This window comes from Miniopterus natalensis, chromosome X (assembly GCF_054644295.1).
Source record: "Miniopterus natalensis isolate mMinNat1 chromosome X, mMinNat1.hap1, whole genome shotgun sequence".
Taxonomy (NCBI): domain Eukaryota; kingdom Metazoa; phylum Chordata; class Mammalia; order Chiroptera; family Miniopteridae; genus Miniopterus; species Miniopterus natalensis.
Window position 1 is genome coordinate 19,431,359 of NC_142103.1, and position 135,704 is coordinate 19,567,062.

General features: G+C 36.0%; 1 protein-coding gene, 1 non-coding gene and 2 pseudogenes across 3 annotated transcripts; 3 read left to right on the top strand and 1 right to left on the bottom strand.

Moving 5' to 3' along the window:
- Positions 1 to 14,942: 14,942 nt before the first annotated feature.
- LRCH2 (leucine rich repeats and calponin homology domain containing 2) lies at positions 14,943 to 102,871 on the top strand. 2 transcript variants are annotated; one of them, XM_016213557.2, is made up of 21 exons: positions 14,943 to 15,292; positions 40,123 to 40,267; positions 43,808 to 43,934; positions 51,883 to 51,988; positions 52,072 to 52,208; positions 57,982 to 58,115; positions 62,790 to 62,877; positions 63,181 to 63,292; positions 63,484 to 63,581; positions 63,678 to 63,736; positions 65,543 to 65,644; positions 73,556 to 73,621; positions 80,368 to 80,416; positions 80,492 to 80,608; positions 88,211 to 88,255; positions 90,305 to 90,355; positions 92,868 to 92,925; positions 93,682 to 93,794; positions 93,987 to 94,124; positions 94,259 to 94,336; positions 100,225 to 102,871. In XM_016213557.2, exons 1-21 carry the CDS (start codon positions 14,947 to 14,949, stop codon positions 100,342 to 100,344), a joined length of 2,289 nt encoding a protein of 762 aa, XP_016069043.2. In that variant the 5' UTR covers positions 14,943 to 14,946; the 3' UTR covers positions 100,345 to 102,871. The 2 variants fall into 2 exon arrangements, with proteins under 2 accessions (XP_016069043.2, XP_087685575.1); XM_087829449.1 differs by lacking the exon at positions 73,556 to 73,621.
- Positions 36,781 to 36,933, top strand: LOC148090428 (U1 spliceosomal RNA; annotated as a pseudogene).
- On the bottom strand, positions 86,572 to 86,827 carry LOC148090429 (ATP synthase F(0) complex subunit f, mitochondrial pseudogene; annotated as a pseudogene).
- On the top strand, positions 90,687 to 90,815 carry LOC148090430 (small nucleolar RNA SNORA35). The gene has a single exon (XR_015713782.1). It is a non-coding gene; the product is annotated as a small nucleolar RNA SNORA35 (small nucleolar RNA).
- Positions 102,872 to 135,704: the final 32,833 nt, after the last annotated feature.

Here is a 135,704-nt window from a genome sequence, read left to right on the forward strand (position 1 = left end):
AAGATTATTCTTTGTCTTACCATATCAATTACCTTTATTTAGACTACTAGCTAAGAATTTCACCTATATTGGCAAGACTCTTGTTTGTTTTCATCTCTATAGCAAATGCCCAACAGATGCATTAGGAAAATAGGCAGACAGCTGGTAAACAGACTCATTCCCTGCCTCAGGGCTGAAAAAGCAGTCCAGCAAGTCCATCTTTCCCTAGATCTTTTCACATCACCACTACTTCCAAATCTTCTTCTTTTGCCCTCTAAGGATTTGAGCACATCTAATATATAAAAGAAGCTGAAACCAAAGTTGTACTTTATCAGTTTTTATATTAATTGAATGGGTGGGTTTTCTTTTACTGAATTATGTAGCATGCTTCCTTGTTTTTTATTGGTTCATCTTCCTTTTATTTTTAATTATAACAGACAACTCTAATTTCAAAGACTATTGTTATGAAGGTTGTAAAAAATGCATTTCTCTTTAAAAACATTTTTTTAATTCTCACCAGAGGACAGGCTTAGAAAGAGGAAGGGAGAGAGAGAGAGAGAGAGAGAGAGAGAGAGATGTGAGACAGAAACATCGATCGGTTGCCTTCCGTATGTGACCCAGACTGGGGATTGAACCCACAACCCAGGTATGTGCCCTGACCAGGAATTGAACCAGCAATCTTTTGGTGCACAGGACAATGTTCAACCAACTGAGCAACTCTGGCTGGGCTGTAACCAATATATTTCCTAAACATAGATACATATTCAGCATTAACTTCAATACAATATTAGACTTTTAAATAACATTTTTATTAATCTTTTTGGTTTGGATGAAATCAGAATCACAGTTAGAGAAACACAAAGAATATTGAAATCATTACCATGTGTTGAGGCAATTGGCAATCTCATGGAAAGGAGAAAAGCCAGGGTCAGTGGTGTCCAGCCACAAGTGTAAATTATGTTAGAGTAGGAAGATAAAGTGATGCTCCAGAGCCAAGAGCAACAAGGCATCACGATAATAATGATAGACACTATTTGTGGACACTCACTATGTTCCAGGCATTATATTTATTATATATGTATACCTTTTAATATTAACAGTGGGGTAGGTATATGCCAGAGTCCCCATTTTATGGATTCAGTATTCAGTCAACACATATTAACTGAGTAATAATGATGTGCCAGGCTCTAGGAATATCACAGTAAATAGGATCCTTGTCCTCATGGAGGTTCTGATCTAGTGGTGATGAGCCACTTACTGAGTCTTAGAAAGGTTGTATAAGTAGCTCAAGATCAGTCTGCATGGCTCCACATCCACATATTTACCTTCTACTTTATATTACAGGTGGCTGTGAGGTAGTAATCAGAAAGCAGGTGGTAGTCCTAGGAAACTTTGAGCCAGAGGTCAAAGCCAGTTGGATACTAGATAAGCAAGTAGGGTTCCGGAACATTGCTGCTGAAAGCCAGAGCAAGAGACTGTTTTGTTTACTAAGGAAATTATTAGAAAACCAAGTAATCAAATAGGGTGAGTGCATTTTAATGTATGCCATATCATTATTAGAGTTCAGTGGCTCACAAAAAGAGATATAAAACAATACAAACAAATGAATAAAAAATCTGTACATTCTTAGTGTTCTTTGCAGGCCCTTCTTTCTCCTCTGGTAGCTTAATTGTTACTTTTCATAAGGATTTGTCCTAGATTCTCTTCTCACTTAATATATAGCTGGCCCTCTGTATTCGTGGGTTTCACATCCATGTATTCAACCAACTGTGGATCAAAAATATTTGGGGGAAAAATCTCAGAAAGTTCCAAAAAGCAAAACTTGAATTTGCCACCTGCTGAGCACTACACTGAATCCATGCAAATGAAGTGATGTGTAGGCATACTTTGCTGTAGCTTATATACAAATACAGGTTATATGCAAATATTGTGCTATTTCATATAAGGGACTTAGGCATCCATGGGGGCCCTGGAATCAATCTCCCACAGATACTGAGGGACCACTGTACTCTCCTTGGGTGATTTTATCAACTCATGTAGTTTCAAAAGCTGATGACTCAAATTTATCTCTCTGGCTCAGATACCTCTCCTGCTTCCCATAGCCAGCTGCTTATTGCCTATCTCCATCTGGATGCCTTGTAGGCTGCTCAAATTCTCCATGTTGAAAATCAAACTCATCATGTCCTTCTTCTCTGCATAAAGCCTACTGCCCCTGTTTGCCTCTCTCACTGAGTGGTGCTACCACCTATTCAGCTGCTCAAGCTATAAATCTGAGAGTCAACCTTAACTCCTGCCTCTCCTTAACACTTACACCCAATCTATTACCAAGTAGTATCAATGTTATCTTGTAATTATCTCTCAAATAACTTACTTCTCTTCATCTCCAATACCCTCTCACTAGTCTAAGCAATATTGTCTTTCTTCTGGGCTATTAATAAAAGCCTTTCGTAACTGGTCTCTGGGCCTCTAGTCTTGCCTCTTCTCCAATACTTTCTCTGCACTGAAGAATAGTTTTTGTATACTGAAAATTTGATCATGTTTTTTTTCTTAAAACCCTTCAATGGTTCCACATTGCCTTTGGGATAAAATCCAAACTCTTTATTATAATCTATGTGGCAGAGAGAGATTTGGACCCTGTATATCATCTCAGTCTCATTTTTTGTCTCCTGGCACTTCCGCTCTAACCATTCTGAACTACCCTCATTTCCTTGAATGAGAATGCTATCTTTTACATCCTACCCTTTGCACAAGCTCTTCCCCCTTTTTGCCTTGCTAACTCCTGCTGATCATTGAGCTCTCAGTATATATATTATCTCCTCCAGAAAGCTTTCCCTGACTCCCCAGTCCTGTTCCTCTATAATTGCACTTTTACCCTTCTCCCTCACAACACTATAAGTTCCAGGAAGGCAAGAACATTGCTGCCTGTTGACCACTGCATCTCTACAGCCTAACGGTGTCCAGCACATAGTAACTTACAGACAAATGCTTAAAAAAAGGGAGAGATTAACAAGATCATGATTATCAACTTTGGAGGACTTGGCATCATCTTAATGGTTTGAAGCTGATTGTAATTTATCAAATGTACTAGCTAGAAGAGACTCAAGAAATCACTTTGTTCAATTTCCCACTCAATGTAAGAATCCCCACTATATTATCCTTTAAAGAGAGCCCTCTATTCTCTCTAGGGGTGGAGAATTCACTATTTTATAAGATAGCTACTCCTGTTGATGGCTATCTTATTGTTTTACAAAAATCTTCCTCATATCTCATGTTTGAATGCTCTCTTGCTATAGCTTTCATCCATAGATCAAGTTCCTTCTCAAGCAACTCAAAATTAATCTTTTCCTTTTTTCATTTAAGAACCGTTTCAAATAGTTTAAGGCTATTACTATGTACTTTCTAAGTCATAAGTTCTCAAGCTTTAATTGTAATAGAATTGTCTAGGGAGCATGTTAAAAATGTAGATCTCCTGGTCCCATACCCTAAGACTCTGATTCAGTACATCAGGAATGGTACTCAGGAATCTGAAATTTTAACAAGCAACCCAGATAATTCTGATGCGGATAGCCCATGAATTACATGTCAAGAAACAATGCTCAGGGGGAAAAAATTTTTAATTTTCCCAATAAATGGTGTTCAAAAGAATTGATCTTCAAAGTCATTGGATATTTGTGTTTATTTTCTTCAAGGGTAGCCCCTGTGCTGGATCCAAATAGCCAGATGTGTTTGGACTAATAAAAAATTAGAGTGAAGATATTATCTTCTTTAACATGATTTAGGTACGTCTATTGAAATTGTACATAGTTGTGATACCAAATTTTAGTAGATGTGTCACATTATTGAGTGTGATTTTTGTTGTTAACTAAAACCTGTTATGGAAGGAATGAATTACAGGGAATGGGTGAGCCAAAGGTCACAGATAAGAAAGAAAGAGGGAATGGGATGAGATGACCCCAGATGATGGCATATCCTGAAGAGGGGTAACAGTATATAATATTCCTACCAAAGGTGGTGCACAGACTTTTCAATAATTTCAGTTCCCCTCTTCCACAGCCCATGAGATTTCCCACTGCTAGCCATTTGCAAGAGCTGCCGCTCACTGTTACCTACTGATCATCTCTCTGAAGTCAGCAGATTAACAATCTGTTTTGTCCCTTATTAGAAAGCTGGTAGATCTGCTGTCCATCTTCTTAATCCACAATAAGAATCAGCATTCTGTAATCAGCCCTGCCACATTAGAAGGAGTTGGAACCTTGGCCCACTTCTTTGGAAACATTTTTGATGTCTAACAGACTACTGAGGGTACCTTGGCGTATTTGTGTAAGATGTTCTAAAACTCTAAAAATAGCTATGAGCACAATTCCCCCACATGCATATAATTTGAATAGGTTTGGCAAGATGCTTTTAAGCTATCAAAGTGTCATAGAATGTTATGAATTGGCTTTACATGCTTCAATGTACCCGGTGTACAGATTAGCACTTTCTGTTATGACACCCAGGCTCTGTACCCTCTACTCTAAACAGCAGGAAAACTTTATGAGACAGAAAATCTTTCTTGGATTTGGCCTTAGGGCGGTAAGCAGTGAAATTTAGTTGCTTACAAGGCTGGAGTCTGTGGCTCCCAGAAATCAGGTGAGTGGGAGTGGGTAGTCATATTGAATGAAATTAGTTGTTAGTGTCTTCAGATGGAACTGTAAGTCTGAGAAAGGATCCAGGGTTGCAAATAACAAAAGTTTGGAACATGGCAACTTTGTACTGAATGCAAGGATGGGAAAACAATCCCAACTATGATGTGCAGAGAATTGAGTTTAGAATGTGATTCTGAAAAGAAAGAAAAAAAAGGATCTTTATATTGAGATGTTAGGATTAAATGATTTTAATTCTCACACACATGTATGTGTGCCTCAAAGGGGTTGGGACCAGACTCTAAGTGGGACTCAGGAGCCAAATATAAGGTGGTGATTCTGAGGCTTTATATGGTATTCACCTTTGCATTCCTTTATTCATGGAACAAAATATTTTTTCAAGGAATTACGCAGCTACTTTTAATACTGTGGGGTGAGCCACACAGGAAGAAAAAAACACTGGGAAAGGGTAACCCCTGCACCCCAAAGAGTGGCCCGGGGGGAGAGAGGCTCCCTGAGGGGAAAGAAGCACAAAAGGGGCCTGCCACAGACTCAGGACAAAGGTAGTACTCTCAGTGCTGGGACCTTTAAGCACTACAGGAGGAAACTCGAGTATGGTGGGACTGGCTCCAGGCATACAGGCGAAAGGCAAGAGGGTTGGACATGAAGCCACAAAGCTACTTGGGTTCTTCCTTCTTCTCCTTTGCCTTTTTCTGCTTCTGCTGCAGGACCTCCAAGTCCCTCTGCTTGCAGGTAGCAGCAGAAAGCTTGACACCCCAACGCTTTCCTTAACCAAGTTGCTCTGCTTTTTCATATTCTTCTGCTGGGTGACCTTGTGCCGGTTATTGAGGTAATGGCTACAGCAGTGGCTCAGAATCACAATATTTTTTAGTATCTACTGTGTACCAGAGCACTGATATCAATTTGACACAGTCCCTGCCTTTTAGAAGTTCATATCTTAGTGAGAGGAAACAAGACAAAAAGGTGATAATATATTGTACTAACTAATATAGTAGTGATGAGCACAGAGGGTTTTGAGAAGACAGTGAACTGGAGGGAAGCCAACTGAACATAAGTTAAAGGAAGGCATTTTGAAAAAGTGTGCCTAGCCCAGCCGGTGTGACTCAACAGTTGAACATCGACCTATGATCCAGGAGATCGAGGCTCAATTCCTGGTCAGGGCACATGCCCGGGTTGTGGGCTTGATCCCCAGCTGGGGGCATGCAGGAAGCAGCCGATCAACGACTCTCTCATCATTGATGTTTCTATCTCTCCCTCTCACTCTCCCTTCCTCTCTCTGAAATCAATAAAGATATATATATTTAAAAAAACAAAAGAAAAAGTGATGCTTAAACTGAATCCTGAAGGATGAAGAGAAGTTACCCAGAAGACACTGTTTGAGGAGGTCAGTTCTGTCAAAAGGAACAGCATGGTATATTGCAGGAAATGTAAATAATTCAGTATGGCTAGACAAGAGCATGAAGTACAAAGCAAGTGAGTGGTGACACATGAGACTGGAGAAATAGGCAGGAGCCAAATCATGAAAAGAGGTGTATGCCATGCTAAGGCAGCTGAACTTTCTTCTGTATGCAATAGGGAAGTTGGTAAGTGATCATTTTTGATGTCACTCTGGCAGCAGCATAGAGAATAGAAAGTACCAGATGCAAGACCAGAAGCACAAAGACTAGTCAGGAGGCTGTAACAGTCCCAAGAAAGAGATGGGGTCTGCGCAAAGGGGATACATTGGAGATGGCAGGAAGGGGATGAGTTTGAGTTTGTGATGGTTGAAGAAGAGTTTCCTTGTTGTTCTTGTTTTGATCCAAAACTGACTTTGACCTTGAGGTCAAAGGGGTTGGCAGTAGAAAGAGGGTAATGGGATGGTGTGATGAAGCATCATAAAGCTGGTTTCAGATAAGACATTTGTTGAAAACGATCTTTTCAAAGACTACTCTTTTCCCCTCAGCTTGCAGAAGTAACCATTTGCTGGAGATTGGTTGCTTAGCTTGTTAAGAGTTAATAACCCATGTGGTTTAGCCTGCTGTAGGCAATTGTGCAGTGGGAATAAAGTAAGTTAGGGTCAGAGTGAGGGAGAAAGGCTCTGCTAGCTGTTTCCTTTTCCTCTCTCCAAAAACACAAATACCCTCTAAGCAATCCCACCAAAAAAGAAGCTTTTTGTGCCAAAAATCTGTTTATTTTGCAAAGGAAGAGTCCAGAAGACCATATGAAATGTAATTAATGATAATATTTAGTTCAGTATGTACAAGAACAGTAAAAAGAAATATCTAGAATAAATGTTAAATTATTAGGGCCTAATACAGAGAATTAAGAAAGTTTTTAAAATTACAGATTGATCCATTTAAAAATGAATCTTGTGTAAAAAGAAAATCAGAATAAATGGTATATCAGATTATGAAATAAGGTTATGATAGAACACAATTATACAAAGCACATTAATGAAACTGAACTCAGAATTCTTATTACTGAATAAATTAATCAGGAAGAAGTAGATGATATATTATGCTTGAATAAGAATAGAGAAGAGATCCCAGGCTCAGATTACATAAATGTAACTATGTAATTATTCTTAAATATGGATGTGAAAGGAGACTTAAATGCTAAACTAGCACTAGATGTCAATCAAATGTCAAGGAAACAAGGAATCAAGGAATAAAACTAGCAATGTGAGGAAAATAAATGTCTAAATCCTGTTGAGTCCTCCTATAAAATCTTTCTTAAATTTGCCCGGCCGGCGTGGCTCAGTGGTTAAGCATAGACCTATACACCAGGAAGTCACAGTTCGATTCCCGGTTGGAGCACATACCTGGTTGGAGCACATGTCCAGGTTCCGGGCTCAATCCCCGCCCGGTGGGGGGCGTGCAGGAGGCAGCCAATCAATGACTCTCTCTCTCTCATTATTGATGTTTCTATCTCTGTCTCCTTCTCTCTTCCTCTTTCTGAAATCAATAAAAACATATATATATACATATATATAATCTTTCTTAAATTTGTCTCTTAAACATTTCTAATACCACCATTTTAGTCTACCTTAGAATTATCTACTCCATTATTTAATGACTATCTTTAGTTATTTTAATAATGAGACTTTTAAAACTACAAAAGAGTGGGAAAGTATGTGAGTTTCTTACATTAACTACATCTGTTAGAGCCTGGAAGCGTGAAATATGAGGTCATCACAACCAGATATTTTCTCCTGCTTTGTGGAATCATACCAGAGTTGTATGAAAAATCTTAAGCAAAAATAATAAATATCTTGTTTTTTTAAAAATATATATGTTTTTATTGATCCTAGAAAGAGAGGAAGGGAGAGGGTTAGAGAGAAATATTGATGAGAGAGAAACACTGATCAGCTGCCTCCTACATGCCCCCCCCCCCATTGGGGATCCAGCCCGAAACCTAGGCATGTGCCCTGGAAGAAAATCAAACCAGCAACCTCTCTGAATGGGATGACGCTCAACCAACTGAGCCACATGGGCCAGGGCAATAAACATTTTGAGGGTTAGCATGGCCAACCTAAACCTATAATGTAAGTGAAAGTTGAAATTTCTGACTATCTCACCAAAACAAAACACATATAAAATAGCCTGCAATATTTGACCACACACTCACTTGTTTAGGGAATAGAACTCTGACCCTTCCTTTTGACAACTTACAAATAGGCTAACTGGGGAGATGATCGTGACTATGGTCAAGAAGAAACAGTCTTGCTGCCACGCAGGGAGAAAAAATGGATTTTAGGGTCATGTGTGACCCAGTTATCACTTTAGAGTTTTAGGTTTAAAGAGTCAGCCTTTAAAAGAAATTTCATCATCCAATGGCGGGGAGAGGGACTGGGGAGAGGGATGGGACGGGGTGGAATGGGTCACTGGGGAGAAAAAAGGACATCTGTAATATTTTAAACAAAAATAAAATTTAAAAAAAAGAAGAAGAAAAAAAGAAATTTCATCATCAACCAGCCCTCCTCAACGTTGTAATTTGGGTACACTGCCACCAGGTCCACAGAATTACTTTAGTCACAGTCCCTCAGAGATTTATGTAGTAGTATGTTTATTTGATTGAGAGAGAGAAACCAAAAAACATAAACCTGTAAATCAGCCACACTTTACATGAAATAAATGATATAAAATATGAAGATTTGAGGCAAAATTTAAGGTAAATAAATACAATTGGACTTTGGTAGCTGTCCAAGTTGGTTCTTTATCATTTCATTCCAACCTTCATTTTATATACAGATTTTGGTCCAAATGTTTTTTTGTCTCATTCTGTTTAAGGAAATACAGAATCAAAACCCTTTTGGGACTTCAATTTTCTCCTGGAGTTTTAATCAACCTTAATTGTCATAATTCCTTTAATATGCTTTACTGAAATGCTGTTAAAGAATGTTTTCCTTTCTCATAGGTATAGTCTGCTTAAGGTAGCATGATAGTGGCCTAGGTTTTCCTTTTAGAAATTTGGATTTTGCTTGAAAAGGCCCTAATTTATCATTCTCTCTCACATACTGCAAGAAGAGGAAGATAATTATATAAGACAATCTTGCCCAAAAGGCATATGGCATGTTTCCATGTTTATATATAAATAGGAGACTTTCCTAAAGAAGACTAAAAAATGTTCAATTTTATGTTTTCTAGTTGGACATAACAGGTTTAATAATTTTATGTGATGTTTTATTTACCTTTTTTTGGCCAAGCTAAACTAGCAAAATTCAGCAATCTATATCTTTTATGTGCTATGTCCTCCAATAAGAAAGCTCTTCAGGATTTTTAACAGACCTGTGCCACTTACACAAAGCAAAACATTTAAGGTATATATATATTTAATCTTCACCAGAGGATATTTTTTCCATTGATTTTTAGAGAGAGTGGAAGGAAGGGAGGGAGGGGGAAGAGAGAGAGAAATATCGATGTGAGAGAGACACATCGAATGGTTGCTTCCAGCATGCACCTCGACCAGGGCCAGGGGGTGAACTGGAAATCCTCTCTAGGCATGGGGAATGTTGGGCCCTTGGGCCAGATATGGCCCTGGAAATCATTTGGCTTGGCCCAGCAAAGCCTCACCAAAGAGAAGCAGTTCCAGCCATCACATTAGGGATGAGTTAATTAAATGTTTAACCAAATATAGCAGGCTAATTGTTAAGTAGATAATTATGTATGTCCCTCAGATGATGTTATAAATAGCCAAAAGGCCCTTGGCAGAAAAAAGGTTCCCCACCCTGAGCAACACTGGCCAGGGAAAGATATATTTTTAAGGAGGATTTGGAACAGATATTTAAATGGTTTCATGGTATCAGGTAAACATACTAGAAACAAAGTCTAGGATGGCATTAGAGGCAGTAAGCAGGAAATGGAATCAGGTCACTAGATCATAGTAGAAACACAAAAGTTAGGAGAGGCAGAAACTTAGAGTGAGTAAATAAGGATGTAACTTCAACAACAGCAGCACAGAGGAAAACGTCTGTTAGCACTGGTAGCACAATAGTGCAGAGGAATTTCAGAATCCTCATGCTGAAAATTCATGGTCCACTCAGCACAGTGTTCTGTTGGCAAAGTGAACTTAGAAAAAAGATAATAATAACCATTATAATATGGTAAGTGTTCTACATAGTTATCTCATGTAATCCTCACTACATTAGCTATGATATAGCTAATAATGTTATGATCTCAGTTTTATAAATGAGAAACCTGAGACATTTAGAAGTTCAATGACTTGTCCATTTTATATCTTGTAAGTGTCATAGCAGGGACTATAACCAAGATAGAACTTAATAGTGCTTGTTGACATCAACATTGAAGATTAGGTATGTAACAGCTTTTTTAAGTAATAGCAATCATTCATACATTTGTCCATTTGCCCTTTTGCGTTAATAAATATTAACTTTGGGATTAGTGAGCTTGTTAGTATTAGTCAAAGCAGCGCATAGGGTTATCTACAAAGGTAGAACCAAGGACAAACAAGGAGGATCAGGGATGTCGCATACAGCCTGCTATAAATTATGCTAAAATAACTTAATATACAGTCCTCTGAAGGTCCCATGCCAGAACATGGGTTTTGGAAGGGACTGAAGATCAAGTTACTGGAGAGATGAAGACCAAGTCAGTTTCCCCTTTTTACATTTCTCTAATCATTTCAGTTGAACTTCTCAGGGCTTTGTCTAATTAAGAACTTGTGCTGAGATTGAGTAAATAGAACTGTAGATTTCATTCCAGTGGCAGCTGTGGAATAGTTCAGTATGGTGTAAATTAATATTTTTTAGGGTTTCTGATATATGTCTTGATGATGCCCAACAGTTCATTGCCCTCCCCCCACACCCCTGAATTTAGAATTTAATTGAGCTGATGCTTTCAGGGAACAAAATGCAGAGACTCTCATGGCTCTTTCTTGAATCCTGATCAGGATTTAAAAAAAAAATTCATTATTAGTTTGATCTATTTAATCCTCAAGGTCATCACCGTGTTCTAGAACTTGAGATATTTTGTAGCTCACTTTTGATCTATTTACAGACTGGTAAGAACATCCAGTAGTCTGTCCCAATAGGCTTGATCTCTAATAGAAGAACTTGGAACTCTGAACTGTGCCCTTCCTCCTCTATATTACTTACAAATATTGGGTAACTACCAAATGGATTGGAATCATGGTGACTATAAACTGGCTCGGAATTTCAGAAGTCCCCTCTAGAGTTCTTTGCAATACAAATTACATTTGTAGCCTGCCAGTGCTTTATTTAATAGAGGCTGCATGTTTTGTTTAAAACCCCTTATTTTCCTTCTATAATCTTTAATATACATCATCTAGTCCTGGTGATTTACCAGCATTCATTTTGTAAGCTTGGCTTGTAATTCTGAGTATTGACTATAATTTAACCAATTACCAGCATGTCCATATCAGGAATAACGTTGAAGTGGTAATCATTGTAAAATATCCTCTAGTATAGACTGAAACAAAAAATCAGGCAATATGTGAGATATCTCTTTGCCTACAATTATCAAGGAATTAGCCAATTTCTCCCTTGGCTTCTTCCATTTTGTATATTTTTTATTATTTTCTTTTCTTTTTGGAAGGGGGGCAGGGGTGTAGTAAAGGGATTAACATTTGTTGAGCTCTTAATGCTATACTATTACTTGCACAGAGAATAGTCCCTGGCACAGAATAATCACACAATAAATATTTATTAAATGAATGAATGTCAGGTGTTGTGGTGTCACTTGAGATTTGTGATCTTATTTATTCTTATAACAATCCTATGTGAGGTATATACTACTTTTCCTCATCCATAAAATGGAAGAATAATAGTACTTATTTTACAGGATTTTTGTGAGGATTGAATAACTTAATATACAGGGGTAGGCAAAAGTAGGTAAGAACTCTGTGCCAAACTGTGCTTGAATATAGAAAGTAGACTACAAAAATGTGTAAATAATGAAGGCTGACAATTTGAGCACTTCTAAGATTGTACCTAAGTGCACTGTGCCACTGTGCCATTTTTTTTTTTTTAAGATGACCCATCACTCATTGCTTTGAGGTAGTTTCTAATTTATTCCTCATTAAAAAAAAAATGATTTTAGAGAGAGAGAGGAAGGAAGAAAGAGAGAAAGAAAGAGAAAGAGAGAAAGAGAGAGAGATTTGTTGTTCTACTTATGCATTCATTGGTTGATTCTTGTATGTGCCCTGACCAAGGATCAAACCTGCAACCTTGCCCGGCCGAGCGTGGCTCAGTGGTTAAGTGTCCACCTAGGATCCAGGCAATCAGGGTTCGATTCCCGGTCAGGGCACATGCCCAGGTTGCGGGCTGCAGCCGATCAATGACTCTCTCATCATTGATGTTTCTATCTCTCTCTTCCTCTCTTCTCCTCTCTCTGAAATCAATAAAGATACATTTAAAAAAACAAAACAAAACAAAACAGAACAAAAAAAACCCTGCAACCTTGACATATCAGGACCATGTTCTAACCCACTGAGCTACCAAGCAAAGGCCACTATGGCATTCTTTTGAGTTAAAGCTATTATAATAATCATAACCTGCATGTATTTTCCCATATGAACAACTGTAAACCTACTTTTGCCACCCTGTATGCAAAGCAATTACAACAGTTCCTGGTAAGTAGTGAGCACTATTTACATATTATTATTATTATTGTTATTGTTATCCAGTGTTACCTATGAAGAAACTGAGAATTAAAGTCACTTTTCCAAGTATTACAAAGGCAATTAAGGGGTTGGTACAAATTTCTAAATTTCATGCTCTTTCAAGCCTTTTTACCTCCTGTCAAATTGATTAAACAAGGAGACCATTAGACTGAGGTGGCTCTAATGCCATGATGGCCTACATATGCAAACCAAAATCCAAGTCCATAGTAAATGCCTCAAGGTTATGAAATCAAAATACTAAAGTCAACCAATCATAAACAGCCAACTAGGCTTTAAGCTATACCCAATCAACTAATTTCCTTTCTTTGCTTCCTAACTTTCTCTACGTGTCTTTCCCCTTGTTCCTGGTTGCTGTCGGCAGAGTGCTCATAATCACTTCTGGTTTAGCACTGCCCAATTCCAATAGATAAATGCTCAAATAAACTCCTAAAAAAGTTTTAATATGCTTCAGGTTATCTTTTAACACTCCTTATGGCCTTGGTGTTCTTGTCAAATGTGTTATTGTGCCTGATTTTCATGTATACCTCGTTTATTTTGTAGGTTTCTTGTTTTTTCTTACTTAGATTATCTTTTAATTATTTGAAAGTTCACTTTACTTCTTAGATTTGGCTGTACATGACCTTTTTCACTTCATATGCACCCTGATTCTGAGCGCATATATTTTCCCTGGAATCTAATACATTGTTTTAAGTGATTGCAAAAAATTCTTATAGGCTAATTATTAAAATAGTTCCTTTCCTAATATTTTCTCTAATGAATTTAGTTTCCCTTCTAACCCCTCTTGATTCCGGAAGTTCTCAATTAATACTTGATTTGATTTTTGATATAAGAAAGATATAAGGTACAACATTCCTTTCTCACACCAGTGGGTTTAAATAATTTGATTTTACTTGCTAATTCATTGAAGAGTCTTGATTCTCAGTTTTGTTCCTTCTGTGGGTCATGCACATGGCAAATGTAATTTCTTGTAACATAATCATTTCAATTAACCTGTATGGCCACGAAACAATTTAACAAGTTGTAATTGTTTCCTATATATTCCCCCCCCCCCCCCCCGAAGTAGAGTTTATGGTAGATAAACTTTTGTGGAGATTTCGCTAAGAGAATTAGATTGTTGACAGATTGTTCGAATTGAAGTGAATGTAAAACAGATGCATAGGATATTCAAATTAGTGATAGCTGAATATGTTCAAGCATTTTTATAGTTTTACTGAGTAATTTTACTGACGATTAGTGAAAAGATTTCAATAACTCTGATGGGGGGGTGGTGCGGTGGCAGTGGCTTCAATAGTTGGCTTCAGGTTCTGAGAATGAAATCCTAAAATCCAAGATTGATTAGCTTCACATGCCCAGTGTTAAACCTTCAAAATTCCACCTAAAACCAAAACCTGCATTTCAAAAATAAACTTTAAGGTTGTTTCATGATCAAAGAGTTTTCCATCGGCCATACTGACACGATGAGAAGAAACTCAAGATATTTTGGGGATCTTGGCACAACTTCAAAGAATGATAGAACAGAATGCAGAGAACTTTTCCAAGTTTTGGAAGGCAGCAGGTTGGCTGAGACTCACACACACTGAAACGAGAGGCTTCCTTGAAAACATATGAAAAGCCTTTTCTTATTTTGGAATTCTAACTTATGGAAAATTCATATGTGCTTAAAACTCGATGCACTTCTTTTGCACCAATATTCCTCCCCAAATGGTCCCCAACGTTTTTCTCCGTATTAACACTGATACGGATTTCAATAAGGTGACTGACTGATGGTCCTACGTGCTGTTTCAATATACTCTAAAACGAGTCCCTTTCATCCCATCTAATATATTTGCCTTTGTTTCGCAGAACGAAAAAGGTGAAGCAACTTAGAGATTTGGAGACATATCTCCAAATGACCTATTGTTACGCTGGCGTCGCTTCCCAAGATTTTGGTACCCAAAGCAACGGAACCGGGATTTAGCATCCTTCTCCCGGATCACACATTTCTTAAAGCAGGCGTTCTTTCTGCACGTTTCGACGTCGTCAGTTCTCTACCCAACACCTCCTCCGAGCCCGCCCCCCGGTTCCTTCCCACTCTACCTCGCCCCCCCACCCCGCCCCCAGCATGCGCATGCGTTCTAAGAACCCCCTACACTCACGGCAGAAGCTGAGAGTATTGTCGGGGGCTATTCTCTCTCCCAGGAACATGGCGGCGAGTCAGGGAGGTGGTGGTAACAGTGGGGGCGGCGGTTGTGGTGGAGGTGGAAGTAGCGGTGGCGGTGGCGCGGCCGGAGGAGGTGGTGGTGCTGGAGCGGGAGGCGGCGGCGGCGGCGGGACCCTGGTGCTGCCCATCTCGGTACCGACTCTTTTCGGTCAGCCTTTCCCCAACGGGCCGCAGTGGAACCCGGGGAGCTTGCAGCCTCAGCACACCGCGAGGAGCCTGGACCGGGCCCTGGAGGAGGCGGGCAACTCCGGCATCCTGAGCCTCAGTGGTAGGAAACTCCGAGACTTCCCGGGCTGCGGCTACGACCTGACCGACACCACCCAAGCAGGTGACAGGACGGGGCTGTGGGGTGGTGAGAGAAAGCTGGGTGAAGAACGGGGAGGTGGGGAGAGTGGGTGGCTGCGTGGCTGCGTTGTTGGACTCTGCTGGTCTGGGCGGGTGCACCCGGCGGCGATACTGACAAAGTCGGAGCAGCTTGTGAATGTGGGGGGCAGAGAACGGGCTAGGGGAGGGGGGGGGAAGAATGCTGATTAAAGGGTGTATGAAAACCGGGTGGGATGTGAGGGATGAAAGAGCATTATTGTTAAAGCGAGTTTCCCCAGTAAGGGGTGGGGAGGGAGGTATTGACACCTTCCTTAATGCACTTCTTCCAACTCTCCTGGATGTTCCCCTCTTCCTCGGAGGCGGGGGGGGGGGGGGGGGGGAGAGACAATACATAAAATGATAATCTATACATATTCCTTAAAGGCATACGTGCCTGCAAGAATGGTATATCCCATTTCATAGTACAGCAGCAGTATTGCCACGGTTTTTGTGTTCTTATTTTGTGTGTTTTAATCGTCTTACAATATTCTTGCCTTCTTGTCACGTATGTCTTAAAGACCGAGATTTTTCATTTTCCTGGTGTTGGGAAGGTAGTGGTGCTTAAATTTGTATTTGCTGCAAATTAAATCATCAATCACACGTCTGGTTACCAGGGGCAAGAATCCTTGTTTCATGTTAGTCTTAATTTTTATAGCAGAAATAGCCCAAAATTTTAAGGGCATTTTTTTGAAACATAATTAACTCTATTCTTTATGGAGTTGTGGGTTAATGGTTTATCATTTTGGATGAGAAATTGGCTATTGTAATGTTCTTAATATACTTACTCTCTGGTACTCTTTGTTGTGGATGGCATTTTTTGTTATGAACGCACTCTCTTTCCCCTGTGCCTTATAAACCAATGCTGACTATTTTAGGTGTCTTTCGGTGTAATGAAATGGCTTTTTTGCTTTTTGTAATCATTAAATTTGTTATTTATATGTATTTTTTCATCCACTTTGCTGAAAGAAATCATGGCAAAATTACTTTAATAGATGTAGTAATTTTGAAACAATGTAATAAGTAAATTCACTCATGAGAGGTAATAAATGGCTTCTTATTTTCATAATAACACAATTTCAGTGTATTCAGTTTCTAGCTGTTAAATCAAGGTATGTGTTTGGAGAAGGGTGGGGAGAGGAGGACAACCTAAAACTGAAGCCTTACATCCTAAAATAATTCTTTTAGGAATTATCCTAAGAACTATAAATGTTTATTGATCGCTTATTTTGTATTTTGGAAAGCACATTTGAGTACTTCCTCCTTCACTCTGAACAGATTTCCTAAACAGTATGTTCACATATTCATGAATATATTGGCAAGATATTATACTACTTGGTAGGTTCTTCAAAGGCTTCAAGATAAATGGTTTCAGACTGTGTCATTATTGGTATATATTGTTTTGCTTATTGTTCTTTATAACCTATGAAGGATCTCTCTATCTGTAGGACAAAGTTTAAGCATCTTAGCTTGGCGTTCAGTGCTTTCACTGTCTGGCTCCAATTTACTGTTGCAACTTTACCTCCCCCAAAGCTCCTACATAGAACCCTCTGTTCCAACTAGGTTAACTCCCTGTCCCTCAAATATATTTCATGAATTTCTGCCTCATCTTTGTACAAGGTCATCCACATGCTTGGGATTTACTTCCTTTCTCCACCTATTTAATTTTGTTCAAGGCCCAGCTTTTCCAAGAAACTGTCTCCAACTCCCTTAGTACATAGCAGTCTCCTGTTTCTTTGAGTTCCCATGGTATTTATTGTCTTTACCATTTGCGTGCTAGAGCTGGCTTTATTTTCTTTTTATGTTTGTGTCTTACTGTCCCAGAGGAGATGGAGAGCTCCTTAAAGGCAGGGAATAAGTCATACACTGTCTTCTCATTATATATTGCTTATGTTGTACTTGATAACATTTTTCATAAATACGAATATCATGTGGTTATAATTGTTTGCTTTTAAGCCTTCAGTTGGTTTTCTGAGGCAGGCATTAACAGAAACCAGAACCATGTTTGTTCTTGGTAAAGCGTTCATTTGTCATGAACTTTATCAGGGTCTAGAGTAACACAGCACTTTCTGAGATAATTCTACTTCATTTCACTTTTTTCCCCCACTTGAATGTATATTCCTTGTGGGAACTGTTCAGAAGTTAGATGAGAAATCTGTAAGTGGCTCATTTGCCATTTTTTTGACAAAATTCAGACATGAACTATTTAGGGGCAGTATTTTAGTGTGTAAGGATATTAGTATTTGTTATGTATAAATGAAAGTAGGTACACTGGAACTGAAGAAAAATAGAGCATGTTTGACATTTTACATACATACATACACATATACACACATACATATACATATATGCATTGTGTATCCTTTGTTTGATGAGCTCAGTTGTTTCTTGTAATTGCTATACTTAAAATGACTCTCAGTGGGATAATGGTTTAGAACAAAACTGATTAGATTACCTTATAATGGTTTATTGGATTGAGAAGAGACTGGAAAAAGGAAAAATAGATAGGAAGCTATTCTGTTAATCTAGGTGTGAGGTGGTAAGAATCTAGGTTAAAACAAAATTGGATAAGAAGGGGAAATTGATAAATTTCAAAGGAAGCGGGGAGGGCTTTTTGCATTATTTTGCTGTTCCTTACATATACAAAAGATGAAATAGGCCGGTGGTTCTCCACCTTGGCTGCACATTAAAATCACAAGGGAGTGTTTTTCTTAAACAAAACAAAGTAAAACTATCCCTGGGCCCCACCCCAGACCAATTAAATTGGAATCTCAGGGGCCAAGAGACTTTTTTTTAAAAGTCTTCCCAGGTGCTTCTAATGTGCAGTCAGGTTTGCGAAACTCTAAACAGCTAATTTTTTTTAAGGCACTCAAGAAATATTTATTGTTTGAGTGACTGAGAACTGATAAAAGTTTACTGACAAACCTAAAGCCACTTGTTAAGAGGGTCAAAACCCAAACTAGGAACTAAGTGTTTAAGTTCTAGTTGAATATTCTTTTTAGTAGACTTGTGTGATCCAGAGACCCTTTTTTTTTTTTCATCATATGATGTCTACAGACTTTCCAGGAAGCTATAGTTTCTTTAGTTCCTAGGTATTACTGTGGGTTACATTTAATACTGTTCGATAAATCTGCATTAAGAAAATAGTGCTCCCAAAATGTGTAGCAGTAAACTCTTTTTTTCTTTATTAATAGTCTTGCTATGAGGGAAAATGGATAGTAGGTAGCAGTTGGCAAAGTTTATCTTCAGTGTCTTTTTACCTCTCTGCATTTCTGGTGCTTGTTTTCCTTCACCTGCCCTCTCCCTCCTGCTGCCTTTCTTGTTTCTTTTTCCCTCTTCAGCCTCACTCCCCCTGAGTGCAAAGCTAACTAATTATGGCAGCCTTTCCAGGAGATTAACCTTTAATAAGAGAGTTTGGTAATTTACTTGAGTCTCCCAATTGATGGTTTGTGCTTGTGACCCTTTTGAATAGATCTGCCTGCCAGATATTTTTTGATTACAATCATCACTCACATAAAGAAATAAAAACAAGGATCAGTAAGTTGATAACCCATTTTAGGAAAGTAGCTGACTCTTGTAATGTCCCGTCTTTGATGATCTATAGGTAGGCTTGGCAAGGCAAAGGGAAATTGTCTAGAACGTTTTAGTCTATCTGGATACTGTGATAATGTGTTGACCTTAAGAGGGCTTCAAAATGATTTTAATGGCTACCCTAACAAATTCTGAAACTTTTCATATTTGGCTTTGTCACCAGTGCTACAAATCAGTGTGAGCCTACTTGCAGCTGCTCCCTCTGCTTTTTTATACCTCTTTATATCCATAAACAATAGGTCTGTGAAACAGATTTATGAATTCTTACATACATCTGATTGTGCTGTGTCCTGATTAATCACATGTTTTCCTGTAAACCAAGAGTCAACTCTAGTATTTCCTACATGTGCTGGTTCACCTCTTCAACTGTGGGGCATGGTTCATTGTATCAGGTTGTAAAATGGAGCCAGATAAACTTTGCAGCATCTGATTTTTTAAAAAATTGACTTACTTTTTTAAAGAGAAATTTTAGGTTCACAGCAAGATTGAGCAGCAAGTACAGTGAGTTTCTACACATGTATAGCCTTCCCCATTATCAACATCCCTCACCACAGTGACACATTTGTTACAATTTATGAACCTCCGTTGACATATCATTATCACCCAAAGTCCCTGGTTTACATTAGGGCTGATTCTTGGTGTTGTACATTTTGTGGGTTTGAAAAAATAGATAATAACATGTATTAACCATTAAATGTTGTATGGAAGAGTTTTACTGCCCCCAGAATCCTCTGTGCTTCTCGTATTCATCCCTTCTCCACCCCCACCCCCACCCCCACCCCCTGGCAACCACTCATCTTTTTATTGTTGCAACATCTGATTTTGTTACATAGGTGAAGGCCCTCTCAGTGTATTCAGTGGAATGAGGTTGTAATTGTGATTTTGTGGCCTGATTCAAATGTCTGCCTTGTTTTCTGTAATAAATATCTTCTTGAAAAATTGAATGTGAAGCACATTTTGACAGTTGACTTACATTTTAATTGCTCTAGATTGAATTTGAATTGCCGGACCTTGTAGTGATTTATTTTATTCAGTGATGACTTCTATAGCATAAATAGTTGCCTTTTTATTTCTTTTTTTTGCAAGTTAACATTTTAAAATAAAATGTTATCTTAAATTGGAGGGTACGTCTTTCATTAAAATAATACCAGTTATATGGCTCTTTATAAATTTTGAAGCACTTTCATATATATTATCCGATTGCAGTCTAATAATAACCCTGTGAGCTTGGCAGAGTACATAGTAATTACTCCTTCTTGTTGAGAGAGGTTAAGTGATTTGCCCAAACTTAAATGGCTAGTGTATGACAGAGTGTGGGTCAGAGGCCAGGTTTTCCAACTCTAGCTAGCACTCACTATTCAAGGTGTTATTTCCATTGTAACACATTCTCTCCTTAAAACAAAACTATTATTAAAATAAACACTATGCTCATAAATAGGTTATTTATTCTGAAAAAATAAATGCTTGTGTAACTTGATAGGTTATATAGTTTTGTTTGTGTGCAGTATGTTTTGTTTTGTGTGTGGTATTTGCATAACTTGTCTTCATGTCTCTTTCTGATGATTTTAAAATAGATTCATTAAGCAAGCATTTATTGAACTCCAACTTTGGAAACATGATTATGGCCAATAGAAAAGAAAGACATGTTTTTTGTCCTTGGGTTTATAAAATAGTTGAATGTGTTAAGTTATATGTGTAACAATTAGCAAAGAATTATATAACAGTATTTAAGATTGTACACTTCTATAAAATATACAGTAAGTAACATGGAACTCTGGCATAAAGCTTAATTTTATTGGGGGTTAAATTAGTTTGAGAAAGCTTCCTGTAAAGTTAGGTATTTCCTGACTCTTGAGTAAACAATCATTATGGGATCAAGTTTTGATTAGGCAGAAGGGACAGTTGCAGAATTTCAGGAGAGAAGTCGCATGGATACAGAGTTGAGAATGACCTTGTGTGTTGCGGGAAGATGTTAACTAAGGCTTGCTCTGTGTTTTTTCAAACACACTTAGAGGCTCAGAGGTGGGAACTGGTGGGGAGTTCAGTGTTAGAATGCAAGAGGAGGAGGGAGGACCTTCATTTGAAGACAGGGGAAGCAAGGACAGGATGGGGAACTGTTAGCCATGGAAGAGAGGAGTAACCTGACTTTTGCTAACTTGAAGGTGAAGGGAAATGTCTGGGGATACTAATGCCTTAAGTTTTAATCTTAAAGAAGTGAGGCAATGTCACCAGGGAAAACAAGCTTGATGAGCATAAGAAAGGTCCGCAGTAAAGCAAAATGCTTTAAGGAATCCGTTTGGAGAACAAGTCACAATTTAGAATTAGGACTGTGTGGTAAGCAGCTAAATTAGTTGCTTTGGGAATATATGAGCTTATCATGTTTTCTGAAAAAAAATTATATTTACTGTATTATAGGCAAAAGAACCTAAGTGGTTGGTTGGGATACTTCAGAACTGGGATTATAGGGACACTTTTCTTAAAGTTTAAAATTTAAAATTTTGATTTGGATTATTTGTAATATGAACAAGTATTTGCATATTTGTTATCAGAAGCATAAAGGTGGGCAAAATCCAGAACCTTATTGGCAATGTAAGAGATGATGCTGGGGACACTTTTCACAAATACAAGTAATTGTGAACTTACAAGCATACTGCATTTCTGGAAGGTAGTATTTGTTTAAGTTTCAAGACACAGTGAAATTTTGCCAAAAGGCATAGCATTCTCCAAGCCCATCCCAGTAGCCCACTGTTAGGGATGCTTAAACTGTGTGATGCCCACGCTCATTCTACTGAAGCCGTTTATCATCATGACCTAGAAAGGGAAATCTTTTAGTTTTCTCTACACTTTGGGTATATTTGGATACTTCTTGAAGCATTGTGATAATCTTAATCAGTTCTTGAAAAGTTTCAGAAAGTTTTGTCTGCTTCCCTTTTATAGATAAAAATACCTTACACTCCAGGAAACTATTTAATATAATTAAAGGAAACTGTACAAGTCAGTTTTATAACAATAATTTAAGTTGTGTTTAGTCTTACCTTAAACTAGTGTACTCAGTCTGCTAAAGGTTTAACTTTTAATCTTTATATTTCCCTGTTTAAAATAAAATGTAAATTGATAGCATTCCACCTAGAGAATACCAGTCAATGGACTATAATGGATAACTTAAAAATGGATATTTTCTAATGTATTTTTAAAAGAAAAGTTGTTTTTTCTAAATAGGGAAGTAAGTCCTTTCCTGTTTGCGGAAATTGTTGATTCTGTGTGCTCCTATAATCTGTGACAGAGATTGTTGTCACTTTATCTTTAAATAAATTACTTCAGTCTCTTTCAGTAGAATTTTATGTATAATATTTGGGATTCAAGGTGACAAGAGACAGAAATAAAGTAACTGTGGCATAAACTTTTATTTGAACTCTGTGGAGATCAACCAATTCTGGAACAGTTGTGAATTTGGATTTCACTTAAAAAATGGCTTCATTAAATGATTATGCCCCTAAGAGATTCTAAAATGTGCAGCGTAGAATTTTTCCCCTCTTAAAAAAGTAATTACAGTGTGTAAATCTTTAATACTTTGAGCTAATTGGCTGGGGATGTCTGGGTCAATGGGAAATCAATTACTTTTAAAGATATTTATAAACTAAAAATGGTAAATTGAACATAGATAATTGTCTCCTTAAACTACTTTAATGAGTTTGTAAGAATGGGTTTATCATATCTTTTATATATATGGACAAGGTTGTAAAGTTGCTGCCTTTAAGGAACTTATGATTTCATAGTGGTATAAAATAAGTACTCACATATCTATTATATAGGCTAAATTGATGGTTCATGACCAGGGGAAGACTTGCCTCCAGGGGATGATATTTGGTAAAATCTGGAGACACTTTTGATTGTCACAACTTGAGGTTGCTACTGACATCTAGTGGGTAGAGGCCAGGAATGCTGCTAAGCCTCCTATAGTGAACAGGATTGCCCCGTACCACAAAGACTTATCTTGTCCAAAATATCAATAATACCAAGATTGAGAAACGCAGTGCCAGAGTAAGATAAGTGTCATAAGCGAAAACAAAGTGCCGTGCAAGTTCAAAGAGGGAGAGATGACATCTTATTGTATTGGTAGAACATCAGAGAGGGATTTGTAAAGGAGACCGAGGATGGGCCTTGGAGGATCAGATTTTATAGTTATTTATAAAGGGAGCAAACTAAATGATAATTGACATCCCAGAGTGTCTTCAAACTCAAAATATCAATAAAACAAAACAACTCTTGTTATTGAGCCCAGACCCCCTGGTCATCCAAACCAGAAACTTGGGAATGATTCTGAACCCTTCCCCTCTCTTAGTCTCTATATCTAGTTAGGAACTAAGGCCTGTTGGTCATAGCTCTTTGAATAGCTTTCAGATCTGTTTCCTTCCTGACTGTTCTCACTGCCATTGTTGTTCAGGTCTTTCTTTCCTCACCTTTAACTGGACTCATCAACAGTTATCCTGCATAATCTCTCTGTATCATTTATGCTTCAAATCCAGTTGTCCTTCACATTGTGGCCACAGTACTCTTTCTAATGTGCAAATCTGGAGTCAGTAAGCCAGCTCCTTAACAATATGTTGCTTATTCCTTGTTTTGAACATTTAAAAATGTGAAAACAGCCCTGCCAGGCATGGCTCAGTGGTTGAGCATTGACCTATGATCCAGGAGATCACGGTTCGATTCCTGGTCAAGGCAGATGCCCAGGTTTTGCGGGCTTGATCCCTAGTAGAGGACGTGTAGGAGGCAGCCGATCAGTGACTCTCCCATCATTGATGTTTCTATCTCTCTCTCCCTCTTCCTCCCTCTCTCTGAAATCAATACAGATATATTTTAATTAAAAATGTAAAAACAAGCTAATACATACACTATGCTTTATATAACGTAATTTTTATTTTATTTTCCAATTACAGTTTACATTCAATATTATTTTGTATTAGTTTCAGGTGAACTGCATAGTGGTTAAACAATCATACGCTTTACAAAATGGTCCCCCCATTATTTCCAGTACCCACTCAACAACATACATATTTATTACAATATTACTGACTATATCCCCTATGCTGTATTTTATGTCTCCATGACCATTTTGTAACTACCAATTTGTACTTTTTAATTTCTTCACCTTTTTTACCCAGTCCCCCAACCACCTCCCATCTGGCAACCATCAATCTGTTTCAGTTTTGTTTGTTTGTTTGTTTTGTTCTTTAGATTCCACATATCAATGAAATCATATGTTCTTTGTCTTTATCTGACTGACTTATTTCACTTAGCATAATACCCTCTAGGTCCATCCATGCTGTCACAAATGGTAAGATTGTATTTAGCCTTTCATCACTAAATATGATGTTAACTTTGGTTTTTTCATAGATGCCTTTTATCAAGTTGAAGAAGTTCCCTTTTATTCCTCATTTTTTGTAATGTTTTTTATTTTTATTTTTTTTTATCAAAAAGGGTATTGGATTTTCTCAATGCTTTTCCTGTGTCTATTGAGATAACATATGGATTTTGTCCTTTATTTCATTAATATGGTATAATTACATCAGTTGGTTTTTAGATATTATAACCATCTTGCATTCCTGGCCTACTTGTTCTTCAGTTTAGTTGCATACTGCCCCAAACTCTACATTCCAGCCTACTAAACTACATGGTGTTCCTTGAAAGTACCCTTGCTATTCCATGTCTCCATTCTACCCCCCATCCTCGCTCCATTGTTAATGTCCTTCTCTCTGTTTTCTACCTTGTGAACGCCTATTAATCTTTTATATCCCACATCAGTCTTTTCTTTATTTTCCCCCTTTCCTCTCATCTTCCACATATAGTGATTACTCTATACCTCTATTATAGCAGCTGTGATCCTTTGCTGCAATGAATGTATTTCCTCTGTTATAGCATTCATCATCAATTTAGTAACTTTTCTGGAAGAAAATAAGCACTACCCCACAATAAGCACATACATGGATTTCAGAAATGTTAACAGAAGAAAATGTGCATTGTAAAATCAAAGAAATGTGACATTTATTTACATTTCTTATTTATTTTGAAGTTCTTTGAATGTAGTTACTTTGTTGTCACTCCAGCACACTTAGTATAGTGTATGGTGCATAGTAGGTGTTGAACGGATTTGTTCAGTTAAGCCTGGGTGCCTTTTCAGGTCTGTCCGCAATTTGTCTCTTTCCTTTTCCTCTGTGTTTTCCACTACTTCTTATATATGTACCCTCTTCTCCAGTCAAATTGGACTCTTCATTGTCTCCCTGACTTTTGTTTTTACTGCTTTGTTATATTATCTTAAAAATGGGAAAACTATTAGAAACAAAAAGAAAAAAATAACAGCTTATTATTGTTTCATAAGGAGAGATGATTATTAAACTAACTGTTGCAAATTAGCTATGTTTTTTATTGTCATATTACATTCTTGGATATGTTTTTATTTTAGAATAGTTGGTTGCTTTTAAATATTTAGGGTAATAAAATTGATTTTAAGAAATGTTTATGACATTAAATAACATGTTTGGTTTTGAAAATACAAAATTATAAATGCTTTGAGGATTAATATGTTGTTTTAAATAAATTCTATCTTTAAAAATCATATTTGTAGATGAAGTTTAGGAAAAAATGGGAGATAAATGCACATTTTGTTCTTAGGTTTAGCAGTTTTCCTAGTAATATAGCTGTAAATTGTTTAAAATTGTGTTTTCGCATGTCTTGGTCTAGTTTTATCTTCCATTTGCCCTCTGCAAAGCTAAGGTCATGAATCTGCTGCCTTCAAGTTGCAGTTTATCATCTTCAGTAGGATCAGAGCTTAAAGGCCCTCATAAACAACTGTTCTATATGTTCACCGCTTCTTGTTTTGTAAAAAGCTTCATCCCCCCATGACTGAATTTTCTCAACATTTATCTATGGAATGTTGTTGCCTTAAAAGTCTTTCCATTGCCTTGCCAGGCCAGGCTCGGCGGTTGAGCATCAACCTAGGATCCAGGCGATCGGGGTTCAATTCCCGATCAGGGCACATGCCTGGGTTGTGGGCTCGATCCCCAGTAGGGAGCGTGCAAGAAGCAGCTGATCAATGACAAATCTCTCATCATTGATGTTTCTCTCTCTCTCTCCCTCTCCCTTCCTCTCTCTGAGATCAATAAAGATATATTTTTTAAAAAAAGGTCTTTCCATTATAGTCTATTATATATTCTCTTTCCAAGTTGTTCTTTCAGCATTTTCCTTATGCTACTGTTCCACTTAAGAAAAATATTTTATATAATGATTTTTTGAGACTGCCTAATAGTCGGTTGTATGGATGTGCCGTATTTAATTTAACCATTCTTCTATTGTTAGATGTTCAAGTTACTATTTAATATGAGCATACAGCCAGGTGCAGTTGCAATGAATGTATTTCCTCTATTCTAGCATTCACCATCAATTTAATAACTTTTCTGGAGAAAAATAAACACTAAAAAAGCTTATATTCCTTTCCCGAAGAGTAATTTAAACTTGAGAGTAGATAATGCATTCTATAGCAAAGTTCCCTGTAGTGTTTGGTTCAATGCTGTGCCTCTCTGCAACAGTTGATAGTAAGTGCTTGTCAAATTTCTAAACTTAAAATTATGGGAAAGAGCATGACAATTTTATATACTGACTTCTTGTTTTATGTGTGTAACATAAACTAGTGGAATAGCTCTGCCATGGTACCTTGGTGATATTGCACATCTCCACGAAGTCCACATCGGCAGGGCTCAGCCACAGCCTGACTCAAATCTTGGGGGAAGAGTCTGTGATACTCTGTGGTACATGGCAAGATAAATAGATGACATAAGGCCATTTCTTAATCACTCTCCTATCTGTGGGAGGCTGCCCCAAGGTAATTTATTTGTCTCCTTCCCTCATTCTGGCAAGGGATGGGACATTCTCTGTTCCAGCTGTAAGTATAAAATTGCAAAGTTGCAATCTAGAGTTGACTCCTCAGTAACAGAGCAGCCCACTGTGCGTGTTGTCTGTCACTTGGTCCCTCTCTCCAGCTTTGTTTTGTGGGACTGGGGACATAGGGGACTGACACCATACTGATCATGCTTTCTCTGTTTGTGTTAGTAATAAACTAAACCCATTTGGTCTTACTAATAGCTGCCAGTGTGCTGCTGTTTAGGGGCCCCTTGATCACTTAACATAAACTAATGGGTTTTTCTTTGGCATGGTTGGTGGAATTTGTCATTACTTTGTAATTAGTTTACTTTGACTTGCTTTTAATTTCGGCATCCAGTATTTGTGCTTTGCTGTTGAATAGCTCAAGTAAGGATGATCCATGCTCTCTAAAGACAGTATTTTTCTTAAGGAGCACCGTGTAGTAGATTGGCTGTAAAATCTGTCTTAATCTGGACACATCAAAAATGAAGCATTGAGTTTTATTTAGCATTGGTAGTTTGCACTTGTTTTTTTGTTTTGTTTTGTTTTGTGTGGGGTTTTTTACTCTTTCAAGGACTACAGTACTTTTGTTTTGGAATCCAAAGTCTTCTAGAGTTATCCTGGGGAGTCAGTTTGATGCATAGTGCTCTCATATTATATTAGACTTCCCTTTCTCATGTAGTAGAAAAGTACTTAGGTGTCTTGATTAAGGCAATAAAAAGTATACTGTATAAACAGACCCATTTGATTTTCAGTGACTAGTTGACCTTGACCTAGGCAGAAAGAACATTAATGTCAGCTTAATGTCATGTGTCAATTGAGATGTGTTGGAGATAGTCAAGATGACATGTCTAGCCATTGCTTACTTCATTAATCAGATTAATTGTAACAATACAGCTTTTATAGTTTTTGGGTTTTTGATTTAAAAAATAATTTACATTAAAGCATGATTTTGACATTATAGATTGCGTATTTTCATAGTAATGTCCATTCTAAAAATTATGACATAGTAGTATGGCAGCATAACATGACTCAACATAGTGATAGAAGTTTGGTAGCAGAACAAGTTGTGCGCCATAATGATTATATATAATACCAACTTATTATTAGCTTGTAATTGTATAACATTAATTGTGTTTTTCTTATAACAGAAACAATGCCTGCTTATTGTAGAAAATTTGGAGAATAAAAGCATAGAAAAGAAAGCACAAATCACTTGTCATTCCACCAACCTTGAATAAATATTAACACTTTGGTATATTTTCTTCATACCCCCACACTCATCACCTTGTACATACCTGTAGGTCTTTATATGTATACGTAGGAGTGTATAAAATGTACGTTTTTAAAGGAAACAGTTGATTCATACTATTTATATAGTTTTATGTTTTATTTTGTTGAATTTATTGAGGTGACATTGGTCAATGAAACCATGCAGGTTTCAAGTGTATCATTTTATATTTTAAATGTTCCAGTTATTACCCTGTGAGTATTCTTATATACATATTAAGGAATTAAGTCTATAATATCATTTTTAAAGGCTGCAAGATATTCAATTTTAAGGATATACCATACATTATTTAGCCTTTACCTATTGTTGGACATTTAAGTTGTTTCTAATTTTCTATTATTTTAAATAATCCTAAAATGTACATAATTTTTATGCACAGTTATTTGGTTTAAAACTGCTAGCGACTTAATTCTTGGATCAGTGGGTATGAACATTTTTTTTAAAGGATCTTGATTCATACTGCCAAAATTGCTTTTAAGACAGGTTACCTTGTTTTGAATCCCCACCAGTGATGTATGGAAGTATTCAGTTCAAAGGAGCGTTGCCAACACAGAGTAATATTGTTAAAAACCTTTAAAGCTGTTGGGTGAATTATGGTACCTTATTCATTATGTTTCTTTTGCTTAGCAGTGAGATTGAACATTTTCATGTGTCTTTGATAATTTTCACTTTTAATCTGTTTATGTCCTTGGCTCAGGTTTTATCTATGAGTTGTTGATAACATTTTGCTTTTGATAGACTGAAGTTTTCCTTTCTTTTTAATGGAGCTAAATCTAGAAATCTTTTCATTTGTGAATTATTCCTTTATTTGATGCTTGGAAAGTCTTTCCCTATTATAATAATAAATGACTATTCACTAAAATATTTTTCTAGTTTTTTTATGGTTCATTTTCAAGTTTATCTTTTCCTCCCATCTGGAATTATTTTAGTAAAAGTTATGTGATGAGGTTATACATTTGTCTTTTGAAAATAAGTTTTTCAAGAACCATTTAATAAATAATACTGCATTGATTCGAAATGCCAAATTGACAGTATAATAATAAATTTTATAAGCATTAAGCATCACTTTGATGTTTGAATGTCATTACCCTGTTCATTAGTCAATGTTTCTTGGTGAAACTGAAACACATTGTAGAATTTCCTACAGATAACTGTGTGTAGAGCTGCCCTCTTCCTTTTATTCAAATAAAGTCTTGTCCTTCCACGTGGCTTAATAGTTGTATGACTCACAGTCCTTTTCTCACTGAGCATGCAAGTAATCTGCCCTCTGGTTAGCAGCTGTGGTTTCTCTTTGCAGCATCTGTTTTTGTTTGCACCCTGGCTTCTCAAAGTGCCTGTGCTCAAGCGAAGCCTTCTATGATTGGTTGCTGCAGGTCAATGAGGTCTGCTTATTATTGTTTCTCATAATTGTTTGCTTTAGACCTTTTTTCTTCATTTTTCTAATGTCTACACTTTTTTTTCCTCTCCACTGTACTTATGGTTAATATTTTAAGCTCATTATGGGGTAGCTTAGAAATTCTGTGACCTGTACGTCTTACTCATTCAGCAAGGCGTCAGTGTTATAGATCGACTTTTCATTATCTTGTCCTGAATGACAGGACAACACCCTTGTCGGGAATACTGTATCAAGAAATCACCTGTTTTTGCAGGGAGCATCTGTTGAAAGCACATGCCAGAGCCATGGGGTTGTCATTTCCCATCAGGCTCCAACATCAGAGTCTCCAATACTTCAAAGACACTCTCCATTCTTGCATGACAGACAGCTGCGGTGCCTCCTGTTTCGTTGTTGCTTTTGTTTCTAGTCCTGACATTTCTTTTGATGAAAAAACAGATAAGGAAGCATTAATATTTAAGACCATATTAATCAGACTTTAGCTCACATTTGAGTAATATCAGTTACTGAAGAGCACAGAAAAAATTTTTTTATCTTCATGTTAGGAAATAACTTAGTTGGTTGATTTTATACACTTTCCTAAAGACATATAATTCTGGTATATATTTTCCATGTCATGGGAACTGAATATAATAGTTTTCATCACTTTGTTTTGTATCTTTATGAACATTATATATCATTATTTACAAATTGATATTTTCCCTCTCATTTCTGTTGCTTCCTCTAGGGATTTTAGATTGTTACAGAATATTTACTGATTTTCAATAGTTCTGAGATAGTGAGGAATAGTAATGAAGTGATTTTGACAGTGTTTTATAGGTAATAGTAGAATCTGAATACAGCTCAGATCCAATTTAGTGCTAATCTGCTAAGTAACAGTTACCTATTCTTTTTCAGTCCGTAAGTTATGTAAACACTGAGATATACCCCAAAATGATGCAGTACTGGTCCCACCACAACAGCTTTGTAATAAGTACAATTTCAGTAGAACTAAGTGGGGGTGATTCCTTTTGCATAATTCCTTTCACTGATGTGATATTACCTAAACAGTTTTTGGTGTTAGAATGGAACTGTGATTGGGACTGCTTAGGGTTGGTGTCTGGGCTTTTTGCCTGTCTTAACACCTAGTACCTAATTCATAGGGCTTAATGGAATTTTGTTTGAATGAATTACATAGAGTATGAGTCAAGCCAGGATGCTGCATGGGAAATAAGGGTGATAAGGCTTGGAAGGTGAGGATCGGGATTTGCCTTCCTCTATCTCAGACTCTTAAGTGTAGGACCACAGAGAATTTGATACTTAAGATATTTAATTACTTTACCTTGTATATTCTCTGAGGCTGCAACTTCTAATCTCTGCTCAATAAGGAATGGTATTATTGGGAAATAATTTTTCATGGTTCTTATGTTTCTGCATATCTTGTGAGTGAGTTACTAACTAACCTTTGTTCAGGACTGTCTTTTGGAAGAATGAGATAGTTTCTCTCTCCAGAGCAAAGGAAAATCATGCTTACTGTCCAATAAAATAAAGATAATGCCTCCCTTCCAACAAAGTGCAGGAATGCTTACTGCCTATTATAAAATATTTGGGTTCCCTCAGCTCAGAGTTCCTGTCCTATAATTTGATGTGCTGCATGTGTAGGTATCCTTGGTACTAATCTGTGTTGCCCCTGTGAGAATTGGGGGGCAAGGGGAACTGATACAAACAATGTTGCTCATGCCACTTGCTGTGCTGCAATAAGGTCCTTTGGAGTCTCATGCCATCTGCCAGCATCTATACAACTGTGTTAGACTAACTTGTTGGCATGCAAATAGGGTAAAGTCTTAGATCCTTCAGAGTTCCTTTTTTTTTTTTTTTTAAATGAAATTTATTGGCGTAGCATTGGTTCACAAAACCATACGGGTTTTAAGTGTACAATTCAATAAAACATCATCTGCATACTGCATTGTGCACTTATCGTCCCAAGCAAAGTCTCTTTCTGTCCCACTTTTCCCCCTCCTTTGCCCACCTCCACCTACACTACCACCACCCTTTTCCTCTGGCTGGCACCACCCTGTTGTCTGTGTCTTTGTGTTTTATATATGTGCATAATCTCTTCACCTTCTTTCATCTGGCACTCCCAATCCCTTCCCCTCTGACAGCTGTCAGTCTGTTCCATGTATCCATGCCTCTGTTTTTATTTTGTTCATCAGTTTATTTTGTTCATTAGATTCCACATATAAGTAAGATCATATGGTATTTGTCTTTCTCTGACTGGCTTATTTCACTTAGCATAATAATCTCCAGGTCCATCCATGTTGTCACAAAAGGAAAGATTTCTTTTTTTCTTTTATGGCCAAGTAGTAGTCCACTGTGTAAATGTACCACAGCCCTTTTTTTTTTTTTTTTTTTTTAATCCACTTATCTACTGATGGGCACATCAGAACTTGGCTATTGTAAATAATGCTGTGATGAACAAAGGAGTGCATATATTCTTTTGAATTAGTGTTTTGGGTTTCTTAGGATATATTCCAGAAGTGGAATCACTGAGTGAAAAATAAGTTCCATTTTTAATTTTTTGAGGAAACTCCATATTGTTTTCTACAGTGGCTGTACTAGTCTGCATTCCCACCAACAGTGCATGAGGGTTCCCTTTTCTCTGCATCCTTGCCAGCACTTGCCATTTGTTGATTTATTGATGACGGCCATTCTGACAGGTGTGAGGTGGTATCTCATTGTGGTTTTAATTTGCATCTCTCTAATGATAGTCATGTTGAGCAGTTTTTGATATGTCCCTTGGCCACCTGTATGTCCTCTTTGGAGAAGTGTCTATTCAGGTCTTTTGCCTATTTTTAAATTGGGTTGTCTTCTTGGTGTTGAGTTGTGTAAGTTCTTTCTATATTTTGAAAATTAACCCTTTATCAGATGTATCATTGGTGAATATGTTCTCCTATTCAATTTGTTGCCTTTATATTTTGTTGATGTTTTCTATTGCTGTGCAAGAGATTTTTAGCTTGATGTAGTCCCATTTGCTTATTCTTTTCTTTGATTCCCTTGCCTGAAGTGATATATCGGCCAAAATATTGCTACAAGAGATGTCTGTGACTTCACTGCCTATATTTTCTTCTGTGGTTTTTATGGTTTTGTGACTTACATTCAAGTCTTTTATCCATTCTGAGTTTATTCTTGTGTATGGTGTAAGTTGGAAGTCTAGTTTCATTTTTTGCATGTACCTGTCCAATTTTTCCAACACCATTTATTCAAGAGACTGTCTTTACTCCATTGTATGCTCATGCTTGCTTTGTCAAATATTAATTGACCATAAAGGCATGGGTTTATTTCTGGGCTCTCTGATCTGTTCCATTGATCTATATGCCTATTCTTATGCCATTACCGGGCTGTTTTAATTACAATGGCCTTTAGTATAGTTTGATACCAGGTATTGTGATCCCTCCAACTTCTTCTTTCTCAAGATTGCTGAGGCTATTTGGGCTTTTTTTGGGTTCCATATGAATCTTTGGAATATCTATTCTAGATCTGTGAAATATGCCATTGGTATTTTAATAGGAATTGCATTGAATATAGATTGCTTTGGGTAGTATAGACATTTTAATGATGTTAATTCTTCCAATACATGAACACAGTATATGCTTCCACTTATTTGTATCTTCCTCAATTTCTTTTTCCAGTGTCCTGTACTTTTCCAAGTACAGGTCTTTTTCCTTGGTTAAATTTATTCCAAGGTACCTTTTTTTGGTTGTTGCAATAGTTAATGGGATTGTTTTCTTAATATCTCTTTCTGAGAGTTCATTATTCATGTATAAAAATGCCACCAATTTCTTAATATTAATTTTGTATCCTGCTACTTTGCTGAATTTGTTAATTAGATCTGGTAGATTTTTGGTGGAGTTTTTAGGGTTTTCTATGTACAATATCATGTTATCTGTGAATGATGACAGTTTTACTTCTTCCTTTCCCATTTGGATGCCTTTTATTTCTTCTTTGTGTCTGATTGCTTTGGCTAAGACTTTCAGTACCATGTTGAAAAAGAATGGTGACAGTGGACATTCCTGTCTTATTCCTGATCTTAAGGGTAACTCTTTTAGTTTTTGTCCATTGAGTATGATGTTTGCTGTGGGTTTGTCATATATGGCCTTTATTATGTTGAGATATGTTCCCTTTATTCCCACTTTGCTTAGAGTTTTTATCATAAATGGGTGCTGGATTTTATCAAATGCTTTCTCTCCATCTATGAAATCATGTGATTTTTATCCTTCATTTTATCTGATGTATCATGTTTATTGATTTGCAAATATTGTACCAACCTTGCATCTGTGGAATAAATCCCACTTGATCATGGTGTATGATCTTTTTAATGTATTGCTGGTTCCAGTTTGCTAATATTTTGTTGAGGATTTTGTCATAGGTTCATCAGGGATATTAGCCTATAACTTTCATTCTTTGTAGTGTCTTTGTCTGGTTTTGGAATTATGATAATGCTGGCATTATAAAGAGAACTTGGAAGTCTTACCTCCTCTTGAATATTTGAAATAGTTTGAGAAAGATAAGTGTTCATTCCTCTTTGCCTTCAAAATTTTTTTACAGGTACTGTGCACAATGGTTTTGCCTATAGGATGTTACTACTCTTTTAAAGAAGCTGTTTAATGAATTTTCTTTAATCTTTGTGTACTGAATTGGTTGAAAATACTGAAAAATTAATAATAAGGGTCCACTTCAGGGAGCCAAGAAAGCTGTGTTGGCTCAGATTAATCAGTTCTGAATTGGTAAATTAAGAACAGCTGAGAGCTTTGTAATAGTGTTCATTATTTTTGTAACTAAAAATTGGAACTTGAAGTAAGATTTATGTTCTGTTTCCTATTGCAAGAAGCAACCTAGGATATGAATGTGGTTAGGAGATTTACAATTTCTCTGACTCTGCTTTGTGGTTCCAGTTGAACAGGATATTTTTAGTCTGGGACAGGAAGTCACAATCATGTGTTGAAGAAGTGGAAAAGTGCACATAGAATATGGGTTTTGAAGTCATATCTGAGTTTGAATTGCTAATGCTGTCAGTTATTACTAGTTTTTTTAGATTGGTCATACCATATAATTTGTCTTTGCTTCATACACATAATGAGGAATATTAGCTACCTCACAAGATTTTTATGAGGATTAGAAATAATTGTGCAAAGCCTATAGCATTTTGATCTAGTATACATGGGATGTGTGAGTGTATGTGTGTGATAATTGTGCCAGTTCCACGTAGGTTATTGTTGATGTGAATTTAGAGTTCTGATTTCAAATTATTTCTCCACTTAATACTCATGCTTTTTTAAGCAGAAAATTCTATGATGATATCTTTGTTAATGACGAGGATGTGTGCTAACAACACACTTCATTAGGAGTTATTCCAGAGGTAAAAAGTGTCAGATTTTCAAACGTTATCCACGCTTTTTTTTAAAAAAGAAAAATAAGAGAGACTATAGCAATCTATATTATTAAATACCCCCTGAAGAAGATTCATGCATCTTAGTTTAAGTTTTAACAATTTGTGACCAAAAACTACACCCTTTTGTACACTGATTAAGATAAAACTATAATCAGTATAAGTAGTATAGTAAAATACAGTGATTTTCAAACAGTGTGCCTCAAGAATTTTTAAAACATGCAATACCTTTCTTTTTATTTAGTCAAGGGCACTGACCTCTTTTCTCTTAGATTGTCAAATAAAAAGTTGACAACAGCCAACATAACACACAACAATAATTGTTCAGTGTGAGTGAATCAGAATTATAGCTTTTTTTTTTTTTTTTTTTTGGAAGATTGACAAAAAATTCATTTTTGGTGTGCTGCAGAATTTCAGTTACTCGTTTATGTGTGCCATGGGATGAAAACGGTTGAAAATCGCTGGGATAATAGTATAATTTCTGAAAGTCACTTTTTATGCCTTGGCAGAAATGCTAGCCAGTGGGCTAGGAATTGCACTGCAATGCAGGTGGACCCATTTGTGGCTCCTGTGGCTGCAACTTGGGAGGCAGCAAACAGATTTCAATTCCATCTGACTCCTTTCCTCCCTTCCCAAGCTTCCCTGACCTCTGAAGCTCAAGAGTGTTATAGAACATAATTTAGATCAGATTATTTAAAATGATCTATTAATTTCTCTAACAGGCTCCCAGCAATTCTACAAGGAGCCTTTTGAAGAGAGGCAGGAAACAGTAGTCTGTCTACTGTTGAGTTACTGCCAATACTGTTTGATATGATTTATGATTAAAACCAAGAGAAAAGAAAAATAGGTCAGTGTTTATAAAGGTGCTTATTCCCAAGGATACTAATGAACTGAGATACTCCCATAATGCTTAAGAAAAATACACAGCTATTTAATTTTAAAGAATTTTTGCAGACATTCTCTCATTAATTCTGATAAACAATTTTTGAGAAGTGTATTAGTTTCCTGTGGCTGCTGGTACAAATTCTCACAAACTTGGTGGTTTAAAACAGTAGAAATTTATTTTCTTATAGTTCTGGGGACCGGAAGTTTGAAATGAGCCTTATGGGGCTAAAATCAAGATTTCAACAAGGGCGTATGCCCTCCATTCCCTGCCTTGTCCAGCTTCTGATGACTACTGGCATTCCTTAGCTGCATCGTTCTGATATCTGCCTTCATCTGCACATGGCCTTTTCCTCAATGTGCCTGTCTAATCTCTCTCTGCCTTCCTCTTATAAGGGTACATGTAATGGTTTTCAGGGCCCATCTGGATGATCCATGATAATCTCATTGTAAGATTCTTAATTACATCTGCAATAATTTTACCTAACAAACCAACATTCACAGGTTTCAAGAATTAGGACCTGATATCTTTAGGGGCCGCCATTCAGCTCACTATAGGAGGATAAGGAACAGATTTTCATTTCCTTTTTTTTGGTGGAAAAGGTGAAACATCTTTATAATGGTCATTCTCCAAGTTCTACTTGTCCCCTTAGAAGGCAGTCTTTAAAGTTGTGAAATGAATCTCCCCATAAGGAATAAATTAACAGTTTGTCTTCCCATCTTTAGATGGAACCATATTAAATAAAATACCAATTTTGCATATATTTCTTGAGCATAGTATGTTCATTATTAGTCAAATTATTCTAGTTGCTTTAGTGTACATGTTAATTAAATGTTTTTTAATGTTATAAAAACTCGCTTAATTGTACTCACAAGATAAAACCATTAAATCAGTTTAAATTTTATCCATTATATCTATATGTAAATGTTAATTTTCATTTTTTAAAGGAAAATATGATGATACCTGTAAGTAACATGATCATGAAGGTGGTTTTCCCAGGGAGAGGCTTACCCATTAAACTCTGGATGTGCTGGCCCCTGCAACTTCCCCAAATGTGGGAAACTCAACTGCATAATTTGTGGTAGTGGGTGCCTGTGTTCGAGCTTTACCCTATTAAAAAAAATAAAGGAAAATATGAGATGCTGTTAGTGTGAGATAATTGAAGAAATTAAGATACAAAGTGTTTTGTATAATTTCCCATCTTTCCTTCCATGGTTGTATTTTCCTTTTGGCACTGTTATTCTCTTTACCCAATTCTTAGGATGTTTTTACAGATTCAAAATCTGAAAAGCCCTAGAACAAAATTTCCTTAATTAGAGGTTTTATAATAGCTTGAGTTTTAATTTTGACTTTATTATGCTTTATTTATTTGACTCAATTAAGTTAGAATAATAATTGTAATTTTAAGTGATATTTACTAAATAAGTATGTTAGCCACTCTAGAAAATAGCTTATGAGTGTAAGTTTAATTAAATTTCCTAAGGGAATTCATAATATGTTTTTGGTAATTTAATCTTTTTTTTGGAGGGGAAATAACATAAAGCATCACACAATAATATGTAAATTATTAAAATAATACCTTGATATTTAAATGATTTTATTTTTTTAAAAGATTTTTTATTGATTTTTAGAGAGAGGGAAAGGGGGAGGGAGAGAGAAATATCAATCAGCTGCCTCCTGCACACCCCTTACTGGGGATTGAGCCCACAACCTGAGCATCTGCCCTGACTGAAAATCCAACTGGCAACCTTTCTGTGCACTGGGTGATGCCCAACCAACTGAGCCACACTGGCTAGGGCTATTTAAATTATTTTATTAAAATCACTCATTATTAATACTGATATTTGGGCTTTTTTCCCTATTACTTCTTTGAATACTTTTGTGTTTTCTCTTGACCATTATTTTCAGTCTTTTCTGCTTGCTGTTTTTTTCTCTATCCAGCTTATAAATGTTGCCCTTCCTAATGGTGCATTCTTGAACTCTTTTTCTAACTCAGTTACTCTGAGGTTAGGTGATGGCTTCCGTTTCTGAGATTTTATAGTACCATCCGTATTCCCACAACTCTCAATTTTGTATATCAATCCTAGACCTCACTTCTGATATCCAGAATCATCTGACTAACCGACCATTTCACAGCTCCCCATTGGATCTCTTTCAGATGTCTTAGTTTATACAAATAGAAAACGGAACCCTTGATTCTAACCTCTGCTTCAAAAAATAAACAAAACCCCCAACAGCAATGACAGCAACAAAAATCTTGTTCCACCTCCTACTCTTCTATCAAATAATTTCAGTGCCTAAGCCAAAATCCTGGGTGCCATCCTGGATTCTTAACTCTTGTTTATCCCATATAGACAATCACTTGCTCAATTCCTGTAAGTACCGATATCAAAATATAATCAAATTCTGTCTACTTTTCTTATCCCAAATCTTGCTATCTTAATTCAAGCTACCATCATGCATCTCTAGGACCCCTGTGTTATTTATGGATACTTAATACTAGGTATTATACAGAATAGTAAACTGGGCATAATTTTGTTTTAGAATTTCAGATTAATTGTAAGCAGTAATTTTTAAGGATTTTGAAGTTATAAGAATAAGAGGCACAACCCTAAATGTGAAAGAAACATTATAAAATTAAAAAAAACTATGACTTAATTTTTCTTCCTTAATAAAACTGCATGATGCTTGGGTGTCTAGAGGAGGTAAGCTAAGATATTGAGAAACTTCTATTTCAAGTTCAGATTTTGGTTTCACATACTTCTGACTATCCTTTTATATAATTATTCAGAATCATATGGTGGAAGGAAGAAGAATCCAAATTAATTTTCATATTATATAATCATAACTAATGTTTCCTTTTGCCAAGGATAAAATTTTGCATTAAGTGAGTATGTGTGTCTGTGTATAATATATATAAAATTTATTAATATATGTATATTAATCTTCTGAGTAGAGAATTTACTATATTGCTAAGTAAATAGGACTACATCCCTCAGAGAGAGAAAGTTGAGCATTGGTATGAGGTTGTTCTTATGAGGGCAGACCCGAAACTAAATGAGGTACAGTGGGCTAAGCTACAGTGTGGATGTTCTTTCTGACAGAGGTAAATAATAACGTTATGTTTTTAACCAAATAAGTATAATAAACTAGTGTAAGCAAAGTATATACTATGATAAGGTAGCTAGCTAGTTTGGTAATTGTTTAGGCAGTGGTTTTCAACAGGGGTAGGGGAGTTTTCACCCCAGGGGATATTTTTTGACTGCCAAGATTAAAAGGTATTACTGGCGTCTTGTAGGTAGATGCCAGGGATGCTGCTAAATATCCTTCAATGCACAGGATAGCCCCCCAGCACAAATAGTGTTGCAGCTCAAAAGGTCAACAGTGCTTTGGCTGAAAAACTCCTTTAGGGCATTTTTTTTACCTGCCACATGATAGCCTAAATATTTTTCAAAATTTCATTTAACAAATAAACCTTTAATAGAGGTGTAATGGTTATAATAATTTCATGATTTTATTTTTGTGAAAACTTCAGTGAATGGAAATACATTTGTGTGGACTGGGGATAATTTATGAGAGAAAAGAATCAAGGATGAGTGCCATGTTTCTGGCATGAGCAACTCACCAGGAGGATGTTGGTGACATCATTTGAAATAAGAGAAACAGATGTGTGGAATAAAATCTTCAGGTTTTACACTTGTAGAATTCAAAGTACCTGAAAGAGATCAAGAGGAAGTCCTAAAGATCAGAACTTAGGTGTTCAGACATATCTTTAAATTGAAATTTGTCAGTATATGCATATAAGTTAGCCTTGAGGTTGAATGAAATCACCCACCAGAGTGTATATCTTAAGAAGGAAAGAGTACCTTATAGCATGGCCCTTAGGAACAACAACATTCACAATATGGGTAGGAGAATCTAGCAAGAGACTAAGAAGTAGCCAGAGATAGAATAGGAAGTGATCCAGAAGTGTTACTTTCCAAGCCAAGGGAAGGGAAATGTTTTCAGGTGGATGAGTGGTTATTGATACGGAGGCTGTCACTGACTTTGGTCATACCCATGAGAGTGACGAAAAACGAAATTACAGTGAGTTGAGAAGTCCATGGTAAGTAAGAAATTTAGTGTTGTAGGTTTATGTAAATTTGGCTGTGAATGCCTTCAAGGTCATGGTGAATAATGTTTTATAATACATTAAATAGTTTCTTGGATTCTAAGTGATTCAGCAGGTATGAAAATAGTTCTGTTTATCACCACAGATAAAGATGTATGTTTGACACTAAAACATTACTTTTGTTTTTCAGATCTTTCAAGAAATCGTTTTGCAGAAATCCCTTCTGATGTTTGGTTATTTGCACCTCTTGAAACATTAAATTTATATCATAATTGCATTAAAACCATTCCTGAAGCCATTAAAAACCTGCAGATGTTAACATATCTTAACATTAGGTAAGGAAGAAATTTTGGGGGTAAATTTTGTTTTTTATTATAGTTCTAATCCTTTTTACTAGCAAAGGAATGTGTTTGGTTTGGCTGTGTAGCCTATGCTTATCTCAGTAGTATCTTATTTGTATTTTTTATATGTCCACACTACTGTATAGGCCTTTCATCTTATTCTTGAGAGCAGTGCTTCTCAAACTACTGTGTACAGGAATCAGCTGGGGATTAAAATGGGATTCTGATTTTATAGGTCTCCAGTGGGGCCTGCATTTCTAACAAGTCCCTTGGTAATACCCATGCCTGCTGGTCCTTAAATCACTTTGAATAGCAGGGCCTTACATCAGAAATATTTTACTAAAATCATAATACCACAATGCCGATTTATTTATATGCATCCTCAGTTGAAGGGAAACATTATAAAGAAACAGTTCTTGTGATATTTTTCACACTCTTGTGACTTTCTGTTGCTACTTCAAGGATGGATAGATTGGGATGGGAATGTTGGAACAGTAGGAGGTGGATGACAGCTGATGTTAATACCGACTAAGTGCTTACTATTTGCCAGGCGTATTGCAAATACTTCACACATATTACCTCATTTTCACAGCAGCATTCTGAGATATGTACTTCTATTATCCCTGCATTACAGATGAGGAAACTGAAGCACAGAGAAGTTAACTATTTGCCCAAAGTTTTATATATATATGTGGTAGAGCCAAGATTATAATCAGAGTAGTACGGCTGTAGAAATCTCATTCTTAAGCTATTACCCTGTACTTAGAACAGAGTGAACATTTAATAAGAATAAGAAAAAAATTGTCCTGTCAAATGAGTGACATTGAATGGAAACTGGTATATCGTGACAATTTTAGAATCATTTTCTTATTTTTCTTTTTTCTTTTATTGGGTTGTAAGGGATAATTTCTTTCCCTTCCTTAATGAAGTCAATTGTTTACATTCCCATATAGGGAAGTAGTAAATATAATTAATATACATGAATAATAATGCTTCCTTCTTGCTGTGATATATTCATTATTATGTATGTCTCCCCCAGTGATGTCACATACTATTTTAACTGAAACCACTTTACATCTTAAAATGTGTGAGAGGAATTTCCTTCCATAGATGTCGATCATTTGGGTTGCTCCTTTCTTTAATTGGAGAGGTTTGAGGAAAGTGAGGTATTTTTAAGTTTGTCTTTGTTTCATTTTGTTCTTTTATGGGAAAAAGTGATTTGTCCAAAATTGAATTCCATTTCTATATTAACACATATGGTGTATCTTAGAATACAGACATACCTCAGAGATATTGTGGGTTTGGTTTCAGACCACCATAATAAAGTAGCTATTGCAGTAAATTGAGCCGTAATCTTTTTGCTGGTGGAGAGTCTTGCCTTCGTTTGTAGAAAACACAACACCTGTGAAGTACAGTAAAGCGAAGCACAACCAAGCGAGGTATGCCTGTAGTTTTATTAAAACTTTCTCTGATTCTTTCTTGTTTTGATCTCGAAAAGTTAACTTCTGATTTTTGTTTACAGTCACAAAAATTTTGAACAAATTCAATTGAAATAACATTTGTTCTAGTGATTGACTTTTAAATTTATTTTATTTTTTGTTTTGGTGAAGATATCATGAGAAACTTACAAGATGCTTTTTTAGCTCTTTTTCCCTTCCTGTATACTACCCCACTTTTAAATAGAATCATATGGAAAGATCCGTAAGTGCTTCATCCTGCTTGATCCTAAGTGTCAAGAGTTGTGACAGGCCCCTAGCATATTTGACATTCCAACAGCCTGGCCAGGATTCCTGTTCCAGTGACATTGTCTTTGTGTGTGTTTTTTTGTGTTGGTTTTTTTTTTAAGTCTATGCCAGGTCTAAAGCCAGTCTAGTGTTCCTGGATGTCCTCTGCAGGCAAAAAATGGAGTGAAAGGTTTTGAAATCCTCTCTTGAGGTAACATGGGGCTTTTGTTATGCACGATACACAGAATTGTAGGCACATGCAGGTCTATAAATGTCACTTTGAAAAACAGGAAAAATAATAACTCATTGCTTATGAATGCTTGGTATAGTATGTAAGTATAATGGTATACTTTGTATAGTTTGGCAATAGGATCGTCTTAGTCCATTTGGGCTGCTATAACAGGATACCATACACTGGGCGGTTTATAAAACAACAGACATTTTTCACAGTTCTGGAGGCTGAGAAGTCCAAGATCAAGGCACTGGCAAATTTAGTGTCTGGTGAGGGCTATATTCTGGTTCATAGATGGCTGTCTTCTAGCTGTGTCCTCACATAGTAGAAGGGGCAAGGGAGCTGTCTGGAGCCTCTTTTATAAGGGCACTAAAATCATTCATGAGGGCTCTGCCCTCATGACCTGATCACCTCCCAAAGACCCCACTAATATCATCACCTTGGGGATTAGGTTTCAACACTGTCACTGGGGGGGCACAAACATTCAGTCTGCATTGGTGTATAAATTTGACTACAGTAGCTTCAGGGTAAGGAACCAAGAGCGAGATTGCCTAGATTTGAATGCTGGTTCTTCCACTTACCAGCTTTGTGACTTTGAGGAGTTTATTTAATCTCTTTTTCACCCTTTCTTCATCTGTAAAATGGGCATCATAATAGTATCTATCTTCCTAAAGTAGGCTGTTGTGAGAGTTAGTCGAGTTAATTCATGTGAGATGTTCTGAACATGGCCTGGCACATAGTAAACACTCAATAAATGTTAGTTGTTATATTTAAATGTATCTGCAGCAATAAGGATGTTGTGTCAACTTTGAGCTGAGATAAGGTGCTAGTAGGCTGTTCTACCATAAACTTGTAACAAAAAGAAATGGGTTAGGGTAATTGTATAATCCTGTTCTTTTCATAAATTTAAAAATAGTGCATGTAAATTCATCCTTGGAGCCTTCCCCTAGTTAAAGGCATAGAGCTATTGAATATAGTGAAATTATAGTAGAGAGCCAGGTTCTGACATTCTCTGGCTCAGAAGAATGATTCTGGGTTTTGAACACTGGTGATGTGTAGGACAGTATCATAGGTAACTGCACAGGCTTTGCAGTCTGCTGTGCCTGGGCAAATCACTTAACCAGTTTTTACCTTTGTTATTATTTAAAGTATGTTTCTATTGATTTTAGAGAGAGAGAAAGGGAGAGGGGGAGAGAGATAGAAACATTGATCAGCTGCCTCCTGCATACCCCCTGCTGGGGTTTGAGCCCACAACCCAGGCATGTGCCCTGACCGAGAATCGCCATGGGAGGATGCTCAACCAGCTGAGCCACGCTGGCAGGGCACCCATTTTTACCCTTGTTTCCTTATTTGTATAATGGAACTAATAATACTATCTACCTTTTGGGGTTAATGTGAGGATTAAATGAGATAGTGCATATAAAGATTTTAGCCTGCTACCAAATAAGCATTCATTAAATGATAGTTATTATTTAGTCGAAGCTTCTTATTTACTTTTGAAGTGATTTGTTCTTTTTCAGCATAACATTTCAGGTTTCAGACATATTTCTCCTAATGAGACTTTCTTATTCTTTTCAGTCGAAATCTTTTATCAGCATTGCCAAAATACTTATTTGATCTTCCTCTTAAAGTTTTGGTCATCAGTAATAATAAATTGGTATCCATTCCAGAAGAAATTGGGAAGTTAAAAGATTTAATGGAATTGGTGAGTAAAACAATTATATTGATTATAAATAATATGCATAATACATACCTTTATATTTTGGAATATTACTTATTCCTTTATGTAATTTCACTGTAATTTTTAGTAAAGAATAACTTAGTATATGCCTAAGTTCACTTGAGGAAAATTTTGAGATACCATTGCTTGTCTGATTTTAGCTTACAGCCAATAAAAGCCTGGTTGTTCCTCAGCCCTAGTCAGTGGCTTGTTTATAAGTCTTAAGAAATGCTTTACAAACAAATAAGCATTTGTCCATCTATTTTGTGGAAAGTAAAGGTCTTACCAGTAAAAAATACATGTGTTCTTTTACAGAGCTGCTATGAGAACATCAGAGAAAGGGGACAAACAGTAGAATGAACAATACTCATGTGATTTTATAACATTTTGGGGACCAAGATAAATGGAAAGAGTCCATTATATACAATTGATTGTAGAAATATAAGAATGATTTAAAGTAATTACTTTGAACGTAACATTTCACATATTAAAGGACATTGAACTCTGAGAGAAACAATCAGATCTTCATGGCATTGAGCTATTTTCATATGTTGCTGTTACTCCCCCTTACACAGTATACCATGCTGTTTATTTTGTTTCATCTGAGTAATGCTTTCCTAATACATAGATATTTTAAAAATATTCTTAAGTACAACTTTATTATATGTGGAGAGCCAAAAGTTTTCTTGAGGAACTTATTTACAATTTTATAATAGGAAATTGATATGCTAATATAATGTAATGAACAGAAATTTCAGGAATGTCTTTTTTCATTAAGGAATACGTACATGTGCAATAATTGCACAAGGAAACTTCCTTGAACTTAGTCTTATTATGTTTTAGAACCATAGAATTTTAAGGTTGTAAGAGATCTTGTAAGTGATCGGATATAAGTACTTCCTAACACAGAAATCCCTGACACTCCAGATAGATACTTTCAATGGTGGATAAATGTGTGTGTGTGTTTGAGTGTGTGTCTGAGGCAATTTTAATTCTTTTCTGCAAAACTATTTGTTATCCTTTTTATTTTGAACTAAAATCATGCTTCTATCACATTTATCTACTGGCCCTGGGACTACCATGTGAAGAAATATAAATAATGACAACTTCCCTACAGATGTTTGTAATCTATCGTGTGTCTACTCTACATCTTTCCAAACTTTATGTTGTCTGTAGCTTAAACATCTTTATTACTTTTATTCCGTTCTATATTTCTACTCTGTATTACTTTTTATTTTTAACTATTTCTGTCTCAAAAATGTTCTCTTCTGTTAAGGCCTCTTTTAATGTTACACTCACCAGTGAACAGAAGATTTCAGATGTTGATCTAACAAATTTATAATAAAAGAGAACCATTACTTTCTTCAGCCTGGACACTTAATATTTTTAAAGATTTCATACATGTTATACTTTTAGATTATATGGCTCTGTAATTTCTTTTTCTTTTTTTCATTCAGTTTTTGGACCGATGTTGATGTTCTAAATTATATTACATGAGATAGCTTTTGGATAAGTGAAGTTTCAAAAATATTTGGGATTTTTAGATTTATTCTAGTGTTTTTATTAAAATAGGATATTTGTTACCAGAACCCCAATGTTTTTTGAGTCCGCTTTCCTGTGGGCAATGGCTCAAAGAAATACACAAACAGGAGTTTGCAGTATAGAAAGAGAAAATAGTTTAATATTGAATTAGCCAATACAGAGACAGAGAGCTTTAGTTCTAAATAAAACAACTCCCCGATGGCACATATATTACAGATTATATAGGGCAGAATCACAAGACACTGTAGGTTAAGGGTTTGGGGTCATGCTAGGAGCTAGTTGGTCAGAGGTGAGGTAAGGGTAATCATTTCTTTAAGCCTTAAAGACAGCTCTGAGGTCTTTTTGGGCATTCCTCTGTCTAGCCTCATGGAAAAGTAGCCAGGGGGCCATTCTGCCTTAGGGCTCAGGAACTGAAACATAGCTTAGGTCAAGATGTTATCTTTAGCCTGCCAAAGGTCCAGACCTTGTGACCGTTAGTCAGGCCCAGACTGCTGTCTTCTTCAGCTTCAGAGGTTGAATATTATCTGGGGGAAAGGCTCGGTTTCTGGTGGGGTATATATAGAGAGGTATATGATTTCTAGGGCTAGGATTTAAAACTAAATTTAATCAAAGTCATAAGGACCCTTAGTTTCATATTTTAAAATACTAAATATTATTTTACTAAGCACTATAAAATTACTGTGCTTTAAATTCTTGAAATCAGTAACAGTGGACATATAGGGTTAGGATGGCTAATTGACAATTGAAAATCACATAGTGAATCTGTGGGTATTACCTGTCATTGGAATATTTTCCTGTGACACTATTCCACAAGAATTTGGTAGCCCACTACAGTGAAATTCTGTCATTAGAAGCCCAAGAAATACTCTCAGACCACCAGTCCCCAGCAGAGTATTTTGCAGAGTGTCCAGTGGTTGAGAGGGTCAGTTTCCTGTGCCTGGGTTTATTTGTTCTGGGAAATGGTAGCTATCTATCAAATTGTTCTAGGTTTTCTATAAGGAAATCTTTAGTATTAGACACCTTTGGGAGGAAGCAATAGTATTTACTTTAAACGACATTTTCCCAAACTTTTATTATTTGTCACTTGGATAATAGCCTATTCTCAACACAGCCACTAAGTTGATCCTGTCAAAGTATAAGTCAGATCAAGTTATACCTCTGTTTTAAAGCTTCTGAAGCCAAAGTTTTGCCCCTTCCCCCATCCCAGACTTTCCCTTGTGCACTTCCTTCTAGTTACACTGGATTCCTTGCTGTTCTTATTACATGTCAGGCATACTTTGCCTAAGAGCCTTTCCATTTATTGTTCCTTCTGTCTGGAATATTTTTTCCTTTTAATTTTATTTTGTATTGGTTTCAGGTGTACAGTTTGGTGGTTAGACTATATTTTCAGTACCCCAACTGTCACCATACATAGTTTTCACAAAACGTATTATTGACTAGAAATAGTATTTTCTTATATATTTGCATGGATCACACTCTTAACTCTGATAACTCTGCTCAAATAACAGCTTCTCCCAGAGATGATCTAAATTGCTAATACCCGTCCTTATTACCACTAGCACTGCCATTTGCTTTTACCCTGCTGTGTGTTTTTTTTTAATAGCACTTAACATCTTCTAGAATATTGTATAATCTACCCCTTGCTAGAATGTAAGCTCTATAAAAAGCTGCGAGGGCAACAATTTTTGTTTGTTTTATTCCTTGATGTATCCTATGGGGTAGGAAGAAACTTTCCTCTACCCACAAGGTTCTTTTGGCTGGTCTAATAATCAAATAGACATGAGAAGATTACCAGGAGAAAACAATCAAATTTAATACACACAAATATATTGGAACCCTATATACATGAGAGAGTCAGAGACCCATATGCAGGAGAGGTTCAGAAACAGAAAAGGAACATGGATATATATGACATTCTGAGCTAAGGATGAGGTGATGCACCTTAGGGCTTCAGAAAGTCACTGCAGGGAGAGTACATGCTCAGTAATTAGTAGTTTGCCTTGCCATATAGATTGGTAAAAAGATTTCTTTTTAAAAAAATATATCTTTATTGATTTCAGAGAGAGGACAGAAGGGAGAGGGAGAGAGAGAGTTGAAACATCAATGATGAGAGAGTCGTCATTGATTAGCTGTGAGCCCGCAACTCAGGCATGTGCCCTGACCGGGAATCAAACTGTGGTCTCCTGGATCCTAGGTTGATGCTCAACGGCTGAGCCATGCCTGGCTGGGCAAAAAGACATTTCTGATGATAACTCTTACTGTGGGCCAGGCTTCTAATTTAAATTCTTCTAGATATTTAAAGAGGAGGAGAGGGGGCAGAAGATTCTCTTTAGCCATCAGGGTCTCAGTTGCCTTTAGCTCAAAATAATCCACATACCACTGAGACACATCTTGGGGTGGCTCCTTCTGAATCCCCACACTCCCTAGCAACTAGAACGGTGCCTAGCAAATAATTGGTATTTGATAAATATTTTTGTCTTATCGAGATGCCTTAGATATAGTTTGAAAGAAGTATGTAGGATACATAGATGATTAGATATTCTTTAATATTCTTTTGAATTTGCCTTCCTGCCCTTTTTACTTTTGATAAGACTGAGTATATGTGCCACTCCTCTCCCTCCAAGCTAATATAATTTCCAGCAAAAGTTAGAAATTGGGGCCAGTTGTGGTGGAATATGAATTTCATTTGCAGTGTGTCTCAGAGAGTGCTGAGATCTTGTTGCAGATGTTTTTTCCCTTTTTGTTGATGTGGTAATAAGAAAAAGGAGGGAGAGGAGAGCATAATTAACTTAAGCTGTTATTTATCCTCTTTTTATGGAAATGTGGTATTGTTTATCTTTAAATCAGGGTTTGCATTTTAATTTAACCCTGAGACATTTCTTATTCAGATTTCCTAGCTTGTCTTTGGGTTGTGAGCTACAAAACTTGTGTTTGTAATCCCTCATATTTTTCATCCTTTTGAGAAAGAAGCTTAGTTAAATCAATCCTGGCCATAGTCTTTAGTTCTTCAGCTCACATGTGTAAATCCTTGAGTTTCTCAGCTTCTGCCCAACCAAGCATCTCAAAACAGCTATAACTGACAGATTATCATAATGATTGATAGTTGTCTTTTATTTACCTCTGAATAAAGAGCACTTGGATCACCCTTACTTCTGGTTTTGGTTGATTAGAGTGGTCTTTAGTTGAGATTTTCAAATGGCAGACTTACGTAGTATTAAATTATAACCATAAATTTTTGCACAAAAATATTTGTGTTAACTGTACTAGGTTGACTTCATGATATAATATAAATAGAAATCTGCCAGACAATCTATCTTTAGAAAAACAACAAAGGTAACTTTTGCAAAAGTAGAGTAGAGGATGCAGAGGTTCAAATGAGCTGTTTGGAAGATAAGGAATCAGAAAACACCGAATCAGAACAGCAAAAAGAAAAAAAAATCCAAGGAAATGAAGATAGTGTAAGGAACATCTGGGAAAACTTCAAGCATACCAACATTCACATCATGGCCATGCTGGAAGGAGAAGAGAGAGAACAAGGAACTGAAAGCCTATTTGAAAAAATAATAATGCAAAACTTTTCTAGTCTGGAAAGGAAGTAGACAGATAAGTCCAGGAAGTGCAGAGAGTACCAAACAAGATGAACCTGTTCTCAGTGGAAGTGGGGCTCTTGGGATACCACTGGAATAAGCATTTCTGGACGCCCCCACAAGAGGATGAGATACAGTAAAAAGCTTTATTTCTGTGGAATTACATCCCTTCAGTAAAGCTAAAATCAGAGCAGTGGTCAAAGTTTCCTTTCCATGTTGCAGCTGGGTCCAGTACAGCATCAGGCTAGTTGCAATCCATTAGTAGATTGTGTGTGGGGCCCACATGGCCGTGGGCAAGTGCAGGAGAGCCCCACAAGCAGCAGGAGTCCAGGAGTCCTAATGGTCCCGAAAATACAGGAGCACAGAGCACAAGAGAGCAAATTCCTTTGTTCAGGGGATTAAATATCACACTCTTGCTGTGGCCACACCCATTCATGCCAATGACCTTTGTTCTCAGGTGTGACTGACAGCAAGCACTTTCACTAGTCCCCCCCAACTTTACTGGTCATGCATCTGTCTTCCTTTTATTGGACCCTTGGGAAGTGTAAAGTTGTAGCTTCCTGGTAAAGCTGCCTAAATGACGTGTCTAAAATATTTGGTCATCCCTTTGCTCCTTTCCTATTATTAATAACTAGGTTAATTACAATGTTACCAAACCCAAAGAAGCCCACTGCAAGACACATTATAATTAAAATGCTAAAGGTTAAAGACGAAGAGAGAATCTTAAAAGAAGCAAGAGAAAAGCAGGTAGTTATTTCCAAGGGAGCACCCATAAGAATGTCAGCTGATTTTTCAACAGAAACTTTGCAGGTCAGAAGGGATTGGCAATAAATATTCAAAGTGATGAAAAGCAAGGACCTACGACCTAGATAACTCTACCCAGCAAAGCTATCATTTAAAATTGAAGGACAAAATGACATGTGCTGGTGAGGGTGTGGAGAAAGGGGAACCCTAGTACACTGCTGGTGGGAATGCAGACTGGTGCAACCACTATGGAAAACAGTATGTAGGGTACTCAAAAAATTAAAAATCTGCCTTTTGACCCAGTGATCCAACTCTGAGGAATGTATCCTAAGAATCCTGAAACATTAATCAGAAAGAATATATGAACCCCAATGTTCATAGCAGCACAGTTTACAATAGCCAAGATCTGGAAACAGCCCAAGTGTCCATCAGTAGATGAGTGGATTAAAAAGCTGTGGGACATTTACACCATGGAATACTATGCAGCTGTAAAGAAGAAGGATCTCGCACCCTTTGGGACAGTATGGATGGACCTGGAGAATATTATGCTAAGTGAAATAAGCCAGGCAGAGAAAGACAAATATCACATGATCTCGCTTATACGTGGAATCTAAAGAACTTAATAAACTGATGAACAGAATAGATTCAATGACATGGAAGCATAGATGAGACTGATGAATGTCAGAGGGATGGAGGAGGGTGGGTGGGTGGAGAGCGAGAGAGTAACCAAAGAATCTGTGTGCATATATACACAACCCAAGGACATGGACATGGTGGGGAGAGGGACTAGGGAGGGGGAAGGGACGGGGTGGAACGGGTCATTGGGGAGAAAAAGGGACAATTTGTAATATTTTAAACAAAAATTAAAATTAAAAAAAGATAAAAATAAATAAATAAAATAAAATTGAAGGACAGATAAAGAGCTTCCGAGATAAGCAAAAGCTAAAGGAGTTCATCACCACCAAACCAGTATTACAAGGTTCTTCTTTAAGAAGATGAGAAAAAGATAAAAAATATGAATAAAATGGCAATAAATACATATCTATCAACAATTGCTTTAAATGCAAATGCATTAAATGTTCTAATCAAAAGACATGGTGGCTGAATGGGTAATAAAACAAGACGCTTATATATGGTGTCTACAAGAGACTCACTTCAGATCAAGGGCACAGACAGACTGAAAATAAAGGGATGGAAAAAAATATTTCATGAAAATGGAAACAACAAAAAATGCTGGGGTAGCAATACTTATACCAGACAAAATAAACTTTAAAACAAAGGCTATAATAAGAGACAAAGAAGGACCCAGCAATTCCACTCTGGGTATTTATCCAAAGAAACCCAAAACACTAATTCAAAAGACATATATATCCATATGTTTATTGCAGCATTATTTAAAATAGCCAAAATATGGAAGCAACCTAAGTGTCCATCAATAGATGAATGAATAAAGAAGTGGTTCATATATACAATGGAATATGATTTAGCCATAAAAAAGAATGAAATCTTGCCATTTGCAACAACATAGGTGGACCTAGAGGGTACTGTGCTGAGTGGAATAAGTCAGACAGAGAAAGATAAATGCAAGATGATTTCACTTATATGTGGAATCTAAAAAACAAAATAAATGAACAAGCAGAACCAAAATAGACTCATAGATACAGAGAACATTTTGACAGTTGCCAGATGAGAGGGGGTTTCGGGGGATGGGTGAAAAGGGTGAAGGGATTTAGAAGTACAAATTGGTAGTTACAGAATTGTCATGGGGATGTAAAGTACAGCATAGGGAATATAGTCAGTAATATTATAATGACTGTATATGGTGTTAAATGGGTACTAGATTTATCGGGGTGATCACTTCACAAGTTACATAAATATCTAATCACGGGGTTGTACACCTGAAACTAATTTAATATTGTATGTCAAGTGTAATTTAAAATAAAAAATATTTTAAAGGATAACTTTTGCTAGCTTTTAGTCTTCCACTTTAATTTAAAAATTGAAATATATCTGTATTTCTCAGTTAGTTTGTTATAATTTTATTTTCTTGTTTTCCTTAGGATATTAGCTGCAATGAGATTCAGGTTCTTCCCCAACAAATGGGAAAATTACATTCACTTAGAGAGCTCAATATCAGAAGAAATAATCTTCATGCATTGCCAGATGGTAAGATGCTCACTGTTTTTACTGACGTTAATAAAAGAGTAAGTATGTAAAATCTAATTTAATTATTTTTCATTTCTGAACAGAATTAGGAGATCTTCCCTTAGTCAAGCTGGATTTCTCTTGTAATAAAGTGACCGAAATTCCAGTCTGTTACAGGAAGCTGCATCATTTACAAGTAATGATTCTGGATAACAACCCATTGCAAGTACCACCAGCGCAGGTTTGTAATAAAAATATGTTACTTCTTTCTTCTCTTTTTATTCAGAATTATATCTGTTACTGGTAAATCAAAAAAGCATCAGAAGTAGAAATTAGTTTGTTGTTGAGGTATTATTATCTAAAGGAGTTTTTCTGAGAAGTGGCCCTTTTACTTTGATAGGAGTTTTATCTTAGCTTCTGGAGAATAGGATTTAGAAAACCCAGCTATAAACATTTTGCTTGTGAACTGATAATTCTGGTTGTCAGTGTTATTTTAAAAGGATAGAGTATACAGTCCTACTTCTGTCCCGTGGGTATATGTCTACTTGAGACTTGTGTGAGTGATTGAAGTACTTTCTTAACACTGATAGATGGAATCATAAGAGAAAGAACAATATACAAGTGTAAAAGTATTAATAATTTGGACTTTTAGTTTGAAGGTTAAATCCATGTGTAATCCACTAAAATTGTGGTAAAAGAATACACCAAGATATAAACCTACAAGGACAAAGAATGAAAGAGAGAGGACAGCATGGGAGAGATGGCAACAGAATTTTGGAAAATGGAAAATATATGGAATAGTAGTGACTAAGGTTTCTACTTATACTGCACAAGAGTATCTGGCTGAGGAGGCACATGACAGTGAAATTTCAGCCTGCCCCTCTATTTCTAAGCTATGTGCCCTGGCACAGGGTTTGCACACATCCAGAAGAAGGGTTGCCTTTTTCCTCCTACAAAGGTACATTCCACTCATTCCAAAGGAGGTACCTTTTCTAATTAAGATAAAGTCTGGCAGGAGTCCTGGTAGTAGTTGCCTTAGCACAATGAGGAAAGCAGAAACCTTGTGTCTGCTGTGGGAGAAGGCAACAAGAAACAAATTGATTTACTGTGTTAAACCTGGGAGTGACTAGGTTATTTTGTTGTTGTTGTTGATTATTGGAGGAAACATGTGGCTCTGAATGTAAGTATGAAATACTAAAAGCATAAAGGTCTGTAGAATGTCTAAGGCACTGCTCTTCAGCTGAAGTTTCTGAATGATGGTGTGGAGGAGGAAAAATGATTTTCCTTCTACCCTTCTAATTTCTTCTGTCTGGTCTAATAAGCAAATCGATATGAGACAGGAGAAAATAGCCAAATTTATTATACGTGTACTTATGTGGGTAAGAATATGAGATCCCAGGACAGATCATACAGTTGAGGTTTATATGTCCTCTTAGGGAGAAAGGGGGGTAGTAGTTTGGACTTCAAAGGAAAAGTAGGCAATTCACAGGTAGATAAGAAGGAGCAAAGATTTGGTGAGCAAATTCTCGCCAGGCTACCCAGACACAGACGGGGTGTCTAACAAACAGATGTTGCAGGTTTCTGTCTGCCACATTCAGTTCATACTGTGCTAAGGTGATCTTCCTTCCTGGAGCGGGTTTTTCTATCTGAATGATTTTAGACAGGTAATGAGGAGGTAAAAGGCCCTCTTTGAGTCTTTTGTTTCTTAAAAATACTAGCCTAAAATAATCAATATCCCCAAAAGGCATATTTTGGGGCAGCAAACTCTGCTCCCCCTCAGTAGGAATGTTTTATAAACTGTGCTGTCCAATACCATAGTCACTGTCCACCTATGGCTACTGAGTACTTGAAATATGTACTTGACTAAGGAACCAAATTTCTAATTGAATTTTATTTTTATTTTTTAAAAACTAATTCAAAATGAATCATGAACTTTGTTTTATATTTATTTATTTATTTATTTATTTATTTATTTATTTATTTATTTATCTATCCTCACCCGAGGATATTTTTTCCATTTATTTTTAGAGAGAGTGGAAGGGAAGGAGGGAAGGGGAGAGAGAGAGAGAAAGGGAAGGAGGGAAACATCGATGTAAGAGAGACACATCCTGCATGCGCCCCGTCTGGGCCGAACCTGCAACCCAGGTACGTGCCCTTGACCACAAATCGAACCCAAGCAATTGAATTTTATTTTGATTAATTGAACTTTAAATAGTTTCATGTGATTAGTGGCTACCATTGGACACTACAGGTCTAAGATTTACACCCTCAGATTCTTGCCCCTAGCTGCACAGCCATATGGTAGTCTCTTATTTGCATTAGCAGAAGCCTGGAGTTTACTCTGAGGAGTAGATAGATTCTCTCAGACTACCCCCCTCAGCTCAGCAGCCAAATTACTATTGCTTCTTGCCTCAGCATAAGCCTGGAACTTACTCTTTAGAGCAGTACTGTCCATTAGAACTTTTTGTGGTGACGGAAATGTTCTATGTCTGCACTGTCCGATGTAGTAGCCACAGGTGACTGCTGAACACTTGTAAGTATATAATGTGACTGAAGATCTGAACTTTTAGTTTTAGTTAGATGTAATTAATTCAAATAGCCACATGTGTCTAGTGGCTACCATATTGGACGGCACTGATGTAGAGAAACTGAAAACCAGAGTCGGCTCCAAGTACAGCAGTGGGCAGAAGTGAGACGCCATACTGAAAACAGTGAATGCTTACATAGTGAGTGTTAGGACTCTCCAGTAAACTTGTGTTACTTGGCTCTCAGAATGCTTTTAGCCTGTCTTGTTTACCTCAGGCAGGATTGGTAGAGTTCTCCCTTGGGAGATTGATTGAACTAGGACAATATACTGATCTTTGGGAGGTCTCCTGATGAAATGGCCAGTCCCTGCCTGAGCACTAGACAGTGAGGGTCACCATTGGTAAACTTCCCCCTCATACACAGAGATTCCAGTTGGCTTCTTAATGGCTTCACTCTTGAAAATAAACAGACAGCCACAGATCACTAGACATTTGCAGGAATAATCTCTAACATGAAAGACAGAGACCAAAGCCCTGAAAGGCTTCCATTGAAACAAAATGGGTCACATTCATAGGAATGACAATCAGAATGACTTCCCAGCACCACACAGGAAGCTAGAAGATGTTAGAAGCACACCTTCTAACTACTAAGGGAATATTTACCTTTCTGTGCTCAAATTATCAGTGAAGTATGAGGTAGAAAAAATTTCAAACATGCATGGTCTCAGAAATTTTAACTCATGTAGCCTTTATTAGAAAGCTAGCAGTTTGTGCTATATCAAAATGTGGGAGCAAATTAAGAAAGAGAAATTCCTCATGTCCAAGATTTACAGATATACAATAGGCCTAGAGAGCAACCAGTCAGTTTGGAGTAGGGCGGTTGTCTCCAAAAATAAAAAGAAGTAAATTGATAAGTGACTTGGTGTGTTTGTCAGTATGGTGAGAGTTTTACAGTTTTGTTACAGAGTCAGGGATTAATTAGTAACTGGCATACAAAAAATTATGCAAAGGAAAAAATGAGGTAATCAGTCATGTTAGAAAAAACAAAAACTTATAAGAGAAAGGAAATGTAATCTAACTAACTTATGTGGTTCATCTGTGAATATTTTCTTAGTCATAATAGTGTAAATATTGGATTTTGACTTAATGGAAAAATTGTGACAGTGTTATAATAATAGAAAAGATTTATATAGCACTTACTGTGCTCCAGGCACTGTTGAAAATGCTTTATAGCCTCGCCAGCATGGCTCAGTGGTTGAGTATCAACCTAGGATCCAGGAGATCCCGGTTCAATTTCTGGTCAGGGTATGTGCCAGGGTTGCGGGCTCCTTCCCCAGCAGGGGGAGTGCAGGAGGCAGCCGATCAATGACTCTCATCGTTGATGTTTCTATCTCTCTCCCCCTCTCCCTTCCTCTCTCTGAAATCAATAAAGATATATTTTTTTAAAAAAGGAAAATGCTTTATATGCATTAACTCATTTTTTATAGCAGCTCTATAAAACAGGCACTGTCATTATATCTCATTTTGTATATGAGGAAACAGGGGCATAGAAGTTAAGTGACTTACCTAAGGTTACATGGCTAGCAGGTGGTAAAGCCCAGTTTCAAACCAAGGCTGTCTGACTCTAAAGTTTATGCTCTAACCACTATGTATGCTTCTGAAGAGGGAGGAAGTATGTTTATGTGCGTTCTGGTTATTGGAGATGGGAAGATGGTAGTGGTAGCATTGATGATATGTGAAAGTGGTGGTAGTCATAAAATAAGAAATCTAAATCCTCTTTTTCCTTAGTAAGACTTTAACAAAGTCTATACTTGAAAAATTAAAAAAGCAACAAAACCCTGAAGATTAATAGCAGAAAACCAACTAAAGGAGTTCAGCGAGAGGGCCTGGACCTTGGAGATTGGAAGGGATAGAATGGAGAATTAATTTTTAAAAATATGTTTTTATGTATTTTAGAGAGAAAAGAAGAAGGGAAGAAAGAGAGAGAAACATTGATTGGTTGCCTCCCGTACACACCCTGACTGGGGATGAAACCTGCAACCTGGGCATGTGCCCTGACTGGGAATCAAACTGGTGACCTTTTAGTATATAAGATAACACTCAAACAATTGAGTCACCCCAGCCAGGGCTAGAATTCATTTTTTATTCTCATTTTTCTAATTCTCTGTGACTTTTAAAACTATGTACATGAATTACTATGATAACAATTGAATTTACAAAAGAAAATAATTCATCATTTAATTTGGTAATAAAATAATTTTTTTTTAGTTTGGACAGATAATAGGATACATCTTAATTAGTAATGTATTTATATTCCAATAGTTCAAATGCTTTAATTTTTCTTTCCAATGAAATTTTTCGGTGGTCAAGCCAGATTTTGTAACTATTAGATTTATCTAAGAAATGTTCCTCCTTTATAACTGGAATGATAATTACTTTTTTTAATATACCTTTATTGATTTCAGAGAGAGGAAGAGAGAGGGAGAGAGAGATAGAAACATCAGTGATGAGTTGTCATTGATCGGCTGCCCCCTGCACCCCCCCAACTGGGGATCGAGCCTGCATCCCAGGCATGTGCCCAGACCAGGAATCAAACTGTAATCTCCCAGGTCCTAGGTCCATGCTCAACCGCTGAGCCACAACCGGCCAGGTGATAATTACTTCTTAATGTACTTTTCTTACTATTTTCTTTGTTGATTATTTTTGCATGTGTTGGTAGGTTATGTGAACTCATAAAATAAAATATTTTTATTATAATTTTTGAGAGATACTTATTTGATATAACTCATGGTGACTGCAGTAAACCTTTGTAAATCTGATTTACTACTTCCTTACCACTCATCTATCTTTTTTATATAGCATACTTTCTTCCACATAGTATTTCACCCCTTATTATTCTCTCCCTCTCTATCAGCGATGAAAATAACTTTTCAGGATATTCTCTTAGTTGAATTGACTATTTTAAAAAATTATTTTATTCTAATTGGCCTACCATCATCATACCTTTCAACAAATTAATTTTTCCTATATTTAAATTCTTATTAGCTTTCCTCCAGTGTTTAGACCAACTAACTTAGTGGTTCTGATGAGATTACTTTAAAGAATTACACGGATTATGTTTTTTCTTTTCTCACCACTACAATGAATATATTTCCTTTTGCTTTTTTTCTAATAAAGACAATTTTCATGAATTATAAATTTTATATTGTTTAGTGGTTTGTACATTGTATTGTTAACAAGAAAACTTTAGTGAAATACAGGAAAATTAACTTAGTTTTTCTAATAAGAACAGAGACAGCAATAGAGTTTTAGTTAGATTTTTTTTTCTCCCTAGTGTCAGAAGTACAAACTAATGAAATATGCAAAGTGTCTATCATGCTCATGATGTCTCAGCATAATTTGAGGTTATTGAAATGTATAAATAAATTGGTAGATGGCATTTATATTTGGACCTGTATAATTAAGCCTTTCTCCATTGTTTATTGACAGATATGTTTAAAGGGTAAAGTACACATTTTTAAGTACTTAAGTATCCAAGCATGTTGCAGAATGGATAAGAAACCAGATTCTCTGGATCTTCCATCATTGAGTAAAAGAATGCCCTCGCAGCCTCTCACAGACAGGTAATGTAATATTTTTACAGTCTCGTTTCATCATTAGCATCTTCTCTGTACACAAAAGATATTTATTAATCTTGAGTGTAGTGAATATGTTTAGGCTGATTGGCTCAGTGTTAAATTCAATAATTGAAGTGAAATATTACCATCATAGAATGAACTTCTGGGATACTAGAATCAATTTGGAATTTTCTCAAAAAATTAATTATTATTAAAGCTTTAGTAGTAAAATGTAAACATTCAACATCATAGTGCAAAAATACTAATTTCTCAGCACTTGGCAACTATTACTCCTATAATCACTCTATTGTACATTTTTTGTGTGTTTTAAAAAATTTATTGTTGAAAGTGTTACAGATGTCCCTTTTTCCCCACCCGTTGACCCTTTCTACCCCACCCCAGGCCTTCACCACCCTATTTATTGTCTGTGTCCATGGGCTATGCATATGTGCATATACGTTCTTTGGTTAATCTCTTCCTACCCACCCACCCCTGCCTTCTCTTGGATATTCATCAGTCTGTTGCATACTTCTATGTCTCTGGATCTACTTTGTTCATCAGTTCTACTGTACATTTGTAATAACAAGTGGAATTTGACTTTGACCTGAATTTTGTGGAAGAGCAAGGCATTTTGGAGTACTTTCTTCATATTCTTTATATTTTTTATATCTAGATCAAAGACGATTTATCATTGATGTCATGTATATTGATGTTTTTATCATCATGAGATTTTGAAATGGTAGATTTGATGTTCTGTTTTTAAATCATCTTTTCAAGACATAGATTGGTCTGATTTTATGAAAACATAATTCCATCCAGTAGTGTGGAAAATAATTGGGATGGGGTGAGGGTGAGACTACAGAAAGGGAGATATGACCCTGCCTAAAATATTTAAAGGTTTGAAATTGTATTTATGACAAAGTTTATACTACTTGGAATCGCAGTATAGTAAGCACTGTTGTTAACAGTGCAAGTTCTGGAATTCCCAAATAGGACTTTTTCTTGAATTTTTCTGCTGCCTAAATAGAATGGCAATATAGTAAGTACTGCTGTTAACAGTACAAGTTCTGGAATTCCCAAATAGGACTTTTTCTTGTGGTAATCTTTAGTTCCTAAAGATTCTTTTGTTTAATATTATGAATGATAGTAAACCAAATGATTCTATAAAAATTGGACTTAATTCATATTCTAATCTCTATTAGTCTGTTTTATATTTATTTCAAAATGAATTTACTTTAGTAATGGCATTTATTATATCAGTCATTTATTTATTTTACAAATATCAGTAGCATGCCTACTGGTATATTCAGGGTATGTTTTGTTGAATGACATACACATTGGTGTCAGCCTTCATGTAGCTCACAGTCTAATGGAGGAGTCAGTTAATAAAGCACAATACACATAATTTCAAATTTCCTTGCTATAAAAGAAAGGAACATGTTTCAGGAGTAAAGATAGGAAATGTCTCCTTGGTAAGGTGAGGTTTTAAGTCAAGACCTGAAAAGAAGAAAACGTAGCTGTGTAAAGAGCGAGGGGAAGAGCATTTCAGGCAGAAGTAATGACATGTGCAAAGGCCTTGTTAGGAAGAGACTTGGTATGTTAAAATAACTGAATGGAGGCCAGCATGGTTGAAGCAGCATGGCTAAAGGGTAGAATGGTATGAGTTGTTTTTGGTTAGTCAGAACTCAGGTCATGTGGGGGCTTTGGAGGCTGTGGTAAGGAGTTTGAATTGTATTTGAAGTACAGTGGGAACTCATTGGACAGCAGGGGAATAACATGATCTGATTTATGTCAAAAAAACAACAAACATCTTAGCTATTACAGGGAGAATAGAATGGAAGTAAACAAAAATAGAAGCAGAGTGACTTGTTAGGTTGGTGCAGTACTACCAAAAGACACTGCATGCAAAGTGTCTATCAAGGGGTCTTCAATAGCATGATTATAGTAGAAATGAAAAGGAGTGGACAGATTGAGATATATTTTGGAAATGGTCTCTAGCAGTGTCACCCAATAAAAACATAATGTGAGTCACATATGGAATTTTAAATTTTCTTGTAACCTATTTTAAGAAAAGTAAAAAAGAAACAGGTGAAATTAATTTTAGCAATTCACATTAACTCAGTAAATCCAAAATATTCCAACATCTAATTTAAATACAAATAATTAGTGAGTTATGTCACATTCTTATTTTTCCTATTAAATCTTTGAAACCTGATGAGTATTTTATTTACATTTACAGCATGCCTCAATTTGGACTAGCTACATTTAAAGTGCACAATAGCCATATACTTCAGTGGCTGCTGTATTGGACAATGCGGATCAAGAGTTTACTTATGAGTTGGCTCTTGGGTGTGCTAGTCTCCCATTCACAGCCTGTATTGAAGTACCTAGAAAATTCTTGTATGCACATTTCACTTTCGCACTCACACCCTTGCCTATATTGTTCTTACTACTTGTAATACCCTTCCATGCCTTGACTAGTTTTTAAACTCTTCATTCTACAAAGATAGGCATTATAGTAGTTAAGTATATCAGCATTTGGAGTCAGACGTAAAGTGCCTCTGAAACCCTGTTCTGACTCTTAAAAACTATGTTCTTATGTCATAATGTCTCTGGTCCTCCGCTTTCTTTTTCTTTTTCTGCTCCTCAGTTTTCTTATATGTAAACACAAAAATAATCATATGGATGATGTCAGGATTAAGTGAAATAATGTATGTACAGTACTTAACACAATGCCTTACCCATAATAATCCTTCAACGAGTAGCTTATTATTATCATTGTCATCTTTTAGAAATTCACAGATATATTTTAGTATAGTACATAGTATTATTGTGCGCTGGAGTCAGATGGATTTCAGCTCTAATCACAGTTTAACCTCTTAATTCCTCTGTGGACTGTGTAAGTTGTTTAATCTCTCTGAGCTTGTTTCTTTTTTTAATATGTTAACAATACCCACTTCATAAACTTGTGAGAATTAAATGTGTGCTTGGCAATTGGTAGTTACAAAATAGTCACGGAGATGTAAAGTACAGCATCGGGAATATAGTCAATAGTATTGTAATAACTATGTATGGTGCCAGGTGGGTACTGGAAGTATTGGAGAGACCACATTGTAAAGTATATGATAGTCTAACCACTATGCTGTATACCTGAAACTAATACAAAACAATATTAAATGTAAATTGTAATTGAAAAATAAAATTTAAATATAAAAAAGAATGAAAATAATAGATTTTTAAAAATAATTTTGAAGCCCATACTTGAAAGTACAATGTAGGGCTCCATTCTATGTAAATCTGAAGTATTTAATAATAATAAAAATAACAATGCTAATAGTAATACAAAAAAATAAATGTTTGCTTGTCAACTAGTTCAGTAAATGATATTCAGTAAATGTTGTAATTTTTCCCCTTGGAAAGTTAACTTTTATAAGCTTTATTATCTTCATTTGTAAAAAGATATAGTGCATAAATTACAGAATGTAAGGATTATAAGTAAAATATGAAGTACCTAGCACAATGTAGATGCTCAACAAATATTAACAATTACTGAGTCTTTTTATCCTTCAAGACTAAGCTCAAATGCCATTTTCTTGGGTAAGGCCTTTCCTAAACTTACCAAGGAGAATAGTTAATCTCCTTTCTCACAGCACTTTATATTTACCTTTGTCACAGTCTTCAAAACATATAAACATACATACTTTTTCCTCTCTGGTCTGCTAGCCCTTTGAGGTCAACCATTTTTTAATTCACCTCATCTCAGGTATTCAGCATAGTGCCTCACAGTTGGTAATTGCTTCCCTAAGTTTATTAATAAACTCCAGAAAAGTATAAAAATCAGTATTTGGGGAGGAAATATAGCATAGTGATTAAGATCAGCGACATTAGTATTAGATAATCTTGGGATCAAATTTAGACTGCCATTTCCTAGTTGCATGTCATTGAGTAAATTGTTCAACCTCTCCTGGTCTCAGTTTCCTCATCTGTAAAATGAGAAAACACCAACAACCTGCTAGAGTTTTTATAAGGAATATATGAGGTATTGTCTTTAAAGTACTTAGCCCAGTTCCTGATAAGTGGTCAATGTAGAATGTTTGGTGAATTTACAGATTAAAGTGAAAAATACTTTGCTACCTGGGTGGCATACTGTGTATTCAGAAATTTGCAAAGACAGCTCTGACCTCACACCAAAACAATTGTTTATTCAATACTTTTCAAACTTTGTTTTGTATTTTATCTTTTCTCAATTAGTAAATGGACATTATTTATACAGATAAAGCATATTTTTTAGAGCTAATGAAGAAGAAACTATGAATTAAAGTTTAAAAATATTTCATCCTTCTATGGTGAAATTTGTCAAAACTGACAAGAACAGAATGGTCTTTTATCAAGATGATTTTGTAGCAGGGCTATCTGATTTTCTGAATCTCTCAGGAGAAATAATAGGCCATTACTAACAATTGACACTTTATAACAGAGCATATGAAGGAAAAATATTTCATGAGGGACACGAATAAAGTGTTTTGTAGGAAGATTTCTGACATTCCCCCCCTCATGTCCTTATGGATTTTAGGCATCAAAAGTGTATATTCTGTGTTATATAGGAAAATTTTAGGCAAAGTCTGTATTATCTATTTAAGAAGAAAACCCTAACTGTTCTTACAATTTCTATTTCCATAGTATGGAAGATTTTTATCCAAATAAAAATCCTGGCCCTGACTCTGGAATTGGAAGTGATAATGGAGAGAAACGATTATCTGCAACAGAAGTGAGTATTTTTTATTGCTGATCTATTTTGTTTTAAAATTTTATTAGAGGTTTGAAATAGACACTTGCATATACTTGATTTATTTTGCTTAAAAGTATAATCATCATTACATTTGATGACTTCAAATGAAAATAGACATGCACATTTTTAAAAGCACAACAGTAAACCTTAACATACTGATTTTTGATTTGGAAACTGGAGATGTAAAGTAGATATTCTACACTTCATATGTGAAATTAAAGTAACTTAATTCTTAATCATATTTTAAAATTCCTCATTGGTACTTGGGCTTATTTCTTTCAGCCATCAGATGATGACACAATCAGCCTTCACTCTCAAGTCTCAGAATCAAATAGAGACCAGACATCAAAAAATGACAGTCATTCAATTGGAAGTAAACCTGATTCTCAGAAAGGTAATCCATATGGTGTTTGCTACATTTATTTTATGTACATAGCCCTCATTAAGAATGGATCTTCTATTAAAAATAGGCTTTGAAAACTGTTATCTTTGGCCAACTCTTTCATTGAGAAAATACACTTTTATTCTAAGCACTTCAGTATCAGAGCACATATTCATATATTCTAATAAATATTCTATACTTAGACCAGGAGGTGTATGATTTTCTTGACTCCAACACAGAAGATGCAGGAGTTCCTGAACAAGGAGATGCACATATTGGATCCTTTGTCTCTTTCCTTAAGGTAAAGAAAACTTTGAACAAATATTAATAACATATTCTCCTTGATCTCACAAAAAAATGGGACCATACAATTTAAAATAACTTTCTTTTCTATAAGGGAAAAGAAAAAGGTCCTGAAAAATCTGAGAAAAATGAAGAATTAGAAGATGAAAAAAGGTAAGCACCACAAATTCTCAAATTGAAATGTTACTTATAAATGAAATATTTTTAGATATTCCTCCTTAAAGAATACAATTTTTTTTGTTGATTTACCCATTATATTTAGATAATTTGTAAATATTTTATCTGCTTGCATTATTCAGTTAAATTGAAAATTATAGTAAGCATTTGAGTGTCGTATGTACATTGTCCCTCCCTCCTAGAAGTGTACCATTAATGTCTCCCATGATTATTATTAAGGAGGACGGTACCTTCACATTGCCTCATGTGAGCTATTTAACAAGTCCTTAAAGTAGATGGTATTGGCATCATTTGAGGAATAAGGAAGCTGAGACCCAGCATTTCCAGTGTGTGCAACTTAGGTGTTCTGACTCTTAGTCTAACTCTTTCATTTAGAAAATATACTTTTCATCAGACTGGTTATAGTAATTTTAAGGGTATTTTCATATTTTATTAAAATAATTGTGCTTTGGACCTTTTCTGTATCATTTATCTTATGAAATGATGGAATATGACCTATCACATTTCCCCCTTTAAGTTCTTTCACAGCTGCAGGAAGGAAGGGAGGAGCAGTTTTTGAATACCTACCACACCTACCAGGATCTGTGCTATGTACTTTCCCATGTTTCTTATATAATCTTCCCTAAATCCTGCAGGGTAGATATTGTCCCCATTTCTACAGATGAGGAAGGGGAAGCTTGGAGACTGAAGTTTCTTGCCTGATATTGCTTAGCTAGTGTCCAGTAGAACCTAGGGGGTATACTGAGCCCCCTCTGATCCCTAAGCTCTTCTCTTTTCATTGTGCTTCCTCTCACTGACCTCATTGGTAACTTTTTAAATGTCCTTAATTAATCATCTCTGGTAACATCATAAGGAGATACATAGCTTTGTCTTATACTCTTTATATTTAATTATTTTACTTTCTCACTTGATCTCATGAGGACAGTTGCCTAAACTTGACAGTCACCAGTGGCATGCAAGTTACGGTAAAGATATAAAGTCTTAGGATTTTATACTGTGTGTGTTTTTTTAATTAAATACCTCTGGGATAAAATTAGTATAGTTTGGAGACAATTTATTTGAAAATTTCTTTGTTCTCTTTGAATGATAAAAATTACATATTTTAATTAATATTTTTTGGCAAATTTGCCAATCTGATTCAAACCTATTTTGCTTTTCCTCTACTTAAACATTTTGCAGAGATTTTCAAGATCAATATAAATAAACTGATATAAACAAGGTGGTTTAATAGAATGAAATTTTCATAACATTTTATATTTATTTATAAAGACTGGCCATATAGAACTCTGCAGTTCTTATTACACTCACGACTGGGGAGTATGCATTATTAAATTACTATGACCATTACACATTTTGGAAATTACAAAAAAGTAATACTACAGTTCACTTTGTTAGTTATTAATTATATTAATATAACCAGTATGCCACATTTTCTGTTTAGTAGAGAAGATAGGTATGTTTTTATGTTTTTAAAATATTCCTTATTTCTTATTTTAATGTTTTAAATACAAAGACATTAAGATTTTAGCTTTCACATGGTATTAAAAACAAAATGGCTTCTAATTCTGGAAGCAGGCATAAAATAAAGAGAGACTTGACTTGGGGTGGTGAACACACAATACAGCATACAGTTGATGTAGTATAGAATTGTACACCTGAAAACTATGTAATTTTATTAACCATTGTCACCCCAATAAATTCAATAAATAAAAACAAAAATAAAATAAATGAAAAAATCTTCTGTCTTACTTTTTGGATAACTACGTTTGTGTCACCTTTCAGACTTGGGAAAGAACTTGCAGAGGAAGAGGATGACGATTTGAAGGAAGTAACTGATTTGAAGAAAGTAGCCGCTCAGTTATTGCACCAAGAGCAAAAGAACAGGTATTTTTTAGTAATGATATTTAAATAGGCAAATTTTATAATCATTAAATCTGATTATTTAAAGATTATCAAAGTATATGAAGTTTTCAGTAAACAAAAGGGCCATTTTAAGCATTATTTGAAGGGAGTAACTGCTAAAAGACAATAGGTAATACTTAGGAGAGAAATGTAAAGTTACATATACAATTAAGAGAATATACTTACATTGTCACTATATGTAATTATTGCTTAGGTACCTCTTTTTTATTCCTGTGTGCTAAATAATAATTGATTTCTTTGTTGATAGTCATTTTAGCTTACAGTAACATTAAATATGTTGTAAACATTTTTTCCATGATGTGTCATAAGCATATAGTGTGCTTTTTATCAGACTCCAAGTTACTTGGGATATGTGTAAACTCCTTAGAAATAAATTTAATTATATAATTAAACGATGATGTGAGGAACAGGTTCACGTTGATCTGATTCTTAGTCAGTGAGCATTTCTCTCTCTGGTAGGCTGTCTCCAAATGCTTGTCTTTGGCAGTGAGAAAGACATCATGTGAATGAGTATAAAATCAGTGGAAGCCCTTTTATATTTTTCAATTACAAATTACATTTAATATTATTTATAGTTTCAGGTGTACAGGATAGATACATAATGTTATACAAAGTGTTCCCACCACCCCTAATATTGTCAGTTCCCATCTGGCACCATACATAGTTTTACAATATTATTGACTATATTTCCTATGCTGTACTTTAAATTCCCATGACTGTTTTGTAACTACCAATATGTACTTCTCAGTCCCCCAGACCCCCTACCATCAGTCTGTTCTCTGTATCTGAGTCTGTTTTTGTTTTGTTTGTTCTTTTATGTTGTATAGATTCCACATATAAATGAAATCATATGGTCTTTACCTTTCTATGACTGACTTAACGTCACTTAGCATAAATACTCTAGGTCCATCCATGCTGTCACAAATACTATGATTTCAATATTTTTTATGGCTGAGTAATATTCCATTGTGTATATGTGCCACTTTTTCTTAATCTACTCATCTGTTGATGGACAGTGGGGTTGCTTCTATATCTTAACTGTTGTAAATAACGCTTCAGTGAACATAGGGGTGCATTTATCCTTTTGAATTAGTGTTTCAGGTTTCATTAGATATATATCCATAAGTGGAATCGCTGGGTCATAAGGCAGTTCCATTTTTAATTTTTTTAGAAACCTCCATACTGTTTTCCATAGTGGTTGCACTAACCTGCATTTCCACCAGAAGTGCATGAGGGTTCCTTTTTGTCCGCATCCTTGCCAACAATTGTTTGTGGATTTAATAATGATAGCCATTCTGACAGATGTGAGTTGATATGTCTCATTGTGGTTTTAATTTGCATTTCTCTGAAGATTGGTGACATCAAACATCTTTCCTATGTCTATTGGCCATCTGTATGTCCTCTTTGGAGAGGTGTCTGTTCAGGTCTTCTATCCATTTTTTAATTGGAATGTTTGTTCTTTTGGTGTTGACTTGTCTGAGTTCATTATAAATTCTGGATATTAACCCCTTATCAGATATATCATTAGTAAATATGTTCTCCCATTCAGTGGGTTGTCTTTTCATTTTGTTGATGCTTTCCTTTGTTGTGCAAAAACTTTTTATTTTGATGTAGTCCCATCTGTTCATTTTCTCTTTTGTTTCCCTTCCTGAGGAGGTATATCAGAAAAAGATATTGCTAAAAGAAATGTCCTAGAGTTTACTGCCTATATTTTCTCCTAGGAATTTTATGATTTTGAGTTTTACATTTAACTCTTTAATCCATTTTGAGTTTATTCTTCTGTATAGTATAAGAAGGTGGTCTAATTTCATTTTTTTGCATGTATCTGTCCAGTTTTCCCAACACCATTTATTGAATTGACTCTCTCTACCCCATTGTATCTTCTTGCTTCATTTCTCAAGTATTAATTGACCATATTGGCATGGTTTTAATTCTGCGCTCTCTGTTCTGTTCTATGGATCTGTGTCTCTGTTTTTATCCCAGTACCATGGTGTTTTGATTAGTATAGCCTTGTAGTATACTTTGATAATAAGGTTGTGTGATACCTCCAATTTTGTTTTTTTGTCACAATAGCTGTGGCTGTTCAGTGTCTTTTGCAATTCCATATAAATTTTTGGGTTATTTGTTCTAGTTCTGTGAAATACGCCATTGGGATTTTGATGAGAATTGTGTTGAATATTGTTTTGAGTAATGTGGACATTTTAACAATGTTAATTCTTGCTGTCTATGAGGATGGTATATGCTTCCATTTATTTGTATCTTCAGTTTTTTTCTTCATTGTCATATAATTTTTCAAGTATAGGTCTTTAGCTCCTTGTTTGAATTTATTCCTAAGTATTTTATTTTTCTGAGACAATTGTAAATGGGACTTTCTTATTTCCCCTTTCCGATAGTTTATTATTGGTGTATAAAAATGCAACTCACTTCTGATTATTGATGTTGTATCCCACTACTTTACTGAATTTACCTATCAGTTCTAGTAGGTCTTTGTGTGGACTCTTTAGGTTTCTCTATATTCACTATCATGTCATCTGATAATGACAAATAATGACAGTTTTACTTCTTCCTTTCCAACTTGGGTACCTTTAATTTCTTCTTCTTGTCTGATTGCTGTGGCTGGTACTTCCATTACTATGTTGATTAAGGGTGGTGAAAGTGGACATTTCTATCTTTTTCCTGATCTTAAGGGACACACTTTTTAGCTTTTCCCCATTGAGTATGATGTTAGCTGTGGGTTTACCATATATGGCCTTTATTATGTTGGGATATGTTCCTTCTATTCCCACTTTGCTAAGAGGTGTTTTTTTTTTATTCCTCACCTGAGGATATATTTTTTATTGATTTTTAGAGGGAGGGGGGGGGAAGAGAGAGAGAGAGAGACATTGATTGGTTGCCACCCATATGTGCCCTGATCAGGGATTGAACCCTCAACCTAGGTATATGCCCTGACTTGGAATTGAACCCATAAACTTTTGGTGTACAGGACAAGGCTCCAACCAACTGAGCCACACAGCAAGGTTAACATTCAAAATTGAAAGTGAAATAAATAGCTTCCCAGACAAGAAAAAAGCATAAAAAGTTCATTACCACCAAACCAGAATTACAAGAAATATTAAGGGGTCTTTAAAAAGAGATAGAAAAAAAACCATAGTTATAATGAATAAAATGTCCATTGCCGGTGTGGCTTAGTTGGTTGAGTATTGTCCCATGCACCATCATTGGTTCAATTCCTGGTAAGGGCAAATGCCCAGGTTGCAGTCTCGATTCCTTGTGGGGGGCATGCAGGAGGCAGCTGATCGATGTTTCTCTGTCTCATCAGTGTCTCTCTCCTTCTCCCTCTCTCTGAAATCAATAAAAACATTTTTAAATGAATAAAATGGCAATAAATACATACCTATCAATAATCACCTTAAATGTTAACAGAGTAAATGCTCCAATCAAAAGACATAGGGTACCTAAATGGATAAGAAAACAAGACATATATATGTTGTCTACAAGAGACTCACCTCAGAATGAAAGATACACACAGACTGAAAGAAAAGGGATAAAAAAAGATATATCATGCAAATGCAAATGCAAATGCAAATGAAAAAAGGCTATGGTAGCATTACTCATGCCAGACAAAATAGACTTTAAAACAAAGGCTATAATATAAGACAAAGAAGGACACTACATAATGATGAAAGGATCCATTGAACAAGAGGATATAACCGTTGTAAACATTTATGGACCCAATATAGGAGCACCTCAATATATAAAACAAATCTGGATGGGCGTAAAGGGAGAGATTGACAATAAAACAGTAATAGTAGGGGATTTTAAAACCCCATTGATATCAGTGGATAGATCTTCCAAACAGAAAATAAAAAAGGAAACAGCAGTGTTAAAAACACACTAGATCAGCCCTGGCTGGTGTGGCTCAGTTGGCTGGGCATTGTCCCATGCACCAAAAGGTTGCCAGTTCGATTCCCAGTCATGGCACATGCATGAGGATGGGTGGGGGGCATGAATGAGGTGGCTGATCGATGTTTTGATCTCACATCAGTGTTTTTCTCTTCCTCTCCCTACCTATCTCTCTCTCTTTAAAAATATCAATAAGAAAATCTTTAAAAAAACAACACTAGACCAGACATATTTAATTTATATCTTCAGAGCATTTTACCCTAAAACAGCAGAATATACATTCTTTCCAAGTGCACAGGGAACATTTTCTAGGATAGACCACATGTTAAAACACAAAACAAGTCTCAGTAAATTTAAGAAGACTGAAATCATAGCAAGCATTTTTTCTAACCACAATGATATGAAACTAGAAATCAGTTATACAAAAAAAGTGAAAAACACACAAACACATGGTGACTAAATAACATGTTACTAAACAACGAATGAGTTAACAATGAGATCAAAAAGGAAATCAAAAGTTATCTTGAGACAAATGAAAATGAACACACAACAACCCAAAACCTATAGTATACAGTGAAAGCAGTCCTAGGAGGAAATTTCATAGCATTACAGGCCTACCGCAAGAAGTGAGAAAAATATCAAACAATCTGACTACACATTAAGGAACTAGAAAGAGAACAATAAACAAAAAACAAACTGAGTAGACAGAAGGAAATAAAAAGATTAGAGTGAAAATAAATGACATAGAGACTAAATAAAAATATCAACACAAAAGATCAATAAAGCCAGGAGCTGGTTCTTTGAGAAGATAAACAAGATTGACAGATTGACAAACTTTTACCCAGTCATAAAGAAAAAATGAAAGAGACCCAAATAAATAAAATCAGAAATGAAAGAGAAGTGACAACTGACACCACAGAAATATAAAAGATTGTAAGAAAATAGTACAAACAACTATATGCCAACAAATTGAACAACCTGGAAAAAAATGGATAAATTCCTAGAAACATACAATCTTTCAAAACTGAATCAAGAAGAACAGAAAATCTGAACAGACAGATTATAGCAAATGAAATCAAAGCAATAATGAAAAACCTCCCAGCAAGCAGATGTCCTGCACTGTAAGTCTTCAAAGGCAAATTTTGCCAAACATTCAAAGAACTAATACCTATCTTTCTCAAACTATTCCAAAAAGTTAAGAGAAGGGAAGACTCTGAAGTTTATTTTATGAAGCCAGCATTATCTTAGTTCCAAAACCAGATAAAGACACTACAAAGAAAGAAAGTTATAGGCCAGTATCCCTGATGAACATAAATGTAAAAATCCTCAACAAAATATTAGCAAACCAGATCCAGCAATACATTAAAAAGATTATACACTGTGATCAAGGTGGATTTATTCCGAGGATGCAAGGGTGGTTACAAGATCAGCAAATCAGTTAACGTGGTACATCACATAAATAAAATAAAGGATAGCAATCATATAATAATATTAATAGATGCAGCACCCATTTATGATTAAAAAACTCTCAGGCTCTGGCTCCCTGGGCTTTTGCAATGAATGGCTTGAGTTGACTGGTTCCCATTGCATGTTCATTCCTGCTAACTTATTCTGTTCTGTAGTAGTTTCTATTATGTCTTTCCTTTTAATAATTATTTTATTTCCTTTTAGGTGTATCCTGAGAATTTTTACTTATTGTGGAAAGATGTGCTTCTGAGTATTATGTAATGTGGATAAATAAAAAAGTAATTATGAAAAGTTATATTGAAGTATAATTAACAATTATGGAAAGCAAAATGAGATTTTGAGTTTATTATTTTGGTTTAGAATTACAGAAATCATGTACATTACCTGTTTCATGTGAATTTTTTTCTGATTATATGAACATTCCAGTTTGAGAAGCATCATGTTAACCTCTAAGACATTATAACTAATTAGGTAGTCCTCTCAACCCTTGAAATCTGTCCATTCTTTCTTTCTGCTTGCTTTACTAATGACTTCCCTGTCCTCTCCCAAAACATCTTTCTTCTCCCATCTTTTGGTTTGGTTGATGTACGTGAAATGTGAATACAGACGGAGGCCTTTATGTTATAGAGCATCATTCAGTGAAAGACTCTTCCAGAGGGCCAGAACAGCAGGACGTGCATCAAGGTATCTAGAGTTTGTGGAAGCCTTAAGTATTAAAGGGCGAGGTTGATGCAACTGAATTGTATAATCTTTTACTTAAAGTACAGTATCAGTAACTGGATTAGGGAAATGTGTTAATCTAGAATAAGTAAAACAGATGTTTATTTTTACTTTGAGTATCACAGAATAAAAGATTAAATATCAATGTACACAGCAAAATTTTACATAGGAGAATTCTCAGGTGCGTAAAATATGTTTTGTAGGTAAGTGGATTTCAACTTTTTTCCCCTTTCTGCTCCAATATAACTCATACACATCAATAATCACAATACTAGTGAGTGTGATGTGGGAGAGAATTCAGAATTTACTGTTGTGAAGGGCGCTGTAGTTTGAACCACCCCCTGGAATATTTCTGACATTCCCACCCCTCATAGTACATACAAACTGCTACATCTTTTTTATTTTTTTTTATTTTTAAATTTTATTTTATTTTTTAAAATATATCTTTATTGATTTCAGAGAGAGGAAAGGAGAGGGAGAGAGAGAGATAGAAACATCAATGATGAGAGAGTCATTGATCAGCTGTCTAGCCCACAACCCGGGCATGTGCCCTGACCGGGAATCGGACCCCAGTCAGCTGGATCCTAGGTCGATGCTCAACCGCTGAGCCACACCCAGCCGGGCTACATCTCTTTTTTAAAAGTCACTCTTTAAAGATGTATTTTTTCCTAATGTTTTCCTAGATATTTTATTACCTCAATTCTTCTGCATTTTGGGATTCAGCATAATTTTAGTGTATGTCCATACAAAGAAGAATAAATGTATATCATTAAACCTCGAAATTGTTTGGTGCAAAGCTACACTGCTTTGCTTATGATGCATGTCCTTTGTGCCTCACTGTGACTCTTCCTAGTGAGGCTCTACTAGATCCAAGCTAGTGAGGAAACTGGGGTAATGGAAATTGGTTTCTTTATGTGAACCATCTTTCGGTAACTACCTATTTATATTTATTTCAGTATGCATTTTAGTAGTCAATATGTAACTTTAATTTGAAGTTCTTTTATCATCTATAATACTTTTACAGTTGAAATATGAAGATTTTACTTTGAATAAAAGGCAGATTTTACTCCTTATAAAACTAAACTTTAAGTTAAGTTACATTTATATCTATTATAAATAAATACTAAGAACTCTTAAATACGTTTATGTTAAAGAAAGATAATAATTCATTACTTTTGACTTTGAAATTAATACTTAGAATTATATAAAATTATGAACATAGTTTCCTGCAATGGTTTTATCATTCTTTATTTTTCTTCTTTTTTGGTTTTCTTTGAATACTGTTTCGTTTGATTATTAAAAATTTGATAAACTTGTGGGTTTTTTTTCTCCAAAGAGTTGAACTTTATTACTGGCTTTGCATTTAGAATTAAGGTTTTTTGGGTTTGGCAAAATGATTATGTATTACATCAACATAACCCTATCATTTGTTGTGCTGGGAAAACTAGATCAGTCATAATGATACCTAAACAATCTGCATCTCTTTATCATCTGTCCTAGCCAAAAGTTAGATATGCACAGGGCACTAGTAGAATGACTGGAAGATATCCAAGCATTGAAAATGGGTTTGTAAAAGAAGATGCATGGAAGAGTTGGTGAGCTTCATTCCTTCATAAAAGCCAGTGCGCATATGGACACCTGATCGAAATAATATTTAAATATTGTTTTCTAGCAAAAATTTTCATGGACCATATACAGTTTATTATGGAGATCTTTTAGATCATGTGTATACACTATTCTCTTTAATACGTTTTGGAATTAATGTGTTAATTTTACTTTTAGGATTCTTAATCATTCAACTTCTGTTATAAGAAACAAGCCAAAAGAAAATGTGGAATGCGAAAAGAGGTATAAAATTATTTTAGTCCTCATATTTAATATTTTATATTGAGACTTGATCCTCTGACAGTGATGTTCCCATGTGTGGGTTTTAATTGAATAAATGATATTGATTTAATATAACTAGATAATTTAAAGAGGAAATGAAATGTGTTACAGCATGAGTTAAATTTACTTTTGATACAAATTGTAAAATGCTGATTTGATCTCTCTTTGCGCTCATACAAGCATTTTGTTTTAATGATAGCATCATTTATTCATTTATTAATTCAGCAAACATTTACTGTATGACTGTTACTGCCAGGAAGAATGTGTTTCTTTGTTATTGATTGTGTTTACTCTCAGTGTTATTGTTTACTTTTTTATTTCGATTGGGTTTTACTAAGTTCTTCTATATGAATGTATGTTCCAAGTCCACACATATTACTTCCAGAGCACGACACACCTTCAAAGTTTCTATTTATTCTTTTCTTTTTTCTTTCTTTCTGTGGTTTGAAAATTTGTGTTAGACTCAACTCCTGAGTCATTCCTATGGGACTGTAAAGGTCGGAGGCTAGGGGGGTGTGGGGGGAAGTTATAGATGTACACACTGAAAAAATTAACATTTGTTGAATGCTTGTTATATGCGTAACTCTTTCGAGTGCTTTAAATGTATCATTTCATTTAATCCTCATAATAACTCTATGACATTGTTATTATTGTCCTCCCCCATTTTATAAGACTGAGACTCAGAAATTATCATAATTTGTTCAAGGTCACACAGCTAGTAAATGATACAGTGAGGTTTCAAACCCAGTTTTCTGGCTCCAGAATCCCAAGTATGGTTTTAACCATACTCTTGTTAACATGGTAGTAAGAACACTTTGCTTCCTCCAGATCTACTCATCTCACTGATGTCTTTTCCTAGGTACCTCGCAGTCCAAATTTAATTTATTTTCCCCAAACTTATTTTTTCTCCCATATATTGTGCCTGAATGAATATGCCACTATAGTCACCCAAGTCAGCAACTTCGGAATCATCACATACTGCTCTCATGTTGCACCGTTCCTTGTCTAATCAGTCACAAAAAATTATAGCTTCTTAATAGTACTTGCCTCTATTACAACCTCTCCATTCCTATTGCAACTGTGTTGGGTCAGGCCCTACCTTTTCCCACCCAGATTACTGCAACAGTCCCCAACATACCTCCTTTCTTCAGTTTTGCCTACCTTTAAATCTATATTCTGCACTGATGTAAGAGTGATGGTTCTAAGACACAAATCTGACTCTGCGACTCCCATTTATTATTTTCTAATGGTTCTTTCTAGCTTTTAGGATAAAGCTAAAATGTTTGACTTAACCCGTAAGCTTGAAGTGAGTTTCTTCTTACCTTCAGAGATTCATCTCATGAACTCTTCCACTGGCACCTTTTGCAGTTAGGAACAATATTCTTTTCTTTATTTAAGCACGCTTTCACATCTCTGTTTTGTATCCTGGTCTCTCTGCTAGGATTGCCCTTCCCTTTTTCACTTAGGCTTTCAGAATTCAGTTCAAAAGTAAGATGACTTTTCATACCCAAGTCTAGAAACATTCATCTATCTCAACTTTCATTTAAGTGGATTTAACCCACTCTCCCTTTTTGAATACTAATTCTGTTATCTTACTTATTTGTTCTCCTTAAAGTTTCTGTTACTACCTTTCCTCTCAGTTCCTTTCATTCCCATTTTAAGCTTCCTTCCCAGGTTCCTAACATTATCTTGAGAAATCCCCAACTGCTTCAACCTCAAAACTGTAATATCCAATCCTAGCCTTTTCTTTACAGGATTATTACTTCTACTCATTTTCAAAACATTCACCCAATTCCTTATTTAAAAACAAAACAAAAAATTCTTTAATTTTTCCTGATTGTAAGAGTAATGTAGCTTTATTATTGAGAAATTGGAAAATTTAACAAAGAAAAAATAAACACCACCCATTATCCTCTCCCCAGAAATGACAATTCATAGTATTTTGGTATTTTTCTTCTTAGACCTTTAATCTATATGTGTCCATGAATATTTGCATGTGTAATGTGTGTATGTTTGTGTGTATATGTGTATATAGTACAGAGCTATATTACCTGTTGCTTACTCAACACCTCCGCTTGGATATACAGTAGCCCCACCCCATTTGTGGTTTTGCTTTCAGTTGTTCGCAGTTACCAACAGTCTTCAGAAACAAATGATTTAAAAATTTTAAATTGTGTACTGTTCCTAGTAGCGAGATGAAATATTTTTTATTTTATTTTTCAATTACAGTTTATATTCAATATTATTTTGTATTAGTTTTAGGTGTACAGCATAGCGGCCAGACAATCATAAACTTTAAAAAGTGATACCCCCTATATTTCAGGCATCTACCTGGCACCATACATAGTTATTATAATATTATTGACTGTATTCCCTATGCTGTACTTTACATCCCATTTTGTAACTACTATCTTGTAACAACTATTTTGTAACTACCAATCTGTACTTCTTAATCCCTTCACCTCTTTCTCCCAGTCCTCCAACCCTGTCCCCTCTGGCAACTATCAGTCTGTTCTCTGTGTCTATGAATCTGTTTGGTTTGTTTGTTCTTTTATCATGTTCTTTAGATTCCTCATAGAAGTGAAATCATGTGGTATTTGTCTTTCTCTGACTGACTTATATCACTGAGTATAATACCCTCTAGGTTGTGTTGTTTCCCATGAGAACTCTGTTGTCAATACTTGTTTCATTGAACCTAATGTGTCTTTTTTCTCTGGCTGCTTTTTACATTTTCTCCATCATTTGTTTTTAAGTAATTTGATTATTATGTATCTGGGTGTAGTTCTCTTCATGTTTCTTTTGTTTGGAGTTCATTGAGCCTTTCTAATTTGTGGGTTTATTGTTTCCATGAAATTTGAAAATTTAGGGCCCTTATTTATTCAAGTATCTTTTCTGTCACCTGACCTATTCTTCTGGAACCCTAACTACATCTGTATTGGGCCACTTGAAGTTTGTGTTTGATTTTTGCTAGTTCTTTTGTAATGTCATATTCACTAATCATTTCTTATGAAATGCCTAATCTGCATTTAATCCCATCCAGTTTATTTTTAATTTCAGATGTACTTTTTTACCTCTTAAACTTTGATTCGTATCTGTTTTATATCTATCATGCCTGTACTTAGCATGTTCAGTGTTTTCCTCTAGCTTCCTGAACATTGCCTGGTTGAATTTTTGATTGAATATCAGACATTGTGAACTTTACCTACTTGGGTGCTGGATATTGTAGTATTGCTATAAATAATTCTTTTACTTTGTTCTGGGATGTTGTTAAATTATTGGACAACAATTTGATATTTTGGGGACTTGGTTTTATGACTTGTTATGTATGTGATTACAATGAGGCATTTTGTCTAGGACCAAATTTGCTGCATTAATGAGGTAAAACCTTGCATAGTACTCTACCTGATAGCCTATGAACTATAAGGTTTGCCAGTCTGGCTGGTGGAAACTGGTACTATTTCTAGTCCTCTGTGAGTCCAAGAATTACTCTCTTTAATGTTTTTGGTGATTCTTTTGCCTAGGGTAGTTTCCTCACATATATGATCAGTGATCAGTCAGTACTCAGCTGAAAATTTGAAGGATGCCTCTAGAGAGCTCTTAAATTCTTTTTCTGTGCATTTTCTTTGTTACTTTGTCCTGTTAATTCTATCCAGCTTTTTCTCCCTGGCTCCCAGCTTTGTTTCCTTAATTCAGGGAGCCCCATGGGCCCCACCTTGGTTCCCCCTCTCTGGCTTGTGACCTGGGAATTCTCTTCCTGCAGCAATCTGACTTAATTGTGGGGCTTGCCTTGTTTGTTACCCATGTCTCACTCTCAGGGATAGATGTCTGGGTTTGTTTGTTTTTTGCCTAATATTTAATGACTTGGAAAGTATAATTTTATATATTTTGTCTGTTCTTTCGTTGTTTTCAGTCAGGGTATAAATCTGGTCACTGTTAATTCTATCTTGGCCAGATGCAAAATCTAATTTTTACATTTTATGTAATTTGTCAGTATTTAGTTTTGATGGTTTTTCCCTTACACCCTCTCCACCCCAACATTCAAAAAATTACTGCAGTATTTTTCAGATATTTATGTGATTTTGTCCTTATTTATATTTAAATCTTTCTGTCCATTAATTTTGGTATTTGATCTGTTGTAAGAAATCTAGTTTTTTTTTCCCCTTTCTCACTCCCTTCCTCTCTCCTTTTTCTCACTTCCTCTCCTTCTTTCCCTTTTTCTTTTTTCTTTCTATATTTTACAGTTGGTTAACCAGTGGTTTCAACACTATTTGTTACATAATCTATCATTTCCACAATATTTTTAAATTTCATTTTTGTCATAAGTTTTTCTAGTTGTGGTCCTTTATGCCTGTTCCACTGAAAAATCTAAAAATTCTGGAGCTAGTACTAATTGACTTATTTAATTTAATAAAATATATGTAATTTCCTACTAATTAAGTCCCATTTATTATATAACTTTTCTCTTCTTGGTCATCCATTCTTCCAAATTAACTTTGTAATTTTTTTATCAAATTTCCAAAACAAGCCCCCCAAATACTTTTTTTAATATATTTTTTCATTGATTTCAGACAGAGGAAGGGAGAGGGAGAGAGAGAGAAATATCAATGATGAGGGAGTAATTGATCAGCTGCCTCCTGCACGCCCCCTACCTGGGGTCAAGCCTGAAACCCAGGCATGTGCCCTGACCAGGAATCGAACTGTGACCTCCTGGTTCGTGGGTCAACGCTCAGCCACTGAGCCATGCCGGCTGACCTTCTTTGTTTAAAAAAAATTACTGTTATAGTTCATTTCAGCTATTAGTTTGAAGGAGAAGTTATATCTGTAATATTTAGTCTTTCTGTCTAAGAACTTTGCAGTGATTCAAGTCCCTTACTAGACAGTTGTAACTTTTTCATGTGGGTCTTGTTCATGTCTAGTTAATTTTTTCCCCCTAGGTATCTTTCCCTTTTCCTTCTTTTATAAATAAGATTTTTTTTCTAATACATTTTATAACTGATTGTAATTGATATATAGGAAAGCTATTAACTTTTATATATTTTTCTTTAACTACTAACCATACTTCTCTTAATAATAGACTTTTTGTGTGTGTTTTTCCCTTGGGCAATTATGTTTTCTGTAAATTTTGGAAATTTGTTTCTAATTTTTAAATCTTTTTTTCTTGTTTTAAAATTTATCTTTATTGTTGAAAGTATTACAGGTGTCCCATTTCCCCCCCCCCCCAATTGACCGACTCTACTTTGCTTCCACCCCCTCCCCAGGGCTTCACCCCATTATTGACTGGGCTCAGAGGGAGCGCGTCCTAGTGAGTCCGTGCTGGGCCCTTTAAGAGGAGCTGCTGGGAGTCCCGCAGCCTCCGCAACCCTCAGAGACAGTCCCCGCTGGTTTTACAGCCCCAAGTTGTGGGGACATCTCTTCCCAGCCCTGGAGCCCTGGGCTGGGGGCCTGCTACCCCTCACTCCTCTGGAAAACCCCCACCGCCGAGATTCCCTTCCGGGTTTAAACCTCGGCACCGGGTGTGGATCCGCATTGAGTCTCCGATTCAGCCCCTATCCGCCCACGTCTCCACCCCTCCTCCCGGTCTCGGTGCTTCTCCAGCTCCCTGGTTGTGGGGCTTCTGTGCAGCCAGATTTTAGGAGGCTCTGAGTGCTGGTGGTTCTGTATTTTAGTTGTACTTTTGATGTGGTTGTGGGAGGCGGTGGGTGCAGCTGTTACCTACACGGCCATCTTGTTTCCCTAAATGTTTTTTTCTTACTGTACTTTACAGAAGTTTCGTAATAATGTTTAATAATACCATTTCTAGTGCTCATTTTGTTTGTATATTTTTTGTAAAGGAGCTACTTGTTCAAGTCTGCTGCCTAACAATTGCATGCAGTTTATCTAGCTCCACAAAAAATCTAGATAAAAAGAATTTCGGTCCTGGCCGGTGTGACTCAGCGATTATAGCGTTGGCCCTTGTACCGAAGCGTCCCGGGTTCTATTCTGGGTCAAGGGCATAAACCTGGGTTGCAGGTTCAGTCCCCAGCTGGGTTGGGGCAAGTGTGGGAGGCAACCAATGTGTCTCTCTCACATAGATGTCTCTATCTCTCTCCCTCTCTCCTTCTCCCTCTCCCTCCCTGTCACTTCCCCCTCCTTCCATCCCCCGCTTCCACTCTCTCTAAAAATAATGGAAAAAATATCCTTGGGTTAGGATTAACCAAAAAAAAAAAAAGAATCTCTACCATAGCCCCTATGTGTCAGAACGAAATATTACAGGCTCATAATCAGTAATTCAATAAACAAAAAATAATGACTTCGGTATTTTTGGTTTGTTTGTTTAGTTTTGGGTAATGATTTTAATGTAATAAATATTATCTGTTCTTTTTATGTGTCTAGATATTATATTTCTTTTGGCCTCTAAAAAGTCCTTAGAGTAGTACTATGCATAGGGTGATATTAAATAGGCCCGTTTTGATGTTTTTTTGAAGGATTATAATTAATTGGGGACTTAAATATTTTTTTGTCAACTTTAAGTTTTATGTTATTAGTTCAAAGTATAGACATGAGTAAATTCTTCAGGTTTCTGGTAAAAAAAAAACGAGAGACAATTTTATAATTTGTTCGTTCCTTCTCGGCTTTTTGGCTAAGATCATGTGTATAATATGTTCATAATGTATACATAAGGATAATTCTAAATATTTTTACATATTAAGGCATCTTTAATTTTTTAGTGTCTCAGCAGATGAAGTTAATTCACCATTGTCACCACTCACATGGCAGGTAAGAGGAAATTAAATTATTATACCTAATATCTTGTTCTCATTTATTTAGTTAAAAGAAATTTTCTCATTATAGCCCTTAGAAAATCAGAAGGATCAAACAGATGAACAACCATGGCCAGAATCTCAGCCTATAATCTGGCAGAGTGAAGAAAGGAGGCGAAGCAAACAGATTAGGAAAGAATATTTCAAGGTACTTTATTAAAATTGTGAAATTTACATTGTAATTAGTTTCGACTTTATTAGTTTTGTTTTATGTTACTAAGGTATACTATAACTCTAGTTACATATAGTAAATGCGTTATTTTATCTTAATTTCCTGCATGTACATGGTACAGGTAACGATCCAGTTAAATCCATACTATTTCAGTAATTCAGAATAATTAAGAGTGAGTAGATCAGTCTGAACTGTGGTTTACCAAATTCTTTACAAGAAAGATGTAATGTTTGTTATACTGCTGGTTGTAGCAATATGTAGTAATGTTTCAAAAAAATTGCCTCACCTGGCCGGGTGTGGCTTACACTTAAGCATCCATCTAGGATCCAGGAGATCGAGGTTCGATTCCAGGTCAGGGCACATGCCTGGGTTGTGGGCTTGATCCCCAGTTGAGGGCATGCAGGAGGCAGCCGATCAATGACTCTCTCATCATTGGTGCTTCTATCTCTCCTTCCCTCTCCTTTCCTCTCTCTGGAATCAATAAAGATATATTAAAAAAAAAAAAAAAGAATTGCTTCAAGAAGATCTTCATTGGATTTGTTTCAATAAATAGTTGACATGTATTTACAATTAGCATTTAATTGTTTCTATGTAAGTAAATGCTATTTATGTGGTTCTAAAAATGATTAAAAGTGCTTTCCCTGCCATTTTCTTTTCTTATTGCATTAGTAGATTTCTTTTTTTAATTAAATTTTTAAAATATATTTTTATTGATTTTTTAAAAGAAAGGGAGAGGGAGAGAGAGAAAGAGAAACATCGATGTGAGAGTGAAACATCGATTGGCTGTCTTGATGCCTCCTACATTCCCCCTACCTTGGATGGAGCCCCCAATCTGGGCATGTGTCCTGACCAGGAATTGAACCGGCAGCCTTTCAGTGCACGGGATGATGCCCAACCAACTGACCCACACTGGCCAGGGAATTAAAATGATCTTTTAACTAAATTAAAAGCTCAGAACATCTGAATTATCCCAGATTTCTAGTTAGCATAGTTTAATGAAATTTCACTGTGTAGACCTTGTAAATATTATAATATCTATTTGTGTTTTAGATCTGCTAGTTTGCAGATGCCAGTCATTAGAATTGGAATAATCTTTAGTACGAGCCAGAATCCCTTATTGGAATTTCTGACTCGTGTGAACAGTACAAACAACTTCCTCACCAATGAATACCAAATTCTGTTGTCTTTGTGCACCTTTTGTTTCCCAAATCCTAATTTTTATTTAATAATAATAATTTTATCAGAATACATAGTTCTAAGCTAAATTATAGGTAATTTGAAGTTTATATCATTAATAAATAGGAATATATTTCATGTTTTCTCTGTTTGCTAGCAGTGGGTCTTTATACACGTTGATCTGTTTCTTTATAAGGGATTATAACTTATGTTTGGGAGTAGTATCATATGACCAAAATGAAAATGTTATATGTCTTAGGAAGCCTGTGATAAGTTTCATCCTTCAACGAATAACTACTAAATCTTTTTAATGAGCTTTATGTTACCTGGTCAATATGAGAGATAATGAAGAAGTAATATACATAGGGAAAAGGGAAAGACGTTCTAAGCAAAATCCTGGTCAGTAACGGTGAAAGTCTATTTATTTCAACATTTTAGAGAACAGTAATTATATTTACATATTGACATTTATTTTAAAGTGCCCTCTTTTAGTTTATGGGGCTTTTAAACAGAGGCACTCAATAAAATTTGTTAATAGGTAAAACTTAATGACTGACTGATGATGTAGGGGAAATTTTAGTATTGCTAACTAATAAATGAGATTTTAATATTTATTTAATCTACCGGCATAATAAAAACTTACAAAGTCTATTTATCAAAACACTTGCATAGCACCTACTAAGTGCCAGGCACTATGTACTTTAAAAATATCAACTCAGGTAATCTTTGTAACAACTGTACTAAATAAGTACAATTATTATCAATTTTATTTTACAGAAGGAGAAATTAAGGTACAGAGAGGCGAAGTAATATGCTTCAGGTCACTTAGCTAATAAGCATCTGAGTCATGATGTGAACCCAGAGTGTATGCTTTGCAGCCTGTTTACTTAATGTAGATCACCTAATAGCAAATGAACAAACACCTTCAAATCAATGCAATTGTATTGTTTTTAAAATATTTTACAGTAATGCAGGCGAACTTCTCAATAAAGTCTTAATAGAGACCTCTGTGACCCTTTAGAAAATAGTTTAATCCCACCATTTGTTGATAAGTATTTTATTTTTTATGGGCTAAACATAACTTCCTATAATATTGCTATTTCATAAATTGCTAAGAGATCAGATGCAGTAATCTTTGAAGTGTCCATTACATAATCATTATTCAACAACTGTTAATTTCTTCCATACTTAATAAATAGGTATGTAGATAAGCTTCAGTCACTGGGAAATGTTTTAAGGAGATATGTAGTTCTCCTCAGTAGTCAGAAGATGTCAGTGTTAGGATACTTGAAAAAAATTGAATGCCAACAATTTTTTCCTAAAATGAAAAAATAAAATTATAAAGTTGAGATACTACTGTCTGAGTTAAGTACAAACCATTACTCAGAATTTCCAGTATTTTCATGATTAAAATATCATAGATTTCTATGAAGTGTCTTTCAAAGAGAAAATTTCTCTTACCTATCTTTTGACAATCCAAAGGGTTATTCATAAGATAAATTACTGAAATTAAGCTGGATTTATAGTTCATTAAATATTAAAATATACTACTCTAGAGACTTATATCAAATTATCACTGAGTTCGCTCAGGGATAGCTTCTTGTGTTTTGCTGTGTTATGAAACACACAGAGCTTTTGTGCAACTTTATCCTAATGCATATAGATAACTGAGCCGTGGGGTTTCGTTGTATTACATGATTAATTTTGGTGCTCTTATTCGTTATACTTATTGAAAGTGTGTGTGTGTGTGTGTGTGTGTGTGTGTGTGTGTGTGTCGCTCTATTATCACTTCTTAGTTGCCAAGATTAATTTTGGGTAGTATGTTTTTCAGGGAAGTCCTTGAAACTAAGTGAAAAATGTTTCAACATATTGGTCAGATTATGTGAGCAAGAAATTAAATTGGGTCAGATTATATGAGTAAGTAAATCACTATAGGAGAGTTATATTAACTCTTTCAGACTCCCTGGCCACTGTCATGTACTATTCTAGTAAATAGAATTTAATGTCCTTGTTACCAAGATAAAATCACTGCATTTCTCAAAGTAAAGTTATTCTAAGAAATACATTATTTAAAATCTTTTACAGAAATGTATTAATATTATATTAATAAGAGACACAATAAAATATGAAAATCTACCCGTCCAGCATGGCTCAGCGGTTGAGCATCGACCTAGAATCCAAGAGATCACAGTTCAATTCCTAGTCAGGGCTCATGCCCGGGTTTCGGGCTCCATCCCCAGCAGGGGGCGTGCAGGAGGCAGCTGATCAATGACTCTCATCATTGATGTTTTTATCTCTCCCTCTCCCTCTCCCTCCCTCTCTCTGAAATCAGTAAAGACATACTTGAAAATAAATAAAATAAAACTCTAACCTTTCATTGATAAATTATTTTTAATGTAAATTAGTAGCTTTAATTTCTTGTAAGAATAATAATACATGAATTTTAAATGCATTTGATGATTGAATTCTAAACCAAAAAATGTTAAAGAATGTTAGAATAACTACCAAGTTACTTTTAAGGATTATTTGATTTATTGAAATGCTATATATATTTGCCCTCAAATGTATCTCATTACTGTTGTGATAAAACATTATAACGACTCATAAAATACATGTCTAATTTCATAAATATAGTATAATATTTTAATTTAAATGCTAACCACCAAGATAAATATTTATTTATATATATTTTTAATGATCATAGTTAATTATATACTGGAATAAGGAAGCCAGCTGGGCTTGTGAAATAACCTGATTTGTTCTGAATCAGAGTTTGTGCACAGTTACTGTGTTTCCTGTGAAATTAATGTAAGCTTCAGAGATGAACTGACCTGTTTCTTAACAGGCCTTTCTTGTGGTATTTAAATTTAGATATAATAAAACTTCAGTTATTCAGACTAATATTAACTAAGGAGTGCTGAGTTGAATTAATAAAAAGTTGGACTTACAGAATATTTTCAAATCTACCTATATATTAGGTTTTGGGTTTTAGGACCTTTAAATATATACAGTGCAAACTAAGTATCTCTCTCAGTTTTCATGTATAATGGATAGTTTTAATTAGAATAGTAGTTGAGTAACAATAATACAAGTCTCATTTTTTAAGTTCTTGACTGCATTACCCTCTGTTTCTTTCCTTTATCAGTTATCCGCTCACTCTTGTATGTCCTTTTAATCTCTTTACCTTCCATCTTATAAGTAAGCTCAGATCTGTATCATTATTCCTGATTCCCCATTCAGCTGTTGCTGTATCTTTGTTTTCTTTTAGGGCCTAACTTGCCATTTCTAGGTCTCTACTTTCTCAGCATTTCTAACCCACTGCAGTCTGGCTTTCACCTCCTCCTCCCCATTGAAACAGCCCCCCACTGGAGCTGCACCGAAACTTACTGACGGCAAAGCCCAGTGTAGCATTCGGCAGTGGCGGCCACATCTTTCTTCCTGAAATTCCTTTCTTGATTTATACCTCCCATTTTTCTTCCCTCAAATGTCTCTTACATTTCTGATATTCTTGTCTAACTTTTCTCCTGACTTTTCTTCTGCTTGCTCTTTAGGGTCTCATCCTCTTTTTATTGTTCCAAAAAGTCTCTCTGAAGCTTTTATGACTCCAGGTGTCTCTTATATTCACTTGGGTCTGAATTTACATCCCATGAACCTTTTCTATATTCTACAGACCTATGTTTCTAATTGTCTGGATGCCCTACATATATTTCACATTCAACATGTCTCACTTTCCTGGCCCTTCACCCTGGAACATGCTCCTCCTTTCTATTTTTTATTTTTGTTAATGGTAGATGGTGTCTGCACTATTATCTAAGCTTTATGTCTCAGTCCCTTTCATCTTTCCCTCTCTGGTTCCCCTCACCTGCTTGGTCAGTGGGATTTTAATTAAACATCCTTTTTCCAATTCTTCACCTCTTCTCCATCTCAGCTACCCTGGCTTTTGTTGAAATCCTCATTTTTCTTGTCTGGGCAATTGCAATAACTTCTTTTTTTAAAAAAAATTAAAGTATCATTGGCTATAATAACTTCTTAATGGTCCCCTTTTCTCTTGTTTCACAACTTTTGAGAGACCCCTGACTTAAATTTCTTTATTGGCTCCCCATGATTAATAATGTAGAGTTTGGGCAGCTTAAAAACTTCACGGGCCATACTTACCTACTTCTTTAAGTTTTATTTCCTGTCACAATTCACTCCCCTCACTAGCCCCATTACTCTTTTCTGCAGAGGCAGAGCCTTTTCTATTCCTTTGTGCCTTTTTTTTTTCTTTCTGGGAGTCCCATTAGCCCTTTCCTTTCTGGCAAATTCCTACTAGTTATTTAGGATTTAGAGATGGGAGTATAGCATAATGGTTGAGAACCTGAGCTTCTAGACTCAAACCAGTTGAGTTCCAATCCTTACTTGGGATATCTACTAACTGTGTGACTTTGGTGAATTACCTAACCTTGCTGAGCTCATTTTTTTTTTTTTAAATCAGTAAATGACTCTAATAGTATCTTTTTTTACAGGATTGTTATTACTATTGAATGATTTAATCTAAAGTGCTTAGAATAGCACTTGCCACAGAGTATGCACTTAAGAAATATTAGCTTATCATTCACTTAAATGTAATTTTGTTTTGTTTGGGGGTTTTTTTGGTACCAATCATCTATTATTGGGTGTTAATTCTCAATTAGAATATGAAAGCATTTAGCAAAGATCAGGGGTGCCTGGCAAAGAAGGTCATGGTCATGACCGCAGACTGTGCCCTCAACACTGGGCTCTCTTCAGTGATACTTGAGTAGATGCTCACTGTTGAGTTCTTTGTAAGAAAGGCAGTAGTGGAAAAGTGCCTAAGCTGCCAGCATGATAGAAACTCCATGATGCTCCCTTTCTTCATACTGACATACTTCTTGTAAATATCAATAGGTAGTAATCTCTTAGAAATACTCCAACAGTGCCTGTAGGGGCAAAATCCCGAGTCAGCTCCCTTATTTTGACATCCATGAGTTTCTTCTTCTTTGTTGGTATGACTGATGCCATCTTGGAATACTGTGGTCTGCTGTTCAAATGTCACTCTTTTGTTAAGTAGAATAAAACCAAGAATAAGTGCCATAAGCAGGGATCATGCCTAGTGATAGCAAATAGTTTTATTCACACATGCAAACTCCATTCATTGGCAGTCCGGAACATTGGATTGAAAGCATATTGAAACCGTGTCTGGGATCAGCTGGAAAGAGCAAGCACCCTGATAGATTAGTGATACTTCTCTTAAATCACAGGAGAGACAGTGGAGGAACTTAAGTTTTGGATTTGTAACCCCTAATATTGCTCAGCCCCCAGTTTGTGGTTGAGCTACCAGGTAGGTTATGTGTTTTTCAAAGAATTATGGAAGATGAAGCTACATAAGTAAACAAGGCCACTAAATACAACCTTGAATGCCAGGCAAAGTAATTTGGACATAATCCAAAAGTTAAAGAAGTTAGTAGGTTTTTCACCAGGAGAGCCATGAGTTGCAGGTAGAGTTTGGAGGTTAATCTACCACTGATCTGCAAGATTATTTGTAGTGAGGAGGAATCAGAAGTAAGAACACTAATGGTGTATATCCTTGAGTCTGAGGAGCACTTTTTCACAAACTAGCATTTTTTGATATTGAGCATATTACCTCTGTGCCTAAGTATAAAATGGAGATAATAGTATTTACCTTAGAGTTGTTACGAAAATTAAATGGGTTAATAAATGTAACACACATCAATCAGTGCCTGACATGTAAGACATTTCAGTCAGTGCCTGGTGTGTGTGTGTATGTATATATATATATATATATATATATACACATACACACTATATATATATATATATATATATATAGTAAGTGCTAACATAGAGTTAGCTATTTTCACTATTACTATTATTGTATAGTCAATATATACATTTAATATAGTGGGTTGTTTATTTTACCTGAAATCAGTAGGTTCTTAATAGATGACATTTTTGATTGGTGAGATTACAGACTAAGTATGAGATAATGGGGCCCTAGATAGGGTGATAGTTGTGAGAATTCAGAGGTAAGTCTGGGGTAACAAAAACAAGTGACTTGATGACATTGGATAGAGCAGAATAAGAAAAAGGAAGACTTAAGACAACCCTCAGATTGCAAAACTGAATGAATGGAAAATGGGTTGGTTTAGGGAAGAATCGTTACTTGATATATGTAAAGTACTTAAAACAGTGCCTTGCGCATAGAAAGTACTGTATGTGTTAGCTATTGGTAAATAATAGGACTATTTAAACTGGTTATGTAATTAAACTTAGTATCGGATACTTTAATAAAACAGCAAAATATGGACAAACCTCACGTAATTTACTAGTAGAGAACTTCTGTGTTCAAGGAAAAATAAAGTACATGTTTTAACTCTTTTTCAGTATAAAGCGTCAAGGAAGAGTTCCAGCGGCAACGAAAATGATGAGGTGAGAAAAGAGGGTAATATTATCAATTACTTAAAATATTCCCTTTTCCTATGTAATTGGCTCAATCAGAGTAAAATGCAACCCATCTTTCAGTGTCTTCATTATTGATTTAATGCCTAGGTTTTCTCCAATAATAAAAACTGAGCATCATCATATAATTATTAATTTCATCATGTAATTTCTGTATGCTTTTATTGGTAACAGAATTTCCAATAGTTCAAATTTTAGAGTTTTAACATTCTTCTTGAATCTGTAATTCACGAATTTAAAATTTTTACACTTTCACATCTTTCCTCTTCCTAAAACAGCCTGGTAGTCAATTGAGATTTGTTTGGAATTTATTAATCTCTTTCCACAAATTCTGTGTACTATTTTACATTTAAAATTAGATTTCTACAGTTGGTGCATTACTGTAAATTTTTTACATCACCATTTTAAGCTATGCAGCAGCCTAGAATTTTTCAAATGATCATCTCATCACCATAAATACTTAAGCTTTGTGTATTTTGTTTGGAGGTATTGGTAGTTAATTTGATGTTGGTTCTTGGCAGGGCTTCTGAAACCTCCTTTAATTTTATGAAATGGAATCACACAGAAAACATTTGCTGAACCCTGAGTTGTAGTTCAGCTTGGCTTTTCTCCTTGTCCCTTTATATTTTATATCCACTTTGGTCCTGCCTGCCTCAATATCTAATCAGTTACCAAGACCTACTTTTTTTTTTTGATACTGAAATATTTTGAATACATCCCCACCTGCATATATATGCTCTTCTTGTCCTGGCACAGGCCCTCATTGTTTCTTGCCTGTACTCCTGCAGTAGCATCCTTGCTCATCCCTCCCTTATTCCAATCCATTCTTCCTGCAGCCACAATGATTGTTTCAAAGAACATAAATATGATCAGGCCATTCCCTTGCTTAGAAAGCTTCAATGTCTCCCCATCACTTAGAGGGTAAATTCTAAGTCCTTAATCAAACCCCTGCTTACCTTATTAGCCTCAAATCCCGATTTGCCCTCCTTTCACCTTCCTCTCCAGCAATAGGGAACTGCTCAAAAGTTTTCTGCACTCTTCATTCATTGCTTCTGTGCCTTTGTTTTGTCCTCTTATCTTGGAATGCTGTTCCTTTCTTTTTCTGGTAAACACTTCAGTTTTTTTTAGTTTCTCAGGAAATTTGCTTTTCTCAACCATTTCTCCAAGTGCCTTATCTGTGCCTCATAATATGCCATTTAAAGCCCTATCATTTTTCTGAGAAGGTTGTATTGCCTGTATAAATGAATCTCTTTCCCCTCTAGACCGAGAGATCCTTGAGTGGAAGATATTTTACTAAATTTTAGTATTTCTAATGTATAGCACAGTATCTGACACATAGTAGGTAGTCAGTAATCATTTGTTGAATGGTGAATAAATGTCCTGTGTGGTATGCACATTCAAGATTAAATGGTAAGATTTTTGTATTTGGTTGATAGTAGTCGATTAAAAAACATGGACTACTTGATATTATTTTATGCAATTAAATTATTTGTAATTATTTCTAAGCCTATATTAGCTGCACATGTTTTCCAGGTAAATGTTTTTATTTGAGGTGATGGAATTTTTGCATGCCTCCAGGTACCTGCCTTAGATTGTAACATATTATTGCAGTTTCCCATCAGAAATTAATATTAACATGGATCTTTTCTAAGAAATATGAAAAGGTTTTTCTTTTGTGATATTTAAAGGAAATAAATTTATAGGAAAATATTTGATGTGAGTAGATAGTACTTCTAAAGCTTTTAAGTGCTTATGAGTCACCTGGAGATCTTATTGAAATACAGATTCTAATTAAGTAGGTCTAGGGGAGGCCTGAGATTCTGCCTTTCTCACAAGTTCTCAGAGGATGCTGATGCTGCTGGTTCACAGACCACACTTTGAGTAGGAGGTGGTAGATGGTATTTTCCAGATTCTTTCCTTAGCAGTTGATCAAAACAATTTTCAGTTTTCTTTTTATATGTCTGAATCATCATTCATGTTTTAATTTCATTTTCATCTTTTTATTTTTATATATTTTAGCAAGACAGTGATAATGCTAATATGTCACCACAATCTCCAGTATCATCTGAGGTACAAGTTCTGTTTTTATATGTTTACATAAGTTTCTTTCTTTCTCTTCTCTCTAACCTCATCTTTTTTTTACAAATGTAATTTATTCATCCATATTTAGAAAGCCACATAGGTTGATTTGTACAAACTTAGCCTATAAAGAATTCTAAGAACACCACCATATTTTTGTACAAATGTTCATAATAAATATAACAAATTACCCATTGGGAAATGCCTATGGATCACAGAAAAGCATTCAGTTTATATAATTTTTATGTTGTATAATTAATCCATATTTTAAAATAAATAATAGAAACAGATTTAAAATTTTAAATTTGCAAACAGAGTACTTCAGCATTGTACAGTGACCTTTGGTTTTTCTCATAACCAATTGGGTCTGAAAGCAATGCAAGAGAAACTTCCTTTTTCCACGAGAAACATCCCTGCAGTGGGTTGTTCCTATCGACAGGAGGATACACATTTCCTAGCATCTTAAACTGGAGAGGAGGGTACTGGGGAGAAGGGGTAGCTGAGAGTTTGTGAGATCTCAATGAAATAATCTGGTGGTTTGAATGATTGGTTTTTCTAATTTAGTTAAGCCTATTGCTTTACAAGAGATAAGTTTCAAAAATTCCAAACAGTATCTCTTGTACTTCAGATTACCTTATTTAGTATTCTCAAAGTGTATTGGCATTAGTAAGTAAGTGATTATGCATTCATTTGGTGAATTCAAGACTTTGTCTAAATATTTGGATGATCCAAATTCACCATATAACTTTGGTTAATTAGATAGTATTTCATTTTATATAGTTAGTGTTAAATATTTTTAAAAGCTAGGGTTGTTTGTTTTAGATGAGTTGCTGCATTGTAGAACTTTTAAATAGAGTTGGACATTAGTCTTACATTAGTCTTATGAACATGTTTCTAAATGATATGGCAAGAAAAATGATTTACACTCTTTTGGAAAATAATTTAAATTAGGATATCCAAATTAGTCTTTGTCATATGCTTTTGTAAGTCCTTTACTTTCAGTTATAACAAATGTAAGCATATTAAGTGACTATTTGCCTAATTGCTTTGTGATTTTATGATCAGTGCTCACAGGGAGAGTATTAGTGCCAGTTTTCTCAAGTAAATTACGTTATTTATATAATACATTTTGCTTGCTTTTGGATAAGTAAAATTTTTGTCTGGGAATTCATAACATTTTACCAAAAGAATGAAGACAAACTGAGGCTTGTGGATGCATAGGTTGGTGAGCATGTGGCGTTTTTTTTGTTTTTGTTTTTTAAATATATCTTTACTGATTTCAGAGAGAGGGGGGAGGGAGGGAGAAATAGAAACATCGGTGATGAGAGAGTCATTGATCGGCTGCCTCCTGTAAGCCCCTGACTGGGGATCGAGCCCACAACCCGGGCATGTGCCCTGACTGGGAATCGAACCTCCATCTCCTGGATCCTAGGTCGATGCTCAATGGCTTGAGCCACGCCCGGCCTGGCGGTGAGCATGTGTTTTGGTAGTTCAACTGACGTTCAGCTTGAACTCTATATCACATGTTAATCAGCAGAAAATTCAGAGAATCAACAGAACTCTGATTGCTTCAGTTTCATCTGTGAGAGGAAAATGATTTAAAAAATTGGTATAGTACTTTACTCCTAGCAAAGACTTGCCTGTACATTTGAACCTAAGAGCAGTCCTGTGAGCTGGATATTAGCCTCATCATTTCACAGCTGAAGAGACTGATAACTTCAACCAAAGACTCCAGTCGATAAATGGTGGAGAAGTGACTGAAACCCATACTCTATATACTTCACAGTTGCTGCACAGATTAATTAAGATGCTGCTAAAATTACATTATCTTACCACCTGACATTTACAAACTACTTTCTTTTAGTTATCTCAGTTAATCTTCACAACACCCCATTTTAAAGATGAAGAAAGTCACAGAGAAATTAAATGTCTTGCTTAAGATTTAGCCTAAGCTTTCTGACTCCAAGCTCAGATTTTAAAAAATATGCCAGAAATCTTTCCACAGCATATACCTGTGTGAAAGCACTTTGAAGCAACGTGCATTCAAGTAGAAGACATAATAATTTATCATTCTGCAGCTCCTATTAGTATGCATGTGTGGCTTTGCCTCATATTATCCACTAAGTGTCAAGTCCGTGGTAGATACTGAGTAAATGTTGCTAATTTCACTTATCTTTTCATTGAACTTTACTTCATTTTGGGGGAGACTTTTATTTGTTATTTACTCAAAAGTAATATCTACTTATTTTATTCACTTCAATGATTTTCTTTTTAATTTTACTTACACTGTGAGAGAAGTATTTAAAGGCTTATGTAATCAGGTCTAGCAAATATTTCTACACCTTTTTTAAAAGTGAAATTATCAATTTGGATTGAAATGCAGTTTACCTTTCTCTACTTCACTAATCATTGGAAAAAAATATTTCTCAAAATTGGAATGGATATGAATAACTACCTTAATTATTTTGAAAGAAAAGAGGTTTTATTTGTTTTCTGTTTTTAGGAATATGATAGAACTGATGGTTTTTCACATGGCCCTTTTGGCTTGAAGCCAAGATCAGGTAAATATATATTCTGCAAATAAAATTTATTGGTTATATATGAAACTAGAGTTTCCAAGCTTAATGGGATTTGAGTCCATAGTCTTAAGTACACATAGATTCTTTCCCCTCTCCTAAAAGTAATTTTCTCTTAACCTTATTTGTCTTTTCAATTCCCATTCCCCATTTCTTTCTTCCTCTTTACCTTCAAGCTCCTGAAACCTCAGCTTTTTGCCTTAGATATACTGCAGTCTTATTTCTACTCTACTGTGACTGCTATTAGAATGACCACTCTACCAGCAGACCAAACATTGTTTGAAATTATAGCACTCCATTATATTGTGGTTTTAAAAAGGGATCTTTTCGCATTTGGCAAGCCCAAAAGAAAATGGATCCATGTTACTTGGCAAGGTATTGAATTATAGTTTCTATTCCTGAATAACTGTATTGACCTTCAAGAGTAATTTCCTTTTTTTTTAAAGATAATAAAGGCTGATTTATGTTTAATAATTTTTAACCTGGATCATAAGTTTTTGAAAATGTATGTTTAAATAAGAACACATATAGGTGGTAGAAATCATTACATTTGTCTTCCCTGTTGCTTTCAGTTATGCAGATAAGTAGATTTTAATCATGTTCTGTAAAAACTATTTAGAATATATTACTAAGTAATAGCATTTTCTGTAGTTCTGTATTGATTCTCTTTATCATGCCTCTTTTCCTACCAGTGGTTGGAAATTAGCTTTGTAATAAGCTAGGAAATTTCTGTTTTTATAGCCTTTAGCCGCTCATCTCGCCAGGAATATGGGGCAGCAGATCCTGGATTTACAATGAGAAGAAAGATGGAACATTTACGGGAAGAACGTGAGCAAATACGACAACTTCGCAGTGTAAGCCAGACTGACCTTTCAGATCTGCTTGGTAGAAATGGGTTGACCTTGGAAAATTAACAGTGTATATGGGTTTTATTTTCAGTGCTCTTTAAATTTTTGGATGATATCATGATTTGTAATGTAAGTATAAATATAAATATGTAACATATTTAGGTAGAATATCTATGATTTATACCTATTTCTTTATAGAATCTCGAATCCAAGTTAAAAGTAATTTTGCCTGATGACATTGGAGCTGCGCTGATGGATGGGGTTGTTCTTTGCCATCTAGCCAATCATATAAGGCCACGCTCCGTAGCTAGTATTCATGTGCCATCACCAGCGGTGGTAAGTTTTGTCTACAGTTTGTAAGACCTCTAAAGGAAAATAGAGCCTATTGAAACTGTCTTTAAATAATATTAATTTTGATTAATTTCTGTATAAATATGCCTGAAGATATACCTGTTTTTCTTACTTTACAGCCTAAACTGAGCATGGCAAAATGCCGAAGAAATGTTGAAAATTTTCTTGATGCTTGTAAAAAGTTGGGGGTCTCACAGGTAATTGTCATTTTTCTAACAAAATAATTATTTTGATATTAATTTACTACATGTATACCAGAACTCTTATTCTTCGCAACATGAATGAAGGATGCTTTTTGAACACGAAAATGATTACCTTCCATTGGTACCTTCTACTGAGTTCCAGCTTTAACTATAGCAGCTCTCTAATGAATGTTTTTAAGCTGCTTTGAAAGTCATTTAGAAAACAGCCACATATATGGGAAAATTGAGTCATTGTACACCTCATTGAATAAACATAACTTAGCAGCCATATTACAACTTGGTTTTGATCATCGCTGCTATCATTTTTCCTGCTGGAGGACATTTGGACTCCTTAATTGCACAATAAATCCATGGACAGACAGACCCTGATTAGATTTACATTCAAGGTGAACAGTGTTTTAAACTTTACTTAAAATGCCTAGTTGGAAATCTTAGTAACATACTATGAAAATTTCTCACTGGACAGACTTTGTCTGAAATTTGTAGGAATTGGCTTATGTTTCACGTAATAGTTGCAGTACTGTAAAGCTAACAAAGCTATATCGTAAATATATAATGAAAATGAATAATCAAAATACTGTTGTGTGGAAAACCTGATAAACCTGACATCAGCATGACTGACTTTTGAGAGGAAATGACATTGTTAGCCGATCACAACCTAGTTGTGTTTTTTGAAATTTAAATTTTTAAAAATTATTTTTTATTGAGACAATTGACATATAACATTGCATAAGTTTAAGATGTATGTGTTGATTTGATATGCTTATATAGTGAGTTGGGCTTGTTAAGCTATCTTTTCACCAGTGTGTCATTCATAATAGTCTGGTCTTCAGATTCCATTTTAACCTCTTTTCTCAAGCAAATAAATATAATTTATATAGAGAGAACCAGTTGACTTGCTGTGTAATTTGGAAACTGTATGCTGTTCTCTTCTAACATCTTTTCTCTATGGCTGACATGATGATATAAATTTTTAATTCTTAACCTTTTTAATTTTAGCTCTTTTTTTTGTACTCTTAATTTCTTAGTGAGAAAATAGAAAAATTAGGAAGGTTTTTCCCCCCTAATAATATTGTATTATATACATTTTTCTGTTTTTCCATTTTTGTTTTAAGAGTGTTTTGGGGGAGGAGTTATCTATGAACATCTGTTGAATGAATGCGTTTTACTAAGGAAGAAACTGAGGCACAGAGAGGTTAGGGAACTTGTCCAAGGTCACCCCTTTAATAAATATTGGAGCCATGCTATGAACCCAGGTAGTCTAACTCCAGAACCCACCCTCTTAACTTGGATACTCTATTCTTTTACATGAAAGAAAAGACAGTCCACCATACTACAGACACCCTTGTGATACATTTGGCAAGGAGGGTCAATGGGAAGGCCTTACAAAAACTGTTCTCCTTAGCGTACTCTTGTCTTCTCTCTCCAGCGTGTTCTAGGGCAGTGTTTGTGCCCTACCCATCCTCAACATAAGGAGGGTGGGCTATGGAGGAGTCAGTCAAAACTCCCATTTTCTAAACTCTGTAGCTACTGGCAGTGAGGAAAGAGTTCTATTTTTAGCTTCCATTTGTTTCCTGACTTATAAATGGTAATATTTAGTCAGTTCTTTAATTTGTGTGTGTTTTAGAATATTTTTGTATTTTTAACAGCTTTGTTAGGTACAATTGACAGACAATAAAATGCACATAAATAAAATGTACAATTTGATAAGTTTTGACATATGCATATACCATGAGAACTTTACCAAAGTCAAGATAATGAACATGTACATTATCCCCAAAAGTTACCTTGTGGCCCTTTGCAATCCTTCCTTGCCCCAGGCAACCACTAATCTGCTGTTGTTACAGTTTAGTTTGCCTTTTCTATCTAGGGTTGTCCATAAATGGAATGATACAATATGTATGGATTTTTCTGGCTTCTTCCACTCAGTGTAATTATTTTAAGACTCCACACTGTTGCATGTATAAATAAGCCGTTCCTTTTTATTGCTGCGTAGTATTTCATTGTATGAATACACCAGTTTGTTGGTCCATTGACTTGTTGATGGCCATTTCAGTTATTTCCAGTTTTAGGAATTACTACAAATAAGGCATTTATGAACATTTATGTTCTTTGGATATATGCTTTTTCCCCCCTTTTTATTGAATTTATTGGGCATTCTTTAATTTTGGGTAAATATCTAGGAACCTAGGATTGGAATGACTGGAACATATGGTAGGTGTAATCTTAACATAAGAAAGTACAATATATAAAGAACTCATACCACTCAACACCAAGCAAATAAAAAATCCAGTTAAAAAATGGTCAAATGGTCAGAAGACCTGGACAGACACTTCTCCCAAGAAGACATACAAATGGCCAACAGATATATGAAATATGCTCAACTTCACTAGCTATTAGGGAAATGCACATAAAACTACAATGAGATACCACCTCACACCTGTTAGAATGGCTATAATCAACAAGACAGGTAATATCAAGTGTTGGAGAGGTTGTGGAGAAAAAGGCACCCTCATTCACTGCTGATGGGAATGTAAACTGGTACAGCCACTATGGAAAACAGTATGGAGTTTCCTCAAAATATTAAGAATAGAGTTGCCAGCCTGGCAGGTGTGAGTCAGTGGTTGAGCGTTGACCCATGAACCAATCGGTCATGGTTTGATTCCCGTCAGGGCACATGCCCAGGTTTTGGGCTTGGTCCTCAGTAGGGAGCATGCAGGAGGCAGCTGATCATTGATGTTTCTCTCTCTCTATTCCTCTTCCTTCCTCTCTCCCTAAAAATCAATAAAAATATATTTTAAAAAAAGAAAAGAATTGCCATATGACCCAGCAACCTCTCTTCTGGGTATCTACCTGAAATATTTGAAGACATTTATTCGCAGATATATGCACCCCTGTGTTCATTGCAGCATTATTCACAGTGGCCAAGACATGGAAACAACCAAAGTGTCTTTCAATAGATGATTAAAGAAGATGTGGTGCATATACACAATGGAATACTACTCGGCCATAAGAAGAGATGAACTACTGCCATTTGCGACAACTTGGATGGATCTTGAGAATGTCATGCTAAGTGAAATAAGTCAGACAGGAAAAGTCAAGAACCATATGGTTTCAGTCATATGTGGGATATGAAACTGAAATCAACTAGTGAACAAACAAGAAAAACAAACAAAAATTTATAAACACAGACAACAGTATGGGGGTAACCAGGAGGAAGGGAGGTGGTGGGCAGTGAAGGGTAAAGGGGGTCAAATAAATGGTGATGGAAGAAGATTTTACTTTGGTTGGTGGGTACACAATGCAATATACAGATGATGTATCATAGAAATGTATACTTGAAACCTATAAAGTATTCTTAACCAGTGTCACCCCAAAATAAACAAAAAAGAAAGTACAAAACTATTTTCTGAAGTGGCTGTACAATTTAACATTTCTGTCAGGAGTGTATGAGTTCTAGTTCCTTCATATCCTCAGCAACATTCAATATAGTCAGTGGTTTTTTTGTTTTTTGTCTTTTCAATTTTAGCCATTGTAATAGGAATGTACTGGTTTGCCAATATGGTTTTACTTTGCATTTGCCTAAAGACTAATGATGTTAATCAAATTTTCAAGGGCTTATTTGCCATTTGCATGGATTCTTTTATGAAATGTCTATTATAATCTTTTGTCAGTTTTTTAATTGGGTTTTCTTATCATTGAGTTTGAGATTTCTTTATAAATCATGTAGAAAGGCTTTATCAGATATATGATTTACAAACATTGTCTCCCAGTCTTTGGCTTGTCTTTTAATTCTTATTGTAGTATCGTTCAAAGAACGGTTTTACATATTTTTGACTTAAAGTTTATCATGGTGTCAAACCAAAGAAATCTTTGCATAAATCAAAGTCACAAATATTTTCTCCTGCGTTTGTTTTTAGAAGTTTTATAATCTTAGGTTTTACATTTAGGCCCATGATCAAATTTATTTCTTTTTGCATGAGCTTTGGTATACTCTGTCTTTCAAGGATTTTGTCCATTTCATCCAGTTTGCCAAACTTATTATAAAGTTATTTATCATTTTAGTATTTATAGAATCTCTTCTGGTGTTATTTTTCTTATTTCTGATATTGGTAACATATATATTTTCTTATTTTCCTGATTAACCTAGCTAAAGGCTTATTGATTTTTTAAAAAAAAATCTGAATGAACTAACATTTGGTTTCATTGACTTTTTTCCTGTTATTTTCTGTTTATTTTAATGTTTTCCTCCCTATTATTTCTGTCTTTCTTCTTGCCATTGGTTTAATGTACTCTTTTCTACTTTCTAAGGTGAGAGTTAAAATCATTGCTTTGAAACCTGTTTTCTAATATATACTTCAGTGGTTATTTTAATAAATAAGCAAAGTGTTAGGAGGGCAACTAATGTTGCAGTGAAAATGGAGATAAAAAAGCTTTGAGAACTCTTGATAAATGGAATATTACAGTAGTATTTGGTGAATGGGTTATTGGAGTAAGGAAGGAAGAAAGAAGACTATTATGATTCCCAGGTTTATGTTGAGAGAGATTACACAGTATATTACTGACTTGGGTATAGAATGCAGAAGAACAAGTTAATTTAGTGAGGAAGTAGTTCTGTTATGGACACATTGATTTCGATATGTCTGTTGGGCATCCATTTGACTGTATCAAGTTGACATTTGTATCTGGAGCTCAACAGAGAGACCTTGGCAGAAAGTATATTTTTGAAAGTAATCAAGGTCGAGGATATAGTTATTTTTTGGGACTAGGGGTCCAATCTTGCCAAGGCTTTCAATGTTTCCAGAAACACTAGATTTAAAAAACACACACAACTTAATGTTTACACATTTGTAAAACACTGTGCTAGCCAACTAAAACACAGTTATGGACTAGATGGGGCCTGTAGCTGCTCTGTTTGCCGCCCACTCCATCCATTACTAGCTTACTCTCCTGAGGCGAGGGATGTCCCAACTGAAGCAGTAGACAGCACTGTTCCTTCAAAAGTAGCTACCAAATGTATTTGATGATGTACACATGCACGCAGTTTTTCGTTAACCCTTGCCGTTTTGATAAGGCTTTGGAAGTACCAAAGAGAGGATATAGTGTAAAATGAGAAGAGAGTGAAAGCAGAACCCTTTAAAAACCTTAGGATATTAGAAGAGGATCAGTGAGGGCTAATGAAACCTAATGCAAAGTTTTCTCTAAACCTCTTTCTCCTACAGTTGTGAAGATCAAATGACACACAATGTGCTTAGAAGAGGAGGCCATAGTCATTTTTCAAATTTTAGACTATTAGAGCTAAGAAGCAACACATCATCACTAGAAGCTGGAGGGAAGTACCCTTAAGACAAGAAAAGTACTGAAGTGCTTCGTATATCAGAGACCATGGAACGTCAGATGTGGTAGAAAGAACCAGAGTGGCCAATTTTGTACAGCACTGAACAGTTTACAAAGTGTTCCCACATACAGACTGCTCTGTTTCTTTCTCACGCAGTTCCATCTTCGGGATGAAGAAACTTGAGTCTCAGGAAATTGTAATACTTCAGATTACGTAGCCCTTAGATCTCCTGGCTGGAGATACAGTGTTCTTTCTACTCCAGCACGAGAGCTTAGGAAACATTTAGCATGATAGGCTCATTTTAAAACATTTGTTTGGGTGAATCAAATGGACCTCAGATCAAATACAGCCCATAAAATAGAATCCCATACCATTAAAGTCTAGCTTTAAAAGCAGACATTTTAGATTAGAATGAATTAGAATTGTGTGCTCTTTACTTGAAGTTTTATAGAAAGTATGTTTTAAAAATCCAATTTTGATTAATTGAGGCTTTACTTCACTATTTAAGAACAAATGTTCACATATCTCTTATTTTGTTTTTCAGGAAAGACTCTGTTTGCCTCATCATATTTTGGAAGAAAGAGGTCTTGTGAAAGTTGGTGTCACAGTTCAGGCTCTTCTTGAATTACCTACAACCAAGGCATCTCAGCTTTCTATGGCTTAATATACCACGTAAAAGTCATAAGTGTATAGTTTCATTTATTTGAAGTGATTTCAGATATCTCAAATTCATGAATAAGACTAATCAAAAATAATTTTAATAGATCAAGCCTTAGTTTTTAAGAAAAGTGTGTTAAATTAAAAAATCAAATTGATACTAAGTTTAAAATATGATTTCAATTTTATAACTACATTGGGTTTAATTTTTTAATATAGCACACATACCGGTTAATGTCTGGATAAGGTAATCTTTTTTTACCGGTTTAAACAAGTCTATGCTTGAGTTATTTAATACACTTCTAATCCTAGTTTATACACAGTTTCTTTAATCTTTGGTCTTAGTTTTCTAGAAAATAAATGAGTAGAAAAATACAGAGTTATGACTTTATATTAAATTCTTTTAGTATTATAGGTTGTTGCCAAAATATTTTCAGTTGTACTGTAGATTGTTTACATGTGAAGTGCCTGTGTAATTGATGACTTTTTTATAGTCTTAAACATTTTTGCAATTTCTTTTTATGTACTAATGGAATCCGTGAAACTTTAAAATATTTTAGTAGATTTTGTAAGGTCAGTAACATGTGAGGATTTAAATGTGCCTCACATTGTGATATTTGTGGTTTTTTTGTTTAGTCCATTGCAATTTTCCTTAAATTGGTTATTTCATGTTGTCAAAAAACAATATTAATATGCTTAATTTATGCTATTTAATTTTGCAGACTTAATCATCTTTTAAAATGTATTGTTTGAAGAGTATTTTATTTCTGTGTTGAAAATGTTACACAAAGCAGTAAAGTTTTTGAGAACTAGCAAAGTACTAATTATCAAGGACATTTTGAAAAAACTGCCAAAGTTTTTGTTTATATCTTGACTTTCAGGAACATTACATCACTGTGCTGCTTTTGGTTATATTCAGAGTCAAAGAACAACAATTGAGGAATAGGTTTTTATTAGAAATTTGGCCATTTGTGGATCCTGTAAATCTTAGGATCCTCAACTAACATGATATTGAATTAAACACAGACCATTCTAGAAATTTTTTCATAAGTATATTGTTACATAAAGTCCTTGTTTAATTTAGAGGTGGATAAATTTCCATTGGTAGTAGTGCAGGAATTTTTCAAAAACATTACTGTAATGAATAACTTTGTTTCCTATAGAAGAACCTTAGTATAATTACTTTTGTAGTAGTCAAGCAAGTATCATATCTTATGTATGTGATTATTTGCACTTGTTACCTCTTACAATGGATGCAACTTATTAAAAACGTTGGCCTGGGTGTTTCAAAGGGTATATAGAAAAGACAAAAAGTATTGTGCCAAATGGTTTAATAAGGGCTGATTTAGAAACAACTAATATTTTGAATCAGTTGGCATGAAGCCATATAATTAAATTTTAGCTTTAGAATACAGATGTGTTTTCTACATTCCCCAAGGGTCAAATTGGAGCTTTTAAAGAATTAAAGGTTCTTATGACTATATGGTTTAAAAATTAAATTATTAGTAATTTATTACTTTAAATATTTGAGCTAATTAGTAACTGTTTTTCAGTTGGATCTAAAAAAGTAAAAAACAACTTCATTGACATAATCTCCCTAGTGAAAACTTGGGTAATAAAGGTAAAAAATGGCAAATAAATGCTTTAGTTGTTAGTTTTTATTGTAGAAATTTGATAATGTTACAAATAAAGTGACCATTAAAAGCTAAAGCAATCATTCATACTGCTTTCATAGTTATCATGCTATAGGATTCCTCTTAATAATCACTCTAGATGTTAATTATTTTATAAATATTTTTCTGTTTCATGTCATTGAAATATTAGTGAAATTATAGGCCATTTTCTTACTGCATTTCACTTGTCAATTAATTATTACTTTAAAGAGAAAGTACACCAGAACCTCACAGTAGCATTTTTTTACTATAAAGCAAAATTCCATTTAGGATGGGTCCATCTGAAGTCCATACCATGGCCGTTTATTTACTTTAGTGCCAAAAGGCAACACCACCTCTAAGGCATTTTCACAGCCCAGTACCCAAGGACACATTATATCAAGGCTCTGATGTATTTTTTTTTAGTGGTTTTCAAATAACTGTAAAATTTTTATGGTTATTATATATTTACTTTATCAGTTGTGAATGAAGAATGATTATCATTATTTGAATTGGATATGTGATTTGAAGAGGGTTACATAATCAAACTAAAATATTTTATTAGGCCCTAAAAATGCAATAGATGGATACTTCTGCTAAATTTTATTCCGGTAGGGTACAAGAAAGAAGTGATGTTGGATAAGTTAGAATTGAAATAAAGAGTGAAAATGCATTACCATTTGTTTAATAATTATCTTTATAGAATACTAGTTTATTGACTTTTCTAACAGAATTTTTTGAAGAATTCAGAAATGTTTGTATTGGCCACAGATCTATCATGATTGATTTTTCTGATGCATTTAAAAATAAATGAAACCCTAAATGTATAATACCAATGCAAACTATGGATAAATAAAATTGAATGAAAAACTTAATCTGAAATTTCTTTTCTGTCTCTCTACTTTTCTCAACATAACAGCATCAGTTTTTTGTAGGTATTTGATAGCTTGTGTCTATGTTCTGTGGTATGGAAAAATAGACTTCCACAGGATATTCAAAGTAATTTTTTTAAGCATCTAGATTCTTTTATATCATGTTATTTTCAGTAGGTAATGTTTTCTTTCAAAGGCAGTAGTTCCCTAGGATAACTTTTCAAAATAATGTCACCTTTATTTAAGATAGATTCTTTATATAACATAAACAGTTTAATAAAAGTAGGATAGGTCAAATTGTGATTATTTTTATTACAGATTTTAATGTGAGGTATATGATTGAATTACCCTTAAGTTATTTGATTAAAAAATTAATCTTTTATTTTTAAGTTATTCTAATTTTTGAATCTACATATTTTATAAAATGATTTATTTATTTAAAATTGTTATTCATCCTAAAAGTAGAAGGTTATTCAGGTAAATATTATTAAAGATAATATTGCCCCTGTTTTATAGTTACTCTAAAGTCTCAGATTTAAAGGATTACTTGTGTAAGCAAATATTTGGCATTAAATTTGTTTGAAAACTATTCTAAGTTCATCACAGAATTTTGAATTATCTTTAGATGCTGATCCTGCTGGTCCAGTGACCAACTTGAGTAATAAGACTTTGTGGTAGTTCAAGCTTCATGTTAATATCAGTTTACTGTATTAAAATAGTTCATTATTTTAAGTGATGCTTCAAGGTCTTTACAAAAGGTACTTAACATTTTTTAATAGGTCTCTGCTATGAAATATGTTCTAGATTTGTTATTTTCTTTATTAAATTTTGATGTTCTACATGGAATGGTTTTAAGGTTCTCAGGAGCCTATCCCAGTGTCCAGACCACTTCAAGGGACTGGGTTCCACTTAATATGTTACTGTATATTAGATTAATCTGAAAATGCCCAGATATCTTTTGTACCTTAAGGTGTGATCATTTCTACTCCTGCATTTTAAAACATTTTTTAAAAGTTCATGTGCTTATGGTGTTTAAATAGCTTAGATTTTCCACAAGTAGGGGTGTGTGTGTGTGTGTGTGTGTGTGTGTGTATAAAATGCAAGGTTCCAGCTGTTTTAGCAAAGGAGAATCTTACTACATTGGAAAACCAGAGTTTAGGAGTTACAAGAATTCTGGCATCAGTAGTTTAAGATGGAAAGATGTTGATCGAATCCTTTAATAGTTACCAAAATTGGTTAGAAGTTTCTTTAACATGTGATCTTTTAAAAATTCTAAGGAAATTATTGCATACTATTTTCTTAGATTATAAAATACATAATTTTGATTACACAGCTATTTAAGATTAGGAAAAAAATTCATTTTTTACTGTTTTCCATTAATATGCATCAAGTACCTACATAAATAAGTGAGAAATAGATTTGGTATGTACATATGTAAATACATAGATTTTTCAAATAGCAAATTGAATTTTCTTAAACTGTTCAAATATCTCAGTCACCTCTAAAACAAAAAAATATGAAGTAATGCTATATAGCTTAGAAGCAGTAATTAAAATTATACCCTAGGACAGTGATTCATTAATATGTATATGGCTCGCCAGGGGACCTTATTAGCCAAATATCAATTGATTAAATAGTTTAAGGATGAGGTTTGAGAAGGATAGATGTTGTTTGAATGTTTGGTAAAATTCACCTGTCAAGTCATCCAGTCCAAAACCTGTTTGCTTGAAATTTTTCATAACTGCTTCATTTTCTTTTAAAAATTTATCTTTATTGTTGAAAGTATTACAGTTGCCCCCTTTTTCCTCCACTGATCCCCCTCCCCCCTGCACCCCTTCCCCCAGGCCTTCACTACACTATTGTCTGTGTCCATAGGTTATGCTATGTATGCATATAAGTTCTTAGGTTAACCTCTCCCCACTCACCCACCCATGCCTGCTGTCCCTCTGAGATTCATCAGTCTGTTCCATGCTTCTGTGTATCTGGATCTATTTTGTTCATCAGTTTATTTTATTCATTAGATTCCACATGAGTAAGATTGTGTGATACTTGTCTTTCTCTGACTGGCTTATTTCACCCAGCATAATAGTCTCCAGGTCCCACCATGCTGTCTCATACGGTAAGGGATCCTTCTTTTTTATACCTGCATAGTATTCCATGGTGTAAATGTTTAAGATGCTTGATATGATTTCAATCTTCTTGAATTTGTAAAGAATTGTTTTTTGTCCTATCATGTGGTCTATCTTTGAGAATGTCCCATGTGCACTTGAGAATGCCTATTCTGCAGCTTTGGGATGAAATGTTCCGTAAATGTCAATTAGATCCATTTGATCTAGTGTGTCATTTAGAATCACTGTTTCCTTGTTGATTTTTTGTCTGGAAGGTCTATCCAGTGAAGTCAATGGGGTGTTAAAATCCCTACTATATATTGCTGTTGATCTCTCCTTTAAAGTCCTCCAGAAGTTTTTCTTTTTCTTTTTTTTCCAGCCTGTGTGAGTCTTTTGTTCTGAGCCGGGTCTCTTGAAGACGGCATCTATTTGGGTCTTGTTTTCTTATCCATTGTCCTTTGATTGGAGCATTTAATCCATTTATATTTAAGGTTATTATTGATAAGTACTTACCTATTGCCATTTTATTTCTTTATGCCTATGTTTCTCATTCTCTCTATTTCAACTTATTACAGCAGTCCCTTTAACATTTCTTGCAATGCTGGTTTGGTGGTAATAAATTCCTTTAGCCTTTTTTTTTTTGTCTAGGAAGCTCTATATTTCACCATCTATTTTGAATGATAGCCTTGCTGGATAGAGTAGTCTTGGTTTCAGATCCTTGTTTTGCATTACCTTGAAAGCTTCATGCCATTTCCTTCTGGCCTGTAGAGCTTCTGATGAGAAATCAGCTGACAGCCTTATTGGATCTCCTTTGTAGGTAACAGATTGCTTTTCTCTTGCTGCCTTTAAGATTTTCTCTTTGTCTTAGATTTTTGGTATTTTAATTATGATGTGTCCGGATGTGGGCCTCTTTGGGTTCTTCTTGTTTAGGACTCTCTGACCATCTTGTACTTGTGTGACTTTTTCATTGACCAGGTTAGGGATGTTTTCTGCCATTATTTCTTCAAACAGGTTCTCTAACCCTTGCTTACTTTCTAGATCTTCTGGAACTCCTATGATCCAAATATTGTTATGTTTCTTGTTTTCCCACAGCTCCCTTAAACTGTGTTGTTTTTCAATTGTTTTTTCTTTTTGGTTCTCTGATTGAGTGCTTTTTTCTTCTCTGATTTCTCATTTGCGCATCTGATCCTCAGCTTCCCCTAATCTGCTGTTTATTCCTTCCAATTTTTTTTCCCTACTACATCATTCTTAATTTCCTTCATAGTTTCCATTTCTTTTCTCATGCTGTTGAGCATCCTTATGATCAATATTCTGAACTCTATATCTGATAGATTTCTTATCTCTATTTCATTTATCTCTTCTTTTGGATAATTCTTTGGTTTTTCATTTGGGGCTTGTTTCTTTGTCTCCCCATTTTGGCTGCCTGTTTGGATTTGTTTCGATGTATTAGGTAGTTCTACTAGGATTCCCAGTCTTTTGAATGGTCTCTGGTGTAGGCCAATGTCAGATGCTGTTTGTGACTGACCTTGAGTACCCTGTTTGAAATTTTCCGCACTCCACAGCTTGTGGTTCCCTCTGCTGGGGCTGGGTGTGTTTAGACAGGCCCAAGATGTGCACCAAGGTCTGCTTTTCCAAGCCCTGGGTCCAGAAGCATATCAGGAAAAGACTAAGAGCACCTAGGGACTGATTGTTATCAGTTTTTGATGAGCCTCAGGCTGTAGAAACTCTACAGGGTGGAGTGAGAGGTTTTCCAGCAGGGTGGGGCAATTGTTTCCCCCTCAGGCAGAAGCTGCTTGGAAGGTAAATGTCTTCCTGAGAAAGATGTCCTGTGCCATACAGGGGGAATGACTCAGCACAGGAATCCAGATGGCTGGCCTTTGAGCTCTATTCCCCTGGCCAGTATCTATGGACTCTCCTCACACAGCTCTAATCCACTCTGCCCTCCCTCCCCTGAAGCCCAAGGTGAGTGGCTGCACACAAAACTTTGTGCATGGGTCCTTTAAGAGGGTGCCTGCCTTTCCAGTTGTCTCTGGCAGAGAGAAACCTCTCTGCTTTTCACAGCCAGCTGTTATGTGGGCACCTTTCTCAGTTCTGGTGCTCTGGGCTAGGAAGCCCATGTTGGGGTTTAGGCCCCAGAGTCCTCTGTGGGAACCACCTACAGCTGAGATATCCCTCTGGACCTTCAGCTACTGCCTGTGGGAGCCCATTCAGCCCTCGCTCCTCCACACTTCCTATGAGTCTTTATGCAGTCTCCACTTTTTGTCCTTGGTTATGAGGGTTCTCTCCAGCTAGTCTTCAGTTGCAGTTGATTTTTCAGGATATTTTAGTTGTAATTCCAGTTTGGTCCTAGGAGAGTGTCACTGTAGCTTCCACTCAATCTGCTGCCATCTTGGATCTCCTGCTTCGTTTTCATTCATTGTAATAAGCCTGCACAGATTTCTGTTTCTTCTTGATTTAGTTTTGCAAGATTATATGTTTCTAGGAATCTATTCATTTCTTCCAGATTGTCCAGTTCATAATATTTTCTTATAATCCTTTGTATTTCTATGGTGTCAGCTGCTACTTTTCTTCTTTCATTTCTGATTGTGTTTATTTCCTTCATCTCTATTTTTCTTTTTTTCTTTCTTATTGTTGACAGTATTACAGATGTCCCCCATTTACTCCCCTCTACCTAATGCATGCCCTACTACAGGCCTTCACTGCACTGTTGTCTGTATCCATGAGCTATGCATGTATGTTCTTTGCTTAATCTCTTCTTGTGACTCCCACCCTCCTCCCCTCTGAGATCTGTCAGTCTGTTCTATGCATCCATGTCTCTGGACCTATTTTGTTTGTCAGTTTATTTTGATCATTAGATTCCACATATAAGTTAGATCATGTGATATTTGTATTGCTCTGACTGGCTTATTTTGCTTAGCATAATACTCTCCAGTCCCCTCCGTGCCGCCACAAAGGGTAACAGATCCTTCTTTTTTGCAGTTGCATAGTATTCCATTGTGTAAATGTCCTACAGTTTTTTTTATCCACTTATCTACTGGTGGGCAATTGAGCTGTTTCCAGATCTTAGCTATTGTAAATAATGCTGCTATGAACATTGGGGTGCATATATTCTTTCTGATTGGTGTTTTGGGATTCTCAGGATATATTCACAGAAGTGAGATTGCTGGATCAAATGGCAGTTCCATTTTTAACTTCTACACCAGTCTGCAGTCCCACCAGCAGTACACAAAGTTTCCCTTTTCTCCATGTCCTAGCCAGCACTTGTTGTTTATTGATTTATTGATGGTAGCCATTTTGGCAGGTGTGAGGTGATACCTCATTGTAGTTGTAATTTGCACCTCTGATGATTAATGACTTTGAGAATTTTTTTCATGTTTGTTGGCCATCTGTATGTCCATTTGGAGAAGTGTTTATTCAGGTCCTTTGCCCATTTTTGAATTGGATTGTTTGTCTTCCTGGTGTTGAGTTGTATGAGTTCTTTGTATATTTTGGAAATTAACCACGTATCCAATGTATCATTGGTGAATATGTTCTCCCATACAGTGGGTTCCTTTTTCACTTTGTTGATGGTTTCTTTTGCTCTGCAGAGGCTTTTTGGTTTGATATAGTCCAATTTGTTTATTTTTACCTTTGTTTCTCTTGCCCTAGGACATGTATCGATGGGCAAATTACTGCTATGTGAGATGTCTGAGGTTTTACTGCCTATGTTTTCTTTTAAGATTTTTATGGTTTCACAACTTACATTCAAGTGTTTTATCCATTTGAGGTTTATTCTTGTGTATGGTGTAAGTTGGCCGTCTCGTTTTATTTCTTTCCATATACCTGTCCAGATTTCCCAGCACCGTTTGTTGAAGAGACTGTCTTTACTCCATTGTATGCTCTTGCCTCCTTTGTCAAATACTAATTGATCATAATGGTTGGGTTGATTTCTGGGGTCTAAGTTCTTTTCCATTGATCTATATGCCTGTTCTTGTCCCAGTACCAGACTGTTTTGATTACAGTGGCTTTTTAGTATAACTTGATATCTGGTATTGTGATCCCCACAACTTTGTTCTTCTTTCTCAAGATTGCTGCAGCTACTTGGGGCATTTTTTTAGTTCCATATAACTCTTTGGAATATTTATTGTAGATCTATGAAATATGCCACTGGTATTTTAATAGGAATTGTGTTGACTCTATAGATTGCTTTGGGTAGTATTAAAATTATTAACATAATTTTAATCATGTTAATTCTTCCTATCCATGAATGCAGTATATGCTTCCACTTGTTTGTATCTTCCTCTGTTTCTTTTTTCAATGTCCTGCAGTTTTCTAAGTACAGTTCTTTTTCCTCTTTGGTTAAGTTTATTCTTAGGTATCTCTTTTTTTTTGTTACAATGGTAAATGGGATTGTTTTGTATGTTTTTTTTGTTTCCCTTTCTGAGAGTTCATTATTAGTATATAAAAATGCCATTGATTTCTGGATGTTAATTTTGTAACCTACTTTGCTGAATTCATATATTAAATCTAGTAGGTTTTTGGTGGAGTCTTTAGGATTTTCTATGTACAATATCATGTAATCTATGAATAATCACACGTTTACTTCCTCCTTTCCAATATGAATGCCTTTTATTTTTTTCTGTGGCTGGGACTTCTGGTACTATATTGAATAAGAGTGGTGAAAGAAGACATCCATGTCTTGTTCCTTATCTTAAGGGAAACACTTTTAGTCTTTGCCCATTGAGTATTATGTTGGGTACTGGATTTTTTCAAATGTTTTTTCTGTGCCTTTTTATATGATCATGTGATTTTTGTGTTTCAATTTGTTTATGTGATGTATCACACTTATTGATTTGCAAACATTGTGCCAGCCTTGCATCCCCAGAATAAACTCCACTTGATTGTGGTGTATGATCTTTATAATGTATTGATGGATCCAATTTCCTAATATTTTGTTGAAGATTTTACTATCTATGCTCATCAGGCATGTTGGCCTATAATTCTCTTTCTTTGTAGTGTCTTTATCTGATTTTGGAATTAGAATAATGCTGGCTTTATGAAAATAGCTTAGAAGTGTTCCTTCCTCTTTATTTTTTGAGAATAGTAGTTTGAGGTGGATTGGTGTTAATCCTTCTTTGAATATCTGGTAAAAATTTCCTGGGAAGCCATCCAGTCCAGGACTTTTGTTTGATGCGAGTATTTTGATTATGGCTTCTTTTTCATTAGTTGTTATTGGGCTATTCAGGTTTTTTGACTCTTCCTGACTGAGTTTGGAAGGTTGTATGTTTTAGGAATTGATCCATTTCTCCCAGGTTGTCCAGTTTGTTGTTATATAGTTGTTCATAGTGTTTTCCTGCAATCCTTTGTATTTCTGTGATGTCAGTTGTTACTTCACCTCTTTCATTTCTAATTTTATTTATTTGGGTCCTCACTCTTTGTTTATTGATAAAGTCTGGCTAAAGGTTCATTGATCTTGTTTATCATTTCAAATAACCAGCTTTGGTTTCATTGATCTGCATTGTTTTTTTAGTTTCTATGTCATTTATTTCTGCTCTGATCTTTACTATTTCCTTTCTTCTTCTTACTCTGGGCTGTTCTTGATATTCTCTTTCTAATCCTTTTAGTTGTAGGGCTGGATTTTTTATTTGAGCTTTTTCTTGTTTCTTGAGGTAGTGCTGTAATGTTATGAACTTCCCACTCAGGACTCCTTTTGCTGTGTCCCATAGGTTTTGGATTGTGTGTTCATTTTCATTTGTTTCCAGGAAGTTTCTGATTTCTCCCTTGATCTCTTTGGTAACCCATTCATTGTTTCACAACATGCTTTTTAGCCTCCATGTGTTTGAAATTTTTAAGTGTTTTTATTGTAGTTGATTTCTAGTTTCTTGCCCTTGTGATTTGAGAGGGTGCTTGATATGATTTCAGTCTTCTTGAACTTGTTAATACTCATTTTATGTTCTAACATGTGGTCTGTGAGAATGTTTCATGTGCACTTGAGAAGAATGCATGTTGTGCTGCTTTGGGATGAAATGTTCTGTAAATTTCAATTAAATCCATCTGATCTAGTGTGTCATCTAAGGTCCCTGTTTCCTTTTTTATTTTTTTGTCTGGAAGATCTATCCAGTGATGTCAATTGGGTGTTAATGTCCCCTACTATTACTATAGTGTTATTAATCTCTCTCCCTCAAAGTCCTCCAAGAGTTTCTTTGTTTGCTTGCTTTTGTTTTTTATGTATTTTGGCACTCCTATATTGAGCGCATGTTATAGCCTCTTGTTCAGTCGATCCCTTTATTATGTAATGACCTTCTTTGTCTCTTTTGTGGCCTTTCTTTTGAAGTCTATTATGTCAGATTTAAGTATTGCTACCCCAGCTTTTTTCTGTTTCCATTTGCATTGAAAATGTTTTCCATCTCTTCACTTTCATCCTGTGTGAGTCTTTTGTTCTGAGGTGGGTCTCTCATAGACAGCAAATATATGGGTCATGGTTTTTTTATCCACTCAACTACCCTATGTCATTTTTTTTTTAATATATCCTTATTGATTTCAGAGAGAGGAAAGGAGAGGGAGAGATAGAAACATCAATGATGAGAGAGTCATTGATTGGCTCCAGCCCACAACTCAGGAATGTGCCCTGACCGGGAATTGAACCACGATTGCCTAGATCCTAGGTCGATGCTCAACCGCTGAGCCACGCCCGGCTGGGCCCTATGTCATCTTTTGATTGGAGAATTTAATCTATTTACATTTAAGGTTTTCATTGATAGGTACTTATTTATTGCCATTTTATTTTTTTATGCCTATGTACCTCTCTTTCTCTATTTCTTCTAGTTATAGCAGTCCCTTTAACATTTCTTGCATTGCTGGTTTGGTGGTAATAAACTCCTTTAGCCTTTCTTTTTGGTCTGGAAAGCTCTTTATTTCACCTTCAGTTTTGAATGATAGCCTTCCTGGATAGAATAGTATTGGCCTTAGATCCTTGCTTTTCATTACTTTGACTACTTCATGCCGTTCCCTTCTGGCCTGTAGTGCTTCTGTTGGAAAATCAGCTGACAGCCTTATGGGAGCTTCTTTGTAGGTAACTCACTGTCCCTCTCTTGCTGCCCTTAAGATTTTCTCTTTGTCTTTAACAGTTTCCATTTTAATTATGATGTGTCTTGGTGTAGGTCACGTTGGGTTCATTTTGATTGGGATTTTCTGGTTCCTGAACTTGTGTGACTTTTTCCTTCACCAGGTTAGGGAAATTTTCTGTCATTATTTCTTCAAACAAGTTCTCTAGCCTCTTGCTCACTTTCTTCTCATTCCAGTACCTCAATGAAGTGTATGTTGTTACATTTCATGTTGTCATGATTTTTAACTTTTTTCTTTTTGTTTCTCTGATTGATTTTTTTCTGCCTTGTCTTCTAATTCACTGATTTGGTCCTCCACTTCCTTTAACCTACTGCTTATTCTATCCAGTGTATTCTTTATTTCAGCTATGTCATTCTTCATTTCCAACTGGTTGTTTTTCATGGTTTCTATGTCATTTTTCATGCTGTTGAGCATTCTTAAACCATTACTTTATACCCTGTTAATGATAAAGTTTTTGCTTCCATTTCATTTAGCCCCTTTTTTGGTATTTCTCCTGTTCTTTTGGGGGGGGCTTTTTCTTTTGCTCCCTAATTTTTGCTGTTTCTTTGTGTTTGTTCCCATGTATTGGATAGACTGCTATGACTCTCAGCCTTGGTGGGGTGACCTTATGCAGTGGGTGTCTTGTGGGACCCAGTGATGTAGTTTCCTTAATCCACTGAGCGGGGTCCTCTTGGAATGTCCACTGTATAAGTTATGTGGGCCTTCCTGTTATATGTGGGTCTTGATTGACATTGACCTTTTCATGGGTAGCCTCAGTCCTTGGGCTGGCTAAATGTGAAGCTCAACCCTGGCCATGTCATGCCACCTGTTATACAGGTGCTGGCAGAATAAAACAAGACAAAACAAGACCAAACCAAAAAACAATATGAACAAAAACAACAAGAAGGAAGAATTTTTAAAAAGAATACTAAAAGACGAGACCAAAAGAATTAGAGATGAAAATAAGAAAGGAAATAGAAAAGAAGGGAGAGAAGCAAAAAAGAATAAGAAAGGAAACAAAATAATAAATGAAATAATAATTCTAAAAAATAATGAATAAAATAAAATGTAGAATTGGAAAAGAAAAGTGGAAAGAAAAAAGTTAAAAAAGAAAAAGAATAGAATAAAAGGAAAGAGAAAATAAAAGACATGAAATAAAGAGAACAAAAAACCCTTAAAAAATTAAATACCAAAAAAAAATTTTTAAAGATAAGTTAATAAAAATAAGTGGAATTTGCCTCTGTGGATTTTGATGCCTGATCTGCTATTTGTGGAGCTCGCTGGATTTTGCTCCAATGCTGTCCCAATCTGGCCTCTTGGTATGCAGTCTTGGGCCCCCCAGGAGATTCTTTTGTGCCAGCCAATGTCCGTCACTTTCCCTGCCTGTCCTTTAGCAACCTGATTGAATCATGGCAGGGCAGAGCCTCAAGTTGTCTATCAGGCAGGGCCTCCGTAGCCCAGAGGCTGGATCTGCCTTGGGTCTCCCACCTTGAATGTCCCTGCTCTTAGTTGCTCTCCCTTCCATCATGGAACTGAGCTCTGCAGGGATATCCAGGACCTGGCCAGGGTGGTTTAAAGAGACTTGCATTCGGGGTGGTGCCATAGCTTGCAGAAGGGCGAGGCATGCACTTCCTTTCCTTTCCAGGACTGCACTCGCTGAACTCACTGGGGAGGTCAGATCTGTTTTCCTGTAATCTAGCCAAAGGGCCCACAACATGTCCATCTCTCTCCCACACCAAAGCCTAACTGGAGACACAGCTGCAATTCCTTAGCTCTGCTTGTCTCCCTGGCACCCCCTAGCCACCACACCAAGTAGGAAGGATAAAAAAATTAATCCCAATTGGCTGGCACTCCAGTCTCAGCTCATCCAGCCCTGACTGGGCGGGGCCTCCACTCAGGCTCCTACTGGACCAAATGCCCCAGCTCTGTGTCATTAGACCTAACCATGTGGGTGCAAATTTCCAGCCCATAGCCATTTTCCTTTGTTTCGGGTTGCAGCAGGAGGGGGAATACCCAGCCATTCTGCATGTAGGGGGAGGGTCGCCACCTGTGCACTTGAGTTGGGCAAGACTGATCCTCTTTCCCAAGCCACACTGTCCAGCCCCCTTCTGGGCTGTCTAACCAAAGTTCTTCCAGAGAATAAAGGACTCCTCATATTCACTGCTGGGTATACCGATGAAACCCCTCCACTGGCCCAGAGCTTTACTGCATGCCCCTTTCTGCAGGCCCAGATTGGAACAAACCAGGCTGCTGTAATTACATGGTTCAGCTGGGAGAAAAATAACATAATAAAAAATAAATAAGTCCTGAGTACTAGCATATAAGATGCATGGAAATGAGTGACTGGAGATGAGGTTGGAAAGGTAGGCTAGTATAAGATGAAAAACCCTGAACTCCATGCTAAAGAATTTAGTCCTAATTCTTTAAGTAAATGAATGCTAATGAAAGTTTCTAAGCAAAGGAATATTCAGTTTGGGCTTTTCGAGAAATGTGCAGATGGCGAGAAGTCTGAGAGGCAGGTTTTTATGAGAAATGATGAGGTAACAGACGAGGTCAGTACCAGTGGGATAGGAGAGGAAGAGACTGATATGAGAAATTTTTTAGAGGTGAAATCAACTTGATTAGTGGCTACATGTGGGAATTGGTGTAGAAGTCATGAATATCTTAGACTTTCTGACTTGAATCATATTGATGGTGATGCTATTACCAATATAAGGATGGAAGTAGGAGAAGCAGATTTGGAAAAGGGAAAATAGATTCTACATATATTGAACTTGAGTTACCTAAAGCGTGTAATTTTCTATTGTAATTTCAATTGATTTTTTCCTCTTTTTTATGAAGCTTTTCCCCTCCATTTAGAAGTATAAGTATACTGGAGTGATATGAACAACAAAAGTTCTAAGTAGGCATGACTCAGAACAAAATATGTACTTTGATTTGAAAATAACTAAGAAGCCCGGCCAACAGGCATAGCTCAGTGGTTGAGCGTTGACCTATGAACCAGGAAGTCATGGTTCGATTCCTGGTCAGGACACATGCCCAGGTTTCACACTTCATCCCCAGCAGGGGGCATGCAGGAGGCAGCTGATCAATGACTCATCACTGATGTTTCTCTCTCTCTCCCTCTCCCTTCCTCTCTCTAAAATCAATAAAAACATTAAAAAAAAAATAACTAGGAATCCAACCAGTCATTCCCTGGGCTATATACTGATAAGGAACAAAGGAGGCAAGAACACACAATGTGATATCTGAACAAACTTGGATTAAAACTCCAGGGCAGACTTTTCTCAATGGATGCATATACCTATACGTTGATATGCTTTATGAAGTGACTTGAGCCATTTACCTTCTCAGTCAAATGCAAAAAAATCAATCCTCAGATTTAACTTAATTTTTAAAGATTTGCAAGAGTTAATTCGATAAAATGTTTGTCTTTCTTTAGGAGCCAAGGATTTGTTATACTAGTCCCAACAGACAATTTATTTTCCTTTTCTTGGATTTTCTGTTTTCCTGACAAAGCTGTTTTTATTCATTATACTCATTTCCACCGAACTCTCTAATTTAAATAGATGCTAAAAATTGCATCCTCCTTCTGTAGAGGAGAAAAATAATGAACAAGGGAGAAAATAAGCCAATAATAGGACATGGAGCTGCATGCGCAGCTGGCTACGGAATAATAAACAACATTCAAGAAGACTGGGTTCTAAAGATTTCTTTAATCATGGTCATGATCTGTGCCTTCCAAGAATAACAGAGTATTGCAATATTTTAACAACAGTGGAGAATACACTGGTAACAAGATGTTTGTTTTATTAGAGTTTTTCAGGTCATGACATGTAAACAAAGATGTCTAATATATTCCTAGGAAAGCAAGATAAGAAATTTTTAGGCTATAGAAGATTGGTAATCTTAAAAATATTTTTATGTTTTTTATTTATTGTCATGGGATTTTTTCTTTTTTTGTCAGCACTATTACAGATGTCCCCGTTTTACCCCCCTTTGCCTGCCTCCACCCAGCCCTTGCCTTCCTGAAAATATTTTTAAATGAAATGGTCGATTTATGAAACTTGAAACAAATCCTCAATATTTCTAGGATGCTCAGGAATTTCAAGACATGCCTCCCCCCACCCCCTTCAAATCCAAAGCGAGTTTCTTTTGTAAAACCTGCCAATTTCCTCTTCCCTTAATTTAGGTTACATTATCTAATGGTCAGAGTTTATGACTCAATATTCCAAGATATATTTTGTTTTAAATGTCTCTCTCTGGACTACCACCTATTTTTTTTTTCTAGTCTAAAGATTGTCTAATGTAATTTTGATTCTGAATGCTAGTTGGGGTAAAGAAACAAACTGAGATGGAAGTACTCTAAGGGGAAAAAGAGAAAGAACCATTATGCCTATTTGCCTATACTTTATATTTTCTTGCTTATAACTTGGCTTTCTGCTCTTGTATACCTCCTCTATTTGTGCCCAGAGATTTCACACTGATTCTTTATTTTCCAATCTGCTAGAGTAACCCTGTCTGTATTAGGAATTACAGAGCAACGATTGGGAAATAAAGTATAATATAGAATGCGGAATCTGCAGGAAAAGAAAAACAAAGGGAGAATCAGATCTAAAGCTGGACATAATCAAATTTATGAGACAGACAAATACTTTTCTTTGGTACTTTCTGTTCTCCTTGCTCAGCCTCTATCCTCGCCTCCACCATCCTACTTTTGCTCTTTGAGCCCCTCTTGCCCAGTCTGATTTTCCTTTCTGTGGGGCCTTGCCACTTGCTAGCTTCTTAGTTATTTCCTCTAAGATATTAGTGGTCACACCTAAAAGTATTATCTTTTCCATAGGTTTTTGCATTTTACTAAAAGTCTATTACAAACTAGAATGCTTTCTAGGCCCAAGAATGAAATCCTAATGGTTTATTGGGCTTTGCTTCACCATTTGTGTAAAGGTGTTCTTTGTGCCCCTACTAACGTCTCACTTTCATGCCCGCTTCCCACCTGAACCTCATTTTTCCAGCTACCCCGGTCTGACCAGGCTTTGTACATATTCGATTCCCAGAAGATATTAGTACCTAAGCAGGATAGTAAAAGTGAAGTGTGGTAGATACGTGCATGATACAGACACACACACACGTAGGGGCATATACATGTGTGTGTATATATCACATATATATCTCTTGCAGTCACTCCAAACAACAGCGTAAGAACCTCTCTCACAGGAGGAATGTGCTTGACCACTGCATTCAGCAAAAGAGGATTTTATGCATTTCAGGAAGCTTCTTATATCTATGATTGCTTAGTTCCTAGCTTATTCTTGGATTGTTTGCTAGTGAAGTATGATTTATCAGATCTGCGATACAGGCTTGAAATAAACTTTTAATTTTTGTTACTCAGATGCTATTTAGCAAATCTCTCTCCCTCTCTGTGTGTGTATTTGAGTGTATGGTATATTCCCTTTGAATTGGTTTGTCTCCTGTTTTCCAGGGGAACAGTATGTATTTGCAAGGGTAGATACTTGTGTCCTATTGCTCTAGGGAACTCCAGAAGGCAGCCAAGAAAGTCTTGGGGAATGTGAGAGGAAAAAGAGAACACATAGAGGCTTAATTCTTTTTAAGGCCACCCTTATCTTAAAGATGGACTGGAGGAAGAAAACAGAAAATATAAACCTTGCCAACCCATGAGAAAACCATCTGCTTTAGTATAATGCTCTCCTTTGATCCTTTTGGAAAAGAACAGTTTGCATGAATAAAGGTACAGATGGGACTATAATAAATTGGAAGGTATATAAACACAGTAATCTGATTGTAAACATTTTCTCCAATAGCAAGAGTGTCAATGCGTTCCCCAAAACTTTCTATATGTTGATTTCCTATGTGTACAGACCTTGTCTTATGTCTTTTCAAAAATCAACTGCAGGCTGATAACTGTCTACCATTCTCTATTCTCCCGTTCTTCCTGTACTTATAGCTGGACTACATTTCCCAGCTTCTCTTGCAGTTGTTAGACCATCTGACTAAGTTCTCTCTAATGGAGTGGGAGCAGAGTTCCATATGTCAATTCCAGAGCTTGCCCATAGAACATCCACACATGCACTTTTAAGCTTCATTTGTCTCCCCATGGGAAGGAATAGTAGCAACCAAAGCGACATTAGAAACCACATATTGAATGTAGAAAGGCTACCTGGTGACCTGAATTCCCACTCTGGATTGTTATATGAAGAATTAAGACTTTGTTGCATTTGAACATGAGATGTCTGTGTTTATTTGTTAATAGCAGTTTAATCTACCTTACTACGCTGTAGTAGGAGAGCACAGTATCTCCTCCAAAATGTGGCACAATGCTAAGCATAGTGTAGGTACTCGATAAATAATTGTTGAATGAATGAGCCACTACACTAACCCATTCATGAAAGAGCTCCCAGAAGTAATAATTACTATGGAACACTAAGCTGCAAAATTCCCACATTTACTCAGAATTTCATTCATTTTAAGTGATAATTGATATTTGGATTTTGAGCACTTATTGAATGCCATGCTTTACTTGCAAAAAAATCCTGATGAAGGAGGTGATATTACCTCCATTTAACACATGAGGAAACTGAGATTCAAATGATTAAGCCACTTCCCTAAGGCCACACAGCTCCTAAATTGCCGAACCAGGATTCAAATTCAAGCCTGCCTGACTTCAAAATTCTTTCCATTACACCATGCTTCCTTGGCTTCATACACTATGTTTGTTGCTTAGATATATAATCCTGAGAGTACAATATGATTCAGAACAAGGTGTAATCAGTTCTTTATTGAGTAAATCTCTCAATAAAATAATAGATGAGATATGTAATCAGCCAATTAATAGAACCATTTAGTAAGGTTATCAGCTTATTACCACCTCTTACACTCTTTCTTCATAAGTGATCTCTGAAATTATAGAGCAAATATAGTAAAAGCTCAGCTAGAAGACATGGGATTGAATTTGAGATACCACGGCTGGATGATTTTCGGGTTAGGGATCAGAAAGCAACAGAAAACATTTCTAATTTTAGTCCTTTTTGGAAAGTCTTTCAAAATCAAGAAATTCATTTTCTGACCATTGAACAGACTGTTGCAGTGGTATTCCTAAGTAGAGAAATGTAGGGTGTTTTAAAAAAAAAAAAAAAAAGTTTATTTTTTTCAATTGTTCAGCAAATATTTATTGAGCATCTGTTATGTGCAAGAACGTACTTCAAGAACTGGAAATCCAGCACTGAGCAACAAAAAAAATCCCTAATAAAGCTTACATTTTGGTGGATAGAGAAAAATGATAAACAGATAAAATTACATAGTCTGCCAGGTGGTAAATATTTGGAGAAAATAAGGCAGGCTAAGAGAGAAAGGGTGTTTACAGAGAGCAGGAGAAATTATGAATTATTGAATGACTCAAGAAAGCCTCTAATCAGACAGATGAATGCAAGACCTGAGGAGTGAGGGAGTCAGTTATGCAGGTGTCTGGAGTGTTCTACTCAAAGGAAATAGCATGTGCAAAGTTTCTGAGTGGGAGAATGTGCTTGGAATGTTAAAGGAACAGACGGAGGAAGAGAGGCTAGGAAATGAATTCCCTCTCAGATGTGATCATTAAAACATAAATATATTTATTCTAGAATAGTTGCTGCTAACATCAGTGGGTGATGTTTACAGTTTTATTCTATCTTAGGGCTACCATGGGGGAGATTAGGAAAAGATGCCTGGATATTTATATTTCTGTGAACTTGGCTTTTTTTCTCTGGGTGTTGTTAAGATTAAATGTGACTCCTGCACACCCCAACTGGGGATGGAGCCCACAACCTGGGCATGTGCCCTGACCGGGAATTGAATCACGATCTCCTGGTTCATAGGTTAATGCTCAACCACTGAGCCACACCGGTCTGGCAAGGCCAACATTTTAGATGGACATTGGAGTTGAATATTCATAAGAGAATGTATGTCATATTTATCTTAATAAAAATAATGAATCTCCTTTATATTTAATAAAATAATATATATAATTACACTAACATACACACTTGTTTATAAAATAAATGTTATCATCACTTAGCCTGTTTGACAACAAAGGGCCACATGTGATATCATTTTATATTTATGAAGTATCCTGGAGCAAAAGTGTAGAGGAATAGACAGAAACACTCATTTATTAGTTTAATTTCACCATATTGCAAGATACTGCAGTTTACATGTTCCCAGTTGGATATCTTTTTTTTTTTTTTTAATATATCTTTATTGATTTCAGAGAGAGGAAAGGAGAGGGAGAGAGAGATAGAAACATCAAGGACGAGAGAGTCATTGATCGGCTGCCTCCTGCAAGCCCCCTACTGGGGATCGAAGCCCACACCCCAGGCCTGTGCCCTGATCAGGAATCGAACCCCGATCGCCTGGATCCTAGGTCGACGCTCAGCCGCTGAGCCACACCCGGGTGGGCCCCAGTTGGATATCTTAATCACATTAAGCTTTAAATAAACTAACCCTCATAAATGACTTCAAATAATTCTCGCAAAGAATATTGATGATATTACTAATGTAAGTACAAGTGAACAAGAAATTGACAGCATTCTTTGTCAACCACATTATTAGTTTAAATACAAAAGTAAATCCAAAAACTGTGGTCTAAATAAGCCTGAGAAACGTTGGCCTACGAAGTTAAAAATTAACAAGAAGACTGATACATGAATTTATATCCTGTATAGTAACAGTAAACTTCACCCTAAATAAGTTTTATACCTTAAGATATTAGCTAATTATGATACTGCATGTGTATAACATATAACCACATCTACTGAGAGGATGTGTTCAAAATAAGAAAACACAATGGAGTTTATTCTCTACAAAGTCTGGAGACCACTGTCTTAATACAATTCCTTATCTTACTATATTAACAATATTTATTTACATGTTTGTTTTCTATGCTAACTACTAATGTCCTTGAGGGGAGAGGAATTATGTCTTATGTTTGTCTCTTGGTTTTGCAGAAATAAGTGCTCAATTAATCTCTGCTAAATGGAAATAGAAGCTCCCAGCCAGCATTAAAATGAAGCAAGGATTAAAACAGCCTGAGTTTTATTACCAAATAGATAATTTTTGGTCATGTGATCTTGGAAAATTCACTTTTATTTTCCTCATGTAGAAAATGGGGTGAGTCCAGCAGGTGTGGCTCAGCGGATGAGCATTGATCTAGGATCCAGGAGATCGCGGTTTGATTCCTGGTCAGGGCACATGCCCGGGTTGCGGGCTCGTCCCCAGTATGGGGCATGCAGGAGGCAGCCCATCAATGACTCTCTCATCATTGGTGTTTCTCTCTCTCACTCTCCCTTACCTCTCTCTGAAATCAATAAAGATATATTTAAAAACAAAACAAAAAAATAACTCATTTGGAGGTAAGAACTGAAAATGGACAGCACAAAAAGGAAACCAATGGGGAAGCTTTCCTGTTCTGTTTGAGAACTAATATCCTGAGAATGTGAAGGCTTTCAGTCACAAGAGAAGGCAATTCTAATACTTCATTTCTATTTTTCTTAACTACAGTAACCAAATATCTCTGGGCTTCCTTCCTTCCTTCCTTCCTTCCTTCCTTCCTTCCTTCCTTCCTTCCTTCCTTCCTTCCTTCCTTCCTTCCTTCCTTCCTTCCTTCCTTCCTTCCTTCCTTCCTTCCTTCCTTCCTTCCTTCCTTCCTTCCTTCCCCCCCTCTATTTCCATGTGAGGAAATGAGCTATAGTAGCTTAATGAAACAAGGGAAATGTGTCACGTTGGGAGGAAAGAGTTCAGTATTAAAATCTCAGGTTTTTAATAGGTAGGGACCCCAGAAGTAGGACTAAAAGGAGTGAGGTTTATATGGAGTGAGGTTGACTTATCCACCTGATCAAAATTAAGGTACATGAGAGATCCAGGCGAGATATTTTCTGATTATGCTCTGACATCACCTCTCATTTTTCCCCTGAACATTTTTGTACTCTTTTCAGCTCCCCACAAACCAATTGCTGCTACCACTTCACAAATGGATCCATGCTTATCTCCATTTTATTTTCACTTGCCTTCTACTACTCTCCTCCTTTACCCCTTTCACGTCTTGCATGTGTGCCCTTGTCTAAGTGTTCAAAAATACTACCTATGTGATTGTGGATATGAATAGATATACCTAATTCAATAATGATGAAATGCAACTTGTAAGCACTAAATAAATATTTAAAAATAAATAAAAGCAACATCCAATAATTGCAATTGGATAAATTATACTTACTATTTCTGTTTTCAACTTAATTCTTTAACCAGTGATTGATGCCTCCACTAGTATATCAAGATAGAGCTTGTCATAGTGCTAATCTGTATGCTAGCTATCCCTTATAGGGATTGTTCAACTCATTCACATGTTTAGAACATATTTTTTGAGCACTTAACGTGCCTCAGGTACTGTTTTCAGTATCTGGACATTATCAGTGAACAAAATAGACAAAAATACCTACTGCATAGAGCTTACAGTCTAAGGGAGGGAGACGGGCAATAAATGACAAAAGAACCAACTCATTAACTAGGAAATACATGCTTTGAAAAATATAGAGATGGTGTGCTGTGTGTGTGTGTGTGTTGGGGGAAGGTACAGGTTGCAATTCTAAATAATGTGGCCATAGTGTAGGTCTTAATTGAGAAGGAGACATATGGGAACCCAAAGGACCAAGTCAGGTACTAAACCAGACTGATACGTATTCTGCCTATGTGTAGGGTTGGTCCCAATTGTAAGCCATGTCAGGGTTAAATTCAGAGGGGAGCCATTCCTTTCTCTTGCTGAGAGCCTGATTCAGCAATATAAGTCAAACACTTTGGAGAGGCATTAGTTCTTTGTGCTATTGCATAATATAAAGTCAGCTTTATATATTGGCAGAACCTTCATACATTCCAGAAGTTCAAGTTTGAAATATATAACATATGGCGATTAGACCATAAAAATGCACCTTGGGATGCACTATGCAATTCTCCAAAGAATCTAACTTCAAAAAATGATGTGGTCTGGAAATGAGGACGAGTATGTAGTGCTCAGCCAAAATACTTCTCTGGTGACATAAGAATTGAGAGTAGCCAAGAACCACATCACTACTCCAGATTTCTGGCTTCCTCCCAGGAGTCTAAACATTTGTTTCCTGAGAAATACCACTTGAATAATTTCTTGGCCTCTGGACAGGAATACCGCAAAAAAACTGAATTGCCTTTATTTTGTAAGCTGGAGTCAGGACTTTCAAATTTTTTTTAATTTGTATTTTTTGCACTGCAGTAATACAGCTGTATTTGGATAATCTGGGCCATATTGCTCAATATTATTCTGGGAGATAAAATTTTAGGGAAGGAACTGATTCTATAGACACCATGGGAACGCTAAATACATTCTCCTGAGTTTTAGAGGGCAAAGCATGAAAGGGAAACTCAAATCTAGGAAGACGTGACCAGACCCTGAATGAAGCAAGTCATCTGCTTACAGAAACAAAGGGCAGTCACAGGATATGAGGTGTACCCTGAGGGAAATGTGGAGGGAACAGTGTTCCTTAACCCAGGAGAGGAGAAGCCTGAGGGATAATTTAATGATTATCTTAATATATCTATGTCAGATGCAGTGAATAGTCAACAAAATCTCTTTCTTCTTAGATGATTAAATAGACTTAAGAAAGGCCATGAGAGATTTTGGTTAGACTTAAGTAGGAATCTTGATTGTGAAACACTGGAAGTGGTTCCTGAGGAAAGTCCTGTGGACTCTTCTTACTAGAGAGGTTTATAAATAGGAGAAAGTCACATTCATCTGTGATGGGCAGTGTAGAAGCAAGACCTACTGACTCTAGGGTTTCTTCTGCAGCACTGCATTTGGTACATCAGTTCTTTTGGAATCATGCTGTCTTTGTATAATGTTGGAGTAGACTGGCATGATTTGTATTTAACCTCCTGGTTAAGTGATATTTAAAATATATATACCTTCTGTAAACAAATGATAACCTTTAGTAGTTCATTTCAAAACATATGACAGTCTGAGTAATAGCTCAGTATGTTTGTTTTTCTTTAATATATTTTATTGATTTCAGAGAGAGGAAGGGAGAGGGAGAGAGAGAGTTAGAAACATCAGTGATGAGAGTCATTGATCAGTTGCCTCCTGCACGCCCCCTGCTGGAGGTTGAACCCACAACCTGGGCATGTGCCCTGATGAGGAATCGAACCGCGATCTCCTGGATCATAGGTTGATGCTCAACCGCTGAGCGACCCTGACCAGGCAATATGGGTTTTTTTTCACTGTGCCAGTAGTAATGATTTCATTGGTGATGATTAAAACAACGTGAACGATGCCTGTTCACAGTTCTGTTACCTTAAACTTTTTGTGATAGAAAACAGTATTGAATAATGTCCACAGATATTGTCAGAAAGTTACGACATTTAATGTTCTTTTCCTATAACTTTATTTGCTTTTAACCTAAATAATTCTCCTTACATAGGACTTGTACAGACAATTCACAAGAAGTGGCTGAATCTCACACATTTGGAAAGGTAAGTTTTAATTTTCTTAAAATGTATAATAAAATTGCATAAAATAAATGTATTTGGGTGGAATGGGTCATTGGGGAGATAAAGAGACATTTGTAATATTTTTAATAATAAATAAATAAATAAATAAATAAATAAATAAATAAATAAATAAATAAATGTATTTGTACTAAAGCAAAATTTATTTTAAAGTATTTTTGGAGAATAATTAGAGTAGGGTATGACTTTAAAGGTCCTCAAGCTTATTTTACTGTTGAGAAAATTGAGGTCCTGAGAAAAGGAAGTTTGTATCCAATGTAACAGTGGTAGCATTAGGGTCAAAGCTCAGGTCCCCTAACTCATAATCTAGTGCTCTTTACAACACACACCACTAAATCTTTCTCTGTTTGGGTGGTTATTTGGTGAGGTGACATGAGTAGGTACATATCTGTTAGTGCTAAGAATATTTTGGTCCATAGAAGTGTTATAGCCATATGGAAGTGAGAGATGATTCAGAAGAGTATGTTCTTTAAAGAAGAGGGACACAAGAAAGGTGACATGACAAAGGGAGACTCATACAGAAGATATTTCCTGACTTTAGAGATGACCTTTTTGGGGGTACTCTTCTAGAATAAGGGATGGGGAAGACAAGGGAGACATACTAATTTACCATGCATGAAAATATAAACAAATGGTTGATATCATGGGAATTTGATTCATATTAAATATTATAAATGGTAGTTAAGAAGTTAAATGTGTTCCACCAAACCTTATAAAAAAAGATTTCACAACAATTGAATTTTTCACAGCTATTGAATTTTTTCTAAGGTGTTCATAGCAAGCAGCATCTACATAGCTTGGAATTGGAGTCCGTCTCTGTCACTAAGTATTGAGTGACATAGCAAATGAGAATTGTCAAGCTATGCACTGTGTGTCAGACTCCAAGAGCTCAAAGATGAGTAAAAATATATTTCCTTCCCTCAAGAAGCTTTCCACCCAGTCCAAGGGAGTAGGGAATTAAAGAGATAACTATGATGCAGTCTACTAAATACTATGATAGCAGGAAGCATTTTTTTCCATATGGTTTTGTGGAAATCCAGGCTATGAGTTTCAGCAAGGGGATGATGTCTGAGTGGAGTTTCAAATGATAAATAGGAAGATCTCATTATCTTTTCCTTGGATTTTTGAGAGTATTCCCCAACTGGAGTTCTTGCTAGCATGCTTGCCCTACTACATTTTGAGGGAGCTTCCAGATCAAAAGCAAGCATAAGAAATTCATGAGATATCTGGGGAAATGCCAAATGTTTGGTATGATGTTATTGAGGTGTGAAGGGATCCAAGTAAAGAAGATAAGCAGAGGTTAAATCATAAAGTGCCTTGTATACCATGAACCCTGTTGCATGGAAATTGAAGAGCAGTAGAATATGTTGTAAGTGGAAGGATAACCAAGTCCAATTTACTTTTAAATTGTGTGGCTGCTAAGTGGAGAATGGGTTGGAAGAGGTTAAACATGATGGCAGGAAGCCCAGTTAAGAGGCATCATGAAGAAGATGATGACATTCTTGGTTAGGGCCATGGTGGTGGGAATAGAGAGAGGTGGACAGATTCAAGAGGTAATTAGGACATAGCATTGACAGGACTTCATGTTGGATTGGTTGTGGTGAATGAAATACAGGGAGAGAACAAGGATTATCTTATCTGGCTTGAGCAACTAGGCAGCAGTGTCATTCTCTTGAATCTGGAACATAGTAGGAGGCTCAGCTCTAGGTGAGAGAAGAAGATGATGAGCTCAGAGTTGCACATGTCCAGAGTTTGCCTGTGAGACATTCAGGTGAAATTTTTAGTAAACAATTTGACATAATGGAGTTCAGGAGAGTAGTGTGTACTCTCCCTTCTTTGCCTCTTCTGAATGCTCTTAGGGACCACCCACAACAGCTTAGCCCTTGATTCCATACTCCCCAGGACCCACCCTTTGTTTTCCCTATTTCCTCCTACTTCCCAAAGGTAGACATTATACACCCTTCTGTACTTTGTGCAATGCTTACCTGACTTGTGGGTATATGAGTGAGGACTTTGTAAAGGCTTCTGAAGACTTGCATTTGGCCACCTCATCACTTAGGTCATTCAGGAAAAAATGACACTTTAATACTTATTAAAAGGTGCAAAGGATATTTAAGTGTTAATAAATAGCTACAAATATCACAAGTCAGGTTGGCATGTGTGACAAATTTTACTTGGAAGATTAGTAGAATATTTTCCATTACTCCCTTTCCCTGATTTTTCAACCTTTAGGAAGAAGTGGAAATGATAACTGCTTTTCTACACTGACTTACTTACAATCCTTTATTCTATCTTCTGGGTCCCTAAGATTCTGCATCCCAGTCTGGAATATGAAATTAATAAACCAGGGAAGGGACCAGGCCATTGTTATTTAATGTTTGGGGACTCACAATTATCTGTGAATGTGGTATCCTATCCTGAGAACACTCTGCTTCATTTTTTTGCCAAAGGAAGGGCCTCTGTTATATCAACAGTGGAACCTGTGGGATTTCTGTTAAGCATTTACTGCAAGTAGTTCCTCTTACTTAAAAAAAAAAATTCAGGAGCCTTAGGAACATTCGTCAAGTGTGGGAATGAGATCTTTGATGGCTTAGTAATTCTTGCTTTCCCATCTCCTTCCCTTTTGATACCTTTTCATTATGTTTACCCTCCCTCTTTTGAGATTTTAAAGTTTCATTTATGCGTGCATCCATGTATTCACACATTTATTTCTTACACATCACTAAAACTTACCAGTCCTAGTCTCTGTACTTTGCAAAATACTCAAGATAAGAATTAGTCATGTTGTGCAAATGTGAAAGACTAACACATACCAGCTTATTTCCCCACACTGACCTCTTAAATACTCTATGTGAATATCAAAGGATTTTAAACTCTGCATGTTTATGGGTTTACTTCCTTTTTGCTGTTGATTTCTAATTTCAAGGCATTGTGGTCAGAGAATATGCTTTGTATAATTTCAATTTTCTTGAATTTATTGAGTCTAGTTTTGTGACCCAACATATGATCTATCCTTGAAAATGTTCCATGTCCACTGAGGAAGACTGTATAATCTGATGTTCTGGGATGAAAGGCTCTGTCAATGTCAATTATGTCCATTTGGTCTAATGTGTCATTTAAAGCCAATATTTCTTTATTGATTTTCTGTTTGGATGATCTGTCTAGAACTGTCAATGGTGTATTAAGGTCCCCAAGTATGACTGTGTTTTTCTCAGTTTCTCCCTTTAGTACTGTGAGTAGTTGCTTTATGTATTTCAGTGCTCCCTGGTTGGTTTCATATATATTAAGAAGTGTTAAGTTTTCTCGATGTAATGTCCCCTTTATCATTATAAAATGTCCATCTTTGTCTTTTGTTACCTTTGTTATCTTGAAGTCTATTTTGTCACTTGTAAGTATGGCTACACCTACTTTTCTGTGAATGTTATTTGCTTGGAGAATCATTTTCTACTCTTCCACTTTGCGTCTAACCTTGTCTTTGCAGCTTAGATGTGTCTCCTGAAGACAGCAAATGGTTGGAGGGTTTTTTGGTGTCTTTTTTTCCCCTCTCTCTTTTTTTAATTTTATTTTTGTTTAAAATATTACAGATGTCCCTTTTTCTCCCCAATGACCCGTTCCATCCCATCCCATCCCTCTCTCCAGTCCCTCTGCCCACCATTGTCCGTGTCCTTGGGTTGTGCATATATGCATATAGATTCTTTAGTTACTCTCTCCCCCTCCACCCACCCTCCCTCCTCCATCCCTCTGACATTCGTCAGTCTCATCTATGCTTCCATGTCATTGAATCTATTCTGTTCATCAGTTTTAGTTCTTTAGATTCTACATATAAGCAAGATCATGTGATGTTTGTCTTTCTCTGCCTGACTTATTTCACTTAGCAAAATTTTCTCTAGGTCCATCCATACTGTCCCAAAGGGTACGAGATTCTTCTTTACAGCTGCATAGTATTCCATGGTGTAAATGTCCCACAGCTTTTTTATCCACTCATCTACTGATGGGCACTTGGGCTGTTTCCAGATCTTGGCTATTGTAAACTGTGCTGCTATGAACATCGGGGTACATATATTCTTTCTGATTAGTGTTTCAGGATTCTTAGGATACATTCCTAGGAGTGGAATCACTGGGTCAAAAGGAAGCTCCATTTCTAATTTCATGAGGAACCTCCATACTGTTTTCCATAGTGGTTTCACCAGTCTGCATTCTCATCAGCAGTGCACTAGGGTTCCCCTTTCTCCACACCCTCGCCAGCACATGCCATTTGTTGATTTGTTGATGGAGCCATTTTGACAGGTGTGGAGTGATACCTCATTGTGGTTTTAATTTGCATCTCTGTGACGATTAGCAACGTTGAGCATTTTCTCATGCGTCTCTTGGCCATCTGTATGTCCTCTTTGGAGAAGTGTCTATTCAGGTCCTTTGCCCATTTCTTAATTGGGTTGTTTGTCTTCCTCTTGCTGAGTAATATGAGTTCTTTGTACACTTTGGAAATTAGCCCCTTATCAGATATATCCTTGGCAAATATGTTTCCCCAGACCATGGGGAGCCATTGTATTTTGAGGCTGTTTTCTTTTGCTGTGCAGAAGCTTTTTAGTTTGATGTAGTCCCATATGTTTATTTTTTTCTTTTGTTTCTCTTGCCCTAGGAGATGTATCAGTGAAAAGTCCACTACGTGGGATGTCTATGACTTTACTGCCTGTTTTTTTCCAGGATTTTTATGGTTTCATGACTTACATTTAAGTCTTCTATCCATTTTGAGTTTATTTTTGTGTATGGTGAAAGTTGCTTGTCTAGTTTCATTTTTTGGCATGTATCTGTCCAATTTTCCCAGCACCACTTATTGAAGAGACTGTCTTTACTCCATTGGATACTCTTGCCTCCTTTGTCAAATATTAACTGACCATAATGGCGTGGGTCTATTTCTGGGGTCTCTGTTCTGTTCCATTGATCTATAAGCCTGTTGTTGTACCAATACCAGGCCATTTTGATTACAGTGGCTTTGTAATAAAGTTTGAAGTCCGGTAATGTGATCCCTCCGACTCTGATCTTTTTTCTCAAGATGGCTGCAGCTATTCGGGGTCTTTTTTGGTTCCATATAAATTTTCAAAATGTTTGTTCTAGGTCTGTGAAATATGCTGTTTGTATTTTAATAGGAATTGCATTGAATTTATAAATTGCTTTGGGTAGTATGGACATTTTAATGATATTAATTCTTCTAACCCATGAGCATGGTATTTTCTTCCACTTGTTTAAATCTTCCTCTATTTCTTTTTTCAGTAGTTTTCCAAGAACAGGTCTTTTACATCCTTGGTTAAGTTAATTCCTAGGTATCTTATTTTTTTAGTTGCAATGGTAAATGGTATTGCTTTTTTAATTTCTCTCTCTGAAAGTTCATTGTTGGTGTATACGAATGCCATTGATTTCTGGATGTTGATTTTGTATCCAGCTACCTTGCCAAATTTGTTCATCAAATCTAGTAGTACTTTGATGGAGTCTTTAGGGTTTTCTATGTACAATATCATGTCATCTGCAAATAATGACAGTTTTACTTCCTCCTTTACAATTTGGATACCTTTTATGTTTTCTTCCTGTCTGATGGCTATGGTGAGGACTTCCAGTTCTATGTTGAATAAGAGTGGTGAAAGTGGACATCCCTGTCTTGTTCCTGGTTTAATGGAAATGGTTTTAGTTTTTGCCCATTGAATATGATGTTGGCTGTAGGTCTGTCATATATAGCCTTTATCATGTTGAAGTATGATCCCTCTATTCCGACTTTGCTGAGAGTTTTTATCAGAAATGGGTGCTGGATTTTGTCAAATGCCTTTTCTGCATCTATTGATATGATTTTTGTCCTTCATTTTGTTTATGTGATGTATCACATTTATTGATTTGTGGATGTTGTACCAGCCTTGCAACCCCGGAATAAATCCCACTTGGTCATAATATATGATCTTTTTAATGTATTGCTGGTTCCGGTTTGCTAGTATTTTACTGAGGATTTTAGCATCTATGTTGATCAGGGATATTGGCCTATAATTTTCTTTCTTTGTAGTATCTTTATCTGGTTTTGGGATTAGGATGATTCTGGCCTCATAAAAAGAGTTTGGGAGTTTTCCTTCCTCTTGAATTTTCTGGAATAGTTTGAATAGACTAGGTGTTAATTCTTCTTTGAATGTTTGGCAAAACTCGCCTGTAAATCCATCTGGTCCAGGACTTGTATTTGCTGGGTAGTTTTTTGATTACTGCTTCAATTTCATTAGTTGTTATCAGCTTATTCAGGTTTTCTGCCTCTTCTTGATTCAGCTTTGGAAGGTTGTATGCTTCTAGGAATTTGCCCATTTCCCCCATGTTGTCCAATTTGTTGGCATATAGTTGCTCATAATATTTTCTTACAATCCTTTGTATTTCTGGTGGGTCAGTTGTTATATCGCCTCTTTCATTTCTGATTTTATTTATTTGGGTCCTCTTTCTTTGTTTCTTAGTGAGTCTGGCTAAAGGTGCATCAATCTTATTTAGCTTTTGAAAGAACCAGCTCTTGGTTTCATTGATTTTTTGTATTTTTTTTTTTAGTCTCTATGTTATTAATTTCTGCTCTGATCTTTATTATTTCCTTCCTTCTACTTCCTCGGGGCTTTTCGTGCTGTTCTCTTTCTAGTTCTTTTAGTTGTTGTGTTAGATGGTTCATTAGATCTTTTTCTTGTTTCTTGAGATAGGCCTGTAATGCTATGAATTTTCCTCTCAGGACTGCTTTCGCCCATAGGTGTCCTATAGGTTTTAGGTTGTTCATTTTCGTTACTTTCTATGAAGTGTTTGATTTCTTCCTTGATCTCATTGGTAACCCATTCATTGTTTAATAACATGCTATTTACCCTCCATGTGTTTGAATACTTTTGAGTTTTTTTATAGTGGTTTATTTCTAGTTTCATGGCATTGTGATCCGAGAAGATGCTTGATATGATTTCGGTCTTCTTATATTTGTAGAGACTTGCCTTGTGCCCTACATGTGGTCTGTTTTTGAGGATGTTCCATGTACCCTTGAGAAGAATGTGTATTCTGCTGTTTTGGGGTGAAATGTTCAGTAAATGTCAATTAAATCCATTAGGTCTAGTGAGTCATTTAAGGTCTGTGTTTCCCTGTTGATTTTTTGTCTTGATGATCTGTCCAATGCTGACAGTGGGGTGTTAAAGTCCCCCACTATGACTGTCTTGCCGTCAATCTCCCCTTTAAATTCCCCCAAGAAATTTTTTGTATATTTAGGTGCTTCTATATTTGGGTGCATAAGTGTTTATAAGGGTTATTTCCTTCTGTTATATTGATCCCTTTAGTAATATGTAGTGACCATCTTTGTGTCTTGTTATGGTCTTTATTTTGAAGTCTCTTTTGTTAGAAATAAGAATTGCTACTCCAGCTTTCTTTTCCTTTCCGTTTGCATGGAATATTTTACTTCATCCCTTCACTTTTAGCCTATGTGAGTCTTTTGCTCTCAGGTGAGTCTCTTGTAGACAGCATATATTTGGGTCCCGTTTTCTTATCCATTCAGCTACCCTTTGTCTTTTGATTGGACCATTTATTCCATTTACATTTAAGGTTACTATTGATATCAACTTATTTAATGCCATTTTCTCCCTTTATGCTGATGTACCTTTCTCTCACTATTCCTTCTTTTTCTTAAAGCAGTCCTTTTAGCATTTCTTGCAGTGCTGGTTTGTGATACTGAACTCCTTTAGCCTTTTTTTGTTTAGGAAGCTCTTTATTTCACCTTCAGTTTTAAATGATAGCCTTGCTGGATAAAGCAATCTTGGTTGCATGTTCTTGCTTTTCATTACTTGGAGAACTTCATGCCACTTCCTTCTGACCTGAAGAGTCTCTGTTGAGAAATCAGCTGTCAGCCTTATGGGGGTTCCCTTGTAGGTCACTGCTTGTCTCTCTCTTGCAGCCCTTAATATTTTCTCTTTGTCCTTGACATTTGCCATTTTAATTATAATGTGTCTTGGAGTGGGTGTCTTTGGATCCCTCTTGTTTGGAACCCTCTGTGCTTCCTGAACTGATGTGGCTTTCTCCTTCGCCAGCCTAGGGAAGTTTTCTATAATTATTTCCTCCACCAAGTTCTCTATCCCTTGCTTTCTTCCCCCCCCCCCCACCTTGCACTCCTATAATGTGAATGTTGTTTCGCTTTATGTTGTCCCAAAGCTCCCTTAGACCATCCTCATGCTTTTTAAGAGTTTTTTCTTTTTGCTGCTCTGATTGTGTGATTTTTTCCTACCTTGTCTTCTAAGTCACTTATTCTATCCTCTGCTTCATTGAGCCTGCTTTTAATTCCTTCCAGTGCATTCTTGATATCAGATACAGCATTCTTTTTCTCTGAGTTTTGTCTATGGTATGTATCTCTTTTTTCATGTTTTCACTAAGGTCCTTGATCTTATCATCTAGTGTCCTCTTAAATTCCTTGAACATCTTCATCATCAATACTCTGAACTCTGTTTCTGATAACTTGCTTAACTCCAACTCATCAAAGTCTTTTCCTGGTGATTTTTCCTTTTCTTTAATTTGGGGGTTGTTTCTTTGTCTCCCCATTTTGGTAGCTCTTAGTGTTAGGATCTATATATTAGATATAGTTGCTGCCTCCCAGTCTTGTGGGATGGGATTTTGTCTTGTGGGTCCAGTGGAGCCCAGAGGTGTGTTTTCCTTATACTTCTGACTTCTTTGCTCTAGGCGTGTCCCTCTTGTGGGTGTTCCTTTTGTGGTTTCTTTATGTTCTCCTATTGTGGTTGGGTTTAGATTGTCGTTGATCAGTCCTTGGGACAATCCTCCTCTTAGGTTGGCTAACTGTGTCTCAGCCCCAACCTCATTGTATAAGCTGTTGCATGGGTGCTGGCAAGGCAGGACAATACACAACTAAACTTCCAGGAAACAAGAGGTATCTTACAAAATATTTTGACAGTCAGAATGAAAACAACCCACGTGAAAATAGAACGGGAAGAGTGAAGGGAGAACATACACACACACACAAAATGCTTAAAAAAGAGAGAGAGAAAGAAAAGTAACACTTAGAGGGAGAAAGAGATGTTTATTGTTAATACTGGTGAAAATTTATAAAACAATAATAATAAACTAAAATGTAAAAAATAGAGACGCTACTGGGAGATAACAGAAGCAGAGAAAAGGTTCTGAAAGAAGGGCCAGCAAAAGATTATGGGAGAGAATAGGAATAGGATAATAGTTGAAAGTGAGAAAACAAAAGTACAATAAAGGGAATAACAGAAACTAACAATCAAACAAAAAGACAGGAATACAGAAGGGAGGATAACAAAAGAATGAAAGAAAAGTAGAAAAAGAAAAAAAAGTTATGCCAATGGATCGAGGGGAGAGAGAGAGATGTAGCCCAGGCAGGGAGGGAGTCCTGTAAGAGATTTGGGGGAAGCTATAGAGGAAAGCAGTAAACTTGGTTATAATGATAAAGTCCCAGTCGTTAAGCAGGGATATCAAGAAAGTCTTGATATGAGAAGCAAGGATAAAACAAAACAAAGCAAATAACCAAAACAAAACTAAAAACAAGCTAAGCAAGACAAAATTTTTTTGTAAAAAAGAGGAAAAAAATTTAGTTTAAAAATGTTTTTAAAAAAATTAAAAATTAAAAATATTATTATAAAATTTAAAAAAGAAGAAAAAATAAATTTTCTCCCCTTTTTCTTCTTCCTAAGGAAAAAAGAGAAAAAATAAACAAACCCACAAACAAAGAACAAACAAACAAACCAAAAAAAAACCAAAAACACCAAAACCAAAACCAAACAAAACAAAAAAACAGAAGAAAAAAAGGTAGTCAATCAGGTGAGTTTCTTCTGGGCAACTTATGTTGTCTGAGGGCCACTGTTTTGTGTGCTGATTTCAGTTCTCCTGGGAGGCATTTGTGTATCAGCCAATGTGAGGAGCCGTCTAGGTTTGGCTCTGGCATCCTTAGGTAGATGGTTGATCTGAGACTCTTTGTGAACCACCTCCTCTTGTCAACTATTTTTCAACCTTGTGTTGCCTGGTCTTGCTCCAGAGTCTTCTGTAGAGTCTTTAGGGTGCAGGGTGGCTAGTGTAGCCCAGGGTATCACTCCCCTTAGAGGTGTTGCTGTCAGGCGCTCACTCTGTGGGAGTTAGTCTCTGCTCTACCGCCAGCTCGTCAGTCCCTACTGTCCTCTGATTCTAGTTCTCCAGGCTCTGGCCTGCTGCAGTTTCAGACTGATTTCAGCCTGTTGCCTTTTCTGTATGGGCTCTTTCAGCAGCCTGGGCTCAGTGGGTTCAATTAAAAACACATCCTGGTGATCCCTTTGCCTGCCCAGCCCCCAGCAGGGGTTTTCAGCTTTTCCTCCAGCTCCCAAACAACAGTCCCTGAGAATCTTATTCTTGTAATGTCCCCCTGTGAGCTGCTCTCCCCTCCTCCTCAGGACTGTGCCCTTCGGGTGTGTCTGGGGCTTCTGTGAGCGGGACCTGCCCCTTTCCTGTTGGGGGCGGTGCTCCCGGCTGCAGGAGAGACCAGCGGACTCCGCCCCTCCCTGCTCAGCTCTGGTTGTCTGGTCGCACCAGGCCCGCCCCTCAGACTGTTTACTATGCAGACCCCAATCCCAGCCTCCGCTGGTCTGTCTGCCCAGTGCACGCGGGGAAGGTGGGAGGCAGTTCGGAGACCAGACTCACAAAAGCACAAAGCAATACAAAGGCAGAGAGTCTGCCCTGCTAGGTCCCGCCGCCCTCGCACCAAGGCCCCCAGCGGGAGGGGACCCAAAGTCAGCTCCACACAGCTCCCCACCCCGCTGGTCTCAGCAAAGCTGGGGCGGCTTCATGCGCCACCAGGGCGCCCCTCAGGGCTGGTCACAGATCCCAGCCTCTCGGCACCAAGAGCTCAGGGCGTGGAGGGCTCCTCCCCTCCCCCACACCACGCAGACTCAGTGCTTTCTGGGGCTCAACACAATACCCCACAGGGAGGCAGATGGTCCCCGTGTGCGGCTGCTTGGAACAGTCCTCTGGTCCCTTACCACTTGGGTGCCACAGACCTTGGGACAGTCCTTCCTATGGTCAGCACCCCGAGCACTAGACGCCGGT

Coding starts and splice junctions, on each gene's coding strand:
- LRCH2 (XM_016213557.2), top strand. CDS start 14,947: ATGGCGGCGAGTCAGGGAGGTGGTGGTAACAGTGGGGGCGGCGGTTGT. Junction 63,293..63,483: donor TAAACCTGATTCTCAGAAAG/GTAATCCATATG, acceptor TTCTATACTTAG/ACCAGGAGGTGTATGATTTT. Junction 65,645..73,555: donor CACCAAGAGCAAAAGAACAG/GTATTTTTTAGT, acceptor TTTTACTTTTAG/GATTCTTAATCATTCAACTT.